The following is a 136,207-nucleotide window of genomic DNA, read 5'->3' as shown; positions in this document are numbered from 1 at the left end:
TCTTTATTAAAATAAATTTGATCTTAAAGATTTCTTTTTCAACTTTTCTTTCATAAATATAGCAAGTAAATTTTATTCTTATTTTGTAAAGAATTTTTTTTTACACCAGGATAAATACACCACTGATACAGTTTAAAATAAGAACTGCCAACTTTCAGAAAGATGCAGTTCTCTAGCTATAAATAAAGGAAAATGTGTTATTTTACAATTGTTATTTAATTTTTTTAAAACTATGAACATTGTACTTGAAAGGGGTACTAGCTGTCAAATTCGTGGTCACCGATTTGACTCAAATTTTCATATTTGATTTATAATAGTGTAAAACATTTACCCAAACTACCAAAAGTCTAAAATAAACAGTTTACAGAGCATGGGGTAGATAATATGTAGGTTCGTTTTGTGTGTATTTTAGTCCAGACGCCATCTAATTAACTATCGATTTGACCTCAGATTACCATATAAGCTATGTAAACCTAAATAAAGATATGAATAGATTAAACCAACACTTGCAATTGGATTTTTATAGGTCTGTTTGATTTTATTTTATAGATCAAAAATAGATGTTTCTCATTGCTTTTAACCGTATAAGAATGATTTTATGTGCATCGAATTAGTAATCAAATGATTTACCGTAGTTTCACTTTCATTGTTGACATTATTTTTCTGTAAATAACCAGTACACGTACAATGCATGCGTTGTCAATCTCTAGCTAGGGGGTTAAATTGAAGTTCACATGAATACGGATTTAAAGAGGTCGACTCATTCACTTGCAAGTGAATAACTAATTATCAATGTTTCTTAGCGTAATTTAACAAAATTGAACCTTTTTGGCTGCAAAAAGCCAATTGTTATTTCATTATTTCACTTTCATTATTGATTGAACCAAAAAAATCAAACTTTAGATTTTTTTATATTCCTCGTAGCTAGTGCCCCTTTAATCATATTTATGATGTTTAAAAAATTTCTTAATATATAAACATATCATAAATTCTTCTAAAATAGAGTATTATGTATTAAAAAGAATAATTCATTTTGTATGTGATTTTTCATATCTTGTATTTTATTCAGATTTTTGGTCCTCTTGATATATTAATCATATATAAAGACTATACATCTTCAGATATAATCGTGTTAGACACCCAAACTTATGAAGGTGTTGACTGATTATTATTTTTGTAATTGGTACATCCAAATTAATTTGATTCCATCTATTTGAATAGTTGAATATTTTTCGACTTATGAGTTTGAAATTTTGAATGACCCGACCCTTTGGTATCATTGGCCTATCTTATTAAGCATTGAAATCAATATTTCTTAGATGAAAATAGCTTACACTTGTTGATTTTGTCTTTAAATTATCAGATTTCAACCTTATATTTTGATAAACAGTTGTTTGGTCCAGTTACATGCACATAAATCAACACCTGCATAAGTAAAGTGTATATGGGTAAAAATGAATTATTACTGTAAATATATATAACATGCATTATAAGTTATAATAATTTATACTGTTAACAATGATATGCAATATATTAAATGTTATTCCTCTTACAACATTTCTTTGTCAATATATTGATATGGATAGACTCTATACCTGATTGAAAGTTTTAGTAGTTACCCATTGCAAACAAATGTCATCCTTCAACTATTATCTTTAGACTTTTCCAAATATTTTGTATGTGAAAGTAATGGACCAGTTTGATAATCAATTTGTCTACAATCAGCTTCCAAGCTTTAATCTTGAAAACTGTCATTCTTAATCTGATCGTTTCTTCAGGTAAAATTAGATATTGATGAATTGTCCCTTTTGAATTTAGTTGAAGGAGTGTGATGAAAATTTGTTCAAGTAATTATATAGCAATTCATAAAAGTTTTCACATAACTGTTTTGATACTTTGCATGAATGTTTATTATAAATCCATAAGACAGTGCTTTGTATATCATCATGACCTTCATGTTACCTAGACCTTTCCTTTAAAAGGCATACTAATTGAATTGTCTCATTTCCTTGTCAAGAACATTTCTTTGTTATGCTCCGCCTTGTAAAGATTGTGGGCATTACGTTTTTTTTGGCGTGTGGATCCGTATGTAACTTTGTTAGCAGGTCCAGTTTCTGGTTAAGAGTTTTTTGTTGATATTTGTTGAATTTGACGAAACACAAATGGTTTTCTACCCCGGATATTGATTGCCTAGTATTTTGCAGTACTTTATGGAAAATTTTCGGATTAAATATCGCTTCAACTTCTTGTTTGATCAGGTCTTCAAACTGATTTGATTCGAGCATCACTAATGAGTCATATATATATATATATATATATATGTAAATATTTGATTTGAGCACCACTAATGCGTCATATATATATATATAAGTACGTCTGAGTCAGTGACAACTCTACAACAGATTTATCCATCGGATCACCAGCAATGATGGTGATACCACACGACCACCTGGGCTTCACAATAATAAAGCTTTTGGTGGTCGTGTGTTACCTTTCCTCGTCAGTTTTTAATCTAGCTTCGTACTACAGTACATGATATATAAGGCATGGAGATGTTATTTTTACAGATCAGCTCAATTATCTATAGTAAAGGATCCTACAAATTAATGCAAGATACAGTCACAGAAAGGAATTATATTTATAAGTACGTCTGAGTCAGTGACAACTCTCTATATATATGTTTTTTTTTTATTTGGTTTGGCCTTCCAACTGTTTTGATTCAAATGCCACTGATAAAATCTTATTTAGACGAAACACACGTCTGGCATACCAAATTATTATCCTGGTATCTTTGATTATTTTTCTCAACCACTGAGTAGATGCTTTTGGACGTTTCATCATCAGGGTATCACTAGACTAGTCGTCAGCACTTTTTTTGTTATCATGAAATGTCACTGATAACTTTTTTTTCATACGGTTTTTCTACCCCAAGGCATAGATTGTCTTAGATTCTAAGATACCAATTTTTGAAATTATTCGATATTTAATGTTCATACAAAACTTCGTATCCGATTTTAAACTCCCAACTGGTTTGATTCAGTTTTATGTAGAGGAAACGCGCTTCTGGTGAACGAAATTATAAGCCAGATGACACTCTCGAAGGTATCACCAGCCTTGTAGAAGAACAAAATATTGCTACTGCTTTGGTTTGATTCAATATTTTTGGATTAATTTCAGACGGCGTATTCATATATTCTAAGTTTTATACAAAAGTCAAGATCTATGCCCAGCCTCAAATCTTAGTTGTCCTTTCCTCAGATCTGTGTCCCGTGACCTCATGACATGCAAATATGTGGCTATTTGTGCATTCGCAAATCATTGCCCATTCCTCACATTCACTTTATTTAGTAGATGAACATGAATGATCCTGCCAAGAACTAAAAAAGCTAATACCTCTTGGCTAATTATTATAAATAATTTAAATAAGCAATTGACATACACATGATACAATTTATATAAGACAACACATTAACAAAATAATTATTATACTGTAACCATCACTTGTGCTCCACTAACAACACAGCTCCTTTTAATGCTGCTTCATTTGCTTCTGCCGATACAACAATTTTCTTGCTTGGAAATGTTGTTTGTAATGCATGTTTCAAAAGATAAGATCTTGCCATATTGCCAGCTAGTATCAACGTAGTAACCTCCTTGTCAGATTTTGCGAGAACATGTTCAATATCATTAACAACTTTGGAAAGGCACTTGTCAAATAAGGAGTTTATCAAACTTAACTTCACTCTTAGATTATTACGGCAAGTTATTTTTGTTGCAAATACTGATTTTGCTACAATTTGTTCAAGTGGCATGTTTGTGTGTTTTCACAAATGCTTTGCAAATATAAAAAAAAAATTCCAAATGTCACCATGCTGTCAGTGTCCTAATTGGATTTTATTACACTGTCAATCTTTGAAACCATGTTTTCCCATAAGTCGCCATTGATTTGTTTGGCAACTTTCCACAGCCAAGAACCTATCAACTCATCAAAGAAACTGTCAAATTCTTTTATTATTAAGCACTTTGAACTAGCTCCACTGAGAAAGTGGACAACCTGTTTAAATTTCCGATCTTCTAATTTTTCATATATATTAAAACTATCAAGCTCATTTGTAATTAAAAAAAAATATGGAGCTTGCACCGCTCATATGTTATATATGAAAATACTCACACTATCATCAATTAGCAATATAAACATTCATGTGATATCATTTGGACGGCTGCATCACTGGATAGAATTATTATTAATCAAATTGATATAAACAGAGACATATGTCTCTGATATAAATTTGTCCAGTACTTTTCATTTCCATTTTAACTCTTATCGTTTGAGTTTTACCTGTATCATAAATACAATCGGGATCGATACAAAAGGAAACTTTGCGGCTACAAAAAATACCGGCAATGTTTTCTATTTATCCGTTGTTATTCCTTTACTAGTTTTCGTTAAAAATTTCATTGTTCTTATCTTGTAAACGATTCATGTTTTATCAAATCCTAGCCACGTGCACATAAATTTTAAAACTGCTGTACATCTTTTGTCTTTCGATCCGTTTACCGACAAAAAATGACTTAAATTTGTTTGGAAAAAATAGAAAGTAAACACAGGTACTGATATGAGGGAATTAAGGGCTATTGCTCTTAATTGGTTATTGAGCATTTCCTTTTTGAATACTCATTCAATTATCTTTATTTTAATTGAAAACTTCATACTTGAGCTGCAGCTTGAATTCATTTTTATTTTCAGCTTATTCATATTTTTTCATTCATTTTCCAGTTTTGGTTATAACTTAAATTGCCCAAATGTAATAAAAAGTAATATTTCCAACTTTAAAAAATTGCATCGATCGGGTCCTTTTTCTTACCTAAAACCATTGTTTAATTAAAAATATATGTAATTTGATGAACAGTTGAATGATTCATTTTGATTTAGAAAGTGTTCATCAATTTTTGAAAAATGTTATTTTTTACGTATGTATACATATAATCTAATGCCACTGCGACTATTCTTTTAAAGGTTACAATATGATTTTTTCAACGTTTTGACTAAAATATTTGTAGACTTATACGTAACTTTTTACGTGTTGTCTCCGCAAGTAAAGCATCACACAACATCGTTTTTGTGTGTAAATCATAATATACGAACTGGTTGATAAAGGAATAAGTTATTGACAATTAATTTGGAGACTGGATCCTCAATGCTCTTCAACTTTGTACTTATTTGGCTTTAAAATTTTGTTATATGAGCGTCACTGATGAGTCTTATGTAGACGAAACGCGCGTCTGGCGTACTAAATTATAATCCTGGTACCTTTGATAACTATTTACACCACTGGGTCGATGCCACTGCTGGTGGACGTTTCGTCCCCGAGGGTTTCACCAGCCCAGTAGCCAACACTTCGGTGTTGACATGAATATCAATAATGTGGTCATTTTTATAAAATTCCTGTTTACAAAACTTGGAATTTTTCGAAAACTAAGGATTTTCTTATCCCAGGCATAGATTACCTTAGCCGTATTTGGCACAACTTTTTGGAATTTTGGATCCTCAATGCTCTTCAACTTTGTACTTATTTGGCTTTATAAATATTTTGATATGAGCGTCACTGATTAGTCTTATGTAGGCGAAACGCGCCTGTGGCGTACTAAATTATAATCCTGGTACCTTTGATAACAATATATACCCCAACGACATTGACTAAAGAGAAAAATCTTAATAACCAAAGGTCTGTTCCATGTTTCTTTTAGATTTCAACCAAAGATAAAGAACTGGATCTTCCTTCATTGCATTGGTTATGCAAATTTCACTAGTGTCCTTACACACAACTAAATATTGCCGGATCTTCCATATGCTCCACGAAACATCTTTCCAAACCATTATTATCAATGTTATCAGCAATCAAAGAGGGGCGAAATATACCAGAGGGACAGTCAAACTTAAAGATCGAAAATAAACTGCTTACAAAGAAAAAGACAAACAGACAAATAGTAGTACACAAGACACAACATAGTAAACTAAAGACTTAGCAACACGAACCTCCTAAAAAATTTGGGTGATCTCAGGTGCTTCGGAAGGGTAAGCAGATCCTGTTCCTCATGTGTCACCCGTCATGTTTATAAAGATTTTCTTTACAAATATCACAAGTAAATTTTTATTTTCATTTTTAAAAGAAAAGTAATTTTGAGTCCAGAATAAACACACTTCTGGTACAGTTTAATACTAAGAACTTCCAACTTTCAAAAAGATATAGTTCTCCAGGACTTATATAAAGAAAAATGTATTATTTTGCAATTGTTATTTTTTTTTTTTTAGAACTAGGAACATTACCCTGGAATTATATGTATGGTGTTATAAAATTCCTTAATATAAATATATCATAATTTTTTTTCTAAAATAGAGTTATGTTTGTCAATTATGAAAAAAGTATTTTTTGTTTTATCTGCGATAATTTATATCCTGTATTTTAGTCAGATTTATGGTCTTCTGAATTTATTTGTAGGACTCAAGTCTATGGCAGATTCCTAATCTATGGTAAATGTGACGTTACAAACGCCAACCAACTCAAATCTATGGTAGCTTTTTGTTTTCCCCAAATCTATGGCAGATATTTGAATTGCGTCAAAACTGATTAACGCCATATTACATCGTCGCCCCCGCAAAGGTTGGCAGAACCCATAGATTTGAACACCATTCCAGATATAGGCATTTCCCTCGACAAAAATTTGCGGATAGTCTCAAGGAAGATGTGACCTATTACTAGTATCCGGAAGGCGGACGAAATGTGCTGTACCGGCCAAAGCACGCGATGAACAACGACACCGCTTTTTTATCGATTTTCTTTTTTAGAGAAAGGCGTTATAGAAAAAAATTTCTGTCTACGGCTGGCAAAGTTTATAAAGTGAAAGATAAAAAACCGGATATCAATTTGATTTAAATCGTCATTAAATTAAAAAAAAAGATGCATTAACGAAGAAATAAATATTACTTGAAAATTGAAACTGTTCATTTTTATTTATCATTTTTTTTTAATAAAAAAAAGTTTGTTAAGGGACTTGCTAGACTAATTGGTTTAATGAATGGATTAAACAGGTACCATGCAAAGATTAGAAAATGTTTATTTTTTACGGGGCACATCATTTCAATCTTGAAGTCTGTATTAAGGTATATGAATTCATCATTTACGTTTTATTTTTACCATCACGATTTGGTTGACCATTATGGAATGTTTATTTCACAAATGTTTATAGACAACTCTCCATTCAAGTCAAAATTTATAAAAGTAAACCATTACATGTCAAGGTACGGCCTTCAACACGGAGCCTTGGCTCACAATAAACATCAAGCTATAAAGGGCCCCAAAACTATTCAAAAGGGAAAACTAACGGTCTAATCTATATAAGAACGACAAACCAGAAGTCCACTGTTTAAGACAAATCATTGGTCGTATAGGTACTGCATTATTTTCCATTTGCACAACATTTGCAATAGATTTGGAAACCGTGAACATAAATCCGCAATAGATTAGGAAATTACAAAACTTACCATAGGTTAGGATTGTAAAAAAATCTGCCATAGATTTGGGATGGCATGACGTCACATTTGCCATAGATTAGGAATCTGCCATAGATTTGGAACCCGCCATAGATTTGAGTCCTACATATTTATCATATATAAAGACTTTATACATCATTCTGCAATTATTATCTTGTTTGTCACCTAAACTTATGAAGGTGTTAACTGATTTATTTGTTGTAATTAGTATATCCAAATTAAATCAATTCCATCTATTTGAATAGTTGAATAATTTTGACTTATGATAATAATAAAATTGAGAAAGGAAATGGGGAATGTGTCAAAGCGACAACAACCCGACCACAGAGCAGACAACAGCCGAAGGCCACCAATGGGCCTTCAATGCAGCGAGGAACTCCCGTACCCGTTGGCGTCCTTAAGCTGGCCCCTTAAAAAATATGTATACTAGTACAGTGATAATGGACGTCATACTAAACTCCGAATTATACACAAGAAACTAAAATTAAAAATCAAACAAGATTAACAAAGGCCAGAGGCTCCTGACTTGGGACAGGCCCAAAATTGCGGCGGGGTTAAACATGTTTATGAGATCTCAACCCTCCCCTATACCTCTAGCCAATGTAGAAAAGTAAACGCATAACAATACGCACATTAAAATACAGTTCAAGAGAAGTCCGAATCCGATGTCAGAAGATGAAACAAAAGAAAATAAATAAAATGACAATAATACATAAATAACAACAGACTACTAGAGTTTGAATCACCCTTTGGTATCATTGGCCTATCTTGTTAAACATTGCAATCAATATTGCTTAGATGAAAATAGCTTACACTTGTTGATTTTGCCTTTAAATTATCAGATACCAACCTTATATTTTGATAAACAGTTGTTTCGTCCAGTTGCTTGCACATAAGTCAACATCTGCATAAATGAATAAGGGTGAACATGAATTATTACTGTAAATATATATGACACATGTATTATATGGTTGTACTAATTTATACTGTAAACAATAATATGCCATACATTAAATGTTATTCCACTTACCATTTGTTTGTCATTATATGGATAAACCCTACCTGATGGAGAGCTTCAGTAGTTACCAATTGCAAACATATGTCATCCTTCAACAGTTGTCCTCAGACTTTTCCAAATATTTCTGTGAAGAAATGGACCAATTGGACAATCAACCGGACTATAATCAACATGCCTAAACTACATAAGTGTCATTACAAACAACAGTATATTGGTGGGTCTTTCAAGTGCTCTACGAAACCTCTTTCTAAATTGTTAACATCAATTCTATCAGCAATCAAAGTCAGGCTTCAAAGTGATTATGAAACTGACTATTCCAGAGGTGGCTTGAATCAGATGAGGATACTAAAAAAAATCCCAAGATCTTTTAGAGTACATACAATCTAAGACTCTTTCATCTTACAATAGTATTAAAACATTTGACTTTTCTACACTTTACACAAGTTTTCCCCATTCCAAACTAAAAGACAAATTGAAAGAGTTGTTATTGCTTTGTTTCATAACAAAGAATGGCCGAAGTAGATACAAGTATCTTGTCTTAAAGAGGAATGAATCCTTCTTTGTAAAGAATGACTCTAATTGAAACAAAAAGTTCTCTTAAACTGACGTTATCAAGATGCTTGATTTCTTGATTGACCACATACGTTTGGAGGACTTGTTTTTTCAACAAAATATCGATATTCCAATTGGAACCAATTGTGCCCCTCTTCTTGCCGACTTGTTCCTTCATTCTTATGAGGCTGACTTTATACAAGAAATTCTTCGGAAGAAAGAAAAGAATTTAGCAATATCCTTTAACTTTAATTTACGCTATATAGATGATGTTTTCTCACTAAATACTTCAAAATTTGGTGACTACTAGTAAAACTATGTTGAACGTATCTAGAGATAAAGGATACACCAGATACACTTAAGTCTGCCTCATATCTGGACTTACATCTAGAAATTGACAATGAGGGTCGGTTGAAAACAAATATTTACGACAAAAGAGATGATTTCAGCTTCCCAATTGTGAGAACTTTCCATTTCTATGTAGCAACATTACAGCAGCGCCTTCATATGGTGTATATATCTCCCAATTGAAACGATATTACCGGCTTGTATTTTCTATCATGATTTCTTTGATAGAGGGTTGCTGCTCACAAGGAAACTATTAAACTATTTTTTTTTTCAGATGGTGAAGTTAAAATCATCCCTTCGTAAATTTCACGGACGCCGTCAGGAGTTGGTTGACCGTTATGGAATATCCGTTTCACTGATGATATCGGATATGTTCCTATGTCGTAACTAAAATCCCGTTCCTTTTTCACGAATATGACCTACCGAATAAGACTATTAACCGGGGTTGTAATAATATGAGCAGCACGACGGGTGCCACATGTGGTGCAGGATCTGCTTACCCTTCCGGAGCACCTGATTTCACCCCCATTTTTTTATGGGGTTCGTGTTGCCTAATCTTTAGTTTTCTATGTTGTGTCTTCTGTAGTATTATTTGTCTGTTTTCTTTTTTAGCCATGGGGTTGTCAGTTTGTTTTCGATCAATGAGTTTGAATGTCCCTATGGTATCTTTCGCCACTCTTCCAAACTTTGAACTTCAAATTTGTTTTAATTTTTTGAATTTGCTTTGGAGTTCAGTATTTTGATTATACTATTTTATACTGTGGCAGATTATTTGAACACAATATTAGTGAAATGATCCTACGTGTAATCCCGTTGGAGGAGTATGGTGAAAATTCCAAGCAACTCCTGAACAGTTTCTACATAACCGTTCTGAAAATAACATTTTTTGTGTGTTACATTTAAGATATTCTCATTGTCGAGCCTGCTATTTTAGTCGCAAAAGCGAGACATAGCGATCCTATATTCCGGCGTTGTCGGCGGCGGCGGCGTCCACAAATATTCACTTTGAGGTCCAAGTTTTTTCAAATTTTAATAACTATCTTGAACTATCCTGGATTTCTACCAAACTTGGACAGAAGCTTGTTTATGATCATAAGATAATTTCCAGAAGTAAATTTTGTACGAAAAAAAAATCCTGTTTATCCGTGTTTTACTTATAAATGGACCTAGTTGTTCTGCCTGTTAAAATTACATTCACTATGTGGTTAAAAGTTTTTAAAACTTTAAAATATCTTTCTTAAACTATCCTGAATTTCTACCAAACTTGGAAAGAAGCTTGTTTATGATCATAAGATAGTATCCAGAAGTAAATTTTGTAAAAAAATAATACTGTTTATCCATATTTTACTTATGAATGGACTTAGTTTTTCTTCAAGTTAACATTACATTCACTCTGTGGTTGAAGTTCTAAAATTTAAATAACCTTCTTAAACTATCATGGATTTGTACCATACTTGGACAGAAGCTTGTTTATATTCAAAACCTGGTATTTAGAAGGAAATTTTGTACAAATATGTTTCCTGTTTTTTGCGTACATTACTTAAAATGGACTGAGTATTTCTTCAAGTTAACATTACATATAGTCTGCGGTTAAAGTTTTAAAACATTTTTTAGATTCACAAACCATCCTGGATTTTTACCAAACTATTTTTAAAATTATCTTCTTTATTATCTGTTCATTCAATAAATTTCTATTTATACTCATATAATATAAAATTGAGAATGGAAATGGGGAATGTGTCAAAGAGACAACAACCCGACCAAATAAAAAACTATATATTTGGTTGTATACTGTATTCATTTTTTTACATAATATTTTTCATACATTTCAAATGCTTTATTTCATTAACTGTTAATCTTTTATGTGCATTCCCCTAGCACACCGAAAACATAGACAACAGCAAAAGTAGGCGAGACACTGGGTTCCGCGGAACTCTTACGAATTTTTTGTATTTAAACACAGCTTTTCAGCAATAGCATGTCTAGTCTCCCCTTTGACATTAAGATATGAACTGATGCCTGGTATTTGTCGTGAAGGCATTTCATTATATGCCGCTGTTTTGCATAAGCATGACATTTATGTTACCTAGTTTGATCTCAAGGTCGTTAAAATAAATGTGTCTTACATTTCGTTTTCAAGAACATTTCTTTGATCTGCTCTACCTATTGTAGTCTTAAGGAATTATTTTTCTGTTCTGTGAATCCATATGTTATTTAGCTGCCCATGTTTAAAAAACAAGTCTTTCAAGTTTCAGCTTCCGTGTTTTTGTTGAGCCTGCGACTTTTGTCGCATAAGCGAGACATAGCGATCCTACAATTCGTCGGCGTCGTCAGCGGCGTCTACAAATATTCACTCTGTGGTTAAAGTTTTTGAAATTTTAATAACTTTCTTAAACTATCATGGATTTCTACCAAACTTGGACAGAAGTTTGTTTATGATCATATATTAGTATCCAGAAGTAAATTTTGTAAAAACACAAATCCTGCTTATCCGTATTTTACTCATTACATACAGTATGCAGTTCAAGTTTTTAAAACATTTATTAAATTCATAAACCATCTGTTTTTTAATAATTTCTTCCCCATTTTTGTTGAGCCACTGACAAACAGCAAAAGTAGGCGAGACACTGGGTTCCGCGGAACCCTTACAAATTTCTTGTTAAGAAATTTACCCTGATGTTGTATTCATATCAAATTGAAACTAACTATAAATATAAAAGTAAGGAGATGTTGTATGAATGCCAATGAGATAACATTCGATGAGTTGAAATGAAGTGTATGTAAGCAATTATAGGTAACCGACATTGAAAAAGAAAATACATACAGAGTGCACACTTTGTAATATGTCTTGCCTACTTGACGCAAAGCTGTGTCATTTGCGATCATACAACATCTCCTTACTTTTATATCAGCCATATTTGAGGTATCAATTTACAAGCCTGGGTACTTAATTGAGTTTTTACATGCTACTTTTGTGTTGACATCAGTTATCACTTACATGACATTATCTGCTTATAAAATGTTGAATTATTCAAAATACTACAGATTTTCTTCAACAGACCTATATTGCCCTGCCATATTTCGCAAACAATTTTCGGAATTTTCGATTTCTTATTCTTTTCAGATTTGTATTTGATTTGGTCTTCCAGTGGGTTAGATTTAAGTGCCACTGATGAACTTTAAGTATACGGAACACGTGTATTATTTAAAAAAAAAAGAAGAAAAAAGGTGATTACCTCTTAGTTGATACTTGATGATTTTCCTTTCGTCCCAGATTCTTTCACCAGCCAAGTAATGAGATATTATCTGTTGACATAACACACCATTGCTATGTCCATTTTCTGCAGTTAAGTGCTTTATTTGAAACAGCACAGGTTTTCTACCCCAAGTCATAGATTGTCTTGGTCATATTTGGGACTGACTACTTTTCAGAAAGTTGTTTTAATACTATTATTCAACCTCTTTCTTTTCGATTTGGCCTGCCAACTGTTTTTGTTCAATGATGAACCACGTCTTCCTTACCAAATAATAAGCCTTTTATTTATAATGAGTTTTTACAATCATTGAGTCGATGCCATTCCAATTTGACGTTTCGTCCCAGAGAAGACCACCAGCTTGAAGTTATCGGCACTTTAGTGTAATTAACTGTTGATTAAAAAAAGAGAGGCTAAATATACCAAAGGGACATACACTGGCAATGAATGGCATGGCTAAAAAAGAAAACAAACCAAAAGACAAACAACAGCTAGTACTCACAGAATTCTAAACGTCGAGAAAACAAACCCCATCAAAAACTAGGGGTAATCTCAGGTGCTTCGATAGGGTGAGTAGATCTAACCAGACTTGTGGCACCTGTCGTGTTGCTCATGTTATTACAACCCCCATTTCAAGTCTATGTAGGTAGGTCACATTCGGGGGAAAGGGGGTAGGATTGTTATTACGACATTTGGAACATGTCCGATATGTATTAGAGAATTGATAAGAAGTAGTGGATTCGAAAACGATAATCAACTCGCGACTTTGAAGTAGTGGATTCGTAAACGATAATCAACGAGCGACTTTAGTCGCGAGTTGATTATCGTTTTCGAATCCACTACTTCTTATCAGTTCTCTAGCTTAACCCATTCCTAGTAAAACGACTATCTGTTTCATGATCTGACAATGAATCAACTGAATTTCATGAAAATAATTCCGTATTTTGTCTTTTTTATTGTCTAATAGCTGAAACTGACTAGATCCACACGGTTCACATTTATATTTAACTTAATTTAAGTTCAATTTAACTTTAATGTGTAGTTATCTTTCCTTATTGTTACCAGATTTTGTATTTGTAAATGATTAATTCATTCAATGTTGAATTTTTACAACTTATTTATATTGATTAGATTTTAGTATTTATAATTCATTCAAAAAGACATATAACTAATATATGGATTTTTTAAAATCTTTTTTGGAAAATTAAGACTTTTTAATCACCAACATTTAGAAACCTTTAATATTTACATATATATAGTATTTAGCAACCTAATGTTCAAACCAATGGCCCGTTTGATTGAATTAAGCACACACCTCCAATAATAAAGATAAAAAAAACCAACACACATTCTATAAACATTTTAAAACTAAATGAAAAGTAAAATTCACATTTACACCACTTCACCAGTTGTTGATAAAATGGTCATAACTGAAATATTATATATACGTTTTGTTTAAACTGGTTCCCTTTCATTTTGTTTTTATTTTTTTAACGTTATTGCATTTGTCATCCATCGTCAATCAGTCAATGAACTAGTATTATTTGTGGTACGCATCCTAAAACCCAAGCAGAATTGCTTTTGCTTCAAATGTACAATATATAAGAATGTCAATTTTGCATTTACGAAGGTATGATTTCAACTTCACGACTTAGAACTCTTGGTTTAATAGTTTCCTTGTGAGCAGTAACCCTCTAACAAGGAAATCATGTAAGCCAATACAAGCCCTGGAATATCGTAGCAACTAGGAGATATATACTCCGCATGCAGACGCTGCTGGAATGTTGTTAGAAATGGAAAGTTCACAATTGGGAAGCTCAAATTATCTCTTCTGTCTTAAATTGTTTTTTCAACTGACCCTTATTGTCAATTTCTAGATGGAAGTCAATATTTATAAATGTTTAATTACCATTATTCAAAACGCTAAGGCAAGACATAAATTGCTTTATCCAGAGTGCAAACGACCAATCATTAGTCGACGTAATGCACACATGGCGTGTTATCTTAGATGAGGTTTTTTTACCTATTATGTCTGTTTGTTTTATTCACGCATCGTTGTCAATATAATGGAATTTGATGCGACTATCATACAAGTATGAGGTTTAGCGCTATAAGATCAGGCTAAATCTACCATTTATTACAGCAGAAAATGCCTGTACCAAGTCAGGAATATGACAGTTCCATTTGTTTGATGTGTTTGTGCTTTTGATTTAGCCACTTGATTAGGGACTTTCCGTTTTAAATTTTCCTCGGAGTTCAATATTTTTGTGATTTAACTTTTACACTACAGTTTCTCTATCCCAAGGCATATATATTTAATGAGTTGAATTTGGCTTTTTTTTTAAACTTTTTTTATTTCTTATGTTCTTAAACTTTGTATTTGGTTTGGCCTTCCAACGTGTTTGATTCGGAGCCCCACTAATGATTCTTATTTTGGGTGCCTAATGTTCTTGAACTTTGATACTGATGAATCTCTTAGACGAACCGCTCGCCTGACGAACCAAATGTTCAGCCTAGTGTCTATGATGAGTTTATGAAGAAACAAGCTTCTAGTGTACAAATTAATATTTTCATTTTCTGTACTGTTATGTAGAACTATTTGAAACACTGCGGTTTTTCTACTTCCAAGCATAAATTCCTTTAATCGTTTTTAATCGTTTTTGGTACTTCTTTTCGGAATTGTCGTTTTTTATGCTCTTAAACGTCGTATTTGATTTGGTCCTCCAACTGGTTTGATTCGAGCGCCACTGATGATTCTAATGTAGACCTAATAACTAATAAATAGTCATATACGTGGTATCTTTGATGAGTTTTTTTGTACCACTTGGTCGTTGGCAATGGTGATGGAATTTCGTCCATGCGGTTACCGCTAGACTAGTTGTCAGCACTTTTGTGTTGACTTGATCTATCATTGATTTGTTAAAACTTTCTGTTATTAATTGTCTTTAAAACTGAATGATTCGAAACACTAAGGTATTTCTACCCCCAGTCATAGTTCGCCGTAGCCGTATTTTGCACTAGTTTCTGAATTTTTGGTTTATAACGCTCATCAACTTCGGCATGTTTGGCCATTCAGGTGATTTGATTCATTCGAGAACCACAGCTGAATTTTATGCAGACGAAATACGCAACTGACCAAAAAATAAATCCGATATCTTTGATAAGTTTTAGATGCCTAGCTCGTTAAAGCTGTCGAGCAAAAGCATTTCACCAATAATGAATATTGATATATATTTTATATAACAAAGTTGGTCAGTTGTCAGTTCACTGGACTAATTTCAGTCTCTGTTACGGCGATGACATAAAAGCATGGGTTACAATTACACAGAGATGACGTGATGACATTCAAATCAGTGACCCTTTGTGCAGCCTTAAATATTTGCCTTTTTCTCAGATCTGAGTTCCTTGACGTCATGCCACAACAAAATAAACAGCACAAATCAGTTGGAAAGAGCTTGCATCATCAGATCCAAAACAAAAGCATAGCAATCAGCTACCAAATATTAAAAACGACTCAAAGTATCAATACAATTATCAAAATCTGTTTCACTGTTTGTCCTCCTATGCCTTGGTACTTATTCCATGAGCCCCCAAAAATGCCTTTATGACTAATGTGTCCAAATTGAGAGAGAAAACGTGTTATTTTCGGACTGACAATATTTAACTATTACATATGCATGGTTCAACTTGCATGAAATGTTCAGAGGACTTAACTCATAATGATATAAATCGAATATTAAAATAGTGTTGATGTCTTTGACAACATAAATCGTTCCGTAATGAAGTTTTGATAATCTGGAAGTCAACATATACGACAGCGCATAACAATTGAACGACATCATACTAAATATCGAATAACATACAATAGCTAAAAAAAAGGGACGAAATATTCCAGAGGGACAGTCAACCTCATAAATCGAAAATAAACTGACAACGCCATGGCTAAAAATAAAAAAGACAAACAGACAAACAATAGTACACATGACACAACATAGTAAACTAAAGAATAAGCAACACGAAGCCCATCAAAAACTAGGGGTGATCTCAGGTGCTCCGGAAGGGTAATCAGATCCTGCTCCACATGTGGCGCCCGTCGTGTTGCTCATGTTATAACAAATTCGGTAAATATTCTAATTCGGTAGGTCACATTCATGAAAGGGAAGGGGATTGTAGTTACGACATAATGAACATATCCGATATCTTTTGTGAAACAGTTATTCTATAACGGTCAACCAACTCGTGATGGCGTCCGTAAAATTTACGAAGGAATGATTTCAACTTCACCATTTGGAACACTTGGTTTAATAGCTTCCTTGTGAGCAACAACCGTCTACCAAGAAAATAATGATAGGAAATGCAAGCACGGAATTATCGTATCAATTGGGAGATATATACCCCGTATAACCTTCTCCAACAAACAGAGCTTTTTTTTTTATTGTATAGTACTATTATTGTAAATGAAGTTATCAGTGTGTTTTTATTTTCGGTTTATTTTTCTTCGTTATTTTTTTGTTTTGCTTCAAACTTGCTTGTTACAATACTGAATAAATATTGACAAAGAAATGAATGCAAATCATCATCATAAGCAGTTTTTTTCTTTGTAGTTTGTTTTTTACAAGATGTGAAGAACAATTTTGACCATCTATAATCAGCCTTGTGTTCTAAACCCAGATTTTTACATAAATTATTGCAGCCACCTTAAAGCCTATGCATTTCGTTAATCCTTAGATGTTTTTGGGAGTAAGAACTAATAACCTTTCTCTCACCTGATACTTAAAAGCTGATATGATGTCTTGGCTAAATAGTTTTAATAAAGCAATCAGCATACATTTATGTTTTTATGCTTCGACATAATATATTGTTATTGGGCAACCATGACTTGTGCTCCACTAAAAATTGATGATACAACTATAGGTGTATGTCCATATAAGACTGCTCCTCTTAACGCTGCCTCCATTGCTGCATGTGTATCTGAAACAGCAATTTGTTTGCTTGGAAATGCTGTTTGTACTGTCTGTATCAGAAGACCGGATCCTGCAATATTTCCAGCTAGTATCAACGTATTCACCTCCTTGTCATCAGATTTTGCAAGAACATGCTTTATGTTACGAACAATATTCGAGAGGCACTTTTCAAATATTGACTTTAACAGACTTGATTGCACTCTCATTTGTGAAAGTTCAAACATGTACTTTATTTTGGATGAATATTCTGAAGTTTCTATAATTTGTTTGAGGGTCGTGTTTGTGTGTTGGTCACAAATTTTCTCCAACTTGTGATAACTAAGGACAAACGTTTCCATGTGTTTAGTGTCCATTTTGGATTTTAATAAAGAGTCTACCTTTGAAACGATGTCTTGCCATAAGTTTCGTTTCGCAACTGTCCAAATCCAAGAGCCTATTAAATTTTCAAAAAAACTATCAAATGCTTTTAGAATAAGGCACTTTGAACTTGCTCCACTGAGAAAGTGGACAACCTGTTTGAAATTACAATCTTCTATCTTCTCATATATATTTAAACTATCAATCTCGTCTGTAAAACAAACAATAACATTTAGTTTTGTTTTAATCTAATGATAAAAAAAAATCTAAATTTAAACCCTAATATACAATATACAAAGATTTAATTACAGTGTCGAATTGGTTACAATCTTGAATAAGTTAATTAATAGTATCGATAAGTTTATTTTGATTTTATCTAAGTTTAATGGCTCGGTAGACTACATCGTTGTAAATATTATTATGTGCCATCCCGGTTGCAATAATAATTCTACAGGAACAGCCAAACTTCCAAACACAAAAATCAAATCAAATGGTAACGAAATCCTAGACCAAACGATTTACCAGTAAATTAATACATAAGTTACGTCCATTGAAATCCAAAACGTCACAACAAGCAAAGGCCATAGCATACGAACCAGCATATATGTTCCAGACCATATGAGTATTTGGACCATACGCGTATGGTCATGAGCATATGCGTATACGCATTTGGTCCAACCGTACTCGTATGGTCCGACCATATGATATGAGTGTAAATACTCGTTTGGTTATTAACGGACCGGACCATATAGGTATTTTTTTTCAAAAATATTAAAAACGTTTCAAAAATATAATAACCTTTATCTAAAAAAAACCTATGAATTCATGTAATAATTTTATAATTCAAAGGCTAAATAAAAACTTTAATTTATATTGATGATAGCTAGTTTTCATCGCTAATTGCATTCCTGCTTGTAGGCTAAAGATGACATTTACTTAAGAATTGAATGCTTCTTTTTGTAACTTCATTGGGTGTAAAAGCGTTGACCGAAGTACATTTTGTATGAAGCGCGGAAGCGCTTCATTCTAAAAATGTGCGCAATCCTATGAAGTTACAAAAAGAAGCATTCAATACTTATAATTACATTTTTTAGCTAGGATCATGAAACACGATTTTTATCAAGTTTTTATTTAATTTACCTGTGCACTTTATTGTGGGACCTCGTGTCATCATGAATGATAACTTTTAATGTGTAATGCAATTGCTTAAGGAATAACGCGAGACTGCAGTGTAGCCAATCAGAATAACGTATTATAATGAAACATACATCTAATGTAATTATTTCCACATGGTACTATATATTGTTTTTGGATTTGCACGTCTTTGTTGTGCACAATCCTTTTCAGTTTAACCTCTTGCTTGCGAGTGAACAGTTAGCCTTCTTAGCACGTGTAGTGATACCGAGGTCTTTCGCCATTCAAAGGTGTCTACGGTGTTTTTAAGAAGCTCCGGATCTCAAATATCGTATCATGACTGCAGTAAACCGTATTCACAAGACAACTTAAAATATAAACCATTATCCTTGACGGTGAGTGTTTGTGTAACATATAAAAAAGAAGATGTGGTATGATTGCCAATGAGACATTTCATTATAGAAATATTTGGAAGTTATCTCTCCAAGTCGACATATTGCCATTCACTCGTAAAAACAAATCGGTAATTACCATCGGTATAAAATGTTTTTATTATAATTTTGATTAGTGAGTAAAATTAACTTTGTGAAACTGCTCATTTTTATTTAGTTAATCTTTTAATTATAATATTATGATAAAATGACCTATATATGATAGGGTCTTTTTAATGATGTGACAACTAAAACAGTCATACCATGTGAAGAGTTTTTTTAAAAAGTCTTAAAAGTAAACGTGTAACAGAGTGTTAATTACCCCGACCATACGCGTACGGTCGGACCATATGAGTATATACCCATATGGTCATGACCATACGCGTATGGTACAAATACTCATATGGTCCGGAACATATACACAATAAGACTGTGCAAAAGGATAATCACCAACCAAAAAGTAAAATATAAAATAGGGTACAATAAAATTGTCTGTTTTGTCGTAAATTTGTGTGTAGTTTTCCGTTGAAAATTATAATATCTAAATATAGAAAAGGACAGTTATTGCTGTCCATATTAGATTTATTTGAACTAAGTTTCTTTGGGTAAATTGCAGCAGTATATTTAGAGAATTCTTGTTGATTTAACGATAATATATCACCCAAATAACGGTAAGTGTTATTGAGTTTATCAATAAAATTATGTTAAGACTAGTGTTTACTAAATCTGGCCCTAAATTGTGAGTTACAAAAATACAGGAACAAGTTTGCTATACAAAGGGCGCAATTCGCTCTCATAGGAATACCTACACTCTGTCGATAAACTTTCTTGCTGTCAAACAAAATAAGAAAACATTTGTTTGATAAAATTTGTGTTCATGTATTCTATTTTGACATATTACATTCCTATACGAGGCGTCGTCAATGAGCCGACCTGTCAAAGAGATGCGAAAGATACCAAATATATATATTCAAACTCACAAGTCACCAATCTGACAATGTTAGGACAAAAAAAAACGAAAAACGACGAAAAGTCAAACTACAGTACACAGAAAATATCCCATCAAAACTGTGGATGATTTCATGAGCTCTGGAACGGTAAGTAGATTATTATAAAATATCGGCGATCAGATTTACCATATCCTGTTATCTTCCCCTAGTGGTAAGTGAAGATTCTGCATTCTATCCCCTCTAAATGGCTGAAGTCAAAATCGACAATACCGAAGTTTTATTTTTATCAAAACATTAAAAAATGAAAAAAAATGATTGAACAATTTTCAAGTTTTTGCACAGACACGGTTGGAGTCGCTCACACGTTTATTGAACGCTCAATCTGTACTACCACGGATAAATAAATGCATAACCGTAATAATCATCTTCAAATCCGGTTAAAATATTGTAGTAAAATACACTAAGGGTGCCAATAAACTTATCATAGTATGATAAGTTTATTGACTCCCTTAGTGTATTTCACTACAATATTATGATAGCTACCAGAGTTGAAATTTTGTAAACCAGAAGCGCGTTTCTACAAAAGACTGATCAGAGATGGTCGAATAAAAAAAGATAAAAAAAATGACGAAGCTGAATGGCATTGAAAACATAAAACTAAGAAAGGTTTTGACAAACAGGAGTAGAGTCTTCAGAAGAACTTGAGTTCATCCCCGTGTCTTATTTGGATCGTAATTAACTTGTTGTATAGACGTGTTTGTCTACCTCTCCCAGCCCAGCACTTCTCTTATACACCTGTGATATCGTATATTAAGATGACAATAATATGACAGAATTTAAAAAAAAAATAAAAGCTCTATGAATATACAGTTATGCTATGAAATTATTTCGATAAATACCTTCAAAACCAATAATCATTACTCTCTCTCCAGGTAGAATTTTGTTGATACTTATTCCGTTACATAGATTTGGTGTTAGATACGAATAGTAGGTTAGAGCTGCATCAGGAAAGGCCACTATTGATAAATTTTGTCTCGTCGAAGTGTCATTCCAGAAAACCTGGTATATATGTGTTTGATATAACTATTAAATGGGTACAATTTAATTGTCATCCACTTTATAATAAAAACAATCCAAGCTGTTAATAAACAGTAGAAGTAGTGATGAGTCAAGAAAAATAGAAAAGAAACCCTCTTCCCGATTGATGTAAGAACCTAGATTTTTTTCTCACTCCAATACTGATAACAAGATGTTTTGAACTAAAATAACAATTTTTTAAAGTGTTGATTGTTTAACTGTTGAGGTATTTGAAGTCAATTTGCATATCAATGATAATTTATAACCTTAATAGGTCATCACGTGGCATTCAACAATGTGAATGCACATACGTATCGCGTTGTTAGCAACAAATCATCCTCAAACATAGAACAGTGGTTCAGTGGAACACAAGGTCATGCACACGTCCATTTCTTTTATGACTGTTATTGATATCTTTACACAAAATCCATTGTATGTTGGATGTGCATTGCTTGATATATTAGTCTTTGACGCATGATTGTTTAATTAGTTGTAAATTATTTGACCTAGCTTTCAGTATCTGCGTTTACTCTGAGATCTATACTTGATATCTTTTTTGTTGTGGAAATGTTTAATGTATAAACCCTGTCATGTCCGATCTGTGATTTTGTTAGATGTTTGTCACCTCTGTATCGATCTTAGGAGTTAAGGCCCTTTTAACTGATTCATATAGTTTGTTCTTGTGCTGTACTGTTACCACTGTCCCAGGTTAAAGGGATGTTTTGGCGTCAACAAACTAATTAAACACCGCTACATAATGTATTCAACAGGGATACTTGATGGAATGCTGGACACCAAGTTGAATTGTTAAACAGTAATATGTGCAATAAAGAATCAATTAGAGTTTTAAAAAAAGCATTTGCCTGTTCCAAGTCAGGAACCTTTAATTCAGTGGTTGTTATTTGTTGCAGTTTTTTTTTTCGTTTATTGTTTTGTACATTAATCAGGCCATTAGTTTTCTCGATTTAATTCTTTTACATTTGTCATTACGAAGCCTTTATAGCTCACTATGTGGTATAGGTTGTTAATTGTTGAAGGCTTTACGATGACCTATAGTTCGTAACTGCTATGTCATTTGGTCTCTTAAAGAGATATTTTCAATTAGCAATCACACAACATCTTCTTTTTTCTGTATTAAACCTGTGTATCTAGAAAAGATTTTTAAAAGGCATATCATGCCCAAGATACATAAAAATCAAATGCATTTTAGGTTTTAATGAGTTGAAAACATTGAATTTTTCAAGATACACAGGTTTGTCTGTACTCAAATAGTAAATTTTAATGAAAGCGCAGCCATTTAACCAAAGTGTCTACATGAGCTATTAATACACATCAAAAAATTCATCGGTATAATACTTGTTTGAATTTGCCAAGCTACTGTAAATTCAAAAATTATTGCATTTTTTATGAGTGGATAAAACTGCGAAATTTATTAGTGCAATTTCAGGAAAGATGCATACAGATACATGTTTCATATATCAAAGTGCGAGTTCCTGTTATTGGTATACTTACTCAGTCGCATTATTTGCATTTATAAACAAAACTGTACAGTACTAAATTTCAAAAGTGTTCATCTTTGCTGCATAGTGATCGGATTTTTTGAAAATATTACTTTTTTTAATTTCTCTAGACTTTATTTCATAAGAACGAGGAATAGGCAAGTTCGTGTGACGTGTATATAATTATATGAATATAAGTACGTCTGAGCCAGTGACACCTCTACAACAGATTTATCCATCGGATCAACCAGCAGTGATGGTGATACATGGCTGTGTACATTATGTATATACAACTCGTCTAAACGAGTTGTATAATTATATATATATATATATATATATCATGTACTGTAGTACGACGTTATATTCAAACTGACGTGGAAAGGTAACACCCGGCCACCGAAAGCTTCATTTTTATGAAGCCCAGGTGGTCGTGTGGTCTAGCGGGACGGCTACATTGCAGGCGATTTTGTGTCACGATATCTCAGGAGCATGGGTTCGAATCCCGGCGAGGGATTATTTTATGCTTTTGATAGTTTGGAAAAATGTTTTACATTGTTATAGTTAAAATATGAGAATTTGAGTCAAATCGGTGAACATGAATTTGGCAGCTAGTGCCCCTTTAAGGAAATGACATTTGATATGGAAGTTTTGTTTTTATTTGTATTATCAGTCTCACTTCTTGCGAGTACACTTGCTTGTGACCTTAGAACATGTATAGCGTTTTCACGGAGACATCGAAGAGTTCAATTACCCCTCTTTGCAGGGGAAGTTATAGTTTGCAATTAGATTCTCAACTGTATTGCTACACTTCTATTTATATACCAATATTTACCTCATGCCATGCTTTCTCAAAAAATGCTACAACTCCACTTTCGGTCCTTACTGATGGAATCATCAACACCCATTTGATATCAGAGCGTTTTAAAAATTCAGGCGTTAACCTACTTGTCAGTTTAAGGTAACTGAAATCAACAAGTTTCTTCATAAACTTTCCAAAAATATCAAGAGCTTTGTGTTTGCCCCCTCTCGAGTCTTTTATTAATGTCTCATCATCTAAATCCTACAACAAATTAATTTTAAATGCATGCTAGAAACTAATTTAAAGTAAGAGCTTAACCTTCAGGTCAGAGCTTTAATTGTGTTTACCCCCTCTTGCGTCTGTAAGTAAAGTCCAATCATAAAAATTCTACAACAGCTAGTTAAAATACATATTAAAAGTGACTTTAAAGTTTCTAAATTTTGTTCTGCTTATTTTGTATCACGTGCATTCATCATTTTACTAGTACTATATACAAAAATACAAGCATATACATGATATAGGCGGACATTTTAGAATTTCATATGTATTTGCTAATTAATCAAAACACACAAAACTAAATCATCAAGATATCAGCTGCGTGTTTCGTGTGTATGACTCATCGTAGGCACTCAAATCAATGACGAATATGACGAGCATAAGAAGATTAAAAATATATGTCAAAATCGGGCTAAGGATATCGTTAATTGTTGTATGAAGATCATCGTGTTGGTGCAACCAGGGCAGGCCATACAAGACTGTCAGAAGCATTGAAAAAAATCCTGCATATTAATCAATTCCACGATCTTTATCTTATGCCAGGAAACCATATTTTCAATAGAATATTATATAAATAAGATCAACAGAGGACCTATATCTCCAATGGATAATTCATTAAGAAAGTCTGGCTATTAAAAGAAATCAGATTACAATGCTAGAATATTAATAAAATGCGATATTTTGCTTCCCTGTCAAATGTTCAACGGCATTTGCACCTTAGCCTTAATCCTAGTAAAGTTCAATGAAGGAATAAATTAACAAGAACATTTTATAACACAGAAATAGATTACCTAGTTAGCTGTATTTGGCAAAACCGTTCGGAATTCCGGCTGCTAATTACTCTCCAACTAAACACTTTATTTGTTGTTTTTTTTTTTTTTTTAAAATTCGAGGGTCACTGATGAGTCTTTTGTAGACAAAATGAACGTCTGAAGTACAAAATTTAAATCTCGGTATCTGTTCTGCGTTCATTCAGACAGAATTGGTTTACTTGTAAGGATCATTAAGTTAATATAGATCGTATTTACATTAACGTGCACTATAAACAGCATCACCGTAAACATTAGTGAATGATATCCCGTGTTTGAATGCAACGATCAAGCCAGACTTCCAAAACAAGTCTTTGAATTTATGAAAATAAATAAAGTAAATGAAATTTATATTTAATATTGCCATAAAGCGCGAGGTTTGTCCAGCCACAAAACCAGGTTCAATCAACTATTTTTTCTTAAAATGTCCTGTACCAAGTCATGAATATGGCAGTTGTCTATTAGTTCGTTTCTGTGTATGTTGCATTGTCGTTTGATTTTTGTTGCACTTCAGTATTCTGTTGTTTCGTTGTTTTCCTCATATAGTTGATGTATTTCCCTCGGTTTTAGTTTGTAACCCGCATTTGTTTTATCCCAATCGATTTATGACTATTGAACAGCAGTTTACTACTGTTGCCTTTATTTATGGTAACAAAATCCCTGACTAAAAGTCTTGTGTACTTTAAATCTAACAGGACAATTGTATATATTTTAAATACTTCAATGCCTATGTTTTACTACAAAACATATACAAAGTCTTTCTTATTAAGGAAAATCCTAATTGTCCAAATCTTCAGTAATGAGTTTTTATTTAATAATTGTCTGATCGCATTCTTATTCATCTACAGCTTTTGCGTATGCATGGACCTAAACCATGACAGTTTGACTATCATACAGCACAAATGCAAGTTTGATAAACAAATAAAAACGCAAGTGTAACAAAAAGCGGTCATAAGTCATTTATTTTGATGTGAAATAACAGTTGCCCTTTAATTTAATTGTGTTTCGATATGTATGTATGTTTCTCCATGGTTAAAGCACCATCTGTTACTTTAAAACACCTCTACAGTTGGTAAAGTCTTGATTTTCAATCCTTTAAGTATAATTGACTGACCAAGATGGTAGTATAAAAACCAGCTCAAATCAGAGAATCTCGGTCAGTTTCATATAGACATTTGAAGGATAAATTTTACGGATAATATTTCAAATGGTTAGTAGAGTGGATTTAGTGATTCCAAAGGATATAAATAGTTTTTGTATTTTTATGTGAATATTTGGAATAGTGATGGTGTCATAAAGTGAAAATAAGTTATTTACAGTGAAAATACAAGGTATATACTTGCTGGTGTTGCAAGTTGTTATATTGTGAAAGTGTAATAGTGAGAGTACAAGGGGTATACTTGCATATACTTGCTGGTGTAGCAAGTTGTATTATTATGGAACGGTGGATCTTCCTAGAAGTGTATTAGTGAGAATACAAGGTTTGTACTTGCTGGTGTTACAAGTTGTAATATTGTGGTAGTGTGGGTGCTTCTTAGAAGTATATGGGTGAAAGTGCACCGTATTTAACCTTACCAGTTTTTGATGATATTCATTGTGTGGGAACTCATAGGGATAGTAAGTGCGTGAGTTTAGATGTGTTTATATACATATATATTCCTTGTGCTTTGAAGGATTTTAATTTAGTTTAAGTATAATTGTGTTATAATTGTGTTAGTGTCGTTAATAGCATATTCACAAATATATACTACAAATTGGTGAACATTGTAAATAAAAGTTGTATATTTTGTTATAGTATTCGTACGTTTCAATCTGTTGGTGATATTGTGTAATTGAGGGCCTAATGCATATTGCATGGTAATTTATTAGTGATATTGTGAATTATTCGGTCAGATACATGTTACATAGTGATTGCTAGTGACATTGTGTATATATATTCTGTTATGAAACATTGTGTTTATGCATTGTGAATGAGGTACTTCTCCTTGCATTTTGATTTATGTGCATGATGCTGTGTATATATTTTGACATTGTGAACTCATTTAAGGGTGTGTTATTTATTATGAATATGACAAATGGTTGTGGTACAAAATTGAGTTTAGCACTTGAAATCCCGATTTATTCAGGTACGGATCCGTTGATCGCTGGTTACACGTTATACAAGTATAGATAAAGACAAATTCACATCGTCAGATCATCTCGAGTATTGTTCATGTTTTTCGTTTACTGTTTAACTTTAGGTAACGATGGTAAATTGTGGCACCAAAACCGAAATCTAATAAAGAATCAAATATCTAAAAGGGGCACTCGCTATATAATTTAAAATATAATTTTGTTTTTGTTTTGTTCAAACATTAATGAAAGTGAAATAGTGGAAATGATGAACTCAAGACCTTAAGTATTGAAGCCACGATTCATACTCTTACACCAGGACGACTGGATACCATCTTACTGTTAGTTTAACATATTTAAACTATCTTGGGCTCAACAAGAGTATATACTATACAGTTATATGTTATATTAGTTGTACTGCATTTTGAACTTGATGTTACTATAGTCTAGAAGCGTTGGGTTGTAAATTAATGGCAACAGTAGTAAACCGCTGTTCAAAAGTCATAAAATCGATTGAGGGAAAACAAAACCGAGTAACAATCCAAAGACTAGGGAAACACATTAACTATATGAGGCAAACAAAGGAGCAACAGGAACACTGAAGTGCAACAAAAATAAACGTCAGCATACACAGAAACGAACCATCTGACAACAACTGCCATATTTCTGACTCGGCACAGAAAATCATAATAAAGTATGGTGGGTTGAACCTGGTTTGATGACCAGCAAAACCTCCCGCTTATATGGCAATTTTTAAAAATACACTACGTGATAGAAATACAGCGCAAACACACACAAGAACAATTATCAATACAATGTATCTTGAACTTCATACAATAATTGTCACAATACCAGTATAAACAATTATGATTACAATGACGATTTTGAAATGCTATTTCAAAATTATTTGGACTACAAACGATAGGGCATATCATATCATGCAACCAAAACCACAACAGAAACATACAAAACAAATACATAAATGTTGGATGTATAAAATACCGAGACACGTCGTATATCAATGCAAATTCACACTCAGTAAAACAGTCATATTCGAGAATAGGTCAGGTTTGGTACTTAGCAGACAAACGACAAAGATGATAAACCACAACCTAAAAGTACTAACAATGTCAAGTGTTAGTTAAGATACAGACACATAGTAATGATGAACCAATTCGTGATGGTATACATTAAAACTACGGAGTTTCATTTGTAATCTCTCTCCTCACAATTCTGTCGGAACAGTTTCTGCACAAGGAGCACACTCCTGTTTATGAAATTCTTTTAGTGTGGACATGCACGAGCATAACATATCGATTAAGATATTTTAACACCATAAGATCGAGCACAGGGTATGTTTCTGCTGAGAAATGGGAAATTGATACTTGGGAAGTTGAAATCACTCTGCTGGTCATAGATTTTAATTTGAATTTTAATCGGTGTCAATATTGAGGAAAAGATCAAGATATGAAGCAGTCTTTCTTGTATCAGTAGTATCCTTAATTTCAAGCTCACTGTTATATACGAAATTCAACTACTGACTGAAATATGGGTTATTCAGTGACAGGCTACCCCACTCGGACTTGGTGCGTCGCGTTCTCATGGGATAACAATAACTAATAAAAAAATGTAATAACCACATATATAAAATATGGAGATGTGGTATACTAGCCATTCGCCAATGATTTCAGACAAGATACCAATTGATGTTGAGGAAAGCAACTATAGTCCTTAAATGGGCATTAGCCGGCAATTTCATGTTCACCGATTTGACTCAAATTCTCAAATTTGAAATATAACTAAAACGTATATCCAAATTACAATAAGTCTGAAATAAGCAATTAACAACGCATGGACTCGATGATGTATATCAACATTTCGTGTCTATTTTAGTCTAGATACCAACTTTATACCATCGATATAAACTCCCTTCGAAGACTACCAACAGTCACATAACCCTATATAAACATAAAAATAAGTTATTCATCGGTTTTACATGAATAAGAATGATTATTTTGTGGATTGAATCTGTCAACAAAATTGTTCACCTTTGTTTCACTTTCAATGTTGACATTTTCCGAATATGTCTTATACATGCGTTACCAATCTATAGCTATAGTTGTGAGTTAAATGGAAGGTCAGACGAATGCGGATTAAATTAGGTCAAATAATCACTTTCAACTGAATACTTCATCGGCAATCTTTCTTGTTATTTTGACTGAACTTCCTCCTAAAAGCGAATAATCATTTCAAGATTTCACTTTCATTTTAATGAGTAAACAAAACAATTTTTTATTTTTTTAAAGTTATTATGGCAACTGGCATGAAAAAATGTTAAACAGTTCGAACGAGCAAACAATAAACAGACACAATTATGACAAAGTAAATCTTCACAGTGGAAATGCTATCTATCTGTTTTCTTTTTTTTTCTTTTAGCAAACGAAAAAGTTAGAATTCGAAATTTGAAACATTTTACTATATCTTTATCAACTACAACAAACCTCACTGATGTAAAGACTTTCTATGACATTTTCGAAGAAAACAAAGTCTTTGCTGTAATCTTCATTCTCTTCAAATTGTTGAATAGCTTGATATCCAAATTCCTCAGCATGACCTTCTTTTGAAAGTATAAAAGCTGAAGGGAAATCTAGTCTTGGCGCTTTTTCAGTCATAAACACATACGACTGAACGATTTTGGGATCATCTTCGAATTGGTATTTAAACTGATGAGCAAATCCACATGACTTTGTTCCTATTTTTATTGCTGTAACCAACATTGAGTAATCCATCTGAAAATATAGGTTGCCATATAAATCTTTTTTTTTTGGTGATAACTGCACATTTTCTGTCATATTTGACCCAATAAACTTGAAAGTATATCAGGAAATCTGAGTTAAATGTACGTAATACTTTGTAAACAAAGACAAAATTCTGTAATGTATGTTAAATACTAATTAGGTCTTTCCACCTTTCCGTGGAAAGACCTATTGAATTTGTTCTGATTATTATTTTTTTTTCTTCCACCTAATTTTTTTCTAGCGTAGTATTGATGTTTCAAAAGATGTCGCTTAGATATTTGAAATATGATATTGTATAGTTTATACGCTTTAAAAATTTACAAATGCTTAACAAAATACTTTACGTTGTAAGAGTTATCTCCCCAAACACTGTTTTTCTTGTGGCCACTATTCCTTCGCAACCGTTAAAGGGTACTACAAATTTATTTTACCAAATTGCTCGTTACATCTTCAGGATTAGGATATTCATTTGGACCGAAGCTTTACGGAGACTCCATATGAGAGTTATTCCCCCTTTTCAATTTAATTACGTGATATGCATTTCTAAATGGTAAACCATAAATGATAAAGACATAGGGTCTTTAGATTTGAGGTCCTTGGTCCAAAAAAATAAAAATGAGGTCAAGGTCATATTCTAAATTTTGATTTTGGCTTATTTTCATTTATTTTCAAATATCGTATGACATATCGACAAATAATTTTTTATAAATTGTTAGTTGCGACATGTCCTTACTTGTATATTTTGGTTGAAAGGATGCGCAGACAATAAATAGGAGTTTTTGCCCATCTTACATTTAGAATTACACGTAAAGTAATATTACTCATTAACCAAACATATTAAAGACCTAGGGTCTTTTGATTTAAGGTCCTTGGTTTGTGACCTTGAAATTGAGGTCAAGGTCATAGGTTAATATGACGTTCTAGATTTTGACCTTTGCTTTAAATTCATATAAATACATCATAAAGCCATAAGAACTAACATTTTAAACTGATTTGTCATATTTCAATATCAAAATAGATATTTACTAGTGGAAAGACCTACAATTGTTCCGTGAACAATTGGTTTTTAATTAGGTCTTTCCACTTTTCCGTGGAAAGACCTATTGATTTTTTTCTGATTATTATTATTTTTCTTCTTCCGCCTACATTTTTTTCTTGCGTAGTTTTGTTGTTTCATAAGATGTCGCTTAGATATTTGAAATATGATATTGTATAGTTTATACGCTTTAAAAATTTACAACCGCGTAACAAAATACTTTACGTTGTAAGAGTTATCTCCCCAAACACTGTTTTTCTTGAGGCCACTACTCCTTCGCAACCGTAAAAGATTACGACAAAATTATTTTACCAAATTGCTCGTTACATCATCAGGATTAGGATATTCACTTGGACCGAAGCTTTACGGAAACTCCATATGAGAGTTATTCCCCCTTTTCCATTTGAATTAAGTATTATGCATTTCTAAATGGTAAACCATAATTGATAGAGACCTAGGGTATTTTGATTTGAGATCCTTGGTCCCAAAAAATGAAAATGAGGTCAAGGTCAAAGTTCAAGGTCATATTCTAAATTTTGATTTTGGTTTATTTTCACTTCTTTTCAAATACCGTATGACATATTGACAAATAATTTTTCATAAATTGTTAGTTGCAACATGTCCTTACTTGTATATTTTGGTTGAAAGGGTGTGCATACATGAAATGGGAGTTTTTGTCCATCTTACATTTAGAATTATGCATAAAGTGATATTACTCATTAACCAAACATGTTAAAGACCTAGGGTCTTTTGATTTAAGGTCCTTGGTTTGTGACCTTGAAATTTAGGTCAAGGTCATAGGTTAATACGACGTTCTAGATTTTGACCTTTGCTTTAAATTCATATAAATACATCATAAAGCCATAGAAACTAATATTTTCAACTGATTTTTCATATTTCAATATCAAAATAGATCTTTACTAGTGGAAAGACCTACAATTGTTCTCTGAACAATTGGTTTTTAATTATTATTTTTAAGTCTTTCCACTTTTCTGTGGAAAGACTTATTGTTTTTGTTCTGATTATTATTATTATTATTAGGTCTTTCCACTTTTCCGTGGAAAGACCTATAGGTTTTGTTCTGATTATTAGGTCTTTCCACCTTTCCGTGGAAAGACCTATTGGATTTCTTCTGATTATTAGGTCTTTCCACCTTTCCGTGGAAAGACCTATTGGATTTCTTCTGATTATTAAGTCTTTCCACTTTTCTGTGGAAAGACTTATTGTTTTTGTTCTGATTATAATTATTAGGTCTTTCCACCTTTCCGTGGAAAGACCTATAGGTTTTGTTCTGATTATTAGGTCTTTCCACCTTTCCGTGGAAAGACCTATTGAATTTGTTCTGATTATTAGGTCTTTCCACCTTTCCGTGGAAAGACCTATTGAATTTGTTGTGATTATTAGGTCTTTCCACCTTTCCGTGGAAAGACCTATTGAATTTGTTCTGATTATTATTATTATTATTTTTTTTTTTTTTCTTCCGCCTAATTTTTTTTCTTGCGTATTATTGATGTTTCAAAAGATGTCGCTTAGATATTTGGAATATGGTATCGTATAGTTTATACGCTTTAAAAATTTACAACTGTGTAACAAAATACTTTACGTTGTAAGAGTTATCTCCCCAAACACTGTTTTTCTTGTGGCCACTACTCCTTCGCAACCGTTAAAGATTACGACAAATTTATTTTACCAAATTGCTCGTTACATCTTCAGGATTAGGATATTCGTTTGGACCGAAGCTTTAAGGAGACTCCATATGAGAGTTATTCCCCCTTTTCCCTTAAATTAAGTGATATGCATTTCTAAATGGTAAACCATAAGTGATAAAGACATAGGGTCTTTAGATTTGGGGTCCTTGGTCCAAAATAATAAAAATGAGGTCAAGGTCAAAGGTCAAGGTCATATTCTAAATTTTGATTTTGGCTTATTTTCATTTATTTTCAAATACCTTATCACATATCGACAAATAATTTTTCATAAATTGTTAGTTGCGACATGTCCTTACTTGTATATTTTGATTGAAAGGGTGCGCAGGCAATAAATAGGAGTTTTTGCCCATCTTACATTGAGAATTACGCGTAAAGTGATATTACTAATAAACCAAACATATTAAAGACCTTGGGTCTTTTGATTTAAGGTCCTTGGTTTGTGAACTTGAAATTGAGGTCAAGGTCATAGGTCAATATGACGTTCTAGATTTTGACCTTTGCTTTAAATTCATATAAATACATCATACAGCCATAGGAACTAACATTTTAAACTGATTTTTAATATTTCAATATCAAAATAGATCTTTTCTAGTGGAAAGACCTACAATTGTTCTCTGAACAATTGGTTTTTAATTATTATTATTTTTTTTTTTTTCTTCCGCCTAATTTTTTTCTTGCGTAGTATTGATGTTTCAAAAGATGTCGCTTAGATATTATGAATATGATATCGTAAAGTGTATGCGCTTTTAAAACTGACAACTGCGTAACCAAATACTTTGCGTTGTAAGAGTTATCTCCCCAAACACTGTTTTTCTTGTGGCCACTACTCCTTCGCAACCGTTAAAGATTACGACAAATTTATTTTACCAAATTGCTAGTTACATCTTCAGGATTAGAATATTCATTTGGACCGAAGCTTTATGGAGACTCCATATGAGAGTTATTCCCCCTTTTCCATTTAATTAAGTGATATGCATTTCTAAATGGTAAACCATAAGTGATAAAGACATAGGGTCTTTAGATTTGAGGTCCTTGGTCCAAAATAATAAAAATGAGGTCAAGGTCAAAGGTCAAGGTCATATTCTAAATTTAGATTTTGGCTAATTTTCATTTATTTTCAAATACCTTATGACATATCGACAAATAATTTTTCATAAATTGTTAGTTGGGACATGTCCTTACTTGTATATTTTGGTTGAAAGGGTGTGCAGACAATAAATGGGAGTTTTTGCCAATCTTACATTTAGAATTACACGTAAAGTGATATTACTAATAAACCAAAAATATTAAAGACCTAGGGTCTTTTGATTTAAGGTCCTTGGTTTGTGAACTTGAAATTGAGGTCAAGGTCATAGGTTAATATGACGTTCTAGATTTTGACCTTTGCTTTAAATTCATATAAATACATCATAAAGCCATAGGAACTAACATTTTAAACTGATTTTTCATATTTCAATATCAAAATAGATCTTTACTAGTGGAAAGACCTACAATTGTTCTCTGAACAATTGGTTTTTAATTATTTTTTTTTTTCTTCCGCCTAAATTTGTTTTTTGCGTAGTATTGTTGTTTAATAAGTTGTCGCTTAGATATTTGGAATATGATATTGTTTAGTTTATACGCTTTAAAAATTTACAACCGCGTAACAAAATACTCTACGTTGTAAGAGTTATCTCCCCAAACACTGTTTTTCTTGTGGCCACTACTCCTTCGCAACCGTTAAAGGTTATGACAAATTTATTTTACCAAATTGCTCATTACATCTTCAGGATTAGGGTATTCATTTGGACCGAAGCTTTACAGAGACTCCATATGAGAGTTATTCCCCCTTTTCCATTTAATTAAGTGATATGCATTTCTAAATGGTAAACCATAAGTGATAAAGACATAGGGTCTTTAGATTTGAGGTCCTTGGTCCAAAAAAATATAAATGAGGTCAAGGTCAAAGGTCAAGGTCATATTCTAAATTTTGATTTTGGCTTATTTTCATTTATTTTCAAATACCTTATGACATATCGACAAATGATTTTTCATAAATTGTTAGTTGCGACATGTCCTTACTTGTATATTTTGGTTGAAAGGGTGCGCAGACAATAAATGGGAGTTTTTGTCCATCTTACATTTAGAATTACACGTAAAGTGATATTACTCATTAACCAAACATATTAAAGACCTAGGGTCTTTTGATTTAAGGTCCTTGGTTTGTGACCTTGAAATTGAGGTCAAGGTCATAGGTTAATATGACGTTCTAGATTTTGACCTTTGCTTTAAATTGATATTAATACATCATAAAGCCATAGGAACTAACATTTGAAACTGATTTTTCATACTTCAATATCAAAATAGATCTTTACTAGTGGAAAGACCTACAATTGTTCTCTGAACAATTGGTTTTTAATTATTTATTTTTTTTTTCTTCCGCCTAATTTTTTTCTTGCGTAGTATTGTTGTTTAATAAGTTGTCGCTTAGATATTTGGAATATGATATCGTATAGTTTATACGCTTTAAAAATTTACAACTGCATAACAAAATACTTTACATTGTAAGAGTTATCTCCCCAATCACTGTTTTTCTTGTGGCCACTACTCCTTCGTAACCGTAAAAGATTACGACAAAATTATTTTACCAAATTGCTCGTTACATCTTCAGGATTAGGATTTTAATTTTGACCGAAGCTATCCAGAGACTCCATATGAGAGTTATTCCCCCTTATGTATTTGATATAGGTGATATGCGTTTCTAACTGGTAAACCATAAGTGATAGAGACCTAGGGTCTCTTGATTTGAGATCCTTGGTCCAAAAAAATGAAAATAAGGTCAAGGTCAAAGGTCAAGGTCATATTCTAAAATTTGATTTTGGCTTATTTTCACTTATTTTCAAATACCGTGACATATCGACAAATATTTTTTCCTAAATTGTTAGTTGCGACATGTCCTTACTTGTATATTTTGGTTGAACCGGTGCGCATACAATAAATGGGAGTTTTTGTCCATCTTACATTTAGAATTACGCGTAAAGTGGTATTACTCATTAACCAAACATATTAAAGACCTTGGGTCTTATGATTTAAGGTCCTTGGTTTGTGACCTTGAAATTGAGGTCAAGGTCATAGGTTAAAAGGACGTTCTAGATTTTGACCTTTGCTTTAAATTCATATAAATACATCATAAAGCCATAGGAACTAACATTTTAAACTGATTTTTCATATTTCAATATCAAAATAGCTCTTTACTAGTGGAAAGACCTTCAATTGTTCTCTGAACAATTGGTTTTTAATTATTATTATTTTTTTTTTTTTATTCTTCCGCCTAATTCTTTTCTTGCGTAGTATTGATGTTTCAAAAGATGTCGCTTAGATATTTGGAATATGATATCGTAAAGCGTATGCACTTTTAAAACTAACCACTGCGTAACCAAATACTTTACGTTGTTAGAGTTATCTCCCTAAACACTGATTTTCTTGTGGCCACTACTCCTTCGCAACCATAAAAGATTACGACAAATTTATTTTACCAAATTGCTCGTTACATCCTCAGGATGTTCTGTTTTATTTTGACCGAAGCCGTATAGAGACTCCATATGAGAGTTAGTTCCCCTTTTGTATTTGAAATTTTGAAATGTATTTTAAACTGGAAAACCATAAGTGATAGAGACCTAGGGTCTTTTGTTTTGAGATCATTGGTCCAAAAAAATGAAAATTAGGTAAAGGTCAAAGGTCAAGGTCATATTCTAAATTTTGATTTTGGCCTATTTTCACTAATTTTCATTAACCTTATAAGATACCGACAAATTATTTTTACTAAATTGTTAGTTGTAACTTATATATTTTGGTTAAAAGGGTGTGTAGACATAAAATGGGAGTTTTTGCCCCTCCTATATTAAGAATTAAACGTAAATGATATAACTCATTAACTATACATATTACAGACCTAGGGTCTTTTTATTTGGGGTCCCTGGTTTATGACCTTGAAATATAGGTCAAGGTCATCAGTAAATTTGACGTTCTAGATTTTGACCTTTGCTCAAAATTCATATTTATACATCATTAAGCCATAGGAACTGACATTTTCAACTGAATTTTTCATATTTCAATATCAAAATAGCTCTTTACTAGTGGAAAGACCTTCAATTGTTCTCTGAACAATTGGTTTTTAATTTTTTTTTTTTTCTTCCGCCTAAATTTTTTCTTGCGTAGTATTGATGTTCCAAAAGATGTCGCTTAGATATTTGGAATATGATGTCGTATAGTTTATACGCTTTAAAAATTTACAACTGCATAACAAAATACTTTTTATTGTAAGAGTTATCTCCCCAAACACTGTTTTTCTTGTGGCCACTACTCCTTCGCAACCGTAAAAGATTATGACAAATTTATTTTACCAAATTGCTCGTTACTTCTTCAGGATTAGGATATTCATTTGGACTGAAGTTATCCAGAGACTCCATATGAGAGTTATTTCCACTTATGCATTTGATATAAGTGATATGCGTTTCTAACTGGTAAACCATCAGTGATATAGGCCTAGGGTCTTTGGATTTAAGTTCCTTGGTCCAAAAAAATGAAAATAAGGTCAAGGTCAAAGGTCAAGGTCATATTCTAAATTTTGATTTTGGCTTATTTTCACTTATTTTCAACAACCGTGAAAGATATTGACAAAATATTTTTACTAAATTGTGAGTTGCGACATGTTGTAACTTATAAATTTTGGTTGGAAGGGTGCGTAAACAATAAATGAGAGTTTTCGCCCATCTTATATTTAAAATCATGCCTAAAGTGATATAACTCATTTACCATACATATTACAGACCTAGGGTCTTTTTATTTGAGGTTCTTGGTTGGTTACCTTGAAATTGAGGTCAAGGTCAAAGGTTAATAGGACATTCTAGATTTTGACCTTTGCTTTAAATTCATATTTATACATTATAAAGTCATAGGAACTGACATTTTAGATTGATTTTTAATATTTTAATAATAAAATAGATCATTACTTGTGGAAAGACCTTCAATTGTTCTTTGAAAAATTGGTTTTTAATTAGGTTTATTTTTTTCTTCCGCCTAAATTTTTTCTTTTGTAGTATTGATGTTTCAAAAGATGTCGCTTAGATATTTGGAATATGATATCGTAAAGCGTATGCACTTTTAAAACTAACCACTGCGTAACCAAATACTTTACGTTGTAAGAGTTATCTCCCCAAACACTGTTTTTCTTGTGGCCACTACTCCTTCACAACCATAAAAGATTACGACAAATTTATTTTACCAAATTGCTCGTTACTTCTTCAGGATTAGGATATTCATTTGGACTGAAGCTATTTGAAGACTCCATATGAGAGTTATTTCCCCTAATACATTTGATATAAGTGATATGCGTTTCTAACTGGTAAACCATCAGTGATATAGGCCTAGGGTCTTTGGATTCAAGGTCCTTGGTCCAAAAAAATGAAATTAAGGTCAAGGTCAAAGGTCAAGGTCATATTCTAAATTTTGATTTTGACTTATTTTCTCTTATTTTCAACAACCATGAAAGATATTGACAAATTATTTTTACTGAATTGTGAGTTGCGACATGTTGTAACTTATAAATGTTGGTTGGAAGGGTGCGTAAACGATAAATGAGAGTTTTCGCCCATCTTATATTTAAAATCATGCCGAAAGTGATACAACTCATTACCCATACATATTACAGATATTTTTACCTTTGCTTTAAATTCCTATTTATACATTATAAAGTCATAGGAACTGACATTTTAGATTGATTTTTAATATTTTGATAATTAAATAGATCTTTACTTGTGGAAAGACCTTTAATTTTTTTTTTAAAGATTCTTGCGAACCTTCATTCAGTATAGATTATTAATATGATTTAACAATCTTGAAGTATGATATACACATTCAACGATTACAAATTTTTCGATAATACCTATTCAATTTTAATTAATACTTCCAAAATTATTAAGTTCTTAAATACTACGAACATATAACATACGTTTAAACTTGAAAAGATTAATAAATTGAAAACAACACGTTTAATAATTTCAATGCGTTCGAAGCGCTTTTCTGGATTTACCTTCATTAGGAACGCTCAAAAACATTTGAAATCCGGGGATGTATAAGTACCGAAACCGTTGAAGAGCTATATGACAAAAAAAGATAAAAAAATTGATAGCCAAATTCATCTAAAGTCAACTTTGCCTGAGTGAGTTGAAACCATAGTTTCTTAATAATTTCAAAATTTATAAACGGACAATTTTAGAAAAGTTTGTTAAATCATGTCAGTACCGAAGTACTGACTACTGAGTTCATGATACCCTCGGGGACTGATAGTCCACCAGCAGAGGTATCGACCCAGTGATGTAAAATATTGAAAACTACACGTTTAATAATTGTAATGCGTCCGAAGCGCTTTAATCAAAGATCCGAACTGCTTCATATTATATACATGTCTCATGGGCAATGAACCAATTTTTGCTTTCTTCTTAATTATGTCTCATATGCAATCTAATGCTGAGTTCAAACATTATTCGAATTCGATTCGCATTAACTAATTCGAATTAGTTTAATTCGCATTCGAAACGTTTTACGTCCTAACGTCAATTGGAATTCGAATTGCAATGCGCGTCAAATTCGCTTTACTGTCCAAACGACGTTAGCTTTTAATTCGTATTAACAAAAACGTATTTCTAATGCGAATTGACTAATTCGAATTAGATAATTCGAATCAATTCGAATTAAAAAAGAAGAGTGTGTGAACGCGATAAGCGAATTCGATTCGCATTCGATTCGAATTCAATTCGAACAAGAAGTAATTGTAACAGGATGCTGTAACGAAGTCTCCCAAACAAAGCTCCCATAACTCGCCATTCATATGGTCCCATGTTCATTTGATTTGATTTTTTGTCCCATACAAGAATATATATGGCTTACGAGTAGGGATCTCCACCATTTACAAGTATTCAAACAGGAAGGGGTGGTGGTGACCCCCAGGGAATTTACCTACATTTCATTTCATTTGTTTTATTGTCCCCTACAAGAATGTATATGGTTTAAGGGTGGGGATCTGGACCGTTTACAAGATAATAGCACATTCTCAAATTGAACGGGGTGGGGCAACCCCCAGGAACTTCCCTTTAATTTCATTTGATTAGCTTTATTGTCCCATACAAGAATATATATGGTTTAGAGGTGGGGATGTTGACCGTTTACAAGTTTTCAAACAAGAGGGGGTGGGGTGACCCCCTAGGGACTTCCCTCTTATTTCATTTCATTTGTTTTATTGTCCCCTACAAGAATATATATGGTTTAGGGGTGGGGATGTTGACCGTTTACAAGTTTTCAAACAAGAGGGGGTGGGGTGACCCCCTACGGAATTCCCTTTTATTTTATTTCATTTCATTTGTTTTATTGTCCCCTACAAGAATATATATGGTTTAGGGGTGGGGATGTTGACCGTTTACAAGTTTTCAAATAAGAGGGGGTGGGGTGACCCCCTAGGAACTTAAGATTAATAAAAATAATAAGAAAAAAAAGAAACGTAGAATAACAATACGTCACCCCAACTCCGTTGAGGGTGCCATAATAATAAAAATAATAAGAACTGAGCAAAAACAATAAGTCTCCAAACTTTGTTTGGGAGACTTAATTAAATGTCCGTGTGAACGAGGCATTACCCTTTCTTTACCATAGTAGTATGTGTGAAATGTAAAAGCGGCTCTTTTTGTTTTCAAAGATAAATATATAATCAACAAAGAATTTTGAATGATTTGGCTACAGTATTAAATTTTTTGCGCAGACAAGATGAGGCAAGATGAACGTACAAACCGCCGAACCATTATTTTTGGCAAGCATGTGCTTCACTGGTAGGCAATGAAAGCTACAACCCTCTACGTTAAATGCTAAATAGAGAGATCGTATGAAAAATGAACCCGATACGTAGCAAATACCCCCCCCCCCCCCCCCCCCCCCCCACGAACTCTTTGGTTTCCATTGCAGCTTATTAATTATAAAATTCAAAGAGAACACCTTAAGTTCCAAACTGGGACCAATTCAGGAACCGGTCTCTTTGGTACATTCAAAGAAGACCCAATCTATAATCTCTGAGGGAACACAGAAGAATATAACCCCAAATATAAGCTAGCGTACAATGTGGGGACATGTTCCATTTAGTCAACAGGGGACATGTTCCATTTTCATCTTGCCATATCCCGCCAGCTATACTGTAACGACTATTTATTTTTAATTTACAACAAATTTGAAATGATAAAATACTAAATTAAGAGTTAATGTCATGAAGAAATAGTTAAATATCAAATGTCAATAATCTTGAAAATAAGTCCATTAAACAAGTATCGATGCGATAAACTGGTTTCTCATCCACTGCATGACAATAAGGCACTGTCTTTTCAAGCTGAGCTGTTAGTCCAGTGGCAAGTATATCCATTGCACCACTCCTCTGCATCTTTCACAACAAAACCTGAAACAATTCAAACACAGCAGCAGAATTTTTCTTATCTTTATATTTGGTGGTGGAAGGGGAGGCAGGTAGGAATTTTCGTTAGCTATGTTGGCAGTTTTGAACTTGTTTGATAACGCATGAATGACGGCACGAAATGACGTATTATTGATGTGATTAAATTAAGAATCAATTAGGATTGATTCCGGAAAACTGAGTTAAACTTTTATTAAAACAGTTTATCCTTATATGATAAACTTAATTATTTTTATTTACCTTCATGAGGAACGCTCAAAGCAAATCATTTGAAATCCGAGGATGTATAAGTACCGAAACCGCTGAAGAGCTATATGACAAAAATACTTAAAATTTATAGCCAAATTCATCTAAAGTCAACTTTGCCTGAGGGAGTTGAAACCTTAGTTTCTTAATAATTTAAAAATTTATAAACGGACAATTTTAGAAAAGTTTGTTAAATCATGTAAGTAATAAGTTATAACAAACTAACCGCATAAAGTTTTTTTCTATGTATATCTCTGAGGCCATTACTCCTGACCGTAAAAGTGAAAATCGTCATTATGAAAATGGAACACGATTGTTTTCATCAGGAACATCACATTAGAATTTGAAAATAGATATAGAAGTTGTGGGATGAGTGCCAATGAGACCACTCTCCATCCAAGTCATAATTTGTAAAAGATAACCAATATAGGTCAGAGTACGATCTTCAACACGTAGCCTTGGCCCACACCGAAGAGCAAGCTGTAAAGGGCCCCAAAACATCAGTGTATATAAAGTGCGAATCCAGCTTGTTCATTTTCACTATCATATGCGAGTATGTCTATTGTAGAATAAAGGATCATGGGAAAACTGTATTTGTTTACGTTTCGAAAATACCAAAATAATAATTTGAAGTTAAGTTTCAACATATTGTCATTGCAATATGTCTTTTAAATGTACAAACATAGCATTAAAGTTCAAATAAGTGTTATAAAAGCAACATAATATAGCATATCGATGATTGAAAGCGATCCATTTTAACTATAGATGCGATGAATTATCACTATTAGTGGAATCATTTCTGATGTAGAATTTTCGAAGATGCGAGGAATTTTTATTGAAGATTTTAGTGATAAAATTAAAATTATATTTATTATAATTGGAGTTTATTATGAACTTGTCATCTCACTCTATTGGGTAGTTAATTATCTTTGCACACGGTCTATGACGTCACAGTAAAATTGAGAATGGAAATGGGGAATGGGTCAAAGAGACAACAACCCGACCAAATAAAAAACAACAACAGCAGAGGGTCACCAACAGGTCTTCAATGTAGCGAGAAATTCCCGCACTCGGAGGCGTCCTTCAGCTGGCCCCTAAACAAATATATACTAGTCCAGTGATAATGAACGCCATACTAATTTCCAAATTGTACACAAGAAACTAAAATTAAAATAATACAAGACTAACAAAGGCCAGAGGCTCCTGACTTGGGACAGGCGCAAAAATGCGGCGGGGTTAAACATGTTTGTGAGATCTCAACCCTCCCCCTATACCTCTAACCAATGTAGTAAAGTAAACGCATAACAAAACGCACATTAAAATTCAGTTCAAGAGAAATCCGAGTCTGATGTCAGAAGATGTAACCAAAGAAAATAAACAAAATGACAATAATACATAAATAACAACAGACTACTAGCAGTTAACTGACATGCCAGCTCCAGACTTCAACTAAACTGAATGAAAGATTATGATTTCATCATATGAACATCAGGCACAATCCTTCCCGTTAGGGGTTTAGTATCATACCATCATAACATATATGAGAAGAACATAACCCGTGTCATGCCAACAACTGTATTTTAGAATAAATGTGTTTAGTTCCGGTGCAAAGACCTTATCAGTGACTCAATATTAACGCCAAAATATGCAATCTTTAATGACTTGACAACAGTATCGTAATTATATCCCTTCTTAATAAGTCTATTCAAAGGTTTTGTAAGTTTCTGAGGTGAATACTGACACCTTTGTGCTTTATAAAGAATATTACCATAAAAAATTGGATGTGAAATACCTGAACGTATTAGAAGTGCACATTCCATTCTAATCTATATTGCTACGTCATTACTTCACACGATGTTTGCGTATGATATGTGTATGCAAGTGATACATGAACTTCTATTGTTTTGGTCAGCTTTTTGACTTGAAACTGTGTACTTTGTTTTCTTTATACATGTTATACATCAAGAAGAATATCTTCATATAGAATAACTTTGTGTTTAGCCTGATGCTTTTATTATTGGACAAATTATCTGTGTAAAATTTTCGTCTCGTTATGGCTTCTAAAAGGAGGGATACTAGGAAAAGAACTCGTGGTCCAGAACTAGAACCTAATAATCCGTATAATTGGACATCAGCAGAGCTAAAAGATAAATTAGCTTCGCTTGGGATCAAAATATCCGAAAACTTTACTAATAAACAATTAAAACGTATTTTCTTGGATAATCAAAAAAGCAGTCCAGAAAGTTCTGACAGTGGAAATACTGAAACTACCAACATCAGTACAAATTTGAATACTTCTTTAGCATCAAATATAGAAGATGATGTTATTTTATCGACTACAAATACGCAAAATCCCGAATTTTCCAATATTCCGACAGCATCTACCTCGCGGATGAATACAGTGAAGCCCACGCCTTTACCAGTAATAGGTGCTTCTGCGTATCAAAACAACGCATTTCCGCCCAGGGCTGATCTCAATACGCTTGACTATGCTCTTGTCAACAACACATTACAATTGTGTCAGCAAGTTATTGCCGGAGTTCCAAAACAGACTAATAAATACAACTTGCATTCCGACATGAACTTTAACCCCGGGCCTGGATCAACATTACCCGTTAACCAAAATACATTTGGTGTTCAAAACCCTACGTTGGGAGAATATGCAAACCCCAATAAGATGAATTTTCCAACAGTTTCGTTTCACAAGTTCCAATCTTTTCCATGCAAAACCAAAAAATGCAAATGTCAAAACATGGATATCACGCCACAACGTTTTCTGGAGTTGATATGGTTTCTCCAGAGATTCACACCTAAATTATCTCCGGTAAAGACATAAACTTAAACATTCTCTTACTTCCAAACTATGAAACGCCCAATCACCAAAAATTTAAAGAAAATGATGACCGTTTAAAACGAAATTTAACATTATACGAGTTTATTATAGCTTTTGGAAGATATAAAAAATAATGTGTCAAGTATTTCCAAACAGGACGGAAGAACTAGATTGCAACCTATCTCACATCATCGAGACCGCTAATGTGTGGCCAGCAACATTTTTTGAATATCACAAAATGTTTAATGCAAAATGTTCAATCATGTTACAAGAACACAATATAAAAATTGACTGGTCAAGGGGTGATATAGAATTGAGACCAATGGTTTGTGCTGGATCTACAGTAAATATGTGCAATTTCTGTTCTTCAACACTTCACAAATCATCTATGTGTGGGAATAGCAGGGGATATCTAAAATTCAACCTACACAGGATAAATATGGAAGATATATTGTGGTGCATGATGGAATGCAAATCTGTTATAATTTTAATCAACCAAAAGGTTGTGCCAAACCTTACTGCCGATATGCTCAAGTGTGTAAAATCTGCAAGAAAACCCATGGAAAGTTTGAATGTTCCACTAATAAATCTACGCCAGGAACCCAACAGGAACAAAACAAATCATTTCCAGTTAGACAGCCCAACAGTAAATCAAAATGACTAGATTCTATTGATACAACAGACGTTCCGTCAACACCTATTAACATTGACCAATTAGAAAGGGAACTTTTCAATCATCCAGATAGGCGTTTTGTGAACTTTTTATGCAACAGCCTTCGTAATAGATTTGATATGTTAGTTTTCGATGTAAATTTACCTATTTATGAATGTAAAAATTCTTTAACTGCTAAGAAAAATCCTGAAGTAGTCACAAATTTATTACAACAGGAGGTTGATAAAGTTTTTTAAAGGGCCCTTTTTCTCAACCCCCTTTTTTATGTTATAGAGTAAGTCCATTGGGTACTGCTACACACAAATATTCCAAAAAACAATGGCTTATAATTGTTTTATCATCTCCTCATAATTTAGATGAGCACTACAGTGTTAACGATTTGATAGATAAAGACCTATCTTCCTTGACATACATTAAAATTGATGATGATATTAATGCGATTCAAAGATATGGTTCAAAGTCCCTATGCTGTAAGGTGGACACCTCAGATGCGTTTAAATAACTTCCGATTAAAAAAGAACAGTGGCATCTCTTTTGTGTCAAGTGGAATGGTCAGTACTATCATAACGTTCGTTTACCTTTTGGGTATTGTTCTTGTCCCCGTCTGTTTGACTCTTCATCTACAAATGTGTGCTGGATAGCTTAGAACAATTATGATATCAAAGTTATTTTCCATATATTAGATGACTTTTTAACTGTAGACAAACCTTCTGGTTGTGGAGAAAGAACAATGGCTTTGTTAAGCCTTATTTTCAACAAACTTAATATTCATTTGTCATGTAAGAAGACTGTTTGACCAGTTTGCGAACTCGAATACATAGGCATTATTTTGGACACGATTAATATGCAGGCTCGACTTCCGTTAGACAAGGTTGAGAGAATCACACAATTTATTAGTTTTGTTCTAGATAAAAAATCTTGTACGCGTAGAGAACTTGAACAATTACTTGGACATCTTAACTTTGCTACAAGAGTAATTCTGCCAGGTCGGGCCTTTGTCACTTACCTTTATAGACTGATGTGTTCTGTCAAAGAGAGTCACCACTATGTTCATTTAAATAAAGAGTGTAAATCCGATTTAACAATGTAGGTACAATTTTTGTCAACGTGAAATGGAATTAACATGTTCTATGAATCTCATTTAACCTCTGCAGCGGACATGCATTTATTTACGGATGCTTCATCTACCATTGGTTTTGGAGGTTTTTATAAAGGAAAATGGTTTTGTGACACTTGGTCAAAAGACCTCCCAACTATTATGGATAAAACTCTATCTATTGCTTTTTTGTAGTTATATCCTATCGTGTTGTGAACATGTGCCTGGAAAAATGAACTTAATTGCTAACTCTTTATCTCGTTTACAGATGAACAAATTTCATCAGCTAGCACCAGAGGCAGAGAAAGCAGCAACTCCTTGTCCAACCCTGGAAGAGATTATTTGGACATCGCAGTAGAAAATTTACAAGCTTTCGCTGTTGCAGATTCAACTAAAGCGTTGTACAACGTGGGATACGAACATTATCTTAAGTTCTTACAATTACAAGGATCAACTTGGTCAACTTTCCAGTTACCACCTGTTTCTGAGAACTTGTTGATGCGTTTTATAGCCTATTGCGAATCTAATAAGCATCTGAGATATTCCACCATTAAATCCTACCTATGTGGTATACGTTTCTTTTACTTATTAAAAGGGGTGTTAATCCATTAGAGAACTTTGTCGGTAAACCATTGCCAAAATTAAAATCAGTATTAGTAGGTTTAAACAAGAGTGCACACGCTGAAATGTCTCGCCTTCTTTACTAATTATTGATATTATGTTGATAGTCCTAAGTATAAAGCTTTATTAAAAACTCACATAAACTTAGCATTAACCAAGATAACTAAAAAAAGACCAATGAACCATGCAAATGAGGTCAAGGTCAGATGAACCATGCCAGGCAGACATGTACAGCTAACAATGATTCCATACAACAAATATAGTTGACCTATTACTTATAGTTTAAGAAAAATAGACCAAAACACAAAACTTAACACTGAGCAATGAACCGTGAAAATGAGGTCGAGGTCAAATAAAACCTGCGGGACTGACATATAGATCATAAAATATTTCCATACACCAAATATAGTTGACCTATGGCATATAGTATTAGATAAAAAGACCAAAACTCAAAAACTTAACTATAACCACTGAACCATGAAAATGAGGTCAAGGTCAGATGACACCTGCCAGTTGGACATGTACACCTTACAGTCCTTCCATACACCGAATATACTAGACCTATTGCTTATAGTATCTGGGATATGGACTTGACCACCAAAACTTAACCTTGTTCACTGATCCATGAAATGAGGTCGAGGTCAAGTGAAAACTGTCTGACGGGCATGAGGACCTTGCAAGGTACGCACATACCAAATATAATTATCCTATTACTTATAATAAGAGAGAATTCAACATTACAAAAAATCTGAACTTTTTTTTCAAGTGGTCACTGAACCATGAAAATGAGGTCAAGGACATTTGACATGTGACTGACGGAAACTTCGTAACATGAGGCATCTATATACAAAGTATGAAGCATCCAGGTCTTCCACCCTCTAAAATATAAAGCTTTTAAAAAGTTAGCTAACGCCGCCGCCGTAGCCGCCGTAGCCGCCGCCGCATCACTATCCCTATGTCGAGCTTTCTGCAACAAAAGTTGCAGGCTCGACAAAAAAGAAGCATGCCATTATGCCTAAGAGAGTTCGTTTACCTATAACATTTGATATTTTACACAAAATGTGTTTTTTACTACGCAATTGTATTGTTGATAGTTTTACAGATGTTTTAATAGAAGCTGCATGTGTAACAACTTTTTTTCGGGTTTTTAAGATGTGGTGAATTTTCTGTTTATGATACCAAAAAATTTGATCATGATGTTCAAATATCAAATGACTGTATTTTTGTGCACCTTAAGAAATCTAAGACTAATCCTTTTAGGTATGGTATTACTATTCCTTTGTTTAAAACCTCTACAGATATATGTCATGTAGTTGTACTTCAAAAATACTATAGACTCAGAATGAGTATTTATAGCAATTCTGAGTTCTTTTTTATTACTAATAAAGGTGATGCATTGTCAAGAAATTTTTTCATTTCTCATGTAAAATGTACATTAGACAAATTAGGATTATCCAGCGAAAAGTATAATGGCCATTCATTCAGAAGTGGTGCTGCAACTACTGCACACAAAGCACGACTGGAAGATCATCTTATTCAAACTTTGGGACGATGGCCCTCAGATTGTTATACCAAATATATTGATACATCTCCAGATGTACTTAGACAAGCTGAAATTCAAATGACCTCTACTTTGAAGAATTAAAAATTTGTACTGACAGCAAGGAGTGGATTGATTTTATCCTTCTCATTATTTCAACTTGGGACTACAGCTGCAAGCATCTGTATTTGGCTATTTCGATACAAAATCTTTAGTCAATCTATGAAAAATTATCTCAATTCCAAGTTTCAAGATTTAGCTAGAGTTATCTCCCTTTGCATATGGAGATAGAATATTATACATTATTGGTTTTTAATTGCAGTTGTATATAAAGTCCCCAGTTGCCATATTGTAAACAAATGCATATGCTTTTAGATATTTGAATAAATAATAGTTTATTACTTAGTCTTTGTAAATATTAGTATACTTCTCATCACACTTACAGTTATTACAAACTACAGACATGTGTCCTTTAGAATTGAGGTTTGGGTTTATGCTTATGAGACAGCTACTCAGGGCAAGAATTATCATTTCTGTGTTAAAGAGTGGTACGGGTAAACAAAAGAGACATTAATTTGGTATTAGATATAACCATTTTATAATACACCAAGAACAAATGGAGTCATAAAATTAAAATTATATTTATTATAATTGGAGTTTATTATGAACTTGTCATCTCACTCTATTGGCTAATTAATTATCTTTGCACACGGTCTACGACTTCACAGTGCACATTCCATTTTAATCTATATTGCTACGTCATTACTTCACACGATGTTTGCGTATGACATGTGTATGCAAGTAATACATGAACTTCTATTGTTTTGGTCAGCTTTTTGAGCTTTTTGATGTAGAATTTTCGAAGATGCGAGGAATTTTTATTGAAGATTTTTTGTGATAAATGGACATGCAACAAACGAAAAAACTTAATTGACGACGTTAGTATTTATGATATTTTCAAATTGAACAAACGTCACCCACGCTGTTCCTGCAACCCCCTATGATTTAAAACAGAATCTTCGAAATTTCTTCCGCAAAACAAAATAAAATGTTAACAAACACTAACCACTATAAAAACTAATTCAGTATATGTTTTCCTTTATGTTCTTATCTAGCTCTTGGTCATATGCTTAATAATATCTAGTATATTTGAGGATTAACACAACAAAGCTATATGAAAAAAACGGATGTCCAACGTTACATTTTTGAACAACTGTTTTATCTCTTATGTATAGTGATCCTATTTCTTATTCTCTGATCTTCCTGAACCTTTGCAGAAGCAACGAAGTGTGTCAGTTCTTGATTAAATTAAAGCCGTTCTTTTGTCGAATGTCGTTTGACTCGGTGGCTGCATTTTAAGCTGGAATAAGAAAAATGTCCAATGACGTTTTTCGTTGACTTATCGGCTAAAAGGTAGTTTTATAAGTAGACATAGCTAAAAATGTCTAAAACATGTGAGATAATTATCACATCTACCAAAAGAACAAACATTTGCCTCATTGTTCGTGAGTTCAAAAATTGTAGATTCTATAAACCCATCTCTACACAGTCGTTTGTCCAAGTTGATATTTCATTTGTTCAAGCAATTAATGCGGGTTTGTTACCTGATATTTCAATAAGTATTTTATAATTTACCAAAACAAAAGTTAGATACACGAAAAGAACATAAAGTCTAGATTCTTTTTTTTATTAACTGCATATTTGGGTCTTACAGGAATAAAATGCTACGAAACATTACAAAACGGTAGCCATTTTGTCCAAACGTCGAAAAACGTCGAAAAAACAAACAAACCCTTTTTTTCGACATTACATGTGCAAAATTTGTTCCAATGTATATTCCTGATACTTAAAACAAATCGCATGGTGAAATTTAAAAAAAAATTGCTGGTTGTCGAAAAAAAAACAACCACGGTGCATGTTGTGCATGAAACGAAGGTAACTGAAAGACTTGTTGGAAACAGCGACAAAAACAGTTTCATTGAATCAACCCCTACTATACAGACGATTCAGGAGAAGATTAGTACATTTTAAAAGCAAGCAACTTCAAATGACTGGGAAAATAATTTTCAAGATCGGGTTATAATAATTTTATTTAATGGTTGTATTTCGACAAGTTATGTGTCAAGCAAATTTTTAATACAATTCAATTCAAATTAATCAAGGGTAAATATGTTTTTATTTACTTGCAGAGTGTCGGATACATTTGTATTAGGCTTGAATCAAGATATGAAAAATTTACAATGACAGATGATATGCACCATGCAATTTCAGCAGCCTGCGATTAAAGTTTTGTTATAATTCATTTATTGAAAACCGTATACTTCTGTCCCATTTTCCATTCCTTCAAGTTTATTACTTACTTACGACAATACAACATTTTAAGGTGAATTAAGGGTAAAAATTATTTATCGATTTCCACAACTTGAGATAAATAAATTCATGGTAAATAGACATCACAAAATTAATAGAGACAGATTTAGAATCAACCAACTACATAAAAAAAAGGCAAATGAAACTTGCAAGTTGAATAAATGTACGTAAAACGTTTCAGAAAACTCTCATCGTGCGCAACGTTACTACAAACTCCTCATTCATTCTTCATCAAATATATAGCTATTCAAACTTGTAACAAAAACGCTTCTCAAAATTTCATATTGTATTCTTAAATTTACGTTTTTCCATGATTTTAACTAAAAATTTAAAATACCTCTTTTTTTATATTTTTTTTGCGTTTAAAGATTGATATGGCGGAGTTTGAGTGCACTTTTTTTTAAGATTTACTTCATTATTTTATTTTTGATTTAATATTGCGTAGACCTACATCTGAATGTGCAAGGCTTTGTCATACTATAAACGAAATGTCAACTAATTTTTTTTTACTAAAATCAAGGTGAATGTAGTTAATGTATACTTGATGCAACTGGCTTAATAATTTTAAATTGAAACACCCCACATTATGTTCTGAGACATCAAGAGAAAGTGAAAGAATTATTTTAATTCGACGAGATCAAGAAGTTTTTTTTTATTTTTTCAATATGAAGATAACTACAAACGCAATAGCATATACGGTGGTAATGGATTATCAAAAGTCAAACTTCGCCAGTATTCCTCACAGACAATCCTTATAACGTATAATGTGTAAAGGACAAACGTCAATGAAGACTCATTGGTGGCTGTTATATATCTGCTCTTTGGTTGGGTTTTTGTCTCTTTGACATATTCCCCATTTCCATTCTCTATTTGTTTTTAAAAATTCATCGTATTATGAAAACGAACATTTGTAGTGTACTATAGGTAAGGCTCTCAAACATGAACTAACTAAAAATTACAGGTTAACCGGTTTATCGTTCGAAAGACTATCCGAGTAACCGTTTAGGCAAAATTGTACGATTTGACGACACTCGTATTAAGCCCAATGCATTATAAATATATTAGAAAAGTAGTTTTTTTTTTATCTCGTTCCGTTTCAATTTGAGTCATAGATACTGAGATTAAAGAAGATGTCATATGTGAAAACGAGACAACTCTCCATCCGAGTCACAATTTATAAAAGTAGAACCATTATAGGTCAAAATACGGTCTTCAACATGGAGTCTTGGCTCACACCGAACAGCAAGTTATAAAGGGCTCCAGTGTAAAACTTTTTAAACTGGAATACCAACGGTTTAATCTATATCAAGATGTACGTAATTAGTGACGAAGTGTCATGGGAATGGATAAATAAAACCAAGGATAAAGATCCCTACAATTTATAAGAAATTAAATGGAATACATTTGAAATAAATTTTATTTCTATTGAATTTATTAGAGTGTTAAATCAAACTTTTCTCCGCAAATTAAACTTTATCAAATCCTTCTCTTACTGTATCTATTGTTTGAGCAAGTCGGCTAAATTAACTTAAAGGCTTTAATAGATAAAAAAGTTAAATCAAATAATGAAAATGCACCGCATATACAATACTAATGAATCGCTCTACAGTGAAAATGAAAGTATATTATCATTATTCGACAGTAAACATGACTCGCACACAGAAAGCATCATAGTGGAATTTAGCCTCGGTTCAATATGAAGAAACTGAATGACAAAACCTATTTAAGAAATAATTCTTTCATGTCATGCTCTATGCTCATTTTAACATGGGTAGGCATCATATTTGTTAATATCTTAATACCAAGAGTTAGCGAGGTATTAAATGTTTACAAATATAATGCCTACCTATGTTAAAATGAGCATAGAGCATGGCATGATAGAATTATTTCGATTCTAATAGGAATATTATGAACTTTTGTACTTCGAAGTGGACCTATAGTAGACGCTCGAAATGTCGCCATTTTGATTTGATGAACAAAAACGTTATAGAAAAATCAACAGTTTATCAATAAAAAAAGAACAGAAACATTTAAACTTACTTTTAGAATGTTTTTATTTAATTTCGTAGCGAGCAACACCAACAAAAATGTCCATTTTGATCTCTGGCGTTGTTCAAAATTCATCTGACGTTGCAATTTCAATTGTGACCTCAATCACGTGCAGCCCATGTTCTATTCGAATTAGAACATGGCTTTGTATTTGATAACTATTTACACCACTGGGTCGATGCCACTGTTAACGTTGGTGGACGTTTCGTCCCCGAGGGTATCACTAGCCCAGTAGTCAACACTTCGGTGTTGACATCAATATCAATAATGTGGTAATTTTTTTTTTATAAATTTCCTGTGTACAAAAGTTTAAATTTTTCGAAAAACTAAGGATTTTCTTATCCCAGGCATATATTTCCTTACCCGTATTTGGGGATCTTCAATGCTTTTCAACTTTGTACTTATTTGGCTTTATAAATATTTTGACATGAGCGTCACTGATGAGTCTTATGTAGACGAAACGCGCGTCTGGCGTACTAAATTTTAATCCTGGTACCTTTGATAACTATTTACACCACTGGGTCGTTGCCACTGCTGGTGGACGTTTCGTCCCCGAGGGTATCACCAGCCCAGTAGTCAACACTTCGGTGTTGACATGAATATCAATAATGTGGTAATTTTTTATAAATTTCCTGTTTACAAAAGTTTAAATTTTTCGAAAAACTAAGGATTTTCTTATCCCAGGCATATATTTATCCTTAGCCGTATTTGGCACAACTTTTTGGAATTTTTGATCTTCAATGCTCTTCAACTTTGTACTTGTTTGGCTTTATAAATATTTTGATATGAGCGTCACTGATGAGTCTTATGTAGACAAAACGCGCGTCTGGCGTACTAAATTATAATCCTGGAACCTTTGATAACTATTTGTACCCAAAGCTAAAGAAGAACGTCATACTAGAATCTACGTTATACAACTTTAATAATTGTGTTGAAATGAATATTTTACTGCAACAACCTCTTACCTGCTAGTTTTAACACTGTGTATCATCGCCACCGGAAATTGGGTACTAACGAAGCGGAGAGAAATAGAAAAAAAAGTAAACAAGTTAAGAATTCATTCAATGTAAAGCATTTCCACTCATTTGATGAGGGTGCCGCTTAAACAATGATTTTCTGATATATAATTCTTTAAATTATTAGGCCGATAAGTACAAAATTAATACAAGATTTTGTGTAATACTCAAACACTTGCCACTTAGTACCGGGAATTCTGAGGTCGATCGTCTTCTGTCGCCCCATTCTCAAGATATTTAACTGTTTTTCATTATTTTTCCAGACACGTTTTTAGATTATTATAGTGTGACATCATATTTACTGAAATTTGTTGTCAAAAAGATGTATTTTAAAGAATATAGACCATAAAAAATAAACTCTAGGGTACGGCAACTTGCTAGTGTTGACAAATTTACTGTATGGCAACTTGTTTTCAACTGTATGGCAACTTGCTAATTTTAGAATAGTTATTTACCGTTCTTTTAAAGAAAATAAAGTATTAAGTTCAAATATGTAAGGTGTTTTTTTGGTGGGGTACCTTTTTATGTTAAACTGTTTTTGTCCTTTTCAAGGTTTAAATTTGTTTAAAATTGTTATTTGACTGATAAATTTTAAAAACTATTAACTGTTTTCGACATATTGTCTGTAATCTGTTTTGTTAAAATTTGCAATGTTGTTAACTGTTTATTTGAAATTGAGATTCCTGTTATCTGTTACTTAATACTTAAAGTGTTCACTGTTTTTGACATTATTTTCTCTGTTAACTGATCTTAACAGTTATTTACAAGAATCACCTTACAATTTGCTGTCCATCTCTTTCTTTACGTTGCTTCCGCAAAGGAGGGACATAAACAGCATATATATGTAACTGTACATGTCTTTAAAAAAATCTTTGAGTATAGTAAATCCTTGACAAAATTGAGAATGGAAATGAGGAAAATGTCAAAGAAACAGAAGGCCGACCAAATAGAAGAAACAGCCCAACACAGCGAGAACATTATGCACTAGGGTGGGGTGTCAATTCACAGATAGGAAAAAACTTAGAATTGACACTCATAATTTTTAAGCACCCTCTTTCCCGTCCTTCCTAATAAGGCTTAATATTTGAGTTATGCATGTGTATATTTATGGAAAGAGAATCGTCCATAGATTTGATTTCCAATAGTAATAATGGTGAAATATAATCTCTTTTTTTTGTGTGTGACCATGGTAACAATCAGCATTTATTTGATACCATATATTGCAAAATAGGGGGTTGAACATGTCACAAAGATCTCAAAAATTTGGTCCATAGGAAAATTTCAATCAATAAGAGTTATACCTTTCCCGAAACCATAGACATATATCTATCAAGAGGTAAAAAAAAATCATATGCATTACTGCTGTTTTTCCATAAAATTGAATAGAAAAGATCGAGCCTCAATGGCGGTACGTATAGGAACGTATGGACGGTCAAACTGAAAAATGGCTTATACAATCTAAATGTTCATATAAACCCACTAGGATGGCTATATTATTATTCAACTATCTACAAATCAATTCAATTGTACAAAATTTATTTAGAAAATTCACTATGACTATAATGCGAAACTAAACTTGTAACTGTGTATTGGTATACCTGAAACTGTCTCCTAAGTGAGCAATCATTTAACTACAAAAAGGGGGTAGAGGTTCAATGTTTGTTTCTTGAAACATATAAATGAACCAAAATTTTTAAAATGAAATAAATTAACTAAGACTATATAGCAAAGGTTACGGACACAAGTTGGGTCATGCAGGTGCAACAAATGCGACAGTGTTAAACATGTTAAGGGATATCTCATGCCCCTCTTTATACGTCTAACCAATGTAGTTATTTCTGGCTTCTATTTGTAATGTATCCAAAACGTGAAAAGGAAAGGCCACTTCTTATCCAGCTAAAACCCTAGTCAGTCCTATGATGAAAATAATTCAGATGTATATGGAATGTTTGATAAGTTATATTGACCAAAAGTACCTGGACGGAATTTTCAAAAATAAAGTACCTTTTCAATTTGCAATGCGTAAAATAACTGAACAGTGTGGCCTGGTAGAAGAGGTAGAAAAATGAGGACTTGGTTCTCAAATTGATGTCAAATTTGCTAGTCTAAGACTTCAGAAATGTAAAAATGAACCAAGGCTTTTTTATATCAGCTCAGAGTTCTTAATTGGGACTTGGAGATGAAAGGGTGCTTCAACTTGTGACACCTTACATGTTACTTTCTGATTTATACACTGGTTTTGATGATTTAATTTTTTTTAATAAACCTTCGTAATTCCTTTTAATAAAATCATGTAAGCAATGAGTCATATGAATACCCTGACTGAGTGTAACCATAATTTATAAGAGCCACCGCCATAAAAAAAATAATGTTCGCGCCCTATAGTATTCACTCATTCTATCTGTTTGTTACACTTTCCTACGTCATGACGACGTTTGCTACGACTGATTGACATAAAACATTTACTCAACAATATACATAACCAGAAGAAGCCTCCTTTTGCTGTTTAAAGCATTTTCGATTATTCATGACATAGTCCTTTTCTTGGAGTCAATCACTCTGTCTGATTTTCCATCCGTTCAATTGTCTGTCCATGTGTCAATAAAAAAATATGGTACTTGCGTGTGTATTCTGAAAATTAGTCAGCTTTATAAAAGATTCCTTATGGAGCTTGGCATTTCTGCGACTTTGTACAGTGGTTTTCAAATTTTTGAATACATTGAAGATATGAACTTCCCCTTTTTATTGCTTTCGGGTTCGTTTGGAAAAAAGGGTAAATTAAAGTTGCAGTTAACTCTTATCAGCATTTAAAATTTGTTGTTAACTGTTTTTGCCAAAATGGAGGTGTTGTTAAAACATGTTAACGGACCCCCTACCCCATTCTAATTATGCATTAGATAAAATGCATTAGATAGAAATACCATTTGCTTGACAGCGTTTAAGATGTATACAAATTATATATATTCAAAAAGAAACTGACAAGAAAATTAATTCGAAATGCAATTCACGATTTGTTTTTCCTAACTTTCGGTGAAAACAAAGTATTTTCTTAATTTTTCTTTTTACAAACGAGTCATTTCAGAAATTAAATAATTAAACAATTTTATGTGTCTGTCCGAATTCTGTGGTTGACGTTGCTTCATCTCTATCTTATTTGTTGTTTTCATAAATTGTTTTGTTATGAGTTAGGCCGTTAGTTTTCTTGAGTCCTTTCACATTTTTCGGTCGATGCTTTTTATAGCCGACTATAAGGTACGAGTTTTCGTTGTTGAAGGCCGTACGATAGCATATAATTGCTTACATACACTTTATTTGATCCTGATGGATAGTTATCTTATTTGCTATCATACCACATCTCCACTGTTTTTATCTAAAAACAGCAAGCACCAACAAAAGATGAATGGACGGTTTATTTTTATTGAACTTACAAAATTTCACCCTAACAACAAATAAGACAACAGCCGTTAGTAGTATAACGATCTATGGATGTATTTAGGATAATATGGTTGAAAAAAAACTTTTTGTACAAAATCGAAAGGCAAAGAGGCCTTCTGAACTGAATTAACGGAATATATTTCATAATAGTTGATAAGCAAGACATTTTGTATATTTGTAAGCATATAAAGCTTTGATATCAGCAAAATATCATCACTTGATATTATCTAAACAGTGATTAATTTCCTCTTAAAATTATAATACATTGCAAGACGCCGTACAGACAAAAGTTGTTATTTTGCAATTCGCCGTACAACGTTCTGCAATTCGCCGTACAACAAACAAACAATGTTTTTGTCCATATTCTTTAAAAAAACATGTTTTTGACAACAAATTTCAGTAAATATGATGCCACACTATAATAATCTAAAAACGTGTCTGGAAAAATAATGAAAAACAGTTAAATATCTTGAGAATGGGGCGACAGAGGGTGATCGACCTCGAAATTTTCAGGTACTAAGTGACAAGTTTTGGAGTATTACACAAAATCTTGTATTAATCTTGTACTTATCGGCCCAATAATTTAAAGAATTATATATCAGAAAATCATTTCTTAAACGGAACCCTCATCAAATGAGTGGAAATGCTTTAAATTGAATGAATTCTTAACTTGTTTACTTTTTTTTCTATTTCTCTCCGCTTCGTTAGTACCCAATTTTCGGTGGCGATGATACACAGTGTTTAAATCACCTCCACGATCTGTTCGTGAAATGTCTTAAATATTCACCTATCTCTGTATATATTTCACAGCTGGATGGCTTTAGGCGCGATAAAACCCTGTTCGCATCTCTTACATATTGTCTTACTAGTATTATTTATTTCTAAACATATACATTTTAACTCATTTTCTTCATTTTCTTCAAAAATAAAAAAAAAAATAGTCTGTTTATTTATCATTTTACATCAGAAATTTATGGCATATACAGTGAAAATGATATTTTAGGATCCGAACTTTACATACACTGAACATGACAAGTGTAAAACCATTTAAACTGGAAACTCAACGGTAAAATCTTATTTAAAAAGTTCACATGCCGCTCATCTAACTTCACAATGTATGTATGTACTGGTAAATGCCTCCGATATCCGAAGAACCCCTCGAAAGCTGCGAGGGTACAGTGGCATCCATGTACACTCCCAATCGGGATTAATGGAGATGTGTCACTAATTAACGTATATTTATACGACAATTATTTTTACAAGAACAATTCAATCCCCACCCTACACAAAGGGAGTGCTAGGACACCGGGAAGTCTGTAAATATGGCGGAGGAAGTCGAAGTACTCGGAGAGAACCACCGGGCCACTCCGTGGAAACAGACACACCAGAGGGATGTCAGAAGATTGATCTCCAGGTCAAAGCAGGGACAACTTTGACCAACCTAGGCCCCCAAAGTACCCATTCTAGTTTTAACTCCGGTCTGGGTACCAGAGATGTGTGTGAGAGGGTGAAAATTACCTTTCTGATGTATAGATATTTTGTACAACTTAAAACTTGTAACCGGAATACCCCTTTGGAAACGCGGTTAAAATAAATTATTTTAATTAAATGAATCCTCCCTCCATAAGTCTCAGAACTGCCGTATGCCAAATGTTAATCATGGTATACGTAGTTATGATGAGTTAAGCAGTGACGTATATTAAACATTTCGCTGAATTTAACGACACAGTAAGGACAATGATGTAATAGTGTATGAACATCTTCATTGTAACTGTGTCGGAGTTACCTGGGACTATTATACTCCGTTACGCTAATTAGTGCAGTTATACTCAAGATGACGGTCGTTAAAACGCGAGTGAGACTTGAAGAAACGCCATATGTATGAATGTATGTACGAAGATCCCTCTGGAACGGAGCACCCCTCGATTGCTGCGAGGGTACAGTGGAATCTGTGTACACTCCCTATCAGGATTAATGGAGATGTGTCACTAACTTATATACAACCCACCACCAGGACAATCCCCAACCCAACACAGAGGGAGTGTTAGGAGACACAGGGAATTCTGTTATTATGGTGGAGGAAGCCGAAGAACTCGGAGAAAACCACCGCGTTTTTCGGCGGGAACAGACAAACCGAAGAGATATCTATAGATTGATCTCCAGGTCAAAGTCGGGGACCACTTTGACCTACCGAGGCCCCCATATTGTTTTGACAGTGATACAACAGCGTGCCTTACTTGAATAATTTCTGTAATTTTTTTTTATAGTTATTTACAAAGATAATCCTTTATGTGAACATGATTACCATTATGATAAAATATATTCCGATCTTTATCAATTGGTATTAATCACCAAATCCCGCCTTAAATGCAAAAACCTTTGATAACTATTTGTACCCAAAGCTAAAAAAGAACGTCATATCAGAATCTACGTTTATACAACTTTAATAATTGTGTTGAAATGAATATTTTACTGCAACAACCCCTCACCTGCTAGTTTTAAATCACCCCCACGATCTGTTCGTGAAATGTCTCAAATATTCACCTATCTCGGTATATATTTCACAGTTGGATGGCTTTAGGCGCGATAAAACCCTGTTCGCATCTCTTACATATTGTCTTACTAGTATTATTTATTTCTAAACATATACATTTTAACTCATTTTCTTCATTTTCTTCAAAAATCAAAAAAAAAAATAGTCTGTTTATTTATCATTCTACATCAGAAATTTATGCCATATACAGTGAAAATGATATTTTAGGATCCGCACTTTGCATACACTGAACATGACAAGTGTAAAACCATTTAAACTGGAAACTCAACGGTAAAATCTTATTTAAAAAGTTCACATGCCGCTCATCTAACTTTACAATGTATGTATGTACTGGTAAATAACTCCGATATCCGAAGAACACCTCGAAAGCTGCGAGGGTACAGTGGCATCCATGTACACTCCAAATCGGGATTAATGGAGATGTGTCACTAATTAACGTATATTTATACGACAATTCTTTTTACAAGGACAATTCAATCCCCACCCTACACAAAGGGAGTGCTAGGACACCGGGAAATCTGTAATTATGGCAGAGGAAGCCGAAGTACTCGGAGAGAACCACCGGGCCACTCGGTGGAAACAGACACACCAGAGGGATGTCAGAAGATTGATCTCCAGGTCAAAGCAGGGACAACTTTGACCAACCTAGGCCCCCAAAGTACCCATTCTAGTTTAAACTCCGGTCTGGGTACAAGAGACAGGGGCGTGTCCAGGATATTTGAAAGGGGGGGCGTAGAATAAAATATTTCGCCGAGCGAAGCGAGGCGAAAATTTTTTTGGACCTTTTTTGGCTTAAAAACATAAAATAATAGAGAATTGCACTAATGTAACGGTTCCTGACTTGGAGCATGTATATTTTATAGTTAAAGTGTCAGGGTGTGACATTTTTTATGCCGAGTTTTCTCCATTAATTGTCTATGGTATATTAAAATGATTGGATGGATCTTAACAGCAGTAGACCAATAACGAGAAATTCCAAACTCAAGGGTATAAGGAGTAACTTAACATTTCAATACCTAGGCCAGGATTTTATGAACGAGAGGCGTGATTACGATTGAGGATCCATGGGGAAGCTCAGAAGCTCCTGAATTTCAACAATTTAGCATCAAATTATGAAGTAATTCCTCTATTTTTGATTAAGTTCGGGTTTCGATGAACAGAAGGACACACATGATACAAGACAAATAAACACTGAAGAATAAAGTTCTCTGTTCTGAGTATTGCTTTAATGTGGAAATATACAAATGTTAAAAACGTGTATCCGTTCTCGAGTTATTGTATTAAAACCACCGGGATGGACGGACCGACGGAAAATGTTGTTTGTGCTGAGTGTATTTATACCACTCTACCAAGAAATTTGTTTTGCATGCACACGTATAAAAATTGCGGTTTTTATCCAACGCAATCATAGGTTTGAACCCCGTTCTGGATATCATAGTCAAATCTGAGTGACCCCTTCCAAGGCAACGCGTAAAAAAATAACCCCATTTTAGACAATTTAGCTGAAAATACAACCCCTTTTGTCAGAATATACCCAGTATCGTATATATAGTAATATACCCCCCCCCCGGTATATTTTTAGAATGGCTATGGGGAATCGAAGTTAGTGTCACACAAAACAACCAAAATCCATGTATTATACTGATTTACTTACCGTTTTGGTTGTTTAAAAAAGGACACCTTGATACGATTTTAAGGTCTTTTGACGTTTTGTTTTTGACATCGACATCTTTGCGAATTCTTTATCACATCAACAACAATGAATACTAATCGCAGAGTCGAACACGCCGGACTCCGAGAAACGAAATTTTACGGTTGATGATGACCCATCAAATTGGGGAATCAGTATAAAAAGAAATCAGAGTATGTGTTTAATTAATGAATATGATAAATTGCCATCATTCAATACAATACTAGCAGATTATAACGATAGTTCTTTTTTTTTTTTTTTTTTTTTTTTTTTTTTTTTTTTTTTAAAGGGGGGGCGTACGCCCATTACGCCCTTACCTGGACCCGCCCCTGAGAGATGTGTGTTAGAGGGTGAGAATTACCTTTCTGGTGTACTGATATTTTGTACAATTTAAAACTTGTAACCGGAATACCCCTTTGGAAACGCGGTTAAAATAAATTATTTTAATTAAATGAATCCTCCCTCCATAAGTCTCAGAACTGCCTTATGCCAAATGTTAATCATGGTATACGTAGTTATGATGAGTTAAGCAGTGACGTATATCAAACATTTCGCTGAATTTAACGACACAGTAAGGACAATGATGTAATAGTGTATGAACATCTTCATTGTAACTGTGTCGGAGTTACCTGGGACTATTATACTCCGTTACGCTAATTAGTGCAGTTATACTCAAGATGACGGTCGTTAAAACGCGAGTGAGACTTGACGAAACGCCATATGTATGAATGTATGTACGAAGATCCCTTTGGAACGGAGCACCCCTCGATTGCTGCGAGGGTACAGTGGAATCTGTGTAAACTCCCTATCAGGATTAATGGAGATGTGTCACTAACTTATATACAACCCACCACCAGGACAATCCCCAACCCAACACAGAGGGAGTGTTAGGAGACACAGGGAATTCTGTTATTATGGTGGAGGAAGCCGAAGAACTCGGAGAAAACCACCGCGTTTTTCGGCGGGAACAGACAAACCGAAGAGATATCTATAGATTGATCTCCAGGTCAAAGTCGGGGACCACTTTGACCTACCGAGGCCCCCATATTGTTTTGACAGTGATACAACAGCGTGCCTTACTTGCATAATTTCTGTAATTTTTTTTTATAGTTATTTACCAAGATAATCCTTTATGTGAACATGATTACCATTATGATAAAATATATTCCGATCTTTATCAATTGGTATTAATCACCAAATCCCGCCTTAAATGTAAAAAAATGTCATTTAAGGTTAGAAATGACCAAATAACACTGTTATTATCCGAATAACACTTGTAATGACCGAATAACACTTGAAATTTCAATACTAACACATTTTAGTGACTTTCAAACATTGATTATTGAATAAAATTATATAAGAAGTGTATTTCATAACATCCCGAATCTGGTCACATCCTGTGACTTCGACACTTAAAAGGTAATATAAAGCAGAGAATGATAGATGATGGAATCGACAAGAAAGATAGAGTCCGTACTAGACAGCATCTTCTGTGATCAAGGATTAGTTCATTCCGATGATGACATTTGTTTCGATGTTAAGTGTGAACAGATTCAGGAACAAACAAAGGAACTGTCTGCTTCATTCCACCGATATTTCACCAATCGTGTAGCACGTACAATTCGTGAGTTATGGGAGGGACCGACACCACCAGGTTACTTTGACCAAGGCTGGACCAACAACAACAGCGAATCACTGAACCATGTGCTGAAATCAGCCGTAAACTGGCAATCAAAACCGTTACTAGACTTGATAGTGATCATTCAGGAAATCGTGGAAACACAATTCAAGGACTTGCAGCGTGCTTTGGTGTCAAGGGGCCAGTACCGTGTGGCTGATTCACATAAACATTTCGAGATAACAGCAACTTCTTGGGTAAACAAAACTGTACAAGAAAGAGAAAGATTGACCAAGAGATTCAAGTGCTACATTCCTCCAGATAAGCGCGTAACTACATCCATAGATGGCAGGATGAATGTCATAAAGCCGAGAGCATTGGGCAAGAAAATCGGACAACGCAAAAGAAAAATCAACGAGAGAACAACAACCTTAAAAAAGAAAAAGGACAGATTGTGTATTTAATACTATACATGTATTACATTATTATTACAGCAGTGGGTAAATTGTGACTTAAATTGTTTTAAAGAAGTTGTGTAATGTAATTGTATTTTTCCCGCTTGGTTACAGCGTGGGGACGCTGTGAGGGAAAAAAATACAGATTTGAATGACCTATTTTTATTGTCACTTTCTAAAGTCAAAAGTGTAATATTAATCTCCTACTCATTACAACCGGAAACCACATGCAGGACTCACATAAATTATACTGCTCCTATGAAATTGGCCTCTCCTATTTCTGTGTGCAATATTTGTAGTAAAATCTGATTTTTTTTCGTTTATTAATGGTCTTCAAAGGGCTTTAGCATTTGACTTCTTCAAAATATGTACAAATAGTTCCACAATCTAAACTACAAAAAGGCTTTTCACAGCTCATAAATAAAGGCATATTGAATAGGGGTATATTTTTTCATAAATTGGACTGAAAATATATTGACAAAGAAAGAAAACATCATTCAAACTGAACAGTTGCTTGGAATCACGCATAGCCATTAGGTATTTAATGTGGCCCCAATGATATTGTTTCTAAACCTGGATAATACATGAAATTGTACCTGGTGTTTCTTTTTCTTTTTGAACATGTTCCTGCATTCCCTTCTTGACCACTTCTCTTTTCTTTCTTTTTCTTGTTCATCGTGTTTTTTTAAATAATTTTACAAGGCTCCAAACCAATCTGACCCCCAAGTTCAAAATATTAAGACTTTTTAAACGCTATTCAGGGCTAATATATTTATTGTTTGTGCTTTCACGCCTTGTAGCAATGCTAAAGCAAAAAAATGTAATAGCTGCCCAGGACGTCATACTTATTTTGACCATGCTTAAAGTTTTGCTAGAATAATTCAAAGTATTGGAGTCTTAGTCAGTTAGTAGTCTGGTTTAAAATATGTGTCAAATGACAAATTTCTCTCCATTTTCTTTAATATTTATCAGTCTATGCATATGTTTTAAGTAGTGCTGTGACTAATAAATTGTACCTTTCTTTAAATTTTTATCTGTAAGTTGGTGTTAAAAGGAACAATGTATACGGTTTACTTTTACAAATTGTGACTTGGATGGTTAGTTGTATCATTGGCACTCATACCACATCATCTTGTATCTCTATATATGTATGATTAAGCTGAGAACCTCTATAATATTTAAATTGTACTATTCTATATGGTATTTAACACCTCAATGAATGAGTTTTAAGTCTGAATAAATATCAATTGTAAATAAAACATAATTTGTTCAGCTTTATAATTAAAGAGTTATTTATTTACAGCAATTCAGACATGCCTAGAAAAAAACGTTCCTCTATAGGAAGACCAAGGAAAAAATATAAAAAGACAGACACAATTTCTTCAGATGTCAGAGGTCTATATGATGGAGGGAAAGATGGTATGTAAAATTTCATATATATATATAAATATATATATATTAATATATGACAAGTATGAGCTATGTTACATGTAAATGGAAATCAACCTTATGGCTCATGCAAATGAAAATCCATACATTTGTTATCCTATTATGGGTTATAAAATCTCTATGAAAAGTCTGTAACTGTTTGATAATTGATTTATTATAAGATCCCTCCAATATAGACTAACATTCATCTATTATTTTGTATTTAAACATGTACATGTACATGTAGGTGTCCTCAAATGAAATGAGTCTTGTACATGACATGTATATGCACACCTTTATTACCCATAACAAAATAATACATGTGCAGTTAACCCTACCGACCCTAACTATAATACCCATTTGGCCTACATGTGACACTTTTAATGCCATTTTGGTACAAGCACTGTTAAAGTCGCAGATTCCCTTATAGTAACCAACTAAACTATGATTGTAAAATCAAACGATATTGCCTATATACCTATCCTATTTTTTTGGCATGTTAGTTGAACACATTCATGACATGTATTATATATTTTGGCCTAAGATCAATTTCTATCCGGCTCAGCACATAAAATATTTTTGATAAATAGGCGGTGGAACAAAGGCACATTGATTGATTTTTTTATTGACCAGTGACAAGTATCATATGACTGGCTGGTCATTGTTGTTTTTGGAAAGATTGGAACTTGTTCTAAATCTTTCCTTAGGCACCGGCCTCCCTAACAACATGACAGGTTAGCTTCTAAATTTATGTATTCACACTGAAATATAGTTCCCTTTAGTTCTCATGTTACATGTTAAAAATCGCAAATATTGGGTTTGATAATTAAACATATTTTTTTCTAGTGGTTTTTAACGAAATAATCAATGCAAGCTAAAGATTTATGAGAATATTTGAGCTTTACCTAACAAGGAGTAAAAAAGAACAGCTACACACACGGCGTACCCAACCTCGCTTCAGTATTTGAATGAACTTATTTGTCCTATTAGAATCGAAATAATTCATGAAAGCCATAGATTTATATATATATATAGTATTTCTAAAAAAAGAGAAGCCAAGCTAGATTTATAATTTGAATCCCATAGGATTTTAATTTTTCCCATGGGATATAGCCCCATGGGATTTGTTTTGTCCTATGGGACAACAAATATCCCATGGGACCAAAAAAAATCCCATAGGATTTAACCAAAATCCCATGGGATAATGGTCGATTCCATGGGATTTTGCCCTGTCCAATGGGATATTGAAAATCCCATGTTTTAATAAATCAAATAGCAAAATAAATATAATAGTAACAGTAGAAAACCAATGAAATTATTGAATCCCATGTAATTCCGCACATTTTGGTCGTATACATGACATTGTAGCTCTTATTTGAGGCGGCGTCGGATTTGCAAATGAGTGTTTTGCAAATTAAAATTGTCCAGTGTTTTTTGACAAATTTTAATCGGGAATGGTCCTGTCAAGGACGTCAGTAAATATCGTGAATGTGTGACCCCAGCTTTTGGGAAATTTAAAATAAAATGGCTACCGTTAAAAATTTGACGATTTATTTGACTTTCAATTTAATTGTTAACTCATTTCCTGGTTTTATGATAGTACTCTTAATAAGGATTATATACTTACTATTTTGTAGAAAATGAATTATTTGATGAAGAGGTTTATATACTTCAAGCTGATAGGATCTAGATCATGTAAAATTTCCGTTTCATACTAATAATGGCATTGGTAAATCGTTACGTAGGTCAACACAATATTAGTGTATTTATAATTCTTCTTACTTCAAGGTCTTGATCAATATTTAAATTAACAATGTGATCAAGACCTTAGTTACCTAGAGTATTACTAATCATCTATTTTTAGTAACAAGTAACAGGAGGCTTTGTGGTTAACAACATATGTAATAGAAAATGAAGAAAATGAAACAAGTATTGATTCCAACTTGTTTTCAAACAACGCATTCGAGAATGTCGAGTCAAACTTTATACGGGATACAAACAATACAAAACGAAATATACTGCAACGTTAATGAGGATTATACTGTTGTAAGCTCGGAGCAAAATGAGGTGCTTCATCAAAGATGCTCTTCTAAATCTTCCGGAACTAGCTCTGTTGACACTTTTACAATCAGAGCCCGAATGGAAAATTTGGAAATAGCACTGACGATGCTTAATGAAAATTTTCAACGCATGGAAAATGCTATGAATAAACAAATAGAAAAGGCTATTGAAATCATTATAGGAACAACGGGAAAAGACGAAAAGGAGGAAACAGTGTTACGAACAAACGATAAATATTTTATGAAAAGTGAAAACAAAAAGTTAATGAAAGCAGTTAAGTTTTTGACAGAGAGTTCTAGGATTATGAGAACAGCTTTGTCTGAGCACACAAAATTCATTGACCATATTACGAGTGTCATTAACCAACCTACAGAGGTAAACACTAATACGCATTTTTATATCATTTTTTGTTTTGTTTACCTTTTATTATCTCTTATGTTTTCGTTTGTTTTCAGTGTGATCATGGTTGGGTTTACTCTTGCACTTCAAAATAAGGATCATGTTGTAAAATCTAACTTGTGTGTGATCCTTATGGATCCTTATGGAAACGTTAATTAGTTATTAAATCAAAAACACGAGACAATCAATCGCAGATAGTAATTAGGCATACTTAGTAAGAAATGCATTGTGAAATTGCAGGCTTGTTTTTGTCTTTCTTTTTTTAGTCTCAAATTCATTCTTAAGGTCATTTTATGTAAAGATATCCATTTAAGTACAAATTTTACTAGCCTTTTGAGTCTTCGATCACATGGTTTAACAGAATTGACTTTTTAAAATTTTGTCAGCAAATTGTACAAAATTTTGGATCTATAGCATTTTAAAATGACTGAATTTCGTTACTTCTTGAGTCTTAATATTACATGTATATTTTGCTTTATGTTACAAAAACATCGTACACAATTCTTGCTACCTATGCGGTTATATTTATTGTTTTTTGCATTGATCGATCTAACCTCACTAACACAACCTGAAAATCAATGAAAATTTACATTTAATTATAAATCAAACTGAATGAATCATCTGAATAATTTAGATAGTATATCCCGTGTTTATAGTTTTTAATGTAATGGGGATTCAAACAATACATGTACTACGTGTTCTACAGATTATCTTGACATTGACTTCCCTGTTTATTTTATCTATCTTGGAGTTTTCCATTTTTGTTAATTAATACGTTTTTTTATTGGTCACTCATTTTAGTCTTGCATTAAACTTGCAAAATATACCAGTATTCTTTATTCTAAAACAAAGCTGAACAGATGAAAAATTTTGTCCTGCATTTTTTTTTAGTTGTAATCTCTGTCCTGCCTTTTTATTTTTCACTCTATTCGGTCCTTCCTTTTTTTTTATTAGTTTATCCTGACTTTTTTTTACCTAAATTGTCATCCTGCATTTTTTTTTTGCAAAGTGTCTCATCCTGCCTTTTTTTTTTACTCAAAACTCCTGTCCGGCCTATTTTTTTTCAAATTTCATCCTAGCCCCCCCCCCCCCCATAAAAATCAAATGGTAGCTCCCTTAATCCATCATTTTCTACATAATAAAATGACTGTATTAATTCAGAATATGACAGTTGTCCATTCGTTTGATGTGTTTGAGATACTGATTTTGCCATTTGATTAGGGACTAACCGTTTTGAATATTCCTTGGAGTTCAGTATTTTTGTGATCTTACTTCCTGTGTGAATTATGGCTGCTTTTTCAGTTGTATGTTGCATTTGTTGTTAGGTGAGCGATTCAGGATCCCTGCAGCCATGGCAAGAAATCGCGTCCGTTTAAATTTTGCAAATATCCCATAGAACAGATTACACGGATGATTAATACTGACCATTTGGTATGTGGCTGTGTTCTAGGCGACACGTACTTGTTGGTAAAAAATAAATTTGTTGAATGAAATCATATCTTTAACTACTAATGGGTGCCTTAGGAGGCCCCCCTGAGGTTTGAGCGAGGATTTCATAGCATGCTTAAGCTTGCTTGACGTATAGTTTAAGGTTTAAGTTCAATGTAATGGATGATAATATTTAGAGGGCAATTGTTTTGTACAAAAAGCAACTTTTTCAGTTTAATTCGAAGAAGAAACTGAAAGCATTTAAAAAAAAAAACTTATATCATTATATGTTCCTGAAATATTGATCAAAAACTTATTTTATTTCAGCCTGTCCAGGTTCCACTCCAACGAAGGGACGAAAGCCCAGTTGAACGTGTGCTAAACAAATACAAGAAACAGAGAGACAGAATACAAATTATTCATCCTAAACCCGTTAATCCAATGGAAGTATCGGACTACCTGAGCGTGGAAGATACCACCCGAAGCGCTACAATTAAGTCTCCATGTCATTCCTGCAAACTGAATAACATACAACCAGTTTGGAATAACTCTGTGGGGGAATCCCCACAACAACCCACGTGTCTGTATGTAAATTTTAACAAAGATACGAACGCAATTTTAAAATGTAATTGTAGACTCTGTTCTGTCGCTACGTCAGTTGACCAAGACGGTGATTACGTCACACTTCTTAAAGATTACATATCTAATGGGAAGTGTAATGCAGCGTATGAATATTACAATAAGACGTCACTTCCTGATTTGACATTTCATACAAATGTTAATGAAGATGAACACACGATGTTTACCGAACGAAAAGGAACCTTAGTGTGACTATACAGACGAGCATGAGATAATTATAAAAGAAATAAAAATTCATTGATATACAAATCGCTCGAAATGCAAAAAAAAAAGAAAAGGATTTAACTAATTACAAAAACTCTGTAGTGATGTTATTTACAAATTACCAAAGAGATTCTGTAAAAGGTACACAATGAGTCACAAATATTCCAATCATGAAAAAAAAAATTACTGGGGAATTGACGAACATCGTTAAAAACAAACAATGTTTTAATAATTAAGATGAAGCTTCCTCAGTCAAAATTACTTGACAAGTTTAAACAGAAATGTATACTTCATTGTTGCAGTCTTTCTTTTCGTTTGTCTTTCGGTGATTACTGATAGAAAGGCTTATTAAATAAATATTATTTGCAGTAACTTTGTTTAAGTTTATCTTAAACTAGGTTTTACATAGATATGAAACCCACCATGGATGATACAAATATAAATGTATAGCAATGCTGGTTCGACTGTACATTCTAATGCAATAATTAACGTATTATGCTTCCCAGATGACGATGGATATGTTCCAATTGTCGTAACCGCAATCCCATCCTCTTTTCTTTGAATATCATCTATTGAATTAGACTTATCATCTTATTTGTACTTGCATGAGCAACACGACCGATGCCGTATGTGGATCAGGATCTGCTAAGCACTGTTTGTTCTCCTCTTGTATTTGATGCGTTTCCCTCGGTTTTAGTTCGTTACCCCGATTTTGTTTTTTGTTCATGGATTTATGAGTTTGAACAGCGGTATACTACTGTTGCCTTTACTTGGACCTTTTAATGTTTTATTGGTGTAACTGAATTTAATTAAAAGAAAAATCTGAATTCAGTAGACGCTTTATCGTTATAAGAGAACGGAACTATGTGTCTATTATAGTCTCCGAGATTCATATAGTCATGGTAGAAGTACACAGAACTAAAAAAATCGATTTACCGATTTCTTTTATAGGAAATATTTCGAGTTTCTCTTTTTTGTTTGTTTGTTTTTTTTTTCGTAGGAGATAACTATAAGAACAAGAGTATATCAAGAGCCTGAATCGCTCACCTGTTATTTTTTGCTTAAAATATTTGCACAATGAGCATTTTGCTTTTCAATATATATTAATGAGTGTCTTAAAAAATTCATTTAAATGTTCTTTGAATCTGTCATATTTTCTTCAAACGCGTTAATAATGCGGCGTAAATCAACCAACAGTCAATCAAGCAATCAAAAGCGTTAAAAATGCATTTTACCCCCCATGTTGTTGTTAGGTGAGCGATTCAGGATCCATGCAGCCATGGCAAGAAATCGCGTCCGTTTAAATTTTGCAAACATCCCATAAAGTAGATTACACGGATGATTAATACTGACCATTTGGTATGTGGCTGTGTTCTAGGCGACACGTACTTGTCAATCAATCAAAAGCTTTAAAAATGCATTTTACACCCCATGTTCCATTTTAGTCATAGTTGCTATGTTTCTTGGCGTACAAGAAAATGAAATACAAATGTTATACTAGATATTCTGAAACTCATTCAGTCTATTAAAGTTTTGCTGAAATTGATTCAGCAGTTTTAAGGCAAACAAATTCAGAAAAAATGTCTTTAAAGGGCAGTAACTCCTAAAGGGGTCATTTGACAATTTTTGTCATATCAACTTTTTTGAAGATCTTACTTTGCTGAACATTTTTGCTGTTTACAGTTTATCTTTATCATTAATAATATTCAAGATAATAACTAAAAATTTCAAAATTTCCTTAAAATTACAAATTTAGTGGCAGCAACCTTAAATGGGCTGTTAGATGCATCTGAAAATTTCATGGCCGATAGAACATGACCTTATGAACAATTTTACTTCTTATCAGATTTGCTCTGAATGCTTTAGTGTTTGAGATATATAGGCTAAAAACTGCATTTTACCCCTATATTCTCTTTTTTTATTCATGACGGCCATGTTTTAGACGAAACTGAAAATAAAACGCAAACTTTATTCTAGATACAGGAATTGGTTAAGTAGTTTCAGAGGAGAAGATATTTGAAATTATACATTTCTTTATATCAGTTTAGTTTATAGATCGACGAAAGCGGATAAGTCAGGAAATCCAGGTGAGTTGTAAGTAGAATGTATTTACACTGAATTAACAAGTAATAAAAAGGTCACAGTCCATACGAATACAACTTGATTATGTTAGCATTTCAAAGGTATGTAAAAGATTTTTATTGTAATATAATACTGAAAAATATTTGCATGGTATACAAACAATTATAAAGAGAATAAATTATGAAAGCATGCAGACATTGCGCAATAGCGGTGCTGAACTTTTCGTTAGCTGTAATTCACACTATAAATCCCGACAGGGATAATGTTAACGTTTATCTAAGTAAATGAGCAATTCATAGTATGAGTGTATTTTCATATGTAAGAATGTCATTGACAAAAAAAAATTTAACAAAATCCATAGTCCGAGAGATTAAAGGCGAGATCGGAGAGGTGACTTAGGGTTTTATTTGCAACTGTTTATATAAGCGTCTCAAAAGAATACGTCCTTTTTACAAATGGAATATATCGTTTGATGTGTTTTATGATTTGGTTTTACCGTTTCCCTTTTGAATTTTCCTCGGAGTTCAGTATTTTTGAGATTTCACTTTTTATGCCCCACCTACGATAGAAGAGGGGCATTATGTTTTCTGGTCTGTGCGTCCGTTCGTTCGTCCGTCCGTCCGTCCGTCCGTCCGTCTGTCCCGCTTCAGGTTAAAGTTTTTGGTCGAGGTAGTTTTTGATGAAGTTGAAGTCCAATCAACTTCAAACTTGGTACACATGTTCCCTATGATATGATCTTTCTAATTTTAATGCCAAATTAGAGATTTTACCCCAATTTCACGGTCCACTGAACATAGAAAATAATAGTGCGAGTGGGGCATTCGTGTACTGAGGACACATTCTTGTTTACAAATGGAATATATCCTCGTGTATTGTATTTTCGACCTTCTAGCATATTTTTCCGAATTTCCCTTTTATATGTTTGAACATAGACATGCCTAATATTTTGAGGGTCACTATAGTATATAGTTCGTGATGTATGAAGGAGATATCAAACGAGGTTCCTCGTCTATACTAATTTTATGAACATACATGTACTCCTATTTCGACAATTGTCAAGGACATAGGAAGACAACATAAAATTTGTGTACTTTTCTGATTTAAATGGAATAATATATGGAAATAAATACAGAAATGCTAATATATTTTGACTTTTAAATTCAAATAGCCCTTTTATCATCAGTCTTCTGCTTTTTATCCCGTTCAAATAACTCCCCTATACTATACATTATTAAACACTTTATGGAAAGTAACATGTGATAATATTTTTAAAAGCAGTCGCCAATAGTTGTTAATTTCTGTGTCATTTGGTCTCTTGTGGAGAGAACATGTCTCATGGGCAATCATATTATCACATCATTTTTATACGACCGCAAAATTTGAAAAAAATTTCGTCGTATATTGCTATCACGTTGGCGTCGTCGTCTGCGTCGTCGTCCGTCGTCGTCGTCGTCTGCGTCGTCGTCGTCGTCGTCGTCGTCGTCGTCGTCGTCGTCGTCCGAATACTTTTAGTTTTCGCACTCTAACTTTAGTAAAAGTGAATGGAAATCTATGAAATTTTAACACAAGGTTTATGACCACAAAAGAACGATTGGGATTGATTTTGGGAGTTTTGGTTTCAACAGTTTAGGAATTAGGGGCCAAAAAGGGACCCAAATACGCATTTTTCTTGGTTTTCGCACCATAACGTTAGTATAAGTAAATAGAAATCTATGAAATTTAAACACAAGGTTTATGACCATAAAAGGAAGGTTGGTATTGATTTTGGGAGTTTTGGTCCCAACAGAATAAGGGGCCCAAAGGGTCCAAAATTAAAGTTTGTTTAATTTCATCAAAATTGAATAATTGGGGTTCTTTGATATGCCGAATCTAACTGTCATGACTGTGTATGTAGATTCTTAACTTTTGGTCCCGTTTTCAAATTGGTCTACATTAAGGTCCAAAGGGTCCAAAATTAAACTTAGTTTGATTTTGACAAAAAATGAATCAGTTAGGTTCTTTGATATGCTAAATCTAAAAATGTACTTAGATTCTTGATTATTGGCCCAGTTTTCAAGTTGGTCCAAATCGGGGTCCAAAATTAAACTTTGTTTGATTTCATCAAAAATTGAATAAATGGGGTTCTTTGATATACCAAATCTAACTGTGTATGTAGATTCTTCATTTTTGGTCCTGTTTTCAAATTGGTCTACACTAAAGTCCAAAGGGTCCAAAATTAAACTTAGTCTGATTTTAACAAAAATTGAAATCTTGGGGTTCTTTGATATGCTGAATCCAAAAATGTACTTAGATTTTTTATTATGGGCCCAGTTTTCAAGTTGGTCCAAATCAGGATCTAAAATTATTATATTAAGTATTGTGCAATAGCAAGTCTTTTCAATTGCACAGTATTGCACAATGGCAAGAAATATCTAATTGCACAATATTGTGAAATAGCAATTTTTTTTTAATTAGAGTTATCTTTCTTTGTCCAGAATAGTAAGCAAGAAATATCTAATTGCAAAATATTGTGCAATAGCAAGATTTTTTTTTAATTGGAGTTATCTTTCTTTGTCCAGAATCAACTTAAATCTTTGTTATATACAATATACAATGTATATTCACTTTTTACTACCAACTGATAAATTAAAATAATCTTTACCATTCAGTGATAACAAGCAGTTTTTTTACATCTTAATATTTTATGATGTATTTAAATGAGTAGTTATTGTTGCAAACTCCATTAGAAATTTTAATTGAGATTAGTTTTGGAATAAGGGAAAGGGGGATGTGATTAAAAAAATTGGGTTCAATTTTTCTCATTTGAAATTTCATAAATAAAAAAGAAAATTTCTTCAAACATTTTTTTGAGAGGATTAATATTCAACAGCATAGTGAATTGCTCTAAGAGAAAACAAAAATTTTAAGTTCATTAGAACACATTCATTCTGTGTCAGAAACCTATGCTGTGTCAACTATTTAATCACAATCCAAATTTAGAGCTGAATCCAGCTTGAATGTTGTGTCCATACTTGCCCCAACCGTTCAGGGTTCAACCTCTGCGGTCGTATAAAGCTACGCCCTGCGGAGCATCTGGTTTTTATATTAAGAAGATATCGTTGAACTTAACAGACTTAAGTAATTAGCATTACAAACCCTATAAAACAGAGATTTTGGTAATGAATTTCTTTCTCCTCAATAATGCTGGAGAGTGTCCCTTTTTGAAAATGCTCATTGACCAAGGTAACCGTGACCCAGGCTCTAGACTTTAAAACCTTTAGTTGAAATTACCACTAAAATAACAAACAAAAACCCGAAAATCACTAAATGGACATCTTCTTAGGCTATAACATTTAGTGTATTTGTTTTTCAGAATAGCTCGGCAAATAAACTACAGTGTGGAACATGTATCTCCGTTTATTTTTAAAGTTCACTTGCCTGGAGGTTTTCCATACGAAGCATTTGATAACGCAGGTAAGATATCAAACAGATGTGTGGCAGATAAATATAAAATTTGTAACATACGGTGTAGCACTCTTAATTTTTATTTAAGAAATTATAATTGATGTAGGCTATACTTTATTGTAGTTTTAACATGGGTAGGCATTATATTCGTGATTATTTTTGCCCGAGCGATAGTGCGCTCGGGCAGAAATAATCACGAATATAATGCCTACCCATGTTAAAACTACAATAAAGTATAGCTTGCATCAATTATTTCGATTCTGAATAGGACAATTAAGATAATTTCTATGTTCGATAAGTATAAGTGTAAAAGCGATTGTGTAGGCTCTTCCCTTGACCTCCCTTTTTTGTTTGTAAAGAAGCAAACGGCTGGCACTGTGATTTTTTCAGAGGGAGGTGTTTGAACAGCCAGCATGAACGGTTGGGCAGAATCAATTTGCGCCAATTGCAATTTTGAAAAGGTATTAATTGCGCCACTCTCTTCTATTTTGATGGTATTAATTGCGCCAATAAATGAAATGAAATTGCGCCACATTACCTGTAAATAATTTTACCTATATCATACTTGTACATGTTTTACCTATATCATAAATGTATTATAATTAACCTTAGTTTCTACTTAAGATTTAACTAAACACTCGTCAAATTTTAAAAAAAATGAATTGTTTAGTAATGGAATATTTTTTCACCAGTGAAGATGTCTGAAAAGGAAAAGCAACCGATATGTTGTCAAAACAACCTTCAAGAAAACCAGACTCAAGCTGGCAGCCACTTTCATCGGCCAATCAAGATAGCAGCCACTTTTTTCCAGCAGCCAATTTTGACGATATGTCTAAAAACCAAAAAACTGCGTGAGACTCAAACGTTCCAAAAATCGCTAAATCTTAGTTAAATGCAATCTAACAGCGGAAATCGACAATTTCACGGTTTCTGCTAATTTCTAAAGCATTTCATTCCGTTTTAAATATGTATGTAAGCGGTCTGTCCTTTATTTGACATTCGATAATTGATATTCAATATCTAACCGACTGCTAGCCGTCGGTTCAATATTTAAATTTACTTGAAAATCACTATAAAGCCTGAGGGAAAAGATACCATTTTATGACCCCTTCAAGCTGTCATAAATTTTCGTTGTCCTCGAATATAAACCCTGATACAAGTTGTATATTTGTCTTTATGTTATATAGATTTTTATCAATAAAACATTACAGAGGATTCACCAAAGATGTAATTTAATATATAAAATATGAAACAAAATCCAATTACTCCAGAAACATATAGAAATATACATAGAAATACTTATGGAAAGCCAAAAAAGAAAAGAAATTAATAGTGACCACCTACCAGAGACTGCTTAAATGACGGTGACCACCCTAAGACGACTTTGAACCTCTGTTGTGGCCAGACGGGCCCGGATCCCAGAAAAATATTTAAGTGGCAAATAGCTTGTCTCAATACCTTTGATATGAGCTAGGTCCGGTTCGGAACTTTGCCGTAGGGATATGTCGAGGAGTACCGAATGTGTGGTTGATATGGAAAATACGTAAATTGGCAACTTTGAACCTCTGTGGTGGCCAGACGGGCCCGGATCCCAGAAAAATATTTAAGTGGGGAATAGCTTGGGTCAATACCTTTAAAATGAGCTAGGTCCGGTTCGGAACTTTGCCGTTGATATATGCCGAAAAGTACCGAATGTATGCATATGGTTAATACGGAAAATTACGTTAAGGGGCACCTTTGAACCTCTGTGGTGACCAGACGGGCCCGGATCCCAGAAAAATATTTAAGTGGCAAATAGCTTGGATCAATACCTTTGAAATGAGCTAGGTCCGGTTCGGAACTTTGCCGTAGGGATATGTCGAGGAGTACCGAATGTGTGGTTGATATGGAAAATACGTAAATTGGCAACTTTGAACCTCTGTGGTGGCCAGACGGGCCCGGATCCCAGAAAAATATTTAAGTGGGGAATAGCTTGGATCAATACCTTTGAAATGAGCTAGGTCCGGTTTGGAACTTTGCCGTTGATATATGCCGAAAAGTACCGAATGTATGCATATGGTTAATACGGAAAATTACGTTAAGGGGCACCTTTGAACCTCTGTGGTGACCAGACGGGCCCGGATCCCAGAAAAATATTTAAGTGGCAAATAGCTTGAATCAATACCTTTGAAATGAGCTAGGTCCGGTTCGGAACTTTGCCGTAGGGATATGTCGAGGAGTACCGAATGTGTGGTTGATATGGAAAATACGTAAATTGGCAACTTTGAACCTCTGTGGTGGCCAGACGGGCCCGGATCCCAGAAAAATATTTAAGTGGGGAATAGCTTGGATCAATACCTTTGAAATGAGCTAGGTCCGGTTTGGAACTTTGCCGTTGATATATGCCGAAAAGTACCGAATGTATGCATATGGTTAATACGGAAAATTACGTTAAGGGGCACCTTTGAACCTCTGTGGTGACCAGACGGGCCCGGATCCCAGAAAAATATTTAAGTGGCAAATAGCTTGGATCAATACCTTTGAAATGAGCTAGGTCCGGTTCGGAACTTTGCCGTAGGGATATGTCGAGGAGTACCGAATGTGTGGTTGATATGGAAAATACGTAAATTGGCAACTTTGAACCTCTGTGGTGGCCAGACGGGCCCGGATCCCAGAAAAATATTTAAGTGGGGAATAGCTTGGGTCAATACCTTTAAAATGAGCTAGGTCCGGTTCGGAACTTTGCCGTTGATATATGCCGAAAAGTACCGAATGTATGCATATGGTTAATACGGAAAATTACGTTAAGGGGCACCTTTGAACCTCTGTGGTGACCAGACGGGCCCGGATCCCAGAAAAATATTTAAGTGGCAAATAGCTTGGATCAATACCTTTGAAATGAGCTAGGTCCGGTTCGGAACTTTGCCGTAGGGATATGTCGAGGAGTACCGAATTTGTGGTTGATATGGAAAATACGTAAATTGGCAACTTTGAACCTCTGTGGTGGCCAGACGGGCCCGGATCCCAGAAAAATATTTAAGTGGGGAATAGCTTGGATCAATACCTTTGAAATGAGCTAGGTCCGGTTTGGAACTTTGCCGTTGATATATGCCGAAAAGTACCGAATGTATGCATATGGTTAATACGGAAAATTACGTTAAGGGGCACCTTTGAACCTCTGTGGTGACCAGACGGGCCCGGATCCCAGAAAAATATTTAAGTGGCAAATAGCTTGGATCAATACCTTTGAAATGAGCTAGGTCCGGTTCGGAACTTTGCCGTAGGGATATGTCGAGGAGTACCGAATGTGTGGTTGATATGGAAAATACGTAAATTGGCAACTTTGAACCTCTGTGGTGGCCAGACGGGCCCGGATCCCAGAAAAATATTTAAGTGGGGAATAGCTTGGGTCAGTACCTTTAAAATGAGCTAGGTCCGGTTCGGAACTTTGCCGTTGATATATGCCGAAAAGTACCGAATGTATGCATATGGTTAATACGGAAAATTACGTTAAGGGGCACCTTTGAACCTCTGTGGTGACCAGACGGGCCCGGATCCCAGAAAAATATTTAAGTGGCAAATAGCTTGGATCAATACCTTTGAAATGAGCTAGGTCCGGTTCGGAACTTTGCCGTAGGGATATGTCGAGGAGTACCGAACGTGTGGTTGATATGGAAAATACGTAAATTGGCAACTTTGAACCTCTGTGGTGGCCAGACGGGCCCGGATCCCAGAAAAATATTTAAGTGGGGAATAGCTTGGGTCAATACCTTTAAAATGAGCTAGGTCCGGTTCGGAACTTTGCCGTTGATATATGCCGAAAAGTACCGAATGTATGCATATGGTTAATACGGAAAATTACGTTAAGGGGCACCTTTGAACCTCTGTGGTGACCAGACGGGCCCGGATCCCAGAAAAATATTTAAGTGGCAAATAGCTTGGATCAATACCTTTGAAATGAGCTAGGTCCGGTTCGGAACTTTGCCGTAAGGATATGTCGAGGAGTACCGAATGTGTGGTTGATATGGAAAATACGTAAATTGGCAACTTTGAACCTCTGTGGTGGCCAGACGGGCCCGGATCCCAGAAAAATATTTAAGTGGCAAATAGCTTGGATCAATACCTTTGAAATGAGCTAGGTCCGGTTTGGAACTTTGCCGTTGATATATGCCGAAAAGTACCGAATGTATGCATATGGTTAATACGGAAAATTACGTTAAGGGGCACCTTTGAACCTCTGTGGTGACCAGACGGGCCCGGATCCCAGAAAAATATTTAAGTGGCAAATAGCTTGGATCAATACCTTTGAAATGAGCTAGGTCCGGTTCGGAACTTTGCCGTAGGGATATGTCGAGGAGTACCGAACGTGTGGTTGATATGGAAAATACGTAAATTGGCAACTTTGAACCTCTGTGGTGGCCAGACGGGCCCGGATCCCAGAAAAATATTTAAGTGGGGAATAGCTTGGGTCAATACCTTTAAAATGAGCTAGGTCCGGTTCGGAACTTTGCCGTTGATATATGCCGAAAAGTACCGAATGTATGCATATGGTTAATACGGAAAATTACGTTAAGGGGCACCTTTGAACCTCTGTGGTGACCAGACGGGCCCGGATCCCAGAAAAATATTTAAGTGGCAAATAGCTTGGATCAATACCTTTGAAATGAGCTAGGTCCGGTTCGGAACTTTGCCGTAGGGATATGTCGAGGAGTACCGAATGTGTGGTTGATATGGAAAATACGTAAATTGGCAACTTTGAACCTCTGTGGTGGCCAGACGGGCCCGGATCCCAGAAAAATATTTAAGTGGCAAATAGCTTGGATCAATACCTTTGAAATGAGCTAGGTCCGGTTTGGAACTTTGCCGTTGATATATGCCGAAAAGTACCGAATGTATGCATATGGTTAATACGGAAAATTACGTTAAGGGGCACCTTTGAACCTCTGTGGTGACCAGACGGGCCCGGATCCCAGAAAAATATTTAAGTGGCAAATAGCTTGGATCAATACCTTTGAAATGAGCTAGGTCCGGTTCGGAACTTTGCCGTAGGGATAAGTCGAGGAGTACCGGATGTGTGGTTGATATGGAAAATACGTAAATTGGCAACTTTGAACCTCTGTGGTGGCCAGACGGGCCCGGATCCCAGAAAAATATTTAACTGGCAAATAGCTCGGGTCAATACCTTTGAAATGAGCTAGGTCCGGTTCGGAACTTTGCCGTAGGGATATGTAGAGGAGTACAGAATGTGTGGTTGATTTGAAAAATACGTAAATTGGCAACTTTGAACCTCTGTGGTGGCCAGACGGGCCCGGATCCCAGAAAAATATTTAAGTGGGGAATAGCTTGGGTCAATACCTTTAAAATGAGCTAGGTCCGGTTCGGAACTTTGCCGTTGGTATATGCCGAAAAGTACCGAATGTATGCATATGGTTAATACGGAAAATAACGTTAAGGGGCACCTTTGAACCTCTGTGGTGACCAGACGGGCCCGGATCCCAGAAAAATATTTAAGTGGCAAATAGCTTGGATCAATACCTTTGAAATGAGCTAGGTCCGGTTCGGAACTTTGCCGTAGGGATATGTCGAGGAGTACCGAATGTGTGGTTGATATGGAAAATACGTAAATTGGCAACTTTGAACCTCTGTGGTGGCCAGACGGGCCCGGATCCCAGAAAAATATTTAAGTGGCAAATAGCTTGGATCAATACCTTTGAAATGAGCTAGGTCCGGTTTGGAACTTTGCCGTTGATATATGCCGAAAAGTACCGAACGTATGCATATGGTTAATACGGAAAATTACGTTAAGGGGCACCTTTGAACCTCTGTGGTGACCAGACGGGCCCGGATCCCAGAAAAATATTTAAGTGGCAAATAGCTTGGATCAATACCTTTGAAATGAGCTAGGTCCGGTTCGGAACTTTGCCGTAGGGATATGTCGAGGAGTACCGAATGTGTGGTTGATATGGAAAATACGTAAATTGGCAACTTTGAACCTCTGTGGTGGCCAGACGGGCCCGGATCCCAGAAAAATATTTAACTGGCAAATAGCTCGGGTCAATACCTTTGAAATGAGCTAGGTCCGGTTCGGAACTTTGCCGTAGGGATATGTAGAGGAGTACAGAATGTGTGGTTGATTTGAAAAATACGTAAATTGGCAACTTTGAACCTCTGTGGTGGCCAGACGGGCCCGGATCCCAGACAAATATTTAATGGGGAATAGCTTGGGTCAATACCTTTAAAATGAGCTAGGTCCAGTTCGGAACTTTGCCGTTGGTATATGCCGAAAAGTACCGAATGTATGCATATGGTTAATACGGAAAATTACGTTAAGGGGCACCTTTGAACCTCTGTGGTGGCCAGACGGGCCCAGATCCCGGGAAAATATTTCAGTGGAGAATAGCTTGGGTCAAAATGAGATAGGTCCGGTTTGGAACTTTGGCGTTGGTATATACCGAATGTGTGGTTAATACGGAAATTGACGTTAAGGGGCACCCTTGAACCTCTGTGGTGGCCAGACGCGCCCGGATCCCAGAAATTATTTAAGTTGGTAATAGCCTTGGTCAGTACCTTTAAAATCAACCAGGTCCGGTTCGGAACTTTGCCGTAGGGATATGTCGAGGAATACCGAATGTATTGTTGATATAGAAAATACATGTACGTAAATGGACAATTTTGAACCTCTGTGGTGGCCAGACAGTGCCGGTTCCCAGAAAAATTTTGAAGTGGCGAATAGCTCGGGTCAATACATTTAAAATGAGATAGGTCTGGTTCGGAACTTTGCCGTAGAGATAAGCCTAGGATTTCCGAAAGCTTGTGTGGTTAATATGAAAAGTACGTTAAGGCACACCTTTGAATCCCTATAATGGCCAATATCTTTCATTAGTACAACACCTCCAAATATAGATAAATTAAGATGGCTTCTTATAATGCTAGTAAAAAAGAACCCGAATATAAAGTGTATGGAACTTGTTTGGTAACCTTCTTTCATTGAAACAGGTTAAATTTAAAGTAGGGGACGGACACAGTTTTAAACTTTAAAGAAAAGAATGTTTAAAAAGGTGGACCGAGAAAAGTCTTAACTGGTGTCCCAAGTGTTAAACACTTCAGCCCAAAGGTATCGGATCAAGGATTTTACTGACGAAAAAGTACAAAGTTCTTTTTATGAACCTTAACTTAAAAGACGGTTCAGGATTTTAACCGCATCGGAAAGGTCTTGCGAAAACAAAACAGGTGTGGGTGAAAGAGGTCTTTGTTCCATGAAAAGGGTAACCTAAGTCCTTAAACTCTTGATTCAAATAATAAGATTTGCAGTACCAACCTTTTAGCAAGTATAGGCTTTGACAATTTGCCCAAGATTATAAAGGATACTTTTGTTATGCGAGTATTAATGTGGTGAAGGCTTAAACATCTGGACTACGTCTTTACCAAATAATAAACCACTAACGGATTTTAATCTCCCACCAGCATGTTTCGATAGAATACACATCCTCAGACTCTCAAGATTTTCCTTGTTTTGGTCTTAAGCTTCTATTGACAACTGAAGTTTCAAGAGTTCATCAATGTTTTATGTGTCGAGTTTTTAATCTGATTTACCTCGAGTTCTTGGTGCAGAGTGGTCTTAAACTCATCTTCCTTTTTCTCGAGTTCTTTAATGACTGTATCATATCCTTTCTCTAGTCGTTTTATATCTCTCTTTATCTGGTTACACGCGGATTGTAATTTTAATTCTAACGGTTTCGTATAGTGTTTCAATTGACGCATGACTCGTCGTTTTGTTGCAGCATCCGTTTTATTATTCTAAGATTTAATGTTAGTGATAGGATTGTTGTTCATGTTCAATTCTTCAAGCAATTGACTCCTATTTATTTCTCAATTTCCATAAAGTCCAAATTTGTCTGTCTTGGAAACGCAACTTCATCAAGGTTTTCCTGCAGACAACAATTGTGACAAATACAAACAAAAGTGTCCACAGACCACTGGTGCTCTTATCTGAAGTTAATCGGTGATGTAGTAGATCTTAAGTTTCAAGTAATTTACCATTACGTAAGGGGGAATTAAAGTCCGTAAGAATCAAAATACGCTTTGCTTGTTGTCGTCTTAAACTAACACGTCCAATGGGTTCCAGGTCTCATAATGGAAGGGTTAAAAGGTCATCAAACACGTCTTGCAATCGTTAAATGTAATGTTCTGTCAATTGACTTGTTTCTTCGTTCCTTTAGCTTTCCTGGTGTGTTGACCATCACCCATTCGATATTAACACATCTTGTAAGAATCCATACAAAGTTAGCCATCATTTGACCACCACATGCATACCAATCATTTTTTTTTTGTTGACGTTGGTCGGAATTCGAAAACGGGTTGTCCATACAATAGTTTGATGTGTCAATCTTGTTTTGAATGTGAGATATGTCTTTGTAAAAGTCGTCGGTTTAAATTTAATAGGCTTAACTATCAGTGTCGGTAAACAATTGTCGAACTTTGTTCCCGTTGGTTTACGCACACAAAGTCCAAATGAATGTCGTACATTTTAAATCTTTGAAATGTCTAAGATAATTGCTCCTTAGTACACAGGCTTGTTAAACTTTAGTTTGGTTTTCTTTATGTTTACTACTACCATGGACTCGTTATACACCACGAATTGGTCACAGTTGGGTGTAGCTATTAGTTTCAACGGTTGCTTATCAGTAGTCATTAATATTATATTCACCCGTTAAATAGTTATCAAAGGTACCAGGATTATAATTTAGTACGCCAGACGCGCGTTTCGTCTATATAAGACTCATCAGTGACGCTCATATCAAAATATTTATAAAGCCAAACTAGTACAAAGTTGAAGAGCATTTAGGATCCAAAATTCCCAAAAGTTGTGCCAAATACGGCTGGGATAAGAAAATCCTTAGTTTTTCGAAAAATTCAAAGTTTTGTAAACAGGAAATTTATAAAACTGACCACATTATTGATATTCATGTCAACACCGAAGTGTTGACTACTGGGCTGGTGATACCCTCGGGGACGAAACGTCCACCAGCAGTGGCATCGACCCAGTGGTGTAAATAGTTGTGTTTTCCATGGTATTTTCAAACATTGAGTTGTTCATCAGTTTAAAGGAATACTTTTCAGATACGATGCTGGCTATGATTCTAAGGTTAGTGTTCAGGTCAATGAAAATTTTAAGCCAAATTGATTGTTAAAGTTTTGACACACGATGCACTTTTGTTAATACCAACCATTGGAAACAACACTGTTTCAAATTTCTAAAAAAATAATAGTAAACACATGCAGTACATGAACATAGTCAGCCACACTAATGTGTTTATTATTAAGTCGGTCAGCAGATAGTAGTTGTGTTTTCGTCATGTCGTAATGACCCTTCATGAAATCGTAAGATAAACATTTTATTTTTAATTATTTATCATAAATTCATTATTCTACCTAAATCACGACTTTCATACCTTAAATTGGTTCAACTTTAAATTCTAAGTTAAATATATAAGGTGTCGGACGAATTTAACATAAACTTACACGAATCAATGAAAAGCATTTATTTCTTACCGGTAATTGACAGTCTAGGTTACATTTTTTTATGTGCTGCACCACGATACTTACCTGTCGAACGCTCGTGAACACGCACTTTGTCTTCACCTAATTCATCATCGCACATGTGACAATCTTAACTCGCTGTAAAACATTGGGATCTTCTTCAGTCATCACCAGGTCTTTTATCAATGTAGATGTCTGCAATCGCATTAATTATCTCTTCCATACAAGCCACAAATCTCTGAACAATGTCTTCCAGTGAGTGCACTTTTGTTTCTTTATATTCCCTTGAGCATACTGGACACGGTAGTAAAACCAGAAGGTGTATTTTGTTAGTTAACATCCGTGTTAGCTTTTAGTTTGTCAGGTTGGCAAGTGTCTATCTGTTCTCAGCTACATTGAATGTCAGCATAAATAACATAAGGAAATCGAATTTTACGTTGGTACTATGTTGTAAGATATTGTAATGGTATCTTCTTCTGGAATTTTAATTTTCACTCCATTCATCTTAACACAATACATTAAATGTTCGTCTAAAAAGTCCTCACTTTAACAATGATTGAAACATCTTCGACAAAAACACTTTACCATTGTGGGATGACACTTGGGAACTTAACAAATGTGATAATAGTTATCAAAGTACCAGGATTATAATTTTGTACGCCAGACGCGCGTTTCGTCTACTTAAGACTCATCAGTGACTCTCATAACAAAATATTTATAAAGCCAAACAAGTACAAAGTTGAAGAGCATATAGGATCCAAAATTCCAAAAAGTTGTGCCAAATACGGCTAAGGTAATCTATTCCTGGGATAAGAAAATCCTTAGTTTTTCGAAAAATTCAGTTTTGTAAACTGGAAATTTATAAAAATGACCACAATATTGATATTCATGTCAACACCGAAGTGTTGACTACTGGGCTGGTAATACCCTCGGGGACGAAACGTCCACCAGCAGTGGCATCGACCCAGTGGTGTATATAGTTATCAAAGTACCAGGATTATAATTTTGTACGCCAAACGCGCGTTTCGTCTACATAAGACTCATCAGTGACGCTCATATCAAAATATTTATAAAGCCAAACAAGTACAAAGTTGATGAGCATTTAGGATCGAAAATTCCAAAAAGTTGTGCCAAATACGGCTAAGGTAATCTATTCCTGAGAAGATAAAATCTTTAGTTTTTCGAGAAATTCAGTTTTGTTAACTGGAAATTTATAAAAATGACCACAATTTTGATTTTCATGTCAACACCGAAGTGTTGACTACTGGGCTGGTAATACCCTCGGGGACGAAAAGTCCACCAGCAGTGGCATCGACCCAGTGGTGTATATAGTTATCAACGTACCAGGATTATAATTTTGTACGCCAAACGCGCGTTTCGTCTCCATAAGACTCATCAGTGACGCTCATATCAAAATATTTATAAAGCCAAACAAGTACAAAGTTGAAGAGCATTTAGGATCCAAAATTCCAAAAAGTTGTGCCAAATACGGCTAAGGTAATCTATTCCTGGGATAAGAAAATCCTTAGTTTTTCGAATAATTCAGTTTTGTAAACTGGAAATTTATAAAAATGACCACAATATTGATATTCATGTCAACACCGAAGTGTTGACTACTGGGCTGGTAATACCCTCGGGGACGAAACGTCCACCAGCAGTGGCATCGACCCAGTGGTGTATATAGTTATCAAAGTACCAGGATTATAATTTTGTACGCCAAACGCGCGTTTCGTCTACATAAGACTCATCAGTGACGCTCATATCAAAATATTTATAAAGCCAAACAAGTACAAAGTTGATGAGCATTTAGGATCGAAAATTCTAAAAAGTTGTGCCAAATACGGCTAAGGTAATCTATTCCTGAGAAGAGAAAATCCTTAGTTTTTCGAAAAATTCAGTTTTGTTAACTGGAAATTTATAAAAATGACCACAATATTGATTTTCATGTCAACACCGAAGTGTTGACTACTGGGCTGGTAATACCCTCGGGGACGAAAAGTCCACCAGCAGTGGCATCGACCCAGTGGTGTATATAGTTATCAAAGTACCAGGATTATAATTTTGTACGCCAAACGCGCGTTTCGTCTACATAAGACTCATCAGTGACGCTCATATCAAAATATTTATAAAGCCAAACAAGTACAAAGTTGAAGAGCATTTAGGATCCAAAATTCCAAAAAGTTGTGCCAAATACGGCTAAGGTAATCTATTCCTGGGATAAGAAAATCCTTAGTTTTTCGAAAAATTCAGTTTTGTAAACTGGAAATTTATAAAAATGACCACAATATTGATTTTCATGTCAACACCGAAGTGTTGACTACTGGGCTGGTAATACCCTCGGGGACGAAAAGTCCACCAGCAGTGGCATCGACCCAGTGGTGTATATAGTTATCAAAGTACCAGGATTATAATTTTGTACGCCAAACGCACGTTTCGTCTACATAAGACTCATCAGTGACGCTCATATCAAAATATTTATAAAGCCAAACAAGTACAAAGTTGATGAGCATTTAGGATCGAAAATTCCAAAAAGTTGTGCCAAATACGGCTAAGGTAATCTATTCCTGGGATAAGAAAATTCTAAGTTTTTCGAGAAATTCAGTTTTGTAAACGGGAAATTTATAAAAATGACCACAATATTGATATTCATGTCAACACCGAAGTGTTGACTACTGGGCTGGTAATACCCTCGGGGACGAAACGTCCACCAGCAGTGGCATCGACCCAGTGGTGTATATAATTATCAAAGTACCAGGATTATAATTTTGTACGCCAAACGCACGTTTCGTCTACATAAGACTCATCAGTGACGCTCATATCAAAATATTTATAAAGCCAAACAAGTACAAAGTTGATGAGCATTTAGGATCGAAAATTCCAAAAAGTTGTGCCAAATACGGCTAAGGTAATCTATTCCTGGGATAAGAAAATTCTAAGTTTTTCGAGAAATTCAGTTTTGTAAACGGGACATTTATAAAAATGACCACAATATTGATATTCATGTCAATACCGAAGTGTTGACTACTGGGCTGGTAATACCCTCGGGGACGAAACGTCCACCAGCAGTGGCATCGACCCAGTGGTGTATATAATTATCAAAGTACCAGGATTATAATTTTGTACGCCAGACGCGCGTTTCGTCTACATAAGACTCATCAGTGACGCTCATATCAAAATATTTATAAAGCCAAACAAGTACAAAGTTGAAGAGCATTTAGGATCCAAAATTCCAAAAAGTTGTGCCAAATACGGCTAAGGTAATCTATTCCTGGGATAAGAAAATCCTTAGTTTTTCGAAAAGTTCAGTTTTGTAAACGGGAAATTTATAAAAATGCCCACAATATTGATTTTCATGTCAACACCGAAGTGTTGACTACTGGGCTGGTAATACCCTCGGGGACGAAACGTCCACCAGCAGTGGCATCGACCCAGTGGTGTTAATAGTTATCAAAGTACCAGGACTATAATTTTGTACGCCAGACGCGCGTTTCGTCTACATAAGACTCATCAGTGACGCTCATATCAAAATATTTATAAAGCCAAACAAGTACAAACTTTTTATCCAACAGTAATGATGTTTAGTAGCATTGGTTAAATTCAACGTGTTTGTGTGAGTTCTATTCTTTCTGATGTTTTTTGAATTTTTAACGGATACTTTTTTGTATTTTTTGTATTGACTCACTCGTAAAATGTACTTTTCTGATCCACCTATTCATGATGTGATTGTGAGAATACATCTCACGTTAATAATGGCCTTCTTCTGTGCTAGTTTTACTGAAAGGCGTAGGTAAGACTCAAACTTCAGGGATACAATTTATTCATATGAAGGTGTACTTCTACAATATGACTAACGTTCACTCACTTCCATCACGCATGCAAGTTGCTATGCTTTCTTTTGCCTTTTCTATCATTACTGTTAGTTCACTGTCTTAGTTGGTTGATTCATTAATACTAACTTGCCATGCTTGAGTTGACCTTAAAAGTGGAATCACTGTCACCTGTTGCAAGCTTTTTTTTTACCAACTGTACTAGAAGCACCTTCGATGCCTACTTTAAGTTGTCTTCTGAAATTTTACGAATTAAATGTATGTAAAGCACTTCGACTTGCCATAAAAATGAATTAACAAATGGTTCAATAAACACTGTAGTTCTTTTCTACCATCTTTCATCTTAATAACAGGTTTCTTAGCTATGTCTTGTTGCAGTCCTTTTTCCTTTATCTTGATCTATATATAAGGTATACCACGTTTCTTTGCTTTTAGTATTAATTCATTTTTAGTGAACACTTCTGTATGGGGTAACACTTGATGCGTTTTGTCTTCAATAAGCTTTACCAACACGTCTTTTGGGTTTATACTATATCCTTTTAACCCCAAATCCTTTGCCATTCGATGTAATTAGTTTATCGTTATTTGTAAATGACCCGTTGGTATTGTCTTTATAAACCTAGCGCAACCTCTTTATTATGCATAGCATGTATATTAACTGACAATCTAGGCGTACCCGGTATGTTTTTGTTTGTTAATGCCATTGTTTATTTAATACTTACACACATATTTCTTTTATGATTATTTTTTTTTCAATTTTACACCCCTAACCACCACTTGTAATTTTTTTAATCTAATAAAATTGAGAAAGGAAATGGGGAATATGTCAAAGCGACAACCACCCGACCATAGAGCAAACAACAGCCGAAGGCAACCAATGGGTCTTCAATGTAGCGAGAATTCCCGCACTCGTAGGTGTCCTTCAGCTGGCCCCTAAAATATGCATAATAGTACAGTGATAATGGACGTCATACTAAACTCCGAATTATACACAAGAAACTAAAATTTAAAATCATACAAGACTAACAAAGGCCAGAGGCTCCTGACTTGGGACAGGCGCAAAATTGCGGCGGGGTTAAACATGTTTATGAGATCTCAACCCTCCCCCTATACCTCTAGCCAATGTAGAAAAGTAAAAGAATAACAATACGCACATTAAAATTCAGTTCAAGAGAAGTCCGAGTCTGATGTCAAAAGATGTAACAAAAGAAAATAAATAAAATGACAATAATACATAAATAACAACAGACTACTAGCAGTTAACTGACATGCCAGCTCCAGACCTCAATTAAACTGATTGAAAGATTATGTCTTCATCATATGAATATCAGGTACAATCCCTCCCGTTAGGGGTTTAGTATCATACTATCATAAAATATATGAGAAGAACATAACCCGTGTCATGCCAACAACTGTTTTTTTTAGAAATAAATGTGTTTAGTTCCGATGCAAAGACCCTATCAGTGAATCAATGTTAAAGCCAAAATATGCAATCTTTAGTGACCTGACAACAGTATCGTAACTATATCCCCTTTTAATAAGTCTATTTAAAGGTTTTGTTAGTTTCTGAGGAGAATACTGACATTTTTGTGCTTTATAAAGAATATTTCCATAAAATTTTGGATGTGAAATACCTGAACGTATAAGATGTCTGCATGTTGAGTTATATTTACGAATTATTTCCTTATACCGGTGATAAAATTTAGTAAATGTTTTGACCAGTTTGTGATATCGAAAACCCTGGTGTAATAATTTTTCAGTAATACATAAATTTCTCTCGCTAAAATCTGATACATTGTTACATACACGAGCGAATCGTACAAGTTGAGATATATAAACACCATAAGATGGTGACAAGGGAACGTCACCATCTAAAAATGGATAATTAACAATAGGAAATGAAAAATCATCTCTTTTATCATAAATTTTTGTATTAAGCTTCCCGTTTATGATATAGATATCAAGATCGAGGAAAGGGCAGTGGTCATTGTTATCATTAGCTTTATTTAAAGTAAGTTCTACAGGATAAATTTCTTTAGTATACATACTGAAGTCATTATTTAGAGCCAATATATCATCCAAATATCTAAAAGTATTGTTAAATTTTTGTATCAAATGTTGTTTTGATAGGTCTTTGCTAATTTTAGTCATAAATTGTAACTCATAACAATACAAAAACAGGTCCGCAATAAGTGGTGCACAGTTAGTCCCCATTGGAATTCCAATAACTTGACGATATACGGAATCTCCAAAGCGAACAAAAATGTTATCAAGTAAAAATTCAAGTGCATAAATAGTATCAAAGCATGTCCAATTGACATAGTTCTTTTGTTTATTGCTACTAAAAAATGATCTAAAAGAGTTTGAACATATGTACTCGCATTCCGACTTTTTAAATGCCCAGTTAATTAGGGATGTGAATTTTTTCTTAATAAGAATATGAGGCAAAGTGGTATATAGGGTAGAAAAATCAAAACTTTGAACAGATTCAAAATCACCAATATATGCATGCAATTTATCAAGTACTTCCAACGAGTTTTTGACACTCCAAAAGTAATTAATTCCACTATTTTCAAAGGCCTTATTTGAACAATTTATTATCAGGTTTTTTATTGTACCAAGTGTACTAGTAAGTAAAACAGACAATTTAGTAGTTGAACAATGGCTGGAAGATGAAATAAATCTATATTTGTAAGGTTTTTTGTGCAGCTTCGGAAGCCAGTACATAGTTGGGACTTTCATAGTGTTTGGTTCTGCTTGTAAAGAAGTAGCTAAAAGTTTATGTTTGTTACAGATGTCGTTTTCTGAAAATGAAGTCAGTTGGAATGTTGGTGAATTCGTGATTTCCTTTTGCAGAACCTCTATATAAAATTTACGTCAAACAATAATGATATTATTAGCAGCTTTATCAGCCGGGACAAAAACAAATTCCTTGGCTAGTTCTGTTAGTTTATTTTTGATACGCGAAATAGGGTTTTTATAGTTTTTGTTGAGGGTAAAATGTTCTTTAAAATGTTGTATTCGAATATCAACTATCTTCATTACTGAATTAAAAAAAGAGTCCAAAGATTTTTTGTCAGCTTTTTCCCGTTTTACCCATTTCAAACAGTAGGCGCGGAGTGAGTCGTTGATGATATTACGACACTCATTCCAGTTAATAGTTGACGGGGGACGATATTTAGGTCCTTTACTGAGGAATGATTTTAACTCTCGATCGCGAACGATGTTAAGGTCTCCTGTTATAACATGGGAAATTGGTCCATAGGTGTATTCTGAATTACTGCAATTACACGACATAGGTGTATTTTCAGTGATATTTACATCTTTACACAATTGGCTATAATTAAACACATATTTTCGGGTAGATTTCTTGTAAATATAACAAATGAGAGGGAGTTCAGTATTATCAAAATATCCAGGAATTTGGTCTTTAACAGAATGGTCGTTAAAAATACCGGCAATATTTACAAAATCAAAACCTTTATTGACATACTTTATTTTAATAAAATGTTTTTTATGATCTTCAGGGCGATCAATTTTTGGAAACAGTTTAGAATAACAATATGCCATTATAATTTGGACAATTTCATACTTAGGACTGTAATATGAAATTGTGTTGCAATCCTCTAAAATTTTATTTAATTTATTTATAGGTAAAGAACAAAGCTTGGTTAACAGATAATGTCTGCCGTTGTTTTTTGAAATGGAAATTAGGTCCGAAATATTTGTATGGTTGGTCCGAAATTTTCTTTGATTGCGATTTTTTCTGTGTCCATGAGAACGATTTTTACGAACAGTTTTAGAAACTATATCCAAAATGTTAACAGAATCGGTTCTTGATATATTGCCAATTCCCATGATATTATCATTAAGACCGAGAGGGTAGACTGTAATGTTTACTACATGTGAAAAGAAAAATAAGGACACGTACTACTACGCGGTTTTCTGTCTAAAAAGGGTATAGGCAGTCGTACTTCTGATGAACGGTCCTTCCAACGTTCTTGTTTCGTAATACAACCCACTACAAGCCCACACCTTACTTGTTACCCGTTTTATTGACTTCAAGATTAGTAGGTAAGTATCACAAATTATTTCATCCCCACTTGTAGTGTCAATAATTTGGTTCACCTCACTTGTTGGCAGGTCCTTCCATTTTTGTTTTTCTTTTGTGTCAAAGGTATTCAGATCAATGAAATAATATTGATTATAAGATGCCTTCATAATCCTAATACGTATAAAAATATTCCTATATTCTGTTTTTTTTCAATTTAAAAAACACCACCCCGTACTCCTATTCAAATTCTAACCCTAACACCCCATACCCTAACACACCTTACTCTAAAACCTTAATCACCTTAATGAGCAGTTTTAAATCAGACTACTTTAACTTTTACACCATGATGCTTATTTACCTGTATAATGTTACGTCATAACTTTTACTTACTAATATGACGTCACTTTTTTCACTTTCACCTTCCTACTTTCACGTTCACTGTTAATTACTAAAATTGAAAGTGTTGCAGCATTCTCTATTCTACACCACTGGTATGAACCCAGGCTATTCACTACTTTTTTTTATATAATCCAGAGCCATCTGCATTACAGTCGTTCCGAAATTCATATAACGTATTTAACTTACAAACCACATATTCGGAACATCTTAGCATATCCTTACGGCAAAGTTCCGATTTAATATTTTTCTGGGATCATGGCAATCCTGACCACAATTGGGGTTAAAAGTTGTGCCTTAACATATTTTCATAATAATCATGTCAGAAAATACACAAATACAAACATTATGCTATGGTAACGTTGTTACCATAACGCTATAGTGAGTGACGTTATTGTATTATTCATTAGCTATCATGACGATTAAACGTATATAGAACACACAACGCATTTATTGAGATTTTTTAACATTTATGGTGCCGTGACGGACGTTAAAGGCAATACGGCAACAGAGCAACAGAGCAACAGTGACGAAGCTATGGATCAAATTCGAGGAGCTGAAAGAGAATCCTGAAAACGTCAAAATGGAGGAATTCAAAGCCATATAGTATGCCGTAACCCAGAAAAAGAAGATTATTCATGATTTAAACGAGAAGATGAAAGAAATATAACACGAGGATCACATTGAACAAGAAATTACAGACTCGGATGAGTATATGTTTGATTTAGAAAGTAAACTGAAGCAAATACGAAAACTTAAGCAAACGATCAAATCCCCCAACAATAATTCTAATTTAAAAGAAAGTAAACAATGAACGCTAACACTGAATGCTATATACCTACATCAAACGCTATTTATACAAACACATCAGCCGTTTACATGCTAAACACTAGAAAACGAATTCCATTGGAGGAAAATCCTACCGGAAATCAATCGAGCAACTTTATTGGTCCGATTTTACAATCATACAATACTCAGGAAGATTGTTCGTATATACAACCACCAGCCCAACTACCAAATGTATTTAGTAATAATTAGGTCTTTCCACTTTTCTGTGGAAAGACCTATTGTTTTTCTTCTGATTATTTTTTTTTTTTCTTCCGCCTAATTTTGTTCTTGCGATAAACATTTGTTTCGCAATATGTCGCTTAGATATTTGGTATATGATATCGAACAGTTTATGCGCTTTTGAAATTTACCCTGCGTAAACAAATACTTTTCTTTGTAGGAGTTATCTCCCCAAACACTGTTTTCCTTGTTATCACATCTCCTTCGCAACCGTTAAAGATTATGACAAATTTATTTTACAAAATTGCTCGTTATATCCTTCGCATAATTTGTCCTATTTTGACCGAAGCGATATGACCGCTCCATATGAGAGTTATTTCCCCTTATGCATCTGATATAAGTGATATGAATTTCTATCTTATAAACCATAAGTGATAGAGACCTAGGATCTTTTGATTTGAGGTCCTTGGTCCCAAAAAATGAAAATTAGGTCAAGGTCAAAGGTCAAGGTCATATTCTAATATTTGAATTTGGCTTATTTTCACTTATATCCAAAGACTGTATAAGATATCAACAAATTATTTTTACTAAATTGTTAGTTGCGACATGTCGTAAGATGTAAATTTTGATTGCAAGCTTACGTTGAATGTAAAAGGGAGTTTTCTCCCCTCTTGTATTTAAAAATACGCGTTTGGTGATATAACTCATTAACTAAATATAATTAAGACCTATGGTCTTTTGATTTGAGGTCCTTGGTTTATGACCTTGAAATTGATCCCAAGGTCATAGCTTAATTTGACGTTCTAGATTTTGACCTTTGCTTTTATTCTATATGTATTCATGATAAAGATATACAACTTTTAGAAAAAGGTATCAAACCATTTAACCTTGAAAAAAACAACCGGAAGTGACTTTTTGTAAACCGGAAGTAGCTATTTTTTGTACTTTATTAATATAAAAGTATATAGAAACAGATATTTTTGGAATCAGTGTCAAGTAAACATTCAAATATAATCGGAAGTAACATTTTTCAAACCGGAAGTAACAAATTATCTCCCTAATTAAAAAAAATGTATGGAAACAATATATTTTTGGAATCAGCTTACTAGAAGCTATCATTTGACGATTGAAATGACATTTTAAACTTAGTTTCACAACTTTTCATATCAAAATACATTGTTTTGATGGAAAGACCTTCAATTGTTCTCTGAACAATTGGATTTTAATTCTTATATGATTTGCATATCTATAAATACTTGAACTGGATTGGTCAATTAGAATTTTTCTCTAAGTTTACACTTCGATAAACCATGTTTCCGAAACTACTTTTGTAATCTATTCATGCGCGATACACAAGCTTGCAGTGATCCCGGGATTTTCAGCAAATTGAGATTAAAAAAACAATTGCATAACAGTTGTGACTATTCTAGTGCATATATAACAAAAAAAGAAATAAATTTATTGCACTAAAGCTTCGAAAATGTACAAAAATTAAATTTAATAAAATTCCGCGAAATTTCATGGAGGATTTGGCGAATTTACGTCATGGCAAAACACGACGTCATACGAATGGAAATTTTCAAGGTAAAGATTATTTCGTTACGTGTACGCTTCAAATTCGGATAAAATTTAATTAAAATTAATATTTTGAGGTAGGTGCTGTTTCATTTAAGATTCCGTTGTATTTATCGGACATTAATGGTTTTTAGAAAGTCAAGATGGCGGCGTACTCCTTAGTTACGACTTGCCATTGTGCTTTTGATGGTAAATATATATAGTAGCCATCAACAAAAAAATATGTTTGGCTGAAGAATTATAAGGATTAAACACATTTTTTCTAGAGGTTATTGATGTGTAAACCGGGGCTCTTTCTCACAAACTCAACATAAAAGTCCTTCGGACTTTTATTCAGTTTGTGAGTTAATCGCCCCGGTTTACACATCAATAACCTCTAGAAAAAATGTGTTTAATCCTATAATGTAAATCATAGATAATTTTAATTAAATTAGCCACATTTTGACGGGTATGTTTTGCAGTTGAGCACATTTTGGGACTTTTACGAATGTACCATACACTAAAATAGTAGCCTTACACCAATACAGAAATTTAGTTATCTGAAAGCCCAGCTTATAAGAACAGCCACCCAAACCATAGCAGGATTTGCGCTTACGCACACCAATTATGAGACAGACGTTTGTTTGCTAAGAGAGAGATTTGGAAACTCACACAATTTTTTAATGCTTACATGAAATCACTCATGAGCTTACCCGCACCGACAAATGATGCATTTAGCTTGAGATCTTACGGAGACAAACTTGAATCATATGTGCGAGGATTAGAGTCACTTTGTCAAACACCTGAGATGTATGGTTCGCTTTAGTTTTGTACAAGTTAACGATTGACATGAGAAAATCTATTGCAAGAAAACGCGGGAGATATAACTTGATATTGAAAAATCTACGAATAGCAATAACTAAAGAGATTGAAATACTTAAAGCTGGCGAAGGAGTCATGAATTCAGACATATTGTACACCACTGCACTTTTTTATGGGTACGCAATCACATTCATACAAGAGCGAATTCAAAGACAAACGTAAGATGGTAAATACATATACATGTATATTTTGTTTAGCTGAGCACTATCCGGCGGAGTGTCCTGAAGAAACAGACGTAAACATAAGAAATCAAATTGTAAAACAGAAACAGTTATGCTTTAACTGTAAAGGGTCACACTAAGTAGCCGCATGCCACTCTACTGAACGATTCAAAAAGTGTAACGGAATACATCATACTAGCATATGTAAAGGAAAAGAGGTAATTCCAGGTATGACACCGCAGCCTACAATACAATAGTCAGCAATCAACGTAGTTGAAACACCAAACGAGACAACAGTAATGTACCCATCACATCAGAGTCACGACATTCTCCCGAAAACAACAACTGCACCAGTTGTAAATAACGACCAATAACTAGAAAGGAACATCTTATTTGACGAGGGAGCACAGCCTTCTTCAATTTTATAACTCAGAAACTAACTGATAAATTAGAAATAAATCCTACAGAAAAAGTAAGCATTCATCCGTCTGTGATTTGAAATTTATCCCAGAAGGTTCGCAACTTAGACACTGCAACAATACAGTTACAGACCGACACAAGAGAAAAAGTCCATATCGACACACTCATTGTTCCAGAGATTGCCGTTCCGATTTAAAACAAGATTTCACAGACTACAAGGAACTTTCCACATTTAAACTTGAGTACAGAACGTTTCGAAATTGACTTACTCATAGGCACCGACTACTACTGGTAAATTATCGAGGACAGAGTTATAAGAGGAAAAGGACCAATCGTTGTACAGTCAAAGTTCGGATGTGTGTTATCAGGACTAATCAATAGAAACATCAACCATCCGACAACACCTATAGCTCTGGTAAACGTCATTGAAGACAAGAACACAGCGAAAAAGGAAAGTCCACGGCAAAGTTGCTATGGAAACATGACCGTTCAGATGATATACCTTCAGGCACGACCGTTGCCAAAAGAAGACCAGAAGACACATCACAATGGCTCGTACAAAGTAGATCGCACATGAACCCACTTAAGGAAAATTTCAAAGAAAGTAACTTGCTACCTAGACGAACGAACACACCCTCAACTGGTAGAGTCAAGAAGCCAAATAGATACAAGAAAGGAACTTACAACGCATAAAGAAAATTACCGCTGAGTGATGCTACAGTAGGCGGCAGAAGAAAAATCCATGAATGGACTATGAGATAAACTTTAGTTGTGATCAGTTAAGGTTAAGGAACTAGATTATTTTATTTGAGATGGACATAAATTTAAATTTCTTTTATATATATTGTGAACTAACATTTTCTTACAATTTTTCGTTACATACTTCGGAAAATACGCAAGGTACAAACATTATGCTATGGTAACGTTGTAACCATAACGCTATAGTAAGTGATGTTATTGTATTATTCATTACCTATCACTACATTTAAACGTATATAGAAAACACAACGCATTTATTGAGATTCTTCAACAATCTTACATTCGGAATTCCTAAGAATATCTTTACGGTAATTTTCGAACCTTTCCAAGCTCATTTCAAAGGTATTGACCTAGGCTATTCCTTACTTAAATATTTTTCTGGGATCCGGGCCCGTCTGGCCACCACAGAGGTTCAAAGGTGCCCCTTAACGCAATTTTCCGTATTAACAATATGCATACATTCGGTAGTTTTCGGCATATACCAACGGCAAAGTTCCGAACCAGACCTAGCTCATTTTAAAGGTATTGACCCAAGCTATTCCCCACTTAAATATTTTTTGGGATCCGGGCCCGTCTGGCCTACACAGACGTTCAAAGTTGCCCATTTACGTATTTTCCATATCAAACACACATTCGGTTCTCCTCGACATATCCCTACGGCAAAGTTCCGAACCGGACCTAGCTCATTTCAAAGGTATTGATCCAAGCTATTCGCCACTTAAATATTTTTCTGGGATCCGGGCCCGTCTGGCCACCACAGAGGTTCAAAGTTGCCAATTTACGTATTTTCCATATCAACCACACATTCGGTACTCCTCGACATATCCCTACGGCAAAGTTCCGAACCGGACCTAGCTCATTTCAAAGGTATTGATCCAAGCTATTTGCCACTTAAATATTTTTCTGGGATCCGGGCCCGTCTGGCCACCACAGAGGTTCAAAGGTGCCCCTTAACGTAATTTTCCGTATTAACCATATGCATACATACGGTACTTTTCGGCATATATCAACGGCAAAGTTCCGAACCGGACCTAGCTCATTTTTAAGGTATTGACCCAAGCTATTCCCCACTTAAATATTTTTCTGCGATCCGGGCCCGTCTGGCCACCACAGAGGTTCAAAGTTGCCCATTTATGTATTTTCCAAATCAAACACAAATTCGGTACTCCTCGACATATCCCTACGGCAAAGTTCCGAACCGGACCTAGCTCATTTCAAAGGTATTGATCCGAGCTATTTGCCAGTTAAATATTTTTCTGGGATCCGGGCCCGTCTGGCCACCACAGAGGTTCAAAGGTGCCCCTTAACGTTATTTTCCGTATTAACCATATGCATACATTCGGTACTTTTCGGCATATACCAACGGCAAAGTTCCGAACCGGACCTAGCTCGTTTTAAAGGTATTGACCCAAGCTATTCCCCAAGTAAATATTTTTCTGGGATCCGGGCCCGTCTGGCCACCACAGAGGTTCAAAGGTGCCCCTTAACGTTATTTTCCGTATTAACCATATGCATACATTCGGTACTTTTCGGCATATACCAACGGCAAAGTTCCGAACCGGACCTAGCTCATTTTAAAGGTATTGACCCAAGCTATTCCCCACTTAAATATTTTTCTGGGATCCGGGCCCGTCTGGCCACCACAGAGGTTCAAAGGTGCCCCTTAACGTTATTTTCCGTATTAACCATATGCATACATTCGGTACTTTTCGGCATATACCAACGGCAAAGTTCCGAACCGGACCTAGCTCGTTTTAAAGGTATTGACCCAAGCTATTCCCCACTTAAATATTTTTCTGGGATCCGGGCCCGTCTGGCCACCACAGAGGTTCAAAGGTGCCCCTTAACGTTATTTTCCGTATTAACCATATGCATACATTCGGTACTTTTCGGCATATACCAACGGCAAAGTTCCGAACCGGACCTAGCTCATTTTAAAGGTATTGACCCAAGCTATTCCCCACTTAAATATTTTTCTGGGATCCGGGCCCGTCTGGCCACCACAGAGGTTCAAAGTTGCCCATTTACGTATTTTCCAAATCAACCACACATTCGGTACTCCTCGACATATCCCTACGGCAAAGTTCCGAACCGGACCTAGCTCATTTCAAAGGTATTGATCCGAGCTATTTGCCAATTAAATATTTTTCTGGGATCCGGGCCCGTCTGGCCACCACAGAGGTTCAAAGTTGCCCATTTACGTATTTTCCATATCAACCACACATTCGGTACTCCTCGACATATCCCTACGGCAAAGTTCCGAACCGGATCTAGCTCATTTTAAAGGTATTGACCCAAGCTATTCCCCACTGAAATATTTTTCTGGGATCCGGGCCCGTCTGGCCACCACAGAGGTTCAAAGGTGCCCCTTAACGTTATTTTCCGTATTAGCCATATGCATACATTCGGTACTTTTCGGCATATACCAACGGCAAAGTTCCGAACCGGACCTAGCTCATTTTAACGGTATTGACCCAAGCTATTCCCCACTTAAATATTTTTCTGGGATCCGGGCCCGTCTGGCCACCACAGAGGTTCAAAGGTGCCCCTTAACGTTATTTTCCGTATTAACCATATGCATACATTCGGTACTTTTCGGCATATACCAACGGCAAAGTTCCGAACCGGACCTAGCTCGTTTTAAAGGTATTGACCCAAGCTATTCCCCACTTAAATATTTTTCTGGGATCCGGGCCCGTCTGGCCACCACAGAGGTTCAAAGGTGCCCCTTAACGTTATTTTCCGTATTAACCATATGCATACATTCGGTACTTTTCGGCATATACCAACGGCAAAGTTCCGAACCGGACCTAGCTCATTTTAAAGGTATTGACCCAAGCTATTCCCCACTTAAATATTTTTCTGGGATCCGGGCCCGTCTGGCCACCACAGAGGTTCAAAGGTGCCCCTTAACGTTATTTTCAGTATTAACCATATGCATACATTCGGTACTTTTCGGCATATACCTACGGCAAAGTTCCGAACCGGACCTAGCTCGTTTTAAAGGTATTGACCCAAGCTATTCCCCACTTAAATATTTTTCTGGGATCCGGGCCCGTCTGGCCACCACAGAGGTTCAAAGGTGCCCCTTAACGTTATTTTCCGTATTAACCATATGCATACATTCGGTACTTTTCGGCATATACCAACGGCAAAGTTCCGAACCGGACCTAGCTCATTTTAAAGGTATTGACCCAAGCTATTCCCCACTTAAATATTTTTCTGGGATCCGGGCCCGTCTGGCCACCACAGAGGTTCAAAGTTGCCCATTTACGTATTTTCCAAATCAACCACACATTCGGTACTCCTCGACATATCCCTACGGCAAAGTTCCGAACCGGACCTAGCTCATTTCAAAGGTATTGATCCGAGCTATTTGCCAATTAAATATTTTTCTGGGATCCGGGCCCGTCTGGCCACCACAGAGGTTCAAAGTTGCCCATTTACGTATTTTCCATATCAACCACACATTCGGTACTCCTCGACATATCCCTACGGCAAAGTTCCGAACCGGATCTAGCTCATTTTAACGGTATTGACCCAAGCTATTCCCCACTTAAATATTTTTCTGGGATCCGGGCCCGTCTGGCCACCACAGAGGTTCAAAGGTGCCCCTTAACGTTATTTTCCGTATTAACCATATGCATACATTCGGTACTTTTCGGCATATACCAACGGCAAAGTTCCGAACCGGACCTAGCTCATTTTAAAGGTATTGACCCAAGCTATTCCCCACTTAAATATTTTTCTGGGATCCGGGCCCGTCTGGCCACCACAGAGGTTCAAAGTTGCCCATTTACGTATTTTCCAAATCAACCACACATTCGGTACTCCTCGACATATCCCTACGGCAAAGTTCCGAACCGGACCTAGCTCATTTCAAAGTTATTGATCCGAGCTATTTGCCAATTAAATATTTTTCTGGGATCCGGGCCCGTCTGGCCACCACAGAGGTTCAAAGGTGCCCCTTAACGTTATTTTCCGTATTAACCATATGCATACATTCGGTACTTTTCGGCATATACCAACGGCAAAGTTCCGAACCGGACCTAGCTCATTTTAAAGGTATTGACCCAAGCTATTCCCCACTTAAATATTTTTCTGGGATCCGGGCCCGTCTGGCCACCACAGAGGTTCAAAGTTGCCCATTTACGTATTTTCCATATCAACCACACATTCGGTACTCCTCGACATATCCCTACGGCAAAGTTCCGAACCGGATCTATCTCATTTTAAAGGTATTGACCCAAGCTATTCCCCACTTAAATATGTTTCTGGGATCCGGGCCCGTCTGGCCACCACAGAGGTTCAAAGGTGCCCCTTAACGTTATTTTCCGTATTAACCATATGCATATATTCGGTACTTTTCGGCATATACCAACGGCAAAGTTCCGAACCGGACCTAGCTCATTTTAAAGGTATTGACCCAAGCTATTCCCCACTTAAATATTTTTCTGGGATCCGGGCCCGTCTGGCCACCACAGAGGTTCAAAGTTGCCCATTTACGTATTTTCCAAATCAACCACACATTCGGTACTCCTCGACATATCCCTACGGCAAAGTTCCGAACCGGACCTAGCTCATTTCAAAGGTATTGATCCGAGCTATTTGCCAATTAAATATTTTTCTGGGATCCGGGCCCGTCTGGCCACCACAGAGGTTCAAAGTTGCCCATTTACGTATTTTCCATATCAACCACACATTCGGTACTCCTCGACATATCCCTACGGCAAAGTTCCGAACCGGATCTAGCTCATTTTAAAGGTATTGACCCAAGCTATTCCCCACTTAAATATTTTTCTGGGATCCGGGCCCGTCTGGCCACCACAGAGGTTCAAAGGTGCCCCTTAACGTTATTTTCCGTATTAACCATATGCATACATTCGGTACTTTTCGGCATATACCAACGGCAAAGTTCCGAACCGGACCTAGCTCATTTTAAAGGTATTGACCCAAGCTATTCCCCACTTAAATATTTTTCTGGGATCCGGGCCCGTCTGGCCACCACAGAGGTTCAAAGGTGCCCCTTAACGTTATTTTCCGTATTAACCATATGCATACATTCGGTACTTTTCGGCATATACCAACGGCAAAGTTCCGAACCGGACCTAGCTCGTTTTAAAGGTATTGACCCAAGCTATTCCCTACTTAAATATTTTTCTGGGATCCGGGCCCGTCTGGCCACCACAGAGGTTCAAAGGTGCCCCTTAACGTTATTTTCTGTATTAACCATATGCATACATTCGGTACTTTTCGGCATTTACCAACGGCAAAGTTCCGAACCGGACCTAGCTCATTTTAAAGGTATTGACCCAAGCTATTCCCCACTTAAATATTTTTCTGGGATCCGGGCCCGTCTGGCCACCACAGAGGTTCAAAGGTGCCCCTTAACGTTATTTTCCGTATTAACCATATGCATACATTCGGTACTTTTCGGCATATACCAACGGCAAAGTTCCGAACCGGACCTAGCTCGTTTTAAAGGTATTGACCCAAGCTATTCCCCACTTAAATATTTTTCTGGGATCCGGGCCCGTCTGGCCACCACAGAGGTTCAAAGGTGCCCCTTAACGTTATTTTCCGTATTAACCATATGCATACATTCGGTACTTTTCGGCATATACCAACGGCAAAGTTCCGAACCGGACCTAGCTCATTTTAAAGGTATTGACCCAAGCTATTCCCCACTTAAATATTTTTCTGGGATCCGGGCCCGTCTGGCCACCACAGAGGTTCAAAGGTGCCCCTTAACGTTATTTTCCGTATTAACCATATGCATACATTCGGTACTTTTCGGCATATACCAACGGCAAAGTTCCGAACCGGACCTAGCTCATTTTAAAGGTATTGACCCAAGCTATTCCCCACTTAAATATTTTTCTGGGATCCGGGCCCGTCTGGCCACCACAGAGGTTCAAAGTTGCCCATTTACGTATTTTCCAAATCAACCACACATTCGGTACTCCTCGACATATCCCTACGGCAAAGTTCCGAACCGGACCTAGCTCATTTCAAAGGTATTGATCCGAGCTATTTGCCAATTAAATATTTTTCTGGGATCCGGGCCCGTCTGGCCACCACAGAGGTTCAAAGTTGCCCATTTACGTATTTTCCATATCAACCACACATTCGGTACTCCTCGACATATCCCTACGGCAAAGTTCCGAACCGGATCTAGCTCATTTTAAAGGTATTGACCCAAGCTATTCCCCACTTAAATATTTTTCTGGGATCCGGGCCCGTCTGGCCACCACAGAGGTTCAAAGGTGCCCCTTAACGTTATTTTCCGTATTAACCATATGCATACATTCGGTACTTTTCGGCATATACCAACGGCAAAGTTCCGAACCGGACCTAGCTCATTTTAAAGGTATTAACCCAAGCTATTCCCCACTTAAATATTTTTCTGGGATCCGGGCCCGTCTGGCCACCACAGAGGTTCAAAGGTGCCCCTTAACGTTATTTTCCGTATTAACCATATGCATACATTCGGTACTTTTCGGCATATACCAACGGCAAAGTTCCGAACCGGACCTAGCTCATTTTAAAGGTATTGACCCAAGCTATTCCCCACTTAAATATTTTTCTGGGATCCGGGCCCGTCTGGCCACCACAGAGGTTCAAAGTTGCCCATTTACGTATTTTCCAAATCAACCACACATTCGGTACTCCTCGACATATCCCTACGGCAAAGTTCCGAACCGGACCTAGCTCATTTCAAAGGTATTGATCCGAGCTATTTGCCAATTAAATATTTTTCTGGGATCCGGGCCCGTCTGGCCACCACAGAGGTTCAAAGTTGCCCATTTACGTATTTTCCATATCAACCACACATTCGGTACTCCTCGACATATCCCTACGGCAAAGTTCCGAACCGGATCTAGCTCATTTTAACGGTATTGACCCAAGCTATTCCCCACTTAAATATTTTTCTGGGATCCGGGCCCGTCTGGCCACCACAGAGGTTCAAAGGTGCCCCTTAACGTTATTTTCCGTATTAACCATATGCATACATTCGGTACTTTTCGGCATATACCAACGGCAAAGTTCCGAACCGGACCTAGCTCATTTTAAAGGTATTGACCCAAGCTATTCCCCACTTAAATATTTTTCTGGGATCCGGGCCCGTCTGGCCACCACAGAGGTTCAAAGTTGCCCATTTACGTATTTTCCAAATCAACCACACATTCGGTACTCCTCGACATATCCCTACGGCAAAGTTCCGAACCGGACCTAGCTCATTTCAAAGTTATTGATCCGAGCTATTTGCCAATTAAATATTTTTCTGGGATCCGTGCCCGTCTGGCCACCACAGAGGTTCAAAGGTGCCCCTTAACGTTATTTTCCGTATTAACCATATGCATACATTCGGTACTTTTCGGCATATACCAACGGCAAAGTTCCGAACCGGACCTAGCTCATTTTAAAGGTATTGACCCAAGCTATTCCCCACTTAAATATTTTTCTGGGATCCGGGCCCGTCTGGCCACCACAGAGGTTCAAAGTTGCCCATTTACGTATTTTCCATATCAACCACACATTCGGTACTCCTCGACATATCCCTACGGCAAAGTTCCGAACCGGATCTATCTCATTTTAAAGGTATTGACCCAAGCTATTCCCCACTTAAATATGTTTCTGGGATCCGGGCCCGTCTGGCCACCACAGAGGTTCAAAGGTGCCCCTTAACGTTATTTTCCGTATTAACCATATGCATATATTCGGTACTTTTCGGCATATACCAACGGCAAAGTTCCGAACCGGACCTAGCTCATTTTAAAGGTATTGACCCAAGCTATTCCCCACTTAAATATTTTTCTGGGATCCGGGCCCGTCTGGCCACCACAGAGGTTCAAAGTTGCCCATTTACGTATTTTCCAAATCAACCACACATTCGGTACTCCTCGACATATCCCTACGGCAAAGTTCCGAACCGGACCTAGCTCATTTCAAAGGTATTGATCCGAGCTATTTGCCAATTAAATATTTTTCTGGGATCCGGGCCCGTCTGGCCACCACAGAGGTTCAAAGTTGCCCATTTACGTATTTTCCATATCAACCACACATTCGGTACTCCTCGACATATCCCTACGGCAAAGTTCCGAACCGGATCTAGCTCATTTTAAAGGTATTGACCCAAGCTATTCCCCACTTAAATATTTTTCTGGGATCCGGGCCCGTCTGGCCACCACAGAGGTTCAAAGGTGCCCCTTAACGTTATTTTCCGTATTAACCATATGCATACATTCGGTACTTTTCGGCATATACCAACGGCAAAGTTCCGAACCGGACCTAGCTCATTTTAAAGGTATTGACCCAAGCTATTCCCCACTTAAATATTTTTCTGGGATCCGGGCCCGTCTGGCCACCACAGAGGTTCAAAGGTGCCCCTTAACGTTATTTTCCGTATTAACCATATGCATACATTCGGTACTTTTCGGCATATACCAACGGCAAAGTTCCGAACCGGACCTAGCTCGTTTTAAAGGTATTGACCCAAGCTATTCCCCACTTAAATATTTTTCTGGGATCCGGGCCCGTCTGGCCACCACAGAGGTTCAAAGGTGCCCCTTAACGTTATTTTCCGTATTAACCATATGCATACATTCGGTACTTTTCGGCATTTACCAACGGCAAAGTTCCGAACCGGACCTAGCTCATTTTAAAGGTATTGACCCAAGCTATTCCCCACTTAAATATTTTTCTGGGATCCGGGCCCGTCTGGCCACCACAGAGGTTCAAAGGTGCCCCTTAACGTTATTTTCCGTATTAACCATATGCATACATTCGGTACTTTTCGGCATATACCAACGGCAAAGTTCCGAACCGGACCTAGCTCGTTTTAAAGGTATTGACCCAAGCTATTCCCCACTTAAATATTTTTCTGGGATCCGGGCCCGTCTGGCCACCACAGAGGTTCAAAGGTGCCCCTTAACGTTATTTTCCGTATTAACCATATGCATACATTCGGTACTTTTCGGCATATACCAACGGCAAAGTTCCGAACCGGACCTAGCTCATTTTAAAGGTATTGACCCAAGCTATTCCCCACTTAAATATTTTTCTGGGATCCGGGCCCGTCTGGCCACCACAGAGGTTCAAAGGTGCCCCTTAACGTTATTTTCCGTATTAACCATATGCATACATTCGGTACTTTTCGGCATATACCAACGGCAAAGTTCCGAACCGGACCTAGCTCATTTTAAAGGTATTGACCCAAGCTATTCCCCACTTAAATATTTTTCTGGGATCCGGGCCCGTCTGGCCACCACAGAGGTTCAAAGTTGCCCATTTACGTATTTTCCAAATCAACCACACATTCGGTACTCCTCGACATATCCCTACGGCAAAGTTCCGAACCGGACCTAGCTCATTTCAAAGGTATTGATCCGAGCTATTTGCCAATTAAATATTTTTCTGGGATCCGGGCCCGTCTGGCCACCACAGAGGTTCAAAGTTGCCCATTTACGTATTTTCCATATCAACCACACATTCGGTACTCCTCGACATATCCCTACGGCAAAGTTCCGAACCGGATCTAGCTCATTTTAAAGGTATTGACCCAAGCTATTCCCCACTTAAATATTTTTCTGGGATCCGGGCCCGTCTGGCCACCACAGAGGTTCAAAGGTGCCCCTTAACGTTATTTTCCGTATTAACCATATGCATACATTCGGTACTTTTCGGCATATACCAACGGCAAAGTTCCGAACCGGACCTAGCTCATTTTAAAGGTATTGACCCAAGCTATTCCCCACTTAAATATTTTTCTGGGATCCGGGCCCGTCTGGCCACCACAGAGGTTCAAAGTTGCCCATTTACGTATTTTCCATATCAACCACACATTCGGTACTCCTCGACATATCCCTACGGCAAAGTTCCGAACCGGATCTATCTCATTTTAAAGGTATTGACCCAAGCTATTCCCCACTTAAATATGTTTCTGGGATCCGGGCCCGTCTGGCCACCACAGAGGTTCAAAGGTGCCCCTTAACGTTATTTTCCGTATTAACCATATGCATATATTCGGTACTTTTCGGCATATACCAACGGCAAAGTTCCGAACCGGACCTAGCTCATTTTAAAGGTATTGACCCAAGCTATTCCCCACTTAAATATTTTTCTGGGATCCGGGCCCGTCTGGCCACCACAGAGGTTCAAAGTTGCCCATTTACGTATTTTCCAAATCAACCACACATTCGGTACTCCTCGACATATCCCTACGGCAAAGTTCCGAACCGGACCTAGCTCATTTCAAAGGTATTGATCCGAGCTATTTGCCAATTAAATATTTTTCTGGGATCCGGGCCCGTCTGGCCACCACAGAGGTTCAAAGTTGCCCATTTACGTATTTTCCATATCAACCACACATTCGGTACTCCTCGACATATGCCTACGGCAAAGTTCCGAACCGGATCTAGCTCATTTTAAAGGTATTGACCCAAGCTATTCCCCACTTAAATATTTTTCTGGGATCCGGGCCCGTCTGGCCACCACAGAGGTTCAAAGGTGCCCCTTAACGTTATTTTCCGTATTAACCATATGCATACATTCGGTACTTTTCGGCTTATACCAACGGCAAAGTTCCGAACCGGACCTAGCTCATTTTAAAGGTATTGACCCAAGCTATTCCCCACTTAAATATTTTTCTGGGATCCGGGCCCGTCTGGCCACCACAGAGGTTCAAAGTTGCCCATTTACGTATTTTCCATATCAACCACACATTCGGTACTCCTCGACATATCCCTACGGCAAAGTTCCGAACCGGATCTATCTCATTTTAAAGGTATTGACCCAAGCTATTCCCCACTTAAATATGTTTCTGGGATCCGGGCCCGTCTGGCCACCACAGAGGTTCAAAGGTGCCCCTTAACGTTATTTTCCGTATTAACCATATGCATATATTCGGTACTTTTCGGCATATACCAACGGCAAAGTTCCGAACCGGACCTAGCTCATTTTAAAGGTATTGACCCAAGCTATTCCCCACTTAAATATTTTTCTGGGATCCGGGCCCGTCTGGCCACCACAGAGGTTCAAAGTTGCCCATTTACGTATTTTCCAAATCAACCACACATTCGGTACTCCTCGACATATCCCTACGGCAAAGTTCCGAACCGGACCTAGCTCATTTCAAAGGTATTGATCCGAGCTATTTGCCAATTAAATATTTTTCTGGGATCCGGGCCCGTCTGGCCACCACAGAGGTTCAAAGTTGCCCATTTACGTATTTTCCATATCAACCACACATTCGGTACTCCTCGACATATGCCTACGGCAAAGTTCCGAACCGGATCTAGCTCATTTTAAAGGTATTGACCCAAGCTATTCCCCACTTAAATATTTTTCTGGGATCCGGGCCCGTCTGGCCACCACAGAGGTTCAAAGGTGCCCCTTAACGTTATTTTCCGTATTAACCATATGCATACATTCGGTACTTTTCGGCATATACCAACGGCAAAGTTCCGAACCGGACCTAGCTCATTTTAAAGGTATTGACCCAAGCTATTCCCCACTTAAATATTTTTCTGGGATCCGGGCCCGTCTGGCCACCACAGAGGTTCAAAGTTGCCCATTTACGTATTTTCCATATCAACCACACATTCGGTACTCCTCGACATATCCCTACGGCAAAGTTCCGAACCGGATCTATCTCATTTTAAAGGTATTGACCCAAGCTATTCCCCACTTAAATATGTTTCTGGGATCCGGGCCCGTCTGGCCACCACAGAGGTTCAAAGGTGCCCCTTAACGTTATTTTCCGTATTAACCATATGCATATATTCGGTACTTTTCGGCATATACCAACGGCAAAGTTCCGAACCGGACCTAGCTCATTTTAAAGGTATTGACCCAAGCTATTCCCCACTTAAATATTTTTCTGGGATCCGGGCCCGTCTGGCCACCACAGAGGTTCAAAGTTGCCCATTTACGTATTTTCCAAATCAACCACACATTCGGTACTCCTCGACATATCCCTACGGCAAAGTTCCGAACCGGACCTAGCTCATTTCAAAGGTATTGATCCGAGCTATTTGCCAATTAAATATTTTTCTGGGATCCGGGCCCGTCTGGCCACCACAGAGGTTCAAAGTTGCCCATTTACGTATTTTCCATATCAACCACACATTCGGTACTCCTCGACATATGCCTACGGCAAAGTTCCGAACCGGATCTAGCTCATTTTAAAGGTATTGACCCAAGCTATTCCCCACTTAAATATTTTTCTGGGATCCGGGCCCGTCTGGCCACCACAGAGGTTCAAAGGTGCCCCTTAACGTTATTTTCCGTATTAACCATATGCATACATTCGGTACTTTTCGGCATATACCAACGGCAAAGTTCCGAACCGGACCTAGCTCATTTTAAAGGTATTGACCCAAGCTATTCCCCACTTAAATATTTTTCTGGGATCCGGGCCCGTCTGGCCACCACAGAGGTTCAAAGTTGCCCATTTACGTATTTTCCATATCAACCACACATTCGGTACTCCTCGACATATCCCTACGGCAAAGTTCCGAACCGGATCTATCTCATTTTAAAGGTATTGACCCAAGCTATTCCCCACTTAAATATGTTTCTGGGATCCGGGCCCGTCTGGCCACCACAGAGGTTCAAAGGTGCCCCTTAACGTTATTTTCCGTATTAACCATATGCATATATTCGGTACTTTTCGGCATATACCAACGGCAAAGTTCCGAACCGGACCTAGCTCATTTTAAAGGTATTGACCCAAGCTATTCCCCACTTAAATATTTTTCTGGGATCCGGGCCCGTCTGGCCACCACAGAGGTTCAAAGTTGCCCATTTACGTATTTTCCAAATCAACCACACATTCGGTACTCCTCGACATATCCCTACGGCAAAGTTCCGAACCGGACCTAGCTCATTTCAAAGGTATTGATCCGAGCTATTTGCCAATTAAATATTTTTCTGGGATCCGGGCCCGTCTGGCCACCACAGAGGTTCAAAGTTGCCCATTTACGTATTTTCCATATCAACCACACATTCGGTACTCCTCGACATATGCCTACGGCAAAGTTCCGAACCGGATCTAGCTCATTTTAAAGGTATTGACCCAAGCTATTCCCCACTTAAATATTTTTCTGGGATCCGGGCCCGTCTGGCCACCACAGAGGTTCAAAGGTGCCCCTTAACGTTATTTTCCGTATTAACCATATGCATACATTCGGTACTTTTCGGCATATACCAACGGCAAAGTTCCGAACCGGACCTAGCTCATTTTAAAGGTATTGACCCAAGCTATTCCCCACTTAAATATTTTTCTGGGATCCGGGCCCGTCTGGCCACCACAGAGGTTCAAAGTTGCCCATTTACGTATTTTCCATATCAACCACACATTCGGTACTCCTCGACATATCCCTACGGCAAAGTTCCGAACCGGATCTATCTCATTTTAAAGGTATTGACCCAAGCTATTCCCCACTTAAATATGTTTCTGGGATCCGGGCCCGTCTGGCCACCACAGAGGTTCAAAGGTGCCCCTTAACGTTATTTTCCGTATTAACCATATGCATATATTCGGTACTTTTCGGCATATACCAACGGCAAAGTTCCGAACCGGACCTAGCTCATTTTAAAGGTATTGACCCAAGCTATTCCCCACTTAAATATTTTTCTGGGATCCGGGCCCGTCTGGCCACCACAGAGGTTCAAAGTTGCCCATTTACGTATTTTCCAAATCAACCACACATTCGGTACTCCTCGACATATCCCTACGGCAAAGTTCCGAACCGGACCTAGCTCATTTCAAAGGTATTGATCCGAGCTATTTGCCAATTAAATATTTTTCTGGGATCCGGGCCCGTCTGGCCACCACAGAGGTTCAAAGTTGCCCATTTACGTATTTTCCATATCAACCACACATTCGGTACTCCTCGACATATGCCTACGGCAAAGTTCCGAACCGGATCTAGCTCATTTTAAAGGTATTGACCCAAGCTATTCCCCACTTAAATATTTTTCTGGGATCCGGGCCCGTCTGGCCACCACAGAGGTTCAAAGGTGCCCCTTAACGTTATTTTCCGTATTAACCATATGCATACATTCGGTACTTTTCGGCATATACCAACGGCAAAGTTCCGAACCGGACCTAGCTCATTTTAAAGGTATTGACCCAAGCTATTCCCCACTTAAATATTTTTCTGGGATCCGGGCCCGTCTGGCCACCACAGAGGTTCAAAGTTGCCCATTTACGTATTTTCCATATCAACCACACATTCGGTACTCCTCGACATATCCCTACGGCAAAGTTCCGAACCGGATCTATCTCATTTTAAAGGTATTGACCCAAGCTATTCCCCACTTAAATATGTTTCTGGGATCCGGGCCCGTCTGGCCACCACAGAGGTTCAAAGGTGCCCCTTAACGTTATTTTCCGTATTAACCATATGCATATATTCGGTACTTTTCGGCATATACCAACGGCAAAGTTCCGAACCGGACCTAGCTCATTTTAAAGGTATTGACCCAAGCTATTCCCCACTTAAATATTTTTCTGGGATCCGGGCCCGTCTGGCCACCACAGAGGTTCAAAGTTGCCCATTTACGTATTTTCCAAATCAACCACACATTCGGTACTCCTCGACATATCCCTACGGCAAAGTTCCGAACCGGACCTAGCTCATTTCAAAGGTATTGATCCGAGCTATTTGCCAATTAAATATTTTTCTGGGATCCGGGCCCGTCTGGCCACCACAGAGGTTCAAAGTTGCCCATTTACGTATTTTCCATATCAACCACACATTCGGTACTCCTCGACATATGCCTACGGCAAAGTTCCGAACCGGATCTAGCTCATTTTAAAGGTATTGACCCAAGCTATTCCCCACTTAAATATTTTTCTGGGATCCGGGCCCGTCTGGCCACCACAGAGGTTCAAAGGTGCCCCTTAACGTTATTTTCCGTATTAACCATATGCATACATTCGGTACTTTTCGGCATATACCAACGGCAAAGTTCCGAACCGGACCTAGCTCATTTTAAAGGTATTGACCCAAGCTATTCCCCACTTAAATATTTTTCTGGGATCCGGGCCCGTCTGGCCACCACAGAGGTTCAAAGTTGCCCATTTACGTATTTTCCATATCAACCACACATTCGGTACTCCTCGACATATCCCTACGGCAAAGTTCCGAACCGGATCTATCTCATTTTAAAGGTATTGACCCAAGCTATTCCCCACTTAAATATGTTTCTGGGATCCGGGCCCGTCTGGCCACCACAGAGGTTCAAAGGTGCCCCTTAACGTTATTTTCCGTATTAACCATATGCATATATTCGGTACTTTTCGGCATATACCAACGGCAAAGTTCCGAACCGGACCTAGCTCATTTTAAAGGTATTGACCCAAGCTATTCCCCACTTAAATATTTTTCTGGGATCCGGGCCCGTCTGGCCACCACAGAGGTTCAAAGTTGCCCATTTACGTATTTTCCAAATCAACCACACATTCGGTACTCCTCGACATATCCCTACGGCAAAGTTCCGAACCGGACCTAGCTCATTTCAAAGGTATTGATCCGAGCTATTTGCCAATTAAATATTTTTCTGGGATCCGGGCCCGTCTGGCCACCACAGAGGTTCAAAGTTGCCCATTTACGTATTTTCCATATCAACCACACATTCGGTACTCCTCGACATATGCCTACGGCAAAGTTCCGAACCGGATCTAGCTCATTTTAAAGGTATTGACCCAAGCTATTCCCCACTTAAATATTTTTCTGGGATCCGGGCCCGTCTGGCCACCACAGAGGTTCAAAGGTGCCCCTTAACGTTATTTTCCGTATTAACCATATGCATACATTCGGTACTTTTCGGCATATACCAACGGCAAAGTTCCGAACCGGACCTAGCTCATTTTAAAGGTATTGACCCAAGCTATTCCCCACTTAAATATTTTTCTGGGATCCGGGCCCGTCTGGCCACCACAGAGGTCCAAAGTCGTCTTAGGGTGGTCACCGTCATTTAAGCAGTCTCTGGTAGGTGTTCACTATTAATTTCTTTTCTTTTTTGGCTTTCCATAAGTATTTATATGTATATTTCTATATGTTTCTGAAGTAATTGGATTTTGTTTCATATTTTATATATTAAATTACATCTTTGGTGAATTCTCTGTAATGTTTTATTGATAAAAATCTATATAACATAAAGACAAATATACAACTTGTATCAGGGTTTATATTCGAGGACAACGAAAATTTATGACAGCTTGAAGGGGTCATAGAGTGGTATCTTTTCCCTCAGGCTTTATAGTGATTTTCAACTAAATTTAAATATTGAACCGACGGCTAGCAGTCGGTTGGATATTGCATATCAATTATCGAATGTCAAATAAAGGACAGACCGCTTACATACATATTTAAAACGGAATGAAATGCTTTAGAAATTAGCAGAAACCGTGAAATTGTCGATTTCCGCTGTTAGATTGCATTTAACTAAGATTTAGCGATTTTTGGAACGTTTGAGTCTCACGCAGTTTTTTGGTTTTTAGACATATCGTCAAAATTGGCTGCTGGAAAAAAGTGGCTGCTATCTTGATTGGCCGATAAAAGTGGCTGCCAGCTTGAGTCTGGTTTCAAGAAATGGCAAATTCAGAGCTCTTCAAAATTGAAGAAGAAAATTTAGAAAAGAAAGATTTAAAACATGTGCGTCAGTCAATGTATAGAGAGAAAGAAAACTGCATCCGGCTCAACCTAAAAATCAAGCAGAGTTTCACAGAATATTGGATGATATTGGTGTTAATTGTTACAAACAAAGATGATGACTTTGTATTGTGTAACGATCCAGAAAGCGGGATAATTTTATAAGATGCGAGGCTAATTTAAAATATATGTGTACAATGTGTACAGAGGAATTTTTGCTGATGGTACCTATATAATGTTGTCAAAAATATTTCAAACAACTTTATACTATACATGGCTTTTAGAATGGACATTATATTCTCTCTGTATTTTGTCAAGCTTCAATTGAATTCTTTTCTCATTCACCAGAAGAAGAACTAAGATCGGAAACTCAAGCAACCGCAAAACTTTAATGTATTAAATGACTGTTAATATTTTAGGATATTCAGATAAGGATTTTATTTTGTTTCCATTGCATCAATTAGGGAAAAATCATTTAACTTCAAGAATGGGGGAGGGGTATGTTTTTTTTTCTCCTGAGTCAGAATTTTTTTCTTGCACATTTTTTTTTATAGTTTTTCAACGCTTTCAATCAAATTAATTTTTTTTCTTAAAAATTTAACACTATAAAGTATGGTGAAAATCTGAATTCAGAATATTTATTTGTCATCTGCTTAGCCACAATATTTGTTTGATCAAATTTGGGATATTTTTTTAAGGAAAAAAACATAACTTCCCTACCCTTTAAAGTTAAATGATCGTTCCTTTATAATGTATAAATTGAAACATGTCCATAGACCTTTGGTTTGTTTCATATATTTTCATCCCATGTTGTAAGGACATCCGATGACTTATGATTGTTCATGGGCTTACGACTGTTCATGGGCTTATGACTGTGCATGCTTATGACGTTTTACATCTTAACCCAATATAAAAAGATACGAGGGATACCAAAGGGGCATTCAAACTCATACGTCGAAAATAACCTGACAAGGCCTGGGTTAAAAATAAAAAAACAAACAGACAAACAGACAAACAACAATTCATAAAACATTTTATGTTTTTAGACATATCGTCAAAATTGGCTGCTGGAAAAAAGTGGCTGCTATCTTGATTGGCCGATAAAAGTGGCTGCCAGCTTGAGTCTGGTTTCAAGAAATGGTAAATTCAGAGCTCTTCAAAATTGAAGAAGAAAATTTAGAAAAGAAAGATTTAAAACATGTGCGTCAGTCAATGTATAGAGAGAAAGAAAACTGCATCCGGCTCAACCTAAAAATCAAGCAGAGTTTCACAGAATATTGGATGATATTGGTGTTAATTGTTACAAACAAAGATGATGACTTTGTATTGTGTAACGATCCAGAAAGCGGGATAATTTTATAAGATGCGAGGCTAATTTAAAATATATGTGTACAATGTGTACAGAGGAATTTTTGCTGATGGTACCTATATAATGTTGTCAAAAATATTTCAAACAACTTTATACTATACATGGCTTTTAGAATGGACATTATATTCTCTCTGTATTTTGTCTGTTGCCGTCAAAATCAGGAGCTTTTTACAAGAAAATGATTTCTTGACTTGGTCCCAAGGCCGGATAAAGAAAGAGGGAGGTAAATCATTTAGTTGTTGTAAATAAATAAAAATAAATAAAATAGGCGCAATTCGATGATTGTTTTATTGGCGCAAATGATACCTATAGTTTAGAAAATAAGGTGGCGCAAAAGAAGTATTGGCGCAATTAAGTTGTGGCGCAAATGAGTTACTTTTTGGCGCAAAAAGATATCGCCCGAACGGTTGTCGTATGTCAATTTCGGAATGCAACACATTACAGTGATAATAAATTAATTGGTAACATCATGTGCATCATTTAAGAGTTTGGAAGTGTTTTAAAGTTAAGGAAATATATTAGTGCATGATAATTCGATAAAATTCATTATTTTGAAGTAGTCAATATACGCATGTGTAAACAAATTTTATTGGATTTAGACTGAGCTTTGGTTTGTTCACAAACCGAAAGAAGCATGTCATATTAGAATTGTTTTACGATCACGTGATTCAACGAGTATTGAGGTATATTTATTTATGGACGCTTTGTTCTTATTCATATATTATATATTGACGGTCAATATTCAAAATACAATGTAAATTACACGGAAAAAGTATTGTAGTCCATTTCAATGATCATACACTATACATGTATCAAATAAATTAAGGACTTTCTGACACAGTCAATACCTTATATATGGGCCTATTAGATTATTCAGTATAGAAAGTCCCTGGATTATTTTAAACCTCGGTAATCGTCCACTGTCGATATAATCTGGACATGTTCATATATAATAACGTATTGGCCTCGTCATTAATGATTTTTAAGAAATTGTATAAATTATGTTGCACTTGTTATATTTTTATGGATTTAAACATTTTCATTGAATAACATCTTCTATTTTCTAGCTGGAATGATAAAACTAAGGAGCTTACTTATGGTAGTTGAATCTTCAAGAGTAACAAGTTTTTGGCCAAAGAAATCAGAACCATTTCTGGACATGGAAAGGTTATTACGAGATAACCTGATTTATATAGCAACAATTCAATTACAAGTATCTCCTTCAGTATATTTGCAAGATACCCCGAAATATCCGCTCTCAGTAACACATTCTTTAGCCTATATAGGAAATTCTTCGAAACGCATTTCAAGTATCCTTACCTGTCCAGAAGTGCCGAAACCTTATGCACAATTTTTTGTTCATCATGTTCTTATCGATCCAGCTACCCGGAAACCAACTGCATTTCCAAAATGGTGGATGGACAAGTATGGTAGCTTAAAACCGGAAGTTGTTCGTCCGTTAAAAATGGATCATTTGTTACGACCGGACCAATGTTTAGAAGATAAAATAATTGTTCATCCACGTGATTGTGATGTTTATGAGCATACCAGCTGGGCAAACTATGGAAATTTCTGTTACGACTCATGTTGTGTTTTTGCACGAAAGTCGCTCTACAAAACTATTAATAGTCAGTCATTGAAGAATGGACTAAAATCAATCACAGTTTCGTTCAAGAAGGAATCCCTCGAGCTTGAATCGCTTGATATTTACTCATGGGATGATATTCATGCACCAAACAAAGCTCATTTTGAAATTCTAAATCAAAATGGAGAGAAATGTTGTCAAGCTTCAATTGAATTCTTTTCTCATTCACCAGAAGAAGAACTAAGATCGGAAACTCAAGCAACCGCAAAACTTTAATGTATTAAATGACTGTTAATATTTTAGGATATTCAGATAAGGATTTTATTTTGTTTCCATTGCATCAATTAGGGAAAAATCATTTAACTTCAAGAATGGGGGAGGGGTATGTTTTTTTTTCTCCTGAGTCAGAATTTTTTTCTTGCACATTTTTTTTTATAGTTTTTCAACGCTTTCAATCAAATTAATTTTTTTTCTTAAAAATTTAACACTATAAAGTATGGTGAAAATCTGAATTCAGAATATTTATTTGTCATCTGCTTAGCCACAATATTTGTTTGATCAAATTTGGGATATTTTTTTAAGGAAAAAAACATAACTTCCCTACCCTTTAAAGTTAAATGATCGTTCCTTTATAATGTATAAATTGAAACATGTCCATAGACCTTTGGTTTGTTTCATATATTTTCATCCCATGTTGTAAGGACATCCGATGACTTATGATTGTTCATGGGCTTACGACTGTTCATGGGCTTATGACTGTGCATGCTTATGACGTTTTACATCTTAACCCAATATAAAAAGATACGAGGGATACCAAAGGGGCATTCAAACTCATACGTCGAAAATAACCTGACAAGGCCTGGGTTAAAAATAAAAAAACAAACAGACAAACAGACAAACAACAATTCATAAAACATTTTATGTTTTTAGACATATCGTCAAAATTGGCTGCTGGAAAAAAGTGGCTGCTATCTTGATTGGCCGATAAAAGTGGCTGCCAGCTTGAGTCTGGTTTCAAGAAATGGTAAATTCAGAGCTCTTCAAAATTGAAGAAGAAAATTTAGAAAAGAAAGATTTAAAACATGTGCGTCAGTCAATGTATAGAGAGAAAGAAAACTGCATCCGGCTCAACCTAAAAATCAAGCAGAGTTTCACAGAATATTGGATGATATTGGTGTTAATTGTTACAAACAAAGATGATGACTTTGTATTGTGTAACGATCCAGAAAGCGGGATAATTTTATAAGATGCGAGGCTAATTTAAAATATATGTGTACAATGTGTACAGAGGAATTTTTGCTGATGGTACCTATATAATGTTGTCAAAAATATTTCAAACAACTTTATACTATACATGGCTTTTAGAATGGACATTATATTCTCTCTGTATTTTGTCTGTTGCCGTCAAAATCAGGAGCTTTTTACAAGAAAATGATTTCTTGACTTGGTCCCAAGGCCGGATAAAGAAAGAGGGAGGTAAATCATTTAGTTGTTGTAAATAAATAAAAATAAATAAAATAGGCGCAATTCGATGATTGTTTTATTGGCGCAAATGATACCTATAGTTTAGAAAATAAGGTGGCGCAAAAGAAGTATTGGCGCAATTAAGTTGTGGCGCAAATGAGTTACTTTTTGGCGCAAAAAGATATCGCCCGAACGGTTGTCGTATGTCAATTTCGGAATGCAACACATTACAGTGATAATAAATTAATTGGTAACATCATGTGCATCATTTAAGAGTTTGGAAGTGTTTTAAAGTTAAGGAAATATATTAGTGCATGATAATTCGATAAAATTCATTATTTTGAAGTAGTCAATATACGCATGTGTAAACAAATTTTATTGGATTTAGACTGAGCTTTGGTTTGTTCACAAACCGAAAGAAGCATGTCATATTAGAATTGTTTTACGATCACGTGATTCAACGAGTATTGAGGTATATTTATTTATGGACGCTTTGTTCTTATTCATATATTATATATTGACGGTCAATATTCAAAATACAATGTAAATTACACGGAAAAAGTATTGTAGTCCATTTCAATGATCATACACTATACATGTATCAAATAAATTAAGGACTTTCTGACACAGTCAATACCTTATATATGGGCCTATTAGATTATTCAGTATAGAAAGTCCCTGGATTATTTTAAACCTCGGTAATCGTCCACTGTCGATATAATCTGGACATGTTCATATATAATAACGTATTGGCCTCGTCATTAATGATTTTTAAGAAATTGTATAAATTATGTTGCACTTGTTATATTTTTATGGATTTAAACATTTTCATTGAATAACATCTTCTATTTTCTAGCTGGAATGATAAAACTAAGGAGCTTACTTATGGTAGTTGAATCTTCAAGAGTAACAAGTTTTTGGCCAAAGAAATCAGAACCATTTCTGGACATGGAAAGGTTATTACGAGATAACCTGATTTATATAGCAACAATTCAATTACAAGTATCTCCTTCAGTATATTTGCAAGATACCCCGAAATATCCGCTCTCAGTAACACATTCTTTAGCCTATATAGGAAATTCTTCGAAACGCATTTCAAGTATCCTTACCTGTCCAGAAGTGCCGAAACCTTATGCACAATTTTTTGTTCATCATGTTCTTATCGATCCAGCTACCCGGAAACCAACTGCATTTCCAAAATGGTGGATGGACAAGTATGGTAGCTTAAAACCGGAAGTTGTTCGTCCGTTAAAAATGGATCATTTGTTACGACCGGACCAATGTTTAGAAGATAAAATAATTGTTCATCCACGTGATTGTGATGTTTATGAGCATACCAGCTGGGCAAACTATGGAAATTTCTGTTACGACTCATGTTGTGTTTTTGCACGAAAGTCGCTCTACAAAACTATTAATAGTCAGTCATTGAAGAATGGACTAAAATCAATCACAGTTTCGTTCAAGAAGGAATCCCTCGAGCTTGAATCGCTTGATATTTACTCATGGGATGATATTCATGCACCAAACAAAGCTCATTTTGAAATTCTAAATCAAAATGGAGAGAAATGTTGTCAAGCTTCAATTGAATTCTTTTCTCATTCACCAGAAGAAGAACTAAGATCGGAAACTCAAGCAACCGCAAAACTTTAATGTATTAAATGACTGTTAATATTTTAGGATATTCAGATAAGGATTTTATTTTGTTTCCATTGCATCAATTAGGGAAAAATCATTTAACTTCAAGAATGGGGGAGGGGTATGTTTTTTTTTCTCCTGAGTCAGAATTTTTTTCTTGCACATTTTTTTTTATAGTTTTTCAACGCTTTCAATCAAATTAATTTTTTTTCTTAAAAATTTAACACTATAAAGTATGGTGAAAATCTGAATTCAGAATATTTATTTGTCATCTGCTTAGCCACAATATTTGTTTGATCAAATTTGGGATATTTTTTTAAGGAAAAAAACATAACTTCCCTACCCTTTAAAGTTAAATGATCGTTCCTTTATAATGTATAAATTGAAACATGTCCATAGACCTTTGGTTTGTTTCATATATTTTCATCCCATGTTGTAAGGACATCCGATGACTTATGATTGTTCATGGGCTTACGACTGTTCATGGGCTTATGACTGTGCATGCTTATGACTTTTTACATCTTAACCCAATATAAAAAGATACGAGGGATACCAAAGGGGCATTCAAACTCATACGTCGAAAATAACCTGACAAGGCCTGGGTTAAAAATAAAAGAACAAACAGACAAACAGACAAACAACAATTCATAAAACACAACATATAGAAAAAAAGATACGATACCCACCCCAAAACCTGGAATTTAATAAATGCAAATACAATGATCGATTTATCTTTTCCTTTTTAAGCAAAGAACACTAAGGCATACATGTAGTACTTTTATTTTTATTACATGTGTAAAATAACGCTAGGTTAAAACGGATATTTTACGGTCACAGTGGCGGATCCAGAGCATTTTGTAATGGGGGAGGGGGGGCAGACTGACCTTAAAAGGGGGGTGCTCCAGTCGTGCTTCAGTGATTCCCCATACATAATCAACCAATTTTCCCCCACAAAAGGGGGCGGGCTAGCTATAAAACCAGATAAAACTAGGTTTTATCCACTATTTTCTACATTAAAAATGCCTGTACCAAGTCAGTTTATGTGTTTGAGCTTTTGATGTTGTTATATATGATTACGGACTTTCCGTTTGGGATTTTCCTCGGAGTTCAGTATTTTTGTTATTTTACCTTTTTTGACAATTGCCACTTCATTATATGCAAATTGATAAATATGTTATTTTGGTGTTTTGTGAACCTTTTAAACTTTCCCAGTAATTTAATGTTTGTCTTAAGTTTATGTTATTCTTTTTCGGCTGTCATTGGGTTAACCTAGTTCCCTGCCCATTTTTTTTTTTCGGCTGATGAGGTCCGAGTAGTAAATCTTAAGAGTTTATGATGAATATGATAAAGAATGCAGTATTAACATGAAATTACCACAAATGCCAAAAACTAACATTGGTTTTCGTTAAGGTTTGTATGATTGACTGATTGTTTGTTGCTTAACGTCCAATATATTTCGTGCATGTTCAGGACGAGACAAATTGACAATAAAATATATAATATTTGTCATTGGACGTATATATATATTCTGTTTAGTATTAAATCTATATTAAGATCCATTTTATTACATCTCGTGCTCAATTTTATTTGGCAATCGCCAATGGCAGTCAGCAGGGTTTAAGAACATCAGTTGTTCGACCTGTTAGTCAAATGCGCTTTGTTTAAATATACTTTTTCACTTTTTTGGTCTTTTGGAAAATGTTGTTTGTGCTATATTTAGACCCTTCTACAACGATTTTTTTTACATGCACACGTATATAAATTGCGGTTTTTATCCAACGCAATCAAAGGTTTGAACGTAGTTTTCAATTTTGACTCATTTATATATATATATATTATATAGTTATAGTAGGTAGGTCTTGTGATAGAGGCGTCATAGATGAAGGCAGGGGAAATTTGGACTACCGGAAACTTTGCCTTGCAACAGGCCACCTATGGCTGCCTCAAACAGTTATTTTGAGGGTTCTTTACGTACAGAAACCATGACACTCGCTCTACACTAGGCATGGCATTTAAAGTCTAAATTGTGAACGGACGTGCATGACCTCGTACTTATGTATTACAAACATCACTGTCAAAAGAACGTCTCACTTTGTCGAGGGTGTAACTGTCTGTCAAAAAAGACTTAAGTGACCATATTTATAGTCTGCAGTCACCCTTGGAGGGTCTGCATGATTTATTTTTACTGTATCAATCACATGAACAATCCGCTATTTTGGACACATTTGTAGACTTTCGCAAGACAAAAATGTTTTCTGATATTATTGGTATAAACGAAACCAGGTGTAAGTGGCAGATTCTGTAGGAGCAAGGAATCATCATGTATACAATTTCTTGGTAGGAGTTGCTAATGGCTAAAATTTAAAAAGAATTGAGCTAAAGGCAAATATATAAACAGTTGTATTTAAAATGTATGATATGATCTGGTGTTGGATACACAGATAACATTCAAAGCCCTTAAACTGCCGCTTTTTATACTATCTAAACAACTATCTAATATTTTCTTTACAGAATAACCCCCCTCTGACATTTGATTAAGAAAGCAGAAATTTTATCAGAATTAAACATTCTTATAAAACTGTTTGCAATCTTTATGCAGATGGTGCAGTCACGGGGGGGGGGGGGGGGGGGGGGGGGTCTCAACATGGGATTTTGGGTACAGGTGTGCAGCTGGGATTTTAAAAACACCCCCATTCATATATTGAATAATTGTGAAATCCCTACCTATACATATATTTCACAGCGAAATCATAACCCATTCATATATTTTTGACCCATTGATATATCACAATCGGTCAATTACTACCTATTGATATATTTCCTCGGTAAAATTGCACCCCATTGATATATTTGACGGATCAAAAAAGGGACCCATTCCAGCGGCACATATGTATATACCTTTATATAGGAAGAGACCCCCCCGTGGGTGCAGTTCTTTTTGAAGAAATATAATAACTCTCAAAACGTCCATTGCATACGCGCGCGTTTGTTATCCGACACCTAATCCGGGACACTTTCAGCACCACATGACACTTTTATTGATATTAAAGATTTGCGCATCCGCAAACGAAGGCCATACAAATAAAGATTTTTAAGTATTCGTCTGGCTAGACGAATAGACAATCCGAAAAGAATATAGAAGTCTTATTGTTACATAAGAAAAGTTGGTTGTTTTAAATACTTATAAATCAAAATTAATGGTTTTCTGTACACGAGAATAATTTTTATCGTCAGAACTATGAATCTCATTAGTAAGATTACATTTTCGGAGTTGTAGATTCATGTACATACCTAGTGTTAGAAAGTTGAAAGTTTAATGGAAATTGTTCAGACTCAAGAAAAAAAAGGAATCCGGCAAAGTAATTCCTATTTTACAAGTGTGTTAAAAAATATTAGAAATCCAAATATGCGGATCGATTTTAAATAGAAGCTCTGTGATGCTATTCATGAGACGGTGTGCACAAAGTTGACGGTAACCGTAACATGCGCTGTTAAAAGTAGTTTTAAACAACTCTGTTTCAAAAATCGTTTAAATAGGAAGTTTTTTTTTATGCAAATTAAATTTATTTTCTCGCATTTTCGTATAAGGGAAGTTTATTTACCGATTCGAACTATGACGTCATACGAAATCGACCGCAAATTTTTTTTTTAAACGGCCATGGTGGATTTGATTGGAATGCAGTTTGTTATGTGTAAGAAGTAGTAATTTGGAAGGAATTATATGGTTATATGGAAAGAATCGGTTAAAAAAAAATATGCAATTGCTATTTTTTTATTTCAAAATAACTTGATATTTCAAATGTGCATAATAAGAGGTTTTTATAATAATAAAATCTGCAAAATATGAAAGATTCGATAGTGCAGGCTGCGTACTGATTTTTTTTTATGTCCAAGTTATTATGTTACAATTTAAAGAAATGACGTTTTAACGCTATTTTCTGAATAGGGTCCACGACAAAGTCGCTTATTATTTCCATTACACTACTCTCAGCATATATATATATATATATTTTCATAATGTGCATTTGCTGTTCTTTATTATTCGAAAAGAAAAGAAATCTGTTGAACCTTTATGTTTAAAGTTATTAGATAAACTAAGTGTCCAGAGTTTTTGTTGCGCGTTTGTTTTCTGTCGGAAAATGCCGACGTCGTAAATGAATAAAGTAATTTGAAGACTCACGTTTGTGGACTCAGCTTTTTGCATACCGTCATGACAGAACCATTTTCTGGTCGGAAATATGGGGATTTTAATTATATATTTTTTTTAGCGAGTGCAATGTGTAAGGTGGACGAGTCAGTATACAAGCGTTTGTCTAGTTTTGCTTTCAATTTTTACTTTGTTGAATTGTTACAGTAGAATTGTTAGAGCCCGACTCTAAATAAATTTACTACTACTACTACTACTACTACTACTACTACTACTACTACTACTACTTACTACTACTACTACTACTACTACTACTACTACTAACTACTGCTACTACTACTACTGCGAGAAGAACTAATGCTCCTTTCCTAATGTAGTTCATTGTCATATAAGTAAACGGTTGGTTACCTTAATTTAAGACTCTTATAACTCTTTATGATATTCAAAGCGAATATTTTTTCAATACATTTCTAACAATTGTTAAAATTTTAAAAATTTAAATGAATTTTCTAAATTTGTATGGCTCTTGACACATAAAAATGTAACTCTTATGGAAAAACTGGGCTGTTATATTTGTGACTGTTTTGAGTTAATGAGATCAGATATGAATATTGACAAGTCAAGTAAATGATTTGAGAATGAATGGTTTACTTTTATAAATTGTTATTTGAATGGGGAGTTCAACTTGTCTCATTGACACTCATACCATATCTGCCTATACCTATATAATGTAATTTTATTCTTTTATTCACAATATATATGTGGTTTTGGGCTCTGATTCTGACCAATGCTAATATACTAAATATATACTTACATGTAACTATTATTTTTATTTTTAATTATGTAAATCATTTGTATCTGATTTTATGCCCTTTATGGGCCCTGTAACTTAGGAAATAAAAAATATTCTATTCTATTCTATTCTATAAAAAAAAATGTGGAGTCCTAGATGACGCATTTCTTTTTTTTTGGTATTGTGACATTAACTGATATCATTGCGCTCTAATCTTTTTGCTTATCTAAAAGACTGTGTACCATTATTTCAACATCTTGATGCATTTAATAAACTAAAACACATTATAAACCCCATCCCTGATCCTGTTTGTCATATTGGAGTCTTCATTAAGCAGTCTTTAGAACAGAGGGAGTCGGACCCATGTCAGACAAGCTTATGAGGGTGTTTTTACACAACTCTTGAAATATGTTATATTATTCTATACATTGTATTGTATTGCATTTTATTGCATAGCAATATAATATTTCCAACAGAAAGTAATCAAAAGTTAGCGTGCAATAAATTCTAATATTGCACTAGTGCAATAAATCTTCTAAATTCATGACGTCATCAACGACAAATGCTTATTTTTAACCAATTTTTACTTTTAAATATTATATTGCTATACAATAAAAGGGTTATTGCATGAATATTGGGGAATATTCATGCAATAACCCTATAGTATCATATAACATTGTTTGATTGTATTGCTTGGCCCTTATGGGTGTAATTTTGCACTAAAGATTTATATAACTACTAAGTCACATTGTGTTGAATCTGTCTGTTCCGTCATAAGTATGTAAGTTATATATTACCTCATGTCGTCACACATTTGTGTCTGAGCGCAAGGATTTGCACAGTAAGACCATAGATAAATATTAGTGTTATAGCCATTGTAAGACTTATTATACAAATCAGTGCTGAGCGTTATTCAATAAAATTTAACAATTGAAAAGAGAGATTTAGATTTTAGTTATGATATCTTATTGTATAATCATATTGATGGATAATTAGCACTCTATTGTTTGACGTTGGTTAATTTAATTCCTGTCATTATAAGTGACCACACGTGGTAGTAACTGTCATTATAATACTACCATAATTGAGAATAAGGAAAATGACCAATGCAATTGAAATGATTTTTTAAAACTTGATGATATAGGTGTTTGCTTATGTATTTTTCATTATCAATATTTTGGAAATATTTGAAAGCTTCAAAGTACAAAAGTAACATTAGAACATACAACACATAGTTATATTGATCAATTGATAAGGTAAGTCAAATCATTCTTAAATATGCAAAATTTAGAATAATTATTAAGATTATTTTACATGCGCCAAGCAATGCATATTCATACATCACAGTCGTGTTATATTTATTATTTTAATATATTTTTAATATGCAAAAGTATGTTTTTCATTCATAATGATACTTGATCAAAATACAGTTTTACAATGTTCTAATACATTCTTTTCTGGGAAAATGTTTTTTGTTTCATTATAAAAATAAATTGTGTACTTCTTGTAGCGATTTGGTATAAATATTAAAAACTAATGCATATATAAAAGGTGATGGTTTGACACTGAACACGCGTTTTTGATAACGCCATGCTAAGTGCGATGGTTGCATTATGAAGCATGATGGCTCCACCGAGTGCCATGGTGTTAACGCTATTGTGTGATGGATTACATAAATAAAGGCACCAGTAGTATACCGCTGTTCAAAATTCATAAATTTATAGAGAAAAAAACAAAACGGAGTAACAAACTAAAACTGAGGGAAACGCATAAAATATAAGAGAACTACGACACAGCAGAGACACAACATTAAAATGTAACGACCTATAATATAAAAATGGCCATTTCCCTGACTTGGTATAGGGCATGTTAAGCTAAAAATGGTGGTTATATAAACTTTATGGTCAATTTTATCATGATCGCATGTCGATAAAGAAGTCACTTTGTTTGCTAGAAGCAGATTTCAAGATAGTTTAGTGAATAGTCGAGATTATGCAGCAAAATTATTTTGGACGAACTTCATGTAGTATGCAACTGTAACTAAGGTCAATAAGGCCATTTATTATTTGTAATAAATGCGTGCTTGTATTTCAAATATTGCCAACGACATTTAAATACTTAGTCATGATGAAACTATAATCTTAGCATGGTACTTGCATGTGGTATTCGAACAGTATACTGTAATCAAATTGTCACAATTAGGTATACTAGGAAGATGTGGTATGAGTGCCAATGAGACAACTCTCCATCCAAATAACAATTTATAAAAGTAAAACATTATAGCTCAAGGTACGGTCTTCAACACGGAGCCTTGGCTCACACCGAACAACAAGCTATAAAGGGCCCCAAAATTACAAGTGTAAAACGAAAAAACCAACGGTCTAATCGATATAAAAAAGAAACGAGAAACGAGAAACACGTATAAACTACATAAACAAACGACAACTACTGTACATCAGATTCCTTATAAATTTTTGTATGGCAAACAGGTCATTGCAGAATAATTATTCTTTTACAGATTCTCACTTTTTAACCAACATAATACACACCGAAATGCCATAAATGTTTTATGATCAACAATGAATATATATTTAAATAGTAACTAGTAAACAAATCTCCTATTCACAAAGAACAGCACACATTAGCGAAAAGACCAGCAAACATCAGCGAAAGGACAATCACACTAAAACCTACTAAGTCCCTCGCACTTCAGCGTCCGCATCGCACCTCCGTGTCCTACACGTATTTAACAGAGGCGGATCCAGGGGGTGGTCATCCGGTGCCGGTGACCACCCCCTGGGTTTGCAAAAATGGTGCACCATGTACCAAAAAATGGTACACCTTGAACATTTTGAAAAATAAATTCGTCGATCAAATCAATTTGTCTATCGTAATCACCAGTCATAAAGTTGTCATTACTTACATTAAGGCTAAATACATGTACCTTGACAGGTATGTTTATACAATGAACATGTAATCATCAATCGCTAATTACTTGGTCGATTTCTTTGATGTTAAGGTGTAAAAATGAAGAGACAGTCCTCAATCTTAGATGTTTTTAGCAGGTAATTTATACTTTTTTTACATTACTTTTATCTAAATTTTTAAAGTTTGTATAATAACTTTTCTCGACCAATAATATTTTTTTTACTGTGATGCCAGAGACATATAATACATGTATATGATGCCAAAATTCAAAAATAATTTTAAAGTTTAAAAGTCACATAAATATTCTATATTGAATTAATACCCCGTTCCATCATCTGTTTGTCTAAAAGTTTCGTTCATTCCAATTTTTTAGTAACTTATACCCTCTTTCCTTCAGGAAACGCCACAAATCAGCCCCCTCTGAAGTACATATATATGTACCAACGACTTGTAATGGACCTAGCATTGATACGAATAAAAGTGATCAGATTAAAGAAACAACCCCCGGCTTGCATATAAGTACAAACGACATTGGTTTTGTAAAACAACCAACACGTAAATTAACAAACGAAGAGAAATTTAATTTGATAAGAAATCATTTCCAACCTGGAATAAACTATAACTTTCCTATACAAAAATATGCAGGAAAGAACAGACTGTTTCAGCTGAATTGGCTAAATCGCTATGATGGGCTAGTGTACTCACCTTCACAAGAAGGAGCTTACTGCATATACTGTGCTCTGTTTGTGGTTGATAGTTTGGGAACATTATCATGCAAACCACTAACAGATTTGGCACATGCAAAGGACTACTGATATTCAAACATGTATTGATAAAGCAATGAATGAACGTATAAAAGCAAACAGAACTGTTTTGAAATCTATATGCAAGTGTGTTTTGCTTTGTGGCAAACAGAATCTTCCTATAAGGGGCCATAAAAAAAATTTAATTTAAGATTTCAAAAGGTGACCACCCCCTAATAAATTCCTGGATCCGCCCCTGTTTAACGTAAACACTCTGATATATAATTGTTACGAATATCACATATTCTGGGAAGTACATAAATGGCCTTTACCAGAATTGAAAAGTTTAGAAAGGATCTCATAAATTCCAATAAATCTGGCCGTAGTTCACTCATCATTTCGGGGACTTTTATTACTTGTCTTACTATGCAGGATGGACTTTGCTCATTGTTGAAGGCCATACCGTGACCTATAGTTGTTAACTTCTATGTCATTTGGTCTTTATAACAGTAGAGCGATGTCTCATTGGTAATCTTTCCATATCCTCTTATTTTTATACAATGCATATTAAATGGAAGGCATTAGAATAAAGAGGAGAAAGGAGAAAGTTTATTTAAAGAATCCACTTTATCTTTTATAACTGTAACGAACCCTCCAAAATTTCTAAGCTATAGCACCTTCGTGCAATAGAAAAGCACCATCGTATAACAGAAAAGCATCATCGTATAATAGAAAACCACCATCGTATAATAGAAAAGCGCCTTCGTATAGTAGAAAAGCATTATCGTATAATAGAAAACCACCATCGTATAATAGAAAAGCACCTTCGTATAATAGAAAAGCACCTTCGTATAATAGAAATGCACCTCCATATAAAATTATAAACATTTTAAATATAAATATAATAGAAAAGCACCTTTAGTTAATTCGTATAATAGAAAAGCACCTTCATATAAAAAAGAAGACACATAAGACAGCTATGGTTTTCCATACTTTAGGTTAGATTATTTAAATGTACACATGCAGTGATTAGTTCACTGAACCCTTTTTAACTCATTAAAACATTCTTCTCTTTACTTGTGTAAAACTTTTACGCATTTGAGTAGATAATGGTATTCATCACAATGAGGTTGATGTAAGCATTTATAAGAACAAAAGGTAAGAAAATTAAAATTATCACATATTTCAATATTGCACTACATTCTGATCGTTAAACTTCTAAATTCAATTTGATATAATATTTGAAATTCTTTTATTTACAGATTTACTCCAAGACAAAGTTGGAAAAATGAAAATGAAATATAAAGGATGCGTAGTAATTTTAATACTACTGATATATTTTTTCCAAGGAAGTAACTCGGTATCATATACAGATTTTGACGCATTTTTCAAAAATATTACCGGCGGTAAAAACATAAATTTGCGGCCAGTCCTTGACCATAAATCAAAAGTCGATGTACATATGTTTTTTCATTTAACATATATCCAGGAATTTGATGAAGTTAAAGGAAAACTTAGTTTAACTGGATACTTTAATATAAGTTGGGTTGATCAGACTTTAAAATGGAACAGCACAGAAAACGGAATCGATCAATTTACTCTCGAAGAGCACATAATTTGGAAACCATCTTTTATTATTGGAAATTCATATAACGGTGCAAAAGAAAAGAACAAAGATCACAGTGTGATGAGAGAACAAAGTAATGGTGTTGTCACGTGGACCCCTGGAGATAACTATGAAGTAGTCTGTAATGCAGACGTTTCGATGTATCCATTCGATACGCAGAGCTGTACACTTCTGATATTACCATGGGGATATACATTTGAGGAAATAAATGTCATACCGACTTACGATTATGTTGTGCAGTGGTGGTTCACTGAACAACATACATGGGAATTAATTGAAACAAGTGTTGCAAAAGGTGAGAACCTACCAATGCTAGAATTTTCAATGAAGCTGAAACGCTATCCCATGTTTTACGTTCTTAATCTTATTCTCCCCATTTGTGTGATGATTATTTTGAACATTTTTGTGTTTTTACTTCCACCAGAAAGCGGAGAAAGAGTTGGATATGCTGTAACTGTTCTCTTGGCAATCGCAGTCTTTTTGACTATTTCATCTGACAATCTGCCTGCAACCTCAAGTCCACGAATATCTTCCATATCTATTCTTCTATTTGTCGATGTTTGCATTAGTGCTTTTATTGTATTGATTGTTATTTTAAGCTTACGATATTATCATCGGAAGGATGAATACCCAGTCACTAAGTTTATGCGGGGATTTGTAAATATTTCTAGAAAAGTACGCTGTGAAGTGTGCTGTTTTAGGAGAAAAAAGGATAAGTATTATAGTGAAAAGGAAAACGAAGAGGAAATAAAATGGACCGATGTCGGAAAGGAGTTTGACATTGTATGCGGTATATTCATTACTGTTGTAGTTTTTATTGTCCATGCTTTGTATATCATAGATGTCGCAGTGTGATCACTGGGTTAACATGAATGATATAATTTGTTGCATATTTTAAATTCAATGTATCTTCCAAAAAGGACCCAAACTACAAGGACTGATGTGAAGGAAATGTTCTATTCTGTCGATGTCATTATAAACATTTTAAATATATTATATATTATATATAAATATACTAAATAAATAAATGATTTGGAAAATACATTGAAGGTATAAAAAGTCATGAGAATTCCGAATGCAATAAGGTTATATCCGGGCATTCTGGTTCTAAACCTTGGTTCCATCTGGGTTTCTGGTTCTGAACCTTGGTTCTTTGGTTCGAAACCATGGTAACTGGTTCAACATCCGGGTTGTTTGGTTAAGGCAACCCAACTTCTTGGTTCCATCTGGGTTCTATTCTAGATCATTCTAATGTTCCCGTTGAACACAACAGAAAATAACCGCAAGTCTCCGAATAAAAAGGTAAAGTAGGTCAAAGACGCTAAAATTATTTTAAATAACATTAACATGTTTAGCATCGACGGTAAAGGAAGCTATAAGGTATTTATCTTCTCATTTTAATTATTTTGATAAGAAAACTAGATAAAAATAAAGCATCGTATAGATTTTTAAAACAAACCGAAGTATACAGTACATCGAACATCCTTTTGTTTAATTCCGTCGTTTTGTTTTGTTTATTTCCCTTTACTCATCCCTGATTTACGTAAATATGTCTTGACAGTGGCGGATCCAGAACTTGTCCTAAGGGGGGCCCGCTCCAGTCATACATCAATGATTCCCTATATAATCAACCACATTTTTCCAACGAAAGGGCCCCCTCCCTCCTCTCCGCCTATGCTAGAAGTTTTAAAACCGCCCAATTAGGACATGTTGTTTATAGTCTTTATATGGCTAACGATGTGTGCATCTAACCACTTGACTAGTTGACGACTTGCATATATATATTTGATTGCACATTTATTATCAAGTTCGACTGAATTTTATTTAATTGCTTTTTAATCATGTCAGATTTGAAAGAAATACATGTGAAGTATATGTAACAAATCCTTTTGGTTCAAAAGACATATAAAGGAACGTGATGACCAATAAGTTGGTAAGCTTTAATTAGTTGGAAAAAAAGTTATAAAATATAATAAAATGTATAATTATGTACAATAAATTTGTCAAATTTGATACTCATTCACTCATTGTGAAGGGCATGCATATAATCATTCGGCCAAAAATAATGAAATCAAAAGTATGATTGAATATTTTTATAATAAAATTATGTGTTCATGTGTTAATGACAGTGCTAGTGGGATGTGTATCACCAGCACAATAGTCAGAACTTCTGTGTTGGCGCCATGCTTTAGGGGCATAAAAAGTTACCTTAGTCCGTCTGTCCCGAACGTCATTAAAAACGTGTTCCGCTCTCCTAACTTTAGTTTGCCTCAACCAAATACTACAAAACTTATACACAATATATAAATGAAGCTGGTGCATGTGTGCCAATGAGAACTCTCCACAAGAGACTAAATGACACATAAATTAACAATTATACAATGTAGCCTAGGTCACCACACGGTCTTCAACAATGAGCAAGGTTCATACCGCAAAGTCAGCTATTAAAGGCACCGACATGACAATGTAAAACAATTCAAACGAGAAAACAAACGGTCTAATTTATGTACAAATAATAAACGAAAAATAAGATAGGCACGTGCATATAAAATAAGGCGAGGTTAAACATGTTAGCAAGATCCAACCCCCCCCCCCCCCCCCCCCTTATTTGGCATGAGTGCCAATAAGAACTCTCCACAAAAGACCAGATGACACAAACACACAACTATAGGTCATATACAGCTTTCAACAATGAGCAAAGTCAATACCGCAAATAGTCAGCAATAAAAGGCACTGAAATGACATTGTAAAACAATATTCAAACGAGAAAATAAACGAACAAATTTATGTACAAAAAATGAACGAAAAACAAGTATGTAACACATAAAAAACGACATTCATTGAATTACAGGCTCCTGACTTACCACAGGCACATACATACCGAATAAGGCGGGGTTGAACATGTAAGGGGGATCCCCACCTCAACACAAAATCAAATTTGAAATTTTTAAGTGTCACTTTTACCGTTCAAGAGTTATCATGTCCTTTAAAAACATAAGAAGTGCTGACTCTTTCGTTTCCTTTCTTTTAAATAAGTCTGACTCAATCAAATGTTAGGAACCTTATACGCGATTCACATAACCCCATAACACAGATCTATTAAGTTCGATATTGGGTCCCGATGGCGTCACTGTTCATGAGTTTTTAGATGTAAAAAGTTGTGGTACGAGTACCAATGATAAAAATGTGAACCCGGAGCCTTAAGATAGGAAAACTGCTAAATCTATTGTTTCCGTTCTTTAACTTTAATTTGCTTCAACCAATTGCTTTGAAACTTATTCACAATGATTATGGTCACAAAACGGTCAAATAAAGGCGAATCCTGCATCTATATGTGGAAGTTTACTAATTTTTTTCACCAGCAGGGGCATCTGTGGTAAATAGACATATTCTACATTTATTTCAGTAATCAGCTTATTTACTTTCAATGAATTCTTCTTTTAATAGACTTAATAACTTGCACATATTTTTTTTCAGGATCTCGGTGCAGTTTGGTAACAGACAGAGATATTTCAAGTTAAATGTGACCAACTTAACAAAGTGTTTCACTAAATTGAGCTCTCTGTCTAAGTGTACTTTAAAGGTTCTTAGCATTGAGTTCAGTTTATTGATATGCGTATACCTTCTGTGTGAATTTTTATGATGTAAAAGCAGACTATCCATACCTACATGTCCATGAAATGAAATCTAAGGTAAAATGAATGAAACGTTTTGCATTATTTATCACAACTGGCAGCACACGATGCTACTGAAGCAGAAAATTTGCTTACTTGATATTCTCGGAAATTAAACGATTTAGTTTCCTCTTAACCAAACATTCTTAAAAATTGAGAATGGAAATGTGGAACTGTGTAATATAGACAGTTACCATGTCAAAAGAGCAGAAAGCAGTCAAAGGCCTGTAATGGGTCCTCATAGCTGACTATGCGGTATGGGCTTTGCTCATTGTTGAAGTCCGTACGGTACGGTGACCTATAGTTGTTAATGTCTGTGTCATTTTGGTCTTTTGTGGATAGTTGTCTCATTGGCAATCATACCACATCTTCTTTTTAATATCTTCAACAAAGCGCGAGAAAATCCCTCGCCCAGAAGCGGGCTTCAGATGGCCCTTAACAAAATGTGTACCAGTTCAAACTCCAAATCATAAAATAAACTTACAATTAAAAACATACAAGACTAACAAAAACCAGAGACTCCTGACTTGACGTCAAGGTAATCAAAACGGTAGGATTAGACATTAAAACACTAAAAACTAGGGTTAACCATTAATTTTTAACCCAACCATATGATAGTACTATGGTAAACTTATAGAAACACATGATACAGTCATAAAATTATTGAATATTTGCAATAGTACGTCCAGAACAATACAAGACCGAGTTGTAAACAAATGAAAGTAATGATACATACGAATTTTTAATCCCAATGCACAAATAAGGAACCGTAGTTTTCATTCAATTTATTTATCTAAAATGTACACTTGGGTTAAACAATGGAAATTAACACTGTATATTTATATAAACGATCAATCTTGTAAATATACTAAATAAATAAATGATTTGGAAAATACATTGAAGGTATAAAAAGTCATGAGAATTCCGAATGTCCCGTTGAACATAACAGACAATAACCGCAAGTCTCCGAATAAAAAGGTAAAGTAGGTCAAAGACGCTAAAATTATTTTATAACATTAAACATTTTAGCATCGACGGTAAAGGAAGCTATAAGGTATTTATTTTCTCATTTTAATTATTTTGATAAGAAAACAAGTATGGACACAGACGCAAATTGTCAGTGGGGTTAAAGGTCGTTACAAATGTATTGAAAGCTAGACTGGAAATGTGTATTAACAAATTGAGTTGATGTGTACATGTCTTCATTCAAATGCATTGACTGATAAAAAAAAAAAGGGGGGCTTCAACTTCCACCCCTCTCTGTGAATTAGTTGTTTGAGTGTTTGAATATGGAGTTTGTTAATAAATAGCTGCACTGTAAGCGCATGATATGTCTTGATTCCTTTTAAGCTTGCTTATAGGTTGAACTATTTTGTTTTGTACAATTATTAGTCTATTTGTTTTCTCATTTCAGTTGTTTTATATTTGTCATTTTAAGGTCTTTTATAGCTGACTGTGCTGTATGAGCTTTTGTCATTGTTGAAGGCTATTTGGGGACCTGTAGTTGTTAATCTTGTTTTAAATTTTGGAATGTAGCTGAAGTCAACAGACATAGACAATTCACCCAAGTTTTATAAAATGATGTGGAAGTGTTTATGTGAATAATTGAGATGGGAAGTGAGGAAAGTGTCAAAGTGACAACAACCCAACCATAGAGTAGACAACAGCTGAAGGCCTCCAATGGGTTTTCAATATAGCCAGAAACTCCTGCACTTAAAGGTGTCCAAAAACTATAAAATCCCTTCTTTTTTTTAGCATATATAAAAATTCATAACACAGAAATGTATAATCTGAAATTTATTACAATCAAAAGGGACCTTAGGTCAATGGTGTAAACAATTCACCAAAGTTTAATTAAAGGTGATGGATGCATTTTTGTGTTATTGTTCAAAATTGGAAAATTCTCTCTTTTTTAAGGATAAAATCTCTCTTCATAACATGATAATGAAAATTC

At 35.2% G+C, this 136,207-nt stretch overlaps 3 protein-coding genes across 3 annotated transcripts; 2 read left to right on the top strand and 1 right to left on the bottom strand.

The window, feature by feature from the left end:
* Positions 1 to 17,517: 17,517 nt before the first annotated feature.
* Positions 17,518 to 66,528, bottom strand: LOC139512400 (heat shock 70 kDa protein 12A-like). The gene is made up of 5 exons (XM_071300010.1): positions 66,415 to 66,528; positions 29,634 to 29,921; positions 23,969 to 24,196; positions 21,460 to 21,619; positions 17,518 to 18,256 (listed from the first exon to the last, which is right to left on the bottom strand). Exons 2-5 carry the CDS (start codon positions 29,919 to 29,921, stop codon positions 17,586 to 17,588), a joined length of 1,347 nt encoding a protein of 448 aa, XP_071156111.1. The 5' UTR covers positions 66,415 to 66,528; the 3' UTR covers positions 17,518 to 17,585.
* A 96-nt stretch (positions 66,529 to 66,624) lies between these two features.
* On the top strand, positions 66,625 to 69,886 carry LOC139512399 (uncharacterized). The gene is made up of 2 exons (XM_071300009.1): positions 66,625 to 67,223; positions 69,003 to 69,886. Exons 1-2 carry the CDS (start codon positions 66,699 to 66,701, stop codon positions 69,504 to 69,506), a joined length of 1,029 nt encoding a protein of 342 aa, XP_071156110.1. The 5' UTR covers positions 66,625 to 66,698; the 3' UTR covers positions 69,507 to 69,886.
* A 1,719-nt stretch (positions 69,887 to 71,605) lies between these two features.
* On the top strand, positions 71,606 to 117,566 carry LOC139512398 (uncharacterized). Its single transcript, XM_071300007.1, has 3 exons — positions 71,606 to 71,701; positions 74,953 to 75,053; positions 116,725 to 117,566. Exons 1-3 carry the CDS (start codon positions 71,685 to 71,687, stop codon positions 117,516 to 117,518), a joined length of 912 nt encoding a protein of 303 aa, XP_071156108.1. The 5' UTR covers positions 71,606 to 71,684; the 3' UTR covers positions 117,519 to 117,566.
* Positions 117,567 to 136,207: the final 18,641 nt, after the last annotated feature.

The sequence above is a fragment of the Mytilus edulis genome, chromosome 2, assembly GCF_963676685.1.
Source record: "Mytilus edulis chromosome 2, xbMytEdul2.2, whole genome shotgun sequence".
NCBI lineage: Eukaryota > Metazoa > Mollusca > Bivalvia > Mytilida > Mytilidae > Mytilus > Mytilus edulis.
Note: the sequence above shows the minus strand (reverse complement) of the source record. Positions and strands in the feature narration are given on the sequence as shown.

Bases quoted from the DNA above. Each gene is read 5' to 3' on its own strand.
- LOC139512400 (XM_071300010.1), bottom strand. From the start codon at position 29,921: ATGGATTACTCAATGTTGGTTACAGCAATAAAAATAGGAACAAAGTCA. The intron at 24,197-29,633 runs GTTTGTTGTAGT...AATTTGTTGTAG, and splicing joins AAAGTCTTTACATCAGTGAG to GATTTAGATGATGAGACATT. The intron at 18,257-21,459 runs GTATTTATCGAA...TTTGTTTTACAG, and splicing joins AATGATTATTGGTTTTGAAG to ACGAGATTGATAGTTTAAAT.
- LOC139512399 (XM_071300009.1), top strand. From the start codon at position 66,699: ATGAAGAAAATGAAACAAGTATTGATTCCAACTTGTTTTCAAACAACG. The intron at 67,224-69,002 runs GTAAACACTAAT...ATTTTATTTCAG, and splicing joins TCATTAACCAACCTACAGAG to CCTGTCCAGGTTCCACTCCA.
- LOC139512398 (XM_071300007.1), top strand. The intron at 75,054-116,724 runs GTAAGATATCAA...TCTATTTTCTAG, and splicing joins CGAAGCATTTGATAACGCAG to CTGGAATGATAAAACTAAGG.